This window comes from Myotis lucifugus, unplaced genomic scaffold (assembly GCF_000147115.1).
Source record: "Myotis lucifugus unplaced genomic scaffold, Myoluc2.0 scaffold_8, whole genome shotgun sequence".
Taxonomy (NCBI): Eukaryota; Metazoa; Chordata; class Mammalia; order Chiroptera; family Vespertilionidae; genus Myotis; species Myotis lucifugus.
The window spans coordinates 3,678,649-3,822,827 of NW_005871056.1; the positions used below are offsets into that span (position 1 = coordinate 3,678,649).

Consider the following 144,179-nt stretch of genomic DNA (forward strand, 5'->3'; position numbering starts at 1 on the left):
TATTCTGTGTACAGATTAAACTAAGGAAGATAAAATGAACCCTTATCTGACACCTTTGCTTATAGAAAACCGTTCTTCCTCTTCATCTTCTGTCCCTACAGTGCTTCCTGTCCACAACACAGGTTATGCATTAGGACAATCAAGGGTTTGTCTTTCAGAGTTTTTGTGTGTGACTGGCACAGTCAAGGACTTTACTGTAGTCTATAAAACATAGACTAACCTTCTTCTGAAATTCTTGGGAGCACTCCAGTTTCCAACCAATGCTCGCAATTAGATCTTGAGTGCCTCTTTTCTGAAACCAGTTTGAACATCTGGCATTTCTTGCTCAGAAGCTTTTGTTGAATCTCCTTGAGCATCACGTTACTTGAATGAGAAATTAGAGCATTGGTCCTATAGTTACTGCACCGTTTGGCATCTCCTTTATTGAAGATTGGGGTGTATATTGAATGTTTTCAGTCTGTAGGACATTGTTTGTTTTTTTTATTTGGTGACATATTCTTGTTAGGATTTTGACAGATTCAGTCTCTGTGGCTTGAAATAACTTGGTTTCCTCTCTCCCCCTCTCCCCCACCCTGGAAATTTATTTCTTTCCAATACTTCCAAGGCAGCTTTCACTTTGCTTTCTAGAATTACAGGTTATTCCTAAAAGGAATAGCGGTATCTATCATCTTTTTGTCTTTTCTGCAATTTTATTTTTTTGAGTAGACTCTTTCTGTCTTCCCTTTCCTTTCCCCTGGCCAGATTATGTTATTCCTTGTTGGTTGTTTAGCATTCCTAGTCTAGGTTTGAATTTGCCTTTTATTTCTTGAATCTTTTGGTAGAGATCTCTGTCTCTGGTTTTCCTTTTTCTGTGGTTCTCTTCCATCACCTTATATTGCCTATTGTAATAATTCTTTTTATTTCTACGTGACGGTCATTGAGAAACCACATTCAGGATTCTAACCCTGCTTTTGTCACCTTTTACTTTTGCCTCTCGCATGTCTCTAATGATTTTTAATATTTCTTTTGTCATTCATATTGATTTTTTTCTTTTTATTTCTGGCATTGTCTTTTCACATTCTTCCTTATTAATATTTGTAGTTTCAGTCCACGGTTCTTCTGGTTCTTGGTCAATTAAGGTTTTGAAAACCTTTTTTATGTGGACTTGAACTCCATTAGAAATGTTATGTTATAATTTGGCATGGCAATTCTTTTAGTGCTCTTCTTCAGCTCGACTCTAATGCTTGCTAGTAACAGTTTATGGGCAGTACCACAGTCTGCTTCTGATCTTGTGTTGATATAGAGAATGTAGCCTTTCCACCTCCTGCTTCCAATTACATACATACTCTGTTTGATTTCTATATTGGCCATCCGGTTATTTGAAGCATGTGCTTGGATGGACAAGTTGTTGGTTTCACAGAAATCCAGGAGTTGATCTCCTGCTTCATTTGTGACTCCGAGTTCAAATTTTCCAACATTGGATTCTGCTTTATTTTCCACTTTTGTGTTCTAGTCCCCTACATTTATCAGCTGGTTTTGTTTTAGTGTGTGATAAATTTTTTCTTGGATACCTGCGTAAAAGCTTTCAATTTCATCTTCAGTCTCTGTGGTTGGAGCATAGACCTGAATGATGGTTATATTAATAGATTTTCCTAGAAGTCTTATTTTTGTTATTAGGTCAGACTTTGCATTTTAGCCCCTGCCTGTCTGTGCTACATCTTGCCTCAGTATTAAAGCCACTTCATCACTTCTGAGTTAGTCATTTCCAGAATAGAACACTTTGCAGTTGCCCACTGGAAATGTCCCACGCCAGTCCACTTGAGTTCACTAACACCAAGCACTCCAATATTTAGACATTCCTTCCATGTCTCGCTTTACAGTTTCCAGTTTGCCTCGGTTCAGCGTGTTATGTTCCATGTTCCGATGTGTGCGTTGTGCAGCACTGCACTCTCCTTTTGCCTCTGTGCACATCAGCACATAGACATCATTCTGGCTCTGGCCTGATTGTGCCGTTGGCAGCAATGCTATTTGTACTTGTCCTCTGCTCTTCCCCAGAAACCCAGTGTTCTCTGCACTGGGAGTTTCATCTTTCAGCATTTTCCCATATTTCATTTTGGACTGTCTCCTCATAGGTTCCCAAGGTAAAACAAAAGGTTAAAAAAGAAAATAAGGAGTAAGAACAGAAAACGCAGCAGTGGTTTCCGGTTGCCTCCTGCTGTGCAGTGTGTGGGCCCAAATCACATGTGCTCGGGTTTGTGGTGCTGAAATCATGAACTGCCTATGAAATGTAAGTGTTCTTATCCTTCCCTTTAGAATCTGGACAATGCCTACACATGGATTTATCCCTAAAAATCCTCCTTGGGGACTTGGCATTCTGAGAACTTGCCCACCTGCTAAGCAGTGTCTGTTAAACCTTATATATGGTGTGTGCTTAACACATGGGGCTCCACCCATTCAGTGGGATCTGAGATGTTCTGCAGGTTTTGGTGGTTAGCTCTTTATTTCAAATGGAGATAGAGACCATAACTCTTTTTTTTAAATCCTGTTTTATATCCTTTTTAAGGTTTTAAAGTTAATTCAGGACATTTCTGAGTTATTAACATATGGTTTCAGTAATCAAAAGCAACCAAGATTTTAGTAGATGAGCTAGTCATTATATTAGCCAGGCTTTGAGTCTAGTTTAGGCCAAGAAGGGCTATTTCCTGGCTGCTGTTCAAAGCTTGTGGGAAGGACAGTCTTAGAGATGAGTGGAACCTGGAACTCCCATACTCCAGAAGGCTCTCCCCCTCTCTTCTCTGTAGGTCAACTTGAACCTTTCAACAGCCTTCTTTCACAATGAGAGGAAGATGGATTCCATCCGCCTTTGGACTGGCCAAATTTGGGTGGTGGGGCCCTGAACAAATGACAGCTTTCTTTGGAAATCATGTAAGTAGAATCAGTGCCTCCCAGGAGAGGGGAGGGGAATGTTCTTCTAAGAATTCGAAATGATAGCTGTCCAGTACAGACATGAAAGTTAAGTGTTACTGATAACAGAGAACCGGAATAAATCAAACAATGCTCAGAGAGCTCGGAGTCATACTTTATTCACCGCCATGGGCTTAGAGAAAATGAATTCAAATTCTAAGCAGAGCTACAAGCAGAACTTCCCTTTTATTAAAGAGCCAGCCCGATGTGTGCTTAGTGGTTATCTCGCTGGTGGTCTTGGAAACTACACAATTCTATCCAATTAAAAAATACACCTGGCATGGCATTGAGAGTATGGGCGTATCTAGTCTCTGGCCTACAAGGTCAGACAGCTAAGTTTATCTTCCTCATTATTCAAGCAGGCTAAAGCAGGCTAGAAAGCAAAGTTATTATTATTATTATTTTTTTTTTTTTTTTAGAAAAAGATCTGAAGAATAGCAGAGAATTCCAAACAGTTTTACAAAATACGGGTTAGCCTTCTCATTACAACTATTATATTGTGATTTATGTATGTGTGTATCTATATCTATATCTATATCTATCTATATCTATATATCTATATCTATATCTGTCTGTACATATTGCTGCACAGACTGGAACAACTGACACTGAGTGGAGGAGATAAGGAGGAGTAACAACTGAGGAAATCTTTAAGGATCACTAGCATTTTACTAGGCAGGCAAATGGGAAGTGTTTGCAAATGTATGAAATTATGGAATAGCATGGTATGTGTGGGCAACAGCAGGGTAGCTTAGATGTTGGTATAAGTGACACAAGTAGACTGCATCTAGATCACTAAAGAACTTTATACCTTGCTCTAAGTTTAATTTTATCCTGTAGGTATTAAGCAGTCTAATTGGTTCCTGGGCGCAATTCCAACATGTGTGATGGGGGTGGGGGGGGTGCCTCCCACACAACACCAGCAATTCTCACGCATCAGCAGGGTATCTGAGAATTCAACTCAATCTGACACTATCAGAGGTAGCATCAGATTCCACAAGTTGAGGGCTCAACCCTACAAAACTGTTTCCTCACCCTTCACCCTCCCCCACCCCATTTCAGGCACCCATTGCAAGTCCAGGCTGTCACCTGTGCTCTGACCTCTGGGCTACAAATTGGAGGTTCCAAAGACTCTCTCCAACTCAGAAGTGCAATCCCAAATCCAGTTACCTGTACTTCTGACTGACTGGCTATACATCAGAGGTTCCCACAAACCCCTCCTCGGGTTCAATTAATTTGCTAGAGTGCCTCACAGAACTCAGAGAAGCATTTTACTTAACAGCTTACTGGTTTATTATAAAAGGATATAAAAGAGACAGCCAAATGGAAGACATGCATAGGGACAGTGATGGGAAAAGGGCCACAGACCTTCCATGCCCTCTCCAGGCACACTATTCTCCTCAGATCGCCACGTGTTCACCAACCTGGAAGCTCTGAACCCTGTCCTTTTAGGTTTTTATGGAGGCCTCATTGCATAGGCCCGATTGATTCAATCATCAATTGGTGGTTGATTTAACCTCCAGCTCCTCCCTTGTGGAGGTTGGTGTGGAAGATACTAAAAGTTCTAACCCTCTAAGGACATGGTTGGTTCCCCAGGAAGCAAGGCCTCAGCCCTAGGCTACGTAAAGGCTTTCCAACAGTCATCTTCTTAAGATAACAAGACATGCTCACCTCACTTATCATAGGAAATTCCAAGAGTTTTGGAAGCTCTGTACTAGGAATGGGGACATAGACCAAATATATATTTCTTATTATGAATCACAGTATCATAAGGAGCCACTGAGTTTTTTTTTACCAGGTGAATTTAAAATCAGATTTCTATGACAGGAAGATTGAAGTTCAGACTCCACTCTGGAAACTTGAAGTTGGCCTGCTGCTCTATGCTCAACTTCAGCTCAGCATCCTCCCTGATCCCAGGGACACTTGTAAAGGGGCACAGTCTGTACCACAGGAGAGGGACACGTTAGCCTCCTGAAGATCCCTCTGTTTCACTCTACCACAGGTCAACAGCTGTGACCCTCTTCTGCACTAGGGTGAATATTGGGGATGAGGTATCAAGTCAGGGATGGGCCTTAGAGGATACAAAGTGCTGGTTATGGAACATCAAAGGCAACATGGCAATCTCATCCGTAGGTGGTTTGCTTTAGTACTTTCCTTGATGAAGCTGACTTCTATCCCAAGTGCCTGGGCACATACTTCTTTCATTGGTCTTTGAAAACCTGAGAGACTGTGAAACTGTTGAAGCAAAAACTCTTCTTCTTGCCCACATTGAATCAGGCACAAAAATTCATAATCATAAGGCTGTATTTTCTATCTTTCAACCCTCCCCCTTGCCTCCACTATTATGTCTCCCCAGGAAAGAAATAATACATATCAAACAGCACATACACAATAAACACTGCTTTCTTCTCTGTGGCAGCTGTAGCTGAAGATGCCTGGTCACAGACTCCAGTGAGTGACAGGGCTTGCCTGTCCCCCCGTTTGCATTCCCAGTGATGAGCAAGTATCTGCTGTGGTGTGTCCGTCCTATCTGGGGTCCTCTGCAACCCCACCGGGCCTGGGGTGCATGTGCTGCCACTTCCTGCAGGGCCCTGTCCTCAATCCTTGCAGTTTCGCTGTCCATAACCTCTTGTCCTGAATTCTCTTGGCAAAGGCAAAGCAAATTGCAGCCTAGAATTTTTCTCTGTCTACAACATTCATGTTCTCTCACATACAGAAATGCTTTGCTAAAAAAGACCTTAGGTATGATTTGGTGTGAAATAATTAATTACTGCATTCCATGTCTTTTGTGAAATATGCCATTTCCACCAAGTAGGGGAAAAAATGCTGTACGGAATGACTTTCAGGACAAGACTTCAGATGAGCAAAGGGGAGGAAAGCACTATTTGTTCAGCATCTACTAAAGGCTGTACACTGTTGTATTAGACACAGGAGACATAACTAGTCTCCACAACACCCTGTAGCATGAATATTATCCATGATTAACATATGGGGAATCTCAAACTTAGAGATTAAGTAACTTGCCCAAATCACATAGCCAATAAAAAGCTAACAAACAAACAGAGCTGGGTTTCAAGCCTAGTTTGGTTATGTTCCAAAGAGTGAGTTCTTAACCACATTGTTAAGGCACACAAATATTTTAATTCTTATAACATTGTTGTGTGGCAAACACAATTTTCTCCACCCCTTTAAGTCAGCAAAGTTCACGTTATGGCTCAGATGATGTTGCAATAACAGAGGTAGCACATGTTTCCCACAATGGCTTGCAAATGTATAATGTTATTCACGACCCAGCAGGGTTTTACACATATATTTTGCCATGTTTTTAATACCTTTAACATCAAGGAGGAGAAACAAAATTGAAATTAGCTTTGGGATGCTTTGAGGTTTTAGGCCTCTGCCCACACTGGGGACTCATATGCACCTTCCCATTCAGGATACAGGATTTTTTTCTGGTATTTTTTTGCATATCTGAAATTTTCTTAACCACCTAGGGAGATAGGGAGGGTTGCCACTTATGTTTACCCGGAATTCTTCAGATTTCTCCTTCTAATTGTTATTCTTGGAGGTGGAGGGTTTCTCCTAATGAGACATGCATCGCTTCCCAGTATTCTAGAATTAGACTCCAGACTCTTTAAGATCTAACTCTCGTGTTCTTATTAAGCTTTTATTGAGTCTACTGCTCTTAGCACACTGTTGGCTTCCTCTGTGATGCTGTAACATGAAAAAAGCCTTGATTCCAGTGTGTTTGTCAGCTGTTGAGTCCCCTGTCCCCTCAGAAGACCACCAGAAAAACTTGTTAATCAATCAAAGCTCATTAATTAGATTTATTATAGAAAATATAAACACCATATTGAAAATCATAGTAGTTTCTCAGACGAGAAGTCAGGGCAGGATATTAATAGGATTTAGGTCCTGGGCTGAGTGAATGTTAGGCAGTTTTGCTAGCCAGAGAACTTGTTGGGTTTGGCAGAATTTATGATATAATAGCTTTGGATTGCTAAACACTGGGAGATGAAGGAGGTGAAGCAAGTCTTGTTGGACAAATGGGTTAGTACTGCTAAGTAAACTATTTTGGTTAGTCACAGTTTTTACTTTTAGGAGCAAGTATTATCTAGAGCAAGTAGCTAGGTCATTTTTGCTTGTTCTCAGTATGACTAATATTAAGAAAGTACACCAGGTTCCAATATTGTTTAATACAGGGACAGGAAAGCATGTTGGCTTTTGTTACCAGTATTGAATTTTACTTATTAACTAGAGGCCCAGTGCACGAAATTTGTGCAAGGAGCTTGGCCCCCACTGCCGCCACGGTTGCCTCTGCCTCGGCCCCTGCCGTCCAGAAGGTGGTCTGGAAGGACATCCGGTCTAGTTAGCATTTCACGCTTTTATTATTGTAGGTTGTTTAACCCGCTGGTATATAGGCCTGCAGAGTATAATTGAGTCACTTGGTGAGAGAAGTGTTTCCTTATCCCCTGTCTTTCAATAATTCTGATTGCATTAAGGAGAAAGTCAATCATGTTCATTTAAATCATCTCTCATCTGAAATCATATTGCATATTTCTGGTAGCGTTTCACCTTTTTGGAAATACCATCATTATTTCTCAGTGGGAATGAAGGAGTGTAGAGTAGAATACAATTTGATATCGCTCACTGGAATGTTATCTCCTTGCTTAAAGCAATTGCAGGAAACCCAGACTAGAGGTTGGGCTAGAGAAGAGCAGATATCAAAATAAATTCCTGGGGAACAAAAGCCATGATTTTGAAGTTCTGGATTTATTTTATTCAATACCTTTTCTTTTTCTATCAAAAAGGGGAAGGGGACAAGTGAAGCCTAAGTCAGGTAAGTGTAACGTAATTCCTATTGGGCTATGTTAGGAAGTTGAAAACTTGATGATTTACTGCCTAAATTCCTTCAAATGTTGAGCTTAAAAATCCTACTTTCTGCAACATGTTATATTAGATAAATGGATCCTTAGTAGAATAAATGTAATTTTAATAGAGGAAATATTTTGCATTATAATTTCTTTACAGAAAAAGACTAGTTTCAATTTTACAAGCAGAAGACAGGAAAAGGAAATATTGAATTCTGTGGAAAAGGTTGTAGGTCTCCAAAGCCACTTTTCTATCCTACTGTGATTGTGAAACCTAAATTGTAATTGTGTTGCAAGTAAAACATGTCTACAATGGTATTTCCCAGAAAGGTTACTCGAAGAAGCCAACTTCCATTTGAGTCCAATGTTATTCAACTACTACTTCACTAACCCTGAAGGAAGAGCCCCACCCTTCCCTTGAAGTGAAATGGACCCCCTTTCTTCCCTTGGGATTTTACTCTTGGGGAAGAATGTCACCATTAATAAATCTTTGCACATTGTGGAATATGGACACAGCATGAGCAAAGCTTCTGCTGGGGCCACGCATGAATGTGAACTGAAGTACATTCTGTCCCCGAGACTGTGTTTTATGAACTAGGGAAATAAGGAAGCTTTAAAAAGAATGACATACAGTGGGGCCTTGACTTGCGAGTGTCCCAACTAACGAGTCTCTCGGCCGATTTTTTGCTTTGAGTTGCGAGCTAAAATTCGGGTTATGAGCCAGCTTCAGATACCCCACCGCTAGCTGGCGCAGTGAACGCCACAACATCAGCCCAACATCACGTATCTCACTCATTCACTTTTTGATTTGACATACGAGTAATTTGAGTTATGAGCTCCGTCACGGAATGAATTAAACTCGTAAGTCAAGGCCCCACTGTATTACATAAATAACATAATGATAATGATATTAATTATAATTAATAATAATAATGATAGTTAATATTTCCGGAACACTTAACGCAGGCCAGAAATAATCCTAAAGACTTCACATATGTAAGTTCTCTTAACTATTTTATGAGGTGGATACTCTTCCTTGTTTACAGAAGGAAGTTCATAAGCTTGCCCAAGGTTACGTAAGATCTGGGAATTGAACCTGGACAGTTTGGCTCTAGAGTCCATGTTCTTAATGACTACACGATGTTGGCCAGAAATTAGGAGAAATAATAGAGCAACTGTTTGTATGCGCTCTATTGGAAACCATCCTCAAACTCAACTAAGACCCAATGGACATAAAATGCTGCTTCTGCTTTACCCACAGAGATCAGTTATCGGCCTAACCCAGGCCAAGCGCTTGCCTAGCCAGAATGGCTGACCGAGCGCTGAGGTGCTGCCAAAATCAATGGACCGTCTCAATAATAGACTCAAATAAAATCTGAGGTGGACTTGGGCAGAAGCTCTGTTCGTGAGTCTAGTTATAGCTAGGAAAATGAGGTTGATCATCTTTGCTTGACTGTGCCGAATGCTAGCTGGCATAGAATGTCGCCCGTCCACTTCCTTCAGCAACTGAGGCAGTGCTGAGACTGTGTGGAGAATTTCCACGGCAGCCATGATTTAGACATGAACCCAATTGCACACTGCAAATGCATTAGCACCCAGGTGTACCCTTTCACAGACATGCTCACACCCAGGTGTGCCCATTTTATAGAAACTCGCACACCCAGGTGTACCCTTTCACAGAAATGCTCACGCCCCTGTGAACAGGGCTTCCCGGTGGCTTTGGAAGACTTTACCCTTTCAGAGCATTTTCTCAAGCCTTTTCCCAGGACCAGTCAAGGTCTGCTGACAGCCACCACCGCTGTCTACACACCTGCTGGGCGTCTGCACATGATCTGTGAGGTTCCATGCGGCTGGGAGGGCTCATTGTGAGAAACTTAGGACCAGAGTGGCTGCAGGGAGGGAAAGCACATTGTCAACATGGGAGTGGGGGGCACGTCTTGCGGAGGCTGCTGTTTGAACATGCTTCTTGTTAGCACAGCTCCTTTCCATTCACTGTTACTTTGTACTTCTCTCTCTCCATTGTCGGCAGGGTTGCAGCCAGGGGTCCTTTCTGCGAACTGCCTCTGATTAGCGTTGGCTCAGATGTGCTCTGTGTGTTGTGATTCCAGCTCCATGTGATCACGGATGGGAGGCCAATGGCTTAGACATGGAGGGCCAGGAAAAACAATGACAAAACACGTTAGCAACGTCGGTTCATTTCCTTTGTGCGGGTCTCTGAGCGCACAGGTGTCCCTGCCTTTCTCTGAATGTCTTAGGATGCATATCATAGAAGTGTGACCCTCGTTTCTATTTTGCTGGGACTTTCCACTTAGCCATTTCATTGGGTCCATAAATCAGTTAGCTCGGCGGTGACTAATCCAAGCCTCCCATCGCCTTCCAAAGAAGTCACTATCTGCAAGTCACTAAGGCACACTGAGAGGTCTCTCACCGCTGAATTGCGTGACCAGGACTCAGCCAAGAAATTTTCCTTGTCCGGGAGACATGCTCTTTTGGACTCACTTGTTCTGAGCTCCAGCGCTGGGGCAGCAGCACGAAAGTCACCAGGGACATATGGGGAGAAACGGAATTGGCTGGCTTAAGGGAGAGAGCCGGAGGTGCAGCTTTCTCCCACACAGAAGTCTTGAGTTTATTATTATTATTGTGATGATGATGATTATGTTCTAGAAACAACACCGGGTGGTCATGTACAAAGAGCATAACCTCCCATCTCCTCTCACCATTCTGCTTGTATTGGCTGTATCGGTGTTTCTCATTCCATTCCTTTGTTGAGGAGGGTCATGGCCAGAAAAAACAGCGAAAAAACACAGTTAGCAACGTCATTTTCATTTCCTTTGTGTGGGTCCGTGAACACACAGGTGCTTTTGCCTTTCTCTGAATGTCCTACCATACAAATCCTAGGAAACAAATTACCTGCTTCAGGGTGAGAGGGGCAGCTTTCCCAGAGCAGTCAGAACAGGTGTGGAGGCTGTGCCTGGGCAGTGAATACTCACCTCCCCATTCCCTGCTCCCAGCTCCCTGCTCCCCTCTCCCCAACACACACACACACACACACACACACACACACACACACACACGAAACTCCTGGTGAGTGAGGAGCCAGGTTCTCAGGGCTCTGACCTTCATGGTTCAGGCTGAGACTTCCTCCCAGAATGGAACATAGCTGCCTTCCATTCTGTGCAGAATATCCCATAATCCTAACTGTGCTAAGTGGATCCCAGAAGTCCACACACAATATACTGAGCAAACACACTGTCTTTTGAGGAAAGCCATTTCCCCTCTACTTAATAAAAAACAAAGAACACCAGTGGCTAGTTTACACATTCGTGTTCTCCTTGTTAAAAAATAACAATGAAAGGAAAAAGTCCTGACGGCCCTCATTCAACTTCTCTCCATCCTTCCAACCCTTTCCTTCCGAAACAAAGTGGAAGCTTTCTAGTGAACTTCAGAAGCAGCCCCAGAAGTCCTTGCTGAGCAGCCCCCCCACCCCCTCACGTTTCTTCTCGGCCTTTTAATAAACTTTCATCGCTGTAAATGACTGTAGCTTGCCTCTTCCCAGACAACACAGCCGGATGAAGCTGACAGACTGAATTCAATGGCACAAGCCAGGAACACGTTCGCCCATAGAACCTCCACTGTGAGTACATGTCCATGAGAAACAAGCCAACAAACATAAAAAATAAGCCATTCTTCTAAGAATAGGCAATGCTTTCCAAGTTTGTCATGGTGATCTCTGCTAATCACATGTGCATTTCTGTTGCCTGGTCCATTTCCCAGCCCTGCCCTTCTGGGAACTGCTGGAGAGAACTCCTGCTACCCTGAGCATGGGTGCGCTCACTCTCCAACCCAGCTTACCCGATATTGCCCCTTTGGGAGAGTTTTCTCTGGTTCTCTGCCGGCTGGCTCTCAGGAAACCACCGAGTAGAGCACTGGCGCTAAAGGGCACGGCCTCACTCAGCCCAGCAGCAGCGCTGACCTCAGACACGGGCTGCCCTCGGTTTCTGAGGAACTCGCCTTAGCTAGTTCTTCTGGCAGCCCGCGCCTCCTCCCTAACCGCAGCTAGCCGCTGTGGACAAAGCCAACAGGCAGCCGGATCTTCTCTGGAAAGCCGCAAAGAGTTAAAAGCCCAGCTGGCGGGGGAGGGGGGGGGCAGGCAAGGTCAAGGGTCAGCGCCGGCTTAAAAGAGCCGCTGCACTGGGCGTTTGCTCTGTACCCACCTGCCACTGCGCTGCGCTGTGCAGCCTGGACATCGCTGCCCGTGCGCTCCCTCCTCTGCGCCCTGGGCGCCCAGAGGTTACTGCGCGAAGGCGCAGGCTCCAGGTGCAGCCCTCTGGAGAGCGGGGACCATCTCTTGGGTTCTGAGTGCCCCCGACACCGAGGAAAGTTCGGTGAGTGTGGGGAGCGGGTGCTTGGGGCCTGAGTTGAGCGCAGGTGCGCGCCAAGGGCAGGTGAGCAGGTGTGCAGGTGAGCAGGTGTGCTTGGGATTACCCTCCCGGTGATTTTGCACCTGCCCTGCAATCCTGGACTGGAAAGTGTTTTGCAAATGGTTGAGACCAGGTTTTTAAAGGCTGGACTCTCAGAGTTGAAAAGTGTGGTCCAAAGACTAGTAGCATCTCCACCCCCTGGGACCTTGTTAGAAATGCGAATTCATGCGCCCCTCCCAGACCTGCTGAACCAGCATCTCCAGGCATGGGGCCCGGGATGTGTGTTTTAGCAGGCCTCCCAGAAGATGGACCTGCAGCTAAAGTTTGATAACCACTGACTTAGAGCTCATGTAGTCTAACCTTTGGGCTCCTCCCTCACCCCATGCAGGAACCCTCAAATAATCAGCAGTGGGTGCATAGACTGAGCGTAAGGCATCAGATATCCGGGTCTATTCAGCTATAATAAGAACTTTGAAATGCTTATGGTTTGCTATTTTGTTTCTAACTGTGAACAGTGGTCTTTGAAATTTCCTCAAACAGCACTCAGGGCTTCAACAAACATTTCTGAGCTTGTACTATGTGGAAGGCTGCAAACAAGGTTCCTTCAAAGTGAAGGAGGGAGTTATGTACTAAAATCTGGTGGCATATTTTTTCTTTTTCTTTTTATTGCTTAAAGTATTACAAAGGGTATTACATATGTCTCCTTTTTTCCCCCCACCCTTGACAATCCCCTGGCCGGCATATTTTTTCTTTATCCAGGATCTTTGCAACTTGGTGTAGTTAACCCAAAATGGCAAATTTGTTATTTTGGAAAAGATGTATTTTCTTTGTGAGCTCTGAACAAAAATCCTTAAGGAAAATTCACATTGACAAGACATTATAGATATAGATATAGGTATAGATATAGATATAGGTATAGATATAGATATAGATATATTGTTGTTGTCAATCCACATACAGATATAGATATATTGTTGTTGTTAATCCACACCTGAGGATATTTTTTCCATTGACTTTTAGAGAGAATGGAAGGGAGGGAGGGAGGGAGAGAGAGAGAGAGAGCGGGGGAGAGAGAGAGAGAGAGAGAGAGAAGCATCAATATGAGAGAGACACATTGATTGGTTGCTTTCTGCACATGCCCTGATCAGGGCTGGGGATCAAACCTGCAACCCAGACCTGAAACTCAGGTACATCCCCTTGACTAGAATCAATCCTGTGACTATTCGATGTGCGGGCTGACACTCTAACCACTGAGAAACACCAGCCAGGGCAGCAAGACATTTTTAAAAAAATCTTTGTATTGATGTTTACATGATACATTTTATAAGTAGAATAAATATGGGTACTGAGATTTTTTATGAACCAAAGTGAGAGAGACAATTTTTCACCTTCTCTGAGGAGTCCAGAGCTAGCTACCTCACACTAACTCTGAGAAGAAGTGAGTTGCTATGGGAAAGGCTCTTGGAAACAAATACGGATGCCCTGTGGACCCAAGTTACGCTGTTCCCTGTTCTGCAAGGTTCCCAATCATTCCTGCAGACCAGGCGGGCTCTTCATCACTGCAGAGAGAGCCTTACTCATGAGCTATCTGATGATGAAGGTTCTATGAAGGGTTTACTGTCAGTTTGTATTTTTTTGGCTGTTGTTCTCCTTTGGTGGCTTAACTATTAAGTCTAAGTTCACTATTGACTCCTCCTAAGACGCTGGAGCAAATCTCTGCAGACATTTCTCGGTTTTCTCCTCTCTCCGATGAGTGGAGGCAGGATGCGTGGTTTTGCTGTGGCACTTGCGAGCATTGTTCTAAAGTTTCCCCCAGAGTTCCCTACCTGCTGTATGGTTGCAATGGTGACTCTTTATAACATGTGAAAAGAGAATATGCTAATACAGTGATCATCTATTTAATTGTGTATGTAGGTTTTACGTTAAAACATTTAGAACAGCCTGTTCTCAACCTGTGAGTCGCGACCCCTTTGGCGGTCGAACGACCCTTTCACAGGGGTCGCCTAAGACCATCCTGCATATCAGGTATTTACATTACGATTCATAACAGTAGCAACATTACAGTTATGAAGTAGCAACGAAAATAATTTTATGGTTGGGTCACAACATGAGGAACTGTATTTAAAGGGCCAGAAGGTTGAGAACCACTGATAGAAGGTTTGCTCACAGGCTAACTTCTGTTTGTTCAAAAGTAATAAAAGGGCATATACTTAGCGTTCTTCTATAATCCTGTATAATAAAAGCCTAATATGCTAAGTGTCTGGTCGTCCAGTTGGCCGTTCAACCAATCAAAGTATAATGTGCTAATGATATGCTAAGGCCGCTCAACTGCTCACAGTGATGTGCACTGAACACCAGGGGGCAAACAGTTGACTGGTCGATCAGTCTCTATGACATGCACTGACCACCAGGGGGCAGACGCTCCAACTGGTAGATTACCTTGCTGCTGGGGTCTGGCTGATCGGGACTGAGTTAGACAGGCCAGACATGCCCTGGAGCCCACCTGGTTGGTCCCTCCCTGGCTGGCCAACCTCCCACGTCCCAGCCATGATTCAGGTGGGGTCCCTCAGCCTGGCCTGTGCCATCTTGCAATCTGGAACCCCTTGGGGGATGTCAGAGAGCCAGTTTCGACCAGACGGTGGAATGACTGGTTGCTATAACATGCACTGACCACCAGGGGGAAGATGTTCAATGCAGGAGCTTCCCCTGGTGGTCAGTGCGCTCCCACAGGGGGGGTGTCACTCAGCCAGAGGCTGGGCTCACAGCTGGCAAGTGCAGCGGTGGTGGTAGGAACCTCTCCTGCCTCTGCAACAGCACTAAGGATGTCTGACTGACAGCCCCCAAGGGCTCCTGACTGCGAGAGGTCACAGGCTGGGCTGAGGGACCTCCCCACCCTTCCAAGTGCACGAATTTCATGCACTGGGCCTCTAGTGAAGTATAAGGTTTACAAATATGTCTTCATGGTTATTTTATGTTGTGTTTTCCTTCTTCAAATTCAAATCATCTTCCAAAAGGGAATAATTTTTAACTCTGGAACATTTATCCAGAACCCTCTTGCTCTGACAGTGGAGAACAGGGATTCACTGGAGATGTGACCTTTCATGGGTTGCAGTTTGCTTTGAGGATGCCCCTGTCAACCTCGTAGGATCTCAGATCTACGTCCTCTCAGATCTGGGTCCTCTCTGAGCAGGTGCAGAAGAGGAGGAGGTGTGCACTGGCCAAAGCTTGGACCTAAAGGCACAAATGAGATGCATGCCTATCTTATGAGGAAGGACTAGCTGGTGGGGAATTGGCATTTGGCTGCATTAAAAATATTTTAATTTTTTTTAATTGATCTTAAAGAAATGGAGGGGAGGAGGGAGAGAGAGTGAACGAGAGAGAAAAATATCAGTCGGTTGCTTCCTGCACATACCTCAACTGGGATTGAACCTGAAACCTGGGTGTGTGCACTGACTAGAAATCAAACCCACCACCTTCTGATGTACAGGATGCACTCCAACCAACTGAGCCACACCAGCCAGGGCACATTTGCCTGCATTTTTGTCAACCCTGTCAATCTCCAGTGCCCTAGATTCCCTCTGACCTGTTTAATTCTGATTCTTCAAACCACTGTTTGGGGGGCTACTATCATTCAAGACTTGGTCTCTGAGAGGCCACTGTGAAATTCCACATTATTTGATGGGCCCAGGTGACACCTTGAGCCTTCTCCATTAGCATGGTTAACTAATAATTATCTTGGAAGATAATAAGACACATCAAGAGATCAGAATAGTGGGATGAGAGCTTTATAAGGGCAGTGGTACAGTAGAAAGAGCATCATCTTTGCAGTCAGAGAGACTGCAAGTTTTGGGGACTGTACTATCTCTCTGAGCCTGTTTCTTCATCAGTAGTATGGACATGAAAAGACCTACTTTTTCTGCTGGGTCATCCATCTTCTGAGTATATTTCTTTGGCTACCCTTAGCTACAAAGGAGGTTTGGAATTGTGTTTTCATAGCTGAGCACATTGCTCCATCCATCAATATAGAGGGTCTATTGATTTAATAAAAAGGGAATACTGGGTAATGGATAGGTGACTAGAAGTCTCTGTAATAAGGCTGCAGGCCAAGAATGGTTCTTTGGAGAATGGCAGGTGACAATGGTTGTGGTGGCTCGTGGTGTGTTCATGTGTGTGAATTGGAGATAGAAAATGGTAGAGAAAATGTGATAATAACAAGTTTCTGGGCAACTGGATGGCTTGAGGATGTTCAAGTCAAGCAAATAGGCTCCTGAAATAGATAGGTGCCTGGGTGTGAAATTGTAGTAATAATGATATCTCTGGCTAGATCTTGGAGCAGTTTATATAAATGGTTATATTTCAATCTGACAGTAATTCTGAGAGGTGAAAAAAGATGTGCTTATCACCACTTCATTGATGAGAAAGTTGAGGCTCACAATTATTAACCCTTGCCCAAGAATGCATGCCCCGTTAGTACCAAGATGCTCCAGACTTTAGCTTTTCTTACACCCAGCCCATCTCCTTAATGGAGAGGGGGAAAGTTGTAGAGGAAATGAGAGGATAAAGATAATTTTGCATGCTTTATTTTAATTATTGCAATAATGTAAGAAACATAATTTTGAAAGCGGGAGATAACAATACAGTTTTGCAGACAGTGTAATGATTTAAGAGGCCATCTACCTTGGGTTCAAATCAGCATTTATCATGTACTAGCTGTGTGAATTTACATAAGATAGTTAACATTACTTTTTTCTTCTATCTCATGGGCTAGTAGTACTATCAATGATGTTTCTCTCTTGTTGTTGTTCCTATCTCTCTATTCCTCTCCCTTCCCCTCTGTCTAAAATTAATGAAGACATGACAAATAAATCAATTAAATATGAAAAATATGTCTTTTAATTGAAGAAATATGGCATTCTTCTCTTAAGAAAGGCTTCCGAAAGTAAAGAATTGGCAGATCAGAAGTTTCATCATGTTTCAGAGGAATACATAAACGCCGCACGCAAAACAAAAATAAATAAGATTAGTATGGTGTTATTTAAGGGTAAAGGACAAACTATCCAGTGGAAAAGTAGATAAATTAGGCTGACCATAAATTATCTCAGCAACATCAGATTCCAGAAGACAAGTCTCATAGAGACTTTTTAAAGATAAAGAACAAAGAATAGTGATAGGCACATAATAGGAAATATGTAAGAGCTTGCAGTTTCAGATAGACCATAGCTAAGAGAAACAATTGAAAACTGAGTTGAGATAGCTGACTATAAAATAAATCCAGAAAATATCAATAGTTTTTCTATAAGGTAGTAACAAGCAGCTAAAAGAATAATGAGAGGAAAATGTCATTCTCAATAGCCACCAAGTACACAATAGCTGAGAACTATAAATGTGAAATGTGTAAGACCAACTTCTGTTGCATCCCTGTGCCTGAACTTGACTCTCTCCACTGCCCCAAACACGCATTCAACAGCTGCACGGAAAACCCAAAGCATGAGTCTGGGTCTTATGCAAAAATACTTTCAATAGAAAGAGAAGCATTGTTTGTATGCCAAACAAAGATTAAGAATTAGTCCAGGAAACACAAAAAATGATACCAAGCTCTAAAGAATAAGAGGACACAGGTTTCATAAAGCAAGGGCTTAAAGCAGCGGTTCTCAACCTGTGGGTCGCGACCCCTTTGGCGGTCAAACGACCCTTTCACAGGGGTCGCCTAAGACCATCCTGCATATCAGATATTTACATTACGATTCATAACAGTAGCACCATTACAGTTATGAAGTAGCAACGAAAATAATTTTATGGTTGGGTCACAACATGGGGAACTGCATTTAAAGAGCCAGAAGGTTGAGAACCACTGGCTTAAAGAAATGCAAGAGATAAGGAACGGCAAAGCCAACGAAAGCACAGAAGGAAAATAAAGCCTTTACAAAACCAAAGCCCCGATTAGAAGCAGCTGGATACAAGGCAACCTTGTAGAAAATGGAGTTTTGACTTAGAGGACAGCTTTGGGGAAAATCTCATAGGATGCGGAAGATAAGGACCAAGAGACAAAAATGGTTAGAAAGAATAATAGTGATGGAAAACAGAAACGGCATAGGACTAGATGGACTTTCTGGTGGGGAATATAGGAGAGAACAAAAGGAACTATATAACATTGTATTTCTTTGATCTCAAATTATCAATTTCAAGACACACTGTTGCTTTAAAAATAGCTTTTGGGGAAATAAAAAGGAATGATAGTAATAAATGAATGTGTCCCTCATAAGACATTTCTCAGTTTGAGAAAGATTAAAATATGAAAAAAATAGCTCAGCCCGTATGGCTCAATGGTTGAGCAGTTACCTAAGAACCAAGAGGTTACGGTTTGATTCCTGGTCAGGGAACATGCCTGGGTTGTGGGCTTGATCCCAGGTGGGGGCATGCAGGAGGCAGCCTATCAATGATGTTTCTTTCTTGTTGTTTCTATCTCTCTATTCCTCTCCCTTCCTCTCTCTCTAAAATTAATAAAGACATGATAAATAAATCAATAAAATATGAAAAATATGTCTTTTAATTGAAGAAATATGGCATTCTTCCCATAAGAAAGGCTTCCCAAAATGAAGAATTGGCACATCAGAAGTTTCATCATGTTTCAGAGAAATACACAAACGCCACACGCAAAACAAAAATAAATAAGATTAGTATGGTGTTATTTAAGGGTAAAGGACAAAGTATCCAGTGGAAAAATAGATAAATTAGGCTGACCATAAATTATCTCAGCAACATCAGATTCCAGAAGACAAAGATAAAGAGTTTAGAAAAAAAAATAGAAGGAATGAGACCCAAGAATTCTATTGCCACATTCTCTGTATGGCTTCTGTTATATTTCAATTAGGCAGCCCTGATGTAGATTGCTCTAGATGAGGCAGGGGAGGGTGGGGGGAAGGAGGAGAGATCAACCAAAGGACTTGTATGCATGCATATAAGCATAACCAGTGAACACAGACACCAGGGGGGTGAGGGGCTAGGGGGGACCAAGGACACATATGTAATACCTCAATCAATAAAGAAGAAAAAAAAGAAAGAAATTGTCTCTGAACTGGGGAACTGGAAAACAGTGGGAAGAGGGAGACATTTTTCACTGTATGACTTTTGGAACAGTTTAAGAAAGAAGAATGCAAAAATATCTCATTAATAAGTATTTAATTGGTTACACATTGAAATTAGAACATTTTGGATATATTAGGCTAAGTAAAATATATTATTAATTTTATCTATTTCTTTATTAACGTGAACACTAAAATTTTTAAAATTATATACAGACAGTCCTCGGGTTATGTGAGACTCAACGTACATTGTTTTGTGGTTACGTCGATATCTCCCATTTACTTATTTAAAAAAAAGTTCCATCATTTCGATGTATATACATATGTGCTTTATGTTTTTTATTATTTATTTACCACAAGTAAAGGTCAGGAATTGTTCTATTTCTTTTAAATTTTTTTTACTGTTTCACTTCATTACTGCTGTGTATGTGCTCCATGTGAGTGACATAGGTGCTTATATAAGTGGGTTTCGACTTACGGTGAAAATAGCGTTACAAGTCGGGTCGTAGGAACGGATCTTCCACGTAACCCGAGGACCTGCTGTATGTGGCTTCTTGCATTCTGTTTCTGTTGGACAGTGCTGATCTGGTCGGTGTAAAAGGCAAAAGGAAGAGTCAAAATAAAGAACCCAAGAATGTGTATGGACTTATGGGTACATTAATTCCATAAACTTAAAGAATTCTAAAAATTCTTTAAACTTATAAGTAAAATGGAAATAACTGGTATTGTGACCACAAACCAAGAAGTATAATTCTTGAGAGAAAAACTACAGCATAAAATACCTAAAGTTTAAAAGGTAATTTCATGACAATAGATTGGGAGATGCCCTTTGCCCCTATAAAATACAAACAAAAAATTAAAGAAGAGGAAGGAAATGTAAACAGGCTAACTTTTTTAATCTTTCATAGGTGAGGGTCATAAATATTATTGTTTCATTTCTAAAGTTGATGAATTTTGACGTTTAAACTAAAACCTTTTTTTGCAAATAATTTTATGTAGTTTGCTCTAAGTAAAAATATGATATGTATTCTTCTAAATTAATGATTAATGAAGGGGCAATAGATAAAAAGACAATAGGTGACAAGGCAAAAAGTTAAAAGAAACAGTTGGGAAAAGTAAAGGATAATATATAAAAAAGAGGTGACAGAAGTAAGCCCAAACATATATCCTATATAATAAAAGGCTAATATGCAAATCAACTGAACAGCGGAACGACTGGTTGCTATGACACACACTGACCACCAGGGGGCAGATGCTCAATACAGGACCTGCCCCCTGGTGATCAGTGAGCTCAACCAGAAGCTCATAGCTGGCGAGCGCAGCAGTGGTGGTGGGAGCCTCTCCCGCCTCCGTGGCACCACTAAGGATGTCTGACTGACGGCTGAGCAGGCCTAAGCCATCAGTCAGACATCCCTGACGGCTCCCAGACTGTACGAGGGTACAGGCTAGGCTGAGGGAACCCCCCCAATCCCAGTGCATGAATTTCATGCACCGGGCCTCTAGTTGTATAATATAACATAAAAAGAGTTTAAATTCCCCTCCTTAAAAAGAAGATTTACAAATCGGATCAAAAAGCTGAATCCAGCCAAATTCTTTCTACCAGGGATATGTCTATAATAAAGAGATTTGATAACTGACATTAATCGTTTGCTACCCAACAATGTTATAATAGGTGATGTTAAGATCAATAAAAATATATTTATATTAAGTGAGGCATTGTGCATGCTTTCGTTTTTAACTACTTCCCTTTTTAACTTTTTTTTGTTTCTTTTTTTTAAACCAATATATATTGAGTATTAACTATTGACCAGTACAATTCTAGAATAAGAGAAAAGTCATTCATTGAACACTTCAAGAATTATATATAGACTCAGTGATAGTCATATACTGAAAAGGAACCACCCTACAGAATTCATTGGTTTGTACTCACTTTAGCTGGCTTATTTGATTTCAACATGAGTTTTTTAAAAAAATTGATTTCTGTCCTTGTTTTTTTCAATCAAATTTACTTTCATGATTTTTTTCAATCAACTCATTGAATATAAAGTATTCAATGATTTCAATTAAGGATAAATTATTAAGAAAAAAAACTACTCCCACCATCTACCCTGGTACACCACTCTTAAGACCACCTAATTTATCATTCAAACTAGATACTTAATAATTATACCTTATTGAGGCATAATTTATATACAATATAATGCATCCATTTAATTTTTTTAGTGATGAAAGGCAATATTTTTGTGTTGTTCCTGATCTTAGTGAGAAAGTGTCTAGTTTCTCACCACTAAGTACAATTTAAGCTATAGGTTTTTTGTGCATGCTCCTTTTTAATTAAAATATGGTTTTATTGATTTCAGAGGAAGGGAGAGGGAGAGAGAAAAACATCAAAGACAGGAGAGAATCATTGATTGACTGCCTCCTGCACACCCCCTACTGGGGACTGAGCTCACATCCCAGGCATGTGCCCTGACCAGGAATTGAACCATGACCTCCTGGTTCATGGATGATGCTCAACCACTGAACCACACCATCTGGGCTGTAGGTGTTCTTTATCATGTTGAGGAAGTTCTCCTCTGCTCAGTGTGCAGAGACGTTTTTGTTGTTTGTTTTTTTCTTTCTTATAAATGAGTTTGGATTTTGTCAAATGCTTTTTCTGCCTCTATTCATTTGATCATGTGACTTTTCTTCTTTAGCCTGTTGATGTAATGGATTACATAAATTGATTTTTGAATGTTGAACCGGTCTGAAATAAATTTCACTTCATCATGTGTGTAATTCTTTTTATATTGTTGGATTTGATTTGCCAACATTTTGTTTGAGGACTTAAAAAAAAATTTGTATTCGTGAAAGATATTTGTCTGTAGTTTTCTTTTCTTGTAATGTCTTTATCTGGTTTTGGTATTAGGGTACCACAGAATGATTTACAGCATCACAGAATGATTTACAAAGTATTCCCTCTGTTTCTGTTTTCTGGAAAAGATTATAGAGATTTGGTGTAATTTCTTCCTTAAGAGTCTGGTATAATTCACCAGTGAACCTATCTGGGCCTAGCGCATTCTGTTCTGCAAGTTTATTTATTGATTCAATTACTTTAATAGATATAAACCTATTCAGATTGTCTATTTCTTCTTGTGTGAGATTTGGCAGATTGTATCTTTCGAAAAATTGGTCCATCGCGCTATCAAATTTGTGAACATAGAATTGTTCATACTATTCCTTAATTATTCTTTTAATGACTGTGGGATCTATAGCAATGTCTTCTCTTTAATTACTGATATTAATTTTTGTTTTCTCTCTCTCTTTTTTTCTTAGCCTGGCCAGAGGCTTAAAGATTTTATTGATTTTTTTTTTCAAAGAATAGCTTTTGGTTTTGTTGATTTTCTCTAGTAATTTTCTGTTTTCAATGTTAATGATTTTTGCTCCATTTAAAAATTATTTATTTTCTTCTGCTTAGTACTTTGGATTTAATTTTCTTTTTTTCTTCCTAAGGTGGATACTTATATGATTCTTAGGTGATCAATTTTAGGTCTTCTTTTCTTATTTGCATTCAGCACTATAAATTTTTCTCTAAGAACTACTCTTAATGCAGCCCACTCCTCATCCTCAGTTCTTCCCTGTGTGGCCCTGCATCGTGTGCCATGTCTCCTGTTTCTAGGGGGTTATGAGTAAAATGAACACTTCTTCCTCATTAAAATTGCTTTTTTTTGGTGCATCATACTATACCAAATTAAACAAATCTTATGTGGATCCGAGTTTCTGACCTATATTATTTTCCTTGTCTCTGAAGAGCTTTTAACTTTTTTTTTTTTGCAAGACAGGTTTACTTGTGACAAATTCTCTCAATTTTTTGATTTTTTGAGAAAGTCTATTTTTACTTTACTCTTGAAGGATAATTTTACTGGGTGCAGAATTCCAGATTGATGTGTTTTGTCCTCTCAATACTTTAAATATTCTACTCCACTCTTCTTGCTTACATAGTTACTGGGAGGTCAGATGTAATTTTTATCTTTGCTGCTCTATAGGTAGGGTATTCTTTTGTTTTGTGGCTTTATTTATTTATTATTTATTTTGCTTGGTGTTTTGTGAGCTTTCTGGATCTATAGTTTTTGGGTCTGACATTAATTTTGGGGAAATTCTCAGTCATTATTGTTTCAAATATTTCTTCCGCTCCTTTTTCCCTTTTCCCTCTCGTATTCCTATTACACATATATTGTAGTTTTCATAGTTGTCCAACAGTTCTTCTATATTCTGTTCCATGTTTTTCAGTTTTGGAAGTTCCTATTGACATATCCTCAGACTCAAAGATTGTTTCCTCAGCCAACCCAGTCTACTAATGAGCCTATTAAAGGCATTCTTCATTTCTATTACAGTGTGTTTTTTTTGTCTCTTGCATTTGTTGTTTACTTTGTTCATCTGTTCTTACGTATTGCCTACTTTTTCCATCAGAGCTATTAGCACATTAATCATAGTTATTTTAAATTCCTGGTCTGATAATTCTAACATCCCTGCTGTGTCTGAGTCTGGTTCTCATATGTGATCTGTCTCTTCAATTTTGTTTTATGCCTTTTAGCATGCCTTATAATTGTTTGTTGAAAGCTAGACATGACATAGTGGGTAAAGGAAACTGCACCAAAAAAGTATAGGGGTGGGCAAAAGTAGGTTAATAATAATACAAGAAAGAAAGAAAGGAAGGAAGGAAGGAAGGAAGGAAGGAAGGAAGGAAGGAAGGAAGGAAGGAAGGAAGGAAGAAAGAAAGAAAGAAAGAAAGAAAGAAAGAAAGAAAGAAAGAAAGAAAGAAAGAAAGAAAGAAAGAAAGAAAGAAAGAAACAAGAATAAACTCTGTGGTTCACGTACTCACAACTGTAAACCTACTTTTGCCTGCCCCTGTATTTAGTGATGTGGTTGTGAGCTGAGGAAGGAGGGGAAGCATTCCATAGTTCTGTGATTAAATCTCAGTTTTGCTTTTTGTTTGTTGTGTGAGCCTGTGCTCTGGGCTGTGAACTTCACAGATGCTTCTCCTTTTTTTTTCACCTCCTTAGATGGGACAGGATGACTACAGGGGCCTGGATTTGGGTATTCCCCTTCCCCTAGGTTGGTTAGGTTCTAGTAAGATCCCAGTAGGATTTTACTGGTAAGATAGTTTCTCCTGAGGGCAGGGCTTATTAAGAAGAATAGAAGTTTGTGGAGTATTTCAAAGTGCTTCTTTTTTCCTCTGTAGGTAAAACTTAACAAAAGTATAGGTGTCATCCTAACACTGGGCAACGGCCTGGAGTTTTTAATTCTCAACAATTTCCAATTGTAGTTCAGGTTTTCCTAGCCAGGCACTGGTTTCCACAGAAGTTTCTGCTTCTTTAAATTGTGATTTTTCCATATCTGCTTACCTATCTCTCCAATTCTGGAGCAGTGGTTTACCTTATGACCTCACTTCTGATGGCTATAAAAGAGTTGATGATTTTCAGTTTCTTTCACTTTTTACCTGCTGTTAGGAGGACAGAGTTGACTTCAAGCTCCTTACATGCCAGACTAGAAACAGTCAGACTAGGACAGTCTTAAGAGATAAACAAGAAAACATCAATCATCACACTCAGGAAAATAGAATTTTTAATTTAAGCAGGAACTAAAAATATACCCAACTCCACAGCCTAGATTTACATTTGATATTTTTTAAAAACTTGGATCATACTTTATATACTCAACTGTGCATTTACCCACTGATAATGTATACTTGTAGTTAAATTTAGCAAGCATTTACTTGCTTGGCATTGTATTAGGAAAATCCCAAACAGAAGAAAACATGGTCCATTCTCTTAAAAATTACACATAAGATGGATGACAAGACATGTACACAGAAATACATAACATAGCTGAATAAAATATACACCTCAGTTTTTAAAATATATTTTATTGATTTTTTTACAGAGAGAAAGGGAGAGAGATAGAGAGTTAGAAACATCGATGAGAGAGAAACATCGATCAGCTGCCTCCTGCACATCTCCTACTGGGGATGTGCCCACAACCCAGGTACATGCCCTTGACCGGAATCGAACCTGGGACCTTTCAGTCCACAGGCTGACGCTCTATCCACTGAGCCAAACCGGTTTCAGCTACACCTCAGTTTTTAATAAATAGTGGTGTAGACCGAGTGTTGGGAGCAGGTGGGAACATGGAAGGTGGATGCCCCTACAGAAGTCAGGGCGTAGGGGGGCAGCTCTTAAGTGTAGTTGGGACTTGAATTTGTGCATGAGACAGGACTGTTCATGCTGGAGGCAGAGGAAAAAAAAACAGTGTAGATACCATGTTTGATCAGCTCCAGAGCAATAGGGAATTGGAGAGCTCTCCAGTGAGTCTGGAAAGTTGTAACAGGAAGGAACCATCATAGAGGCCCCGATCTTGGATATCCCAGCAGGTCTGGTATCCAAGCACTGTCGAAGGTTACCAAGTGTATATTGGACAGGATTCTTTTGCGTGGGAATTGTCAAACACAAATGGGAATTATTGGCTGAGATGCTTTAAAAAGTTCAGGAATTGGTCAGACTGATGAGGATGTTGATGCCATCACAAACATGTCTCTCTTGATCTTGGAGTTCTCCTTCAGGGCGGCAAGATGACCCAGAAACTGTAGGCTTTCGTGGAGTACAGATGGGGAGATGACTTGATCTTTAGTTCTTACCATCTTTCAGGACCTCTTGTTCCTTTGGCTGCAAAAGGCGGGGAAGAGAGAAATTAAATTTTATGGTTTTAGAGTGCTATTTGTACCATGTTTGATTTAGGATTTAGCAGTGTAAACCTCCAATAAACTGTTTATATATTTATTTCCAATCCAGTGGACTCAAGACTTACTTACACCAGTGCCTTTGGTGTTCTATTATAATTTACAAAATGATCACTGTTTTCTTTCAGTGTTTGAACCTGTCAGAAGGTTGCAAGCTTTGCAGTGCGCCTTTGTATTTCACTAAATGAAGCTTTTTTTGTTTTCCTACTTCACCAAGTCACTTTTAGAACTCAGTGCCCTATATTATAAAACAGATTGCCCCCATCAAAAATACAGTTTACGATTTGGAATGAGCAAGATTTGTCTTCACAGATGTTCATGACCAAAGGAATGTAATCAAAGAAAGGAGGTGGTCAGTTGTTATCCATTATTACTGTCTAATTTTGTCTCCTGGCAATGGCTGTCGAGTTTCCTCCCCCGTTTCTGTGTGCTGGCCTACATGTGCTGCACATCCCCACAGGAAGCAGTGAGGCCATCTGGTTGCTGCCCAGTACTCAGTGTGTAGAGCCTTCTCTCCATATGTTTGGCTGTTGATTCTCCCTGGAGTGGGTTCAGGGTGCCCTTCCCTCAGAGATGATAGTAGCTTTGAATTCCAACCAGCCTCTTAGAATTTGAGCATTTGAAAATGTGAGAATGGGCAAGTTGGTTCACTTGGCAGCTACTTGAGCTGGGGGCTTCTCTGTGCCCTAAGTCTGGTTTGGGGTATATAACCTCCAAAATGGCCGGTTAACTTCCCCAGCGTATCACTTGCTCATGCCACTCTCTACTTCAGGACCTTCCATCATAGCCTCAAGGGCTGAGGGCCTTTGGGGTTAGGAGGAACCTTCCTGATGTGTTTCAACCCTCTCATAAGTGCTGGGCCCCACACTCTGATGTCTTGGGACCTCCCCAACCCCAATCTTTCTTCACTTTTATTTTGGAAAAGTTGGCAATTTAGTACTGGCTTTGGCTTCCTATTGCAAACTTCAAGATGCCACAAGACAGATAGGGAAGTTGAACCATGAAAGAACCGAGAGCTGTAGGTAATTAATCAAAGGGGATTGCCCAAGAATAGACCACAGGGTATGGTGTGGAAGGACTTGGATAAGATCTGGGGCTGGAAGGGGGATTGGGAGTGGTGAGCCCAGATTACAACATTGGAAATTTCTAGCTGCAGGAGGCTGCCCTCTTCTATCCACATCTTCTCTGGAGGAACACAAGCCTTCACCCTATTCTTAGGAATACTTTACCAGCCAAAGGGATGGAAAATGACCATACACACACTCTCTCAAAAATTAAATTTCTCTTTAAGGCACAAGCAATATGAAGGCTAGACAAATCAGAGAAACGTATACAAAAGGAAGCAGAAGTAATGGAAAAAGCAAATAAGAAGGTCAAGTGAGAGACATCAGACAGATGGCCCAATAAAACATCTCTCACTCATCTCCCTGGCTCCCCAACAATAATTTAGCATCCCTCTCTGAACAAAGTGTCTTTGTGGGATCTTTCGGAACCAGGTAGGAGACTGTGAAACCGGGGTGCAGTTTGAGACTGAAGAGAGCCATTTTGAAAAGGCAGGCTTGCACCCGGGTAGTATACGCACTGACTGTGGTCTCAGTGACCGACCTGGAAACAGCTCTGACGGTGGTCTCAGTGACAGACCTGGAAACAGCTCTGTGCCCTGAGGGCTCAGCTGCATCCCCTTTTGGTTTGGTTCTGTCGCCAGCACTGTATACCAAGGGACCCGGGAGGAGTCATGGCCACCTGTAGACCCTGTGAACCAGCTCCAGCCCCTCTTGACAAAGTCCAGGAATCCCTGGAGGTGAAATCATTAAGATGGCAACATAGGTTGTTCCTGACTTCAGTTCCCTTCTCAGGATAATCAACTATGGTAGCAAACTATCTATGGGCAAGACACCACTGTGAAAATCCCAGAACCTGGGGGTAAGACAGAAACCAAGAAGGACCACATTAGAAGGGTAAGAGGAGTAGTTTCACTTAGATTACATTACCCTTCCCCTAGGCCATCACAGCACCCTCACAGAGAGGGTCCTCCTGGGCCTTTGGTTCATCCAGTGGGAGAGAGAGCCCCTGGGGACACACGGCTCTCCAAGCATTGCAGGACACTTCCCAGGAGGCCCAATGAAGATTCACGTCATGGGGATTACTGGGGAATCTGCAGGACTTGACCACTGGGACCAGATAGAGATGGAGAGGGCAATTGAGCCTTATCACAGCTGGTGCTCAGATCTTGATGGACCACATTCCTGCTTGCAGCAGCATCTGGGAAGAGATCCTAACCAGTGGCTCTGCCCATCCACAGAGCCAACTCCAAGGCCTGTATGGCCAGGGAGCTTAGTTGACCATTCTGCCTGATTTGAGCCCCCAACCAATAGGTCATACCTGCTGTGGAGACTATTCTATGGCCCCACCCCCAGCAAGGAAGCAATTGCAGCCCCACCCAACTACTGAGCATAGCCTCTGGTCCTGCATGAACAGATGCCTAGACAGCTGTAGAACCCATCTTATAGCTCTGCTCAGGCAGGGAACTAAGCCAGTAGCCCTGCCCAATTGTTGACCTTAGCCGCTGGCCTCATATAACCAGGGAACCTGAAGAGTGACCCAGGGAAGCCTTGGAGCACAGCCTGTGGTACCGCCCCTCAGTGGAGCCCAGCCTCCAGCCCTACCTGATTGCCAAACACAGCCTGCAGCCTTGCCTAGGCAGGAAGCCCAGCCAGTGACCCACCCTATCACAGGGTAGAGCCTGCCGCTCCAACCTACCAGGGAGCCTGGACAGTGATCCTGCCCAACCTCAGAGCACAGTCTCCAGTCCTAATGCCCCCACAATTGCAGGATATAGCGAGGGTCTTGCCCAATAAGAGAGCCTGGGCAGCAACATTACCCAACAGTGGAGCAAGCTAGTCAACTGCCTGATTATGAAGTCTGCAACCTCACAACTCTGAGGCACAGTCTGTGGCCTTGCCTGGTGACAGAGCACAGTGCTGTCCAGAACAAGGGATGCTTAAACACGGAGGCTAGCCAGTGGAACCATTCATTTGGAGAACACAGCCTGAGATTCTACCAGACCAAGAGCGATTGCAGGGCCCAATCCATAATCCTGCCCAATTGTGGAGTCTAGCCATTAGCATTGCTCTGCCAGGGAACACAACCTGTGATCTAGCCATACCAGAGTAATTACAGAGCTCAGCTAGTGGCTCCAGAGAAATGGAAACACAATATACCCAAACTTCTGGGATACAGCAAAAACAGTTCCCGGAGGAAAGTTTAGTGTTACAAATGCATACATTAAGAAAAAAGATATCAAATAAATAGCCTAACTTTACATGTCAAGGAACTAGGAAAAGAAGAGCAAATTTAGCCCAAAATTAGGAGGAAGGAAATAATGAAGACTAGAGCAGAAATAAATGAAACAATAGGAAAACAATATAAATGAGTATCAAAAATAGGAGTTGGTTCTTCAAAAAGATAAAATTGACAAACCTTTAGCTAGACTCAATAAAAAAGATAGGACTCAAATAAATGAAATTATAAATGACAGAGGGGACATCACAGCTAGTACCACAGAAATACAAAGAATTATAAGATTAGTATGAACAGTTATACCAACAACTGGGATAACCTAGAAGAAATGGATAGTTTCCTAGAAACAAATAACCTACCAAGACTGAATAAGGAAGAAACAGAAAGTCTGACAAGACCAGCAGTGAGGAAGGATGTTGAGTCATGTCAAAAACTGAAAGCCCAGAACCAGATGGCTTCACTGGTGAATCCTACCAAACATTCAGAGAAGGATAAACACCAAATCCTCAAACTCTTCGAAAGAATTAAAGAGGAGGGAACACTCCCAAACTCATCTACAAGGCTGGCATTACCTTGATCCCAACGCCAGATAAGGACACTATATGAAAAGAAAACTACAGGCCAATATGTTTGAAGAATATATATGCAAAATTCTCAACAAAATACTAGCAAACCCAATTCAACAGCACATCATCTGGGTGCCAAGACAATTCAATATTCAGAGTATATTTAAAGATCTCTTACAATAAAACAATAAAGACAAATAACCCAGTGAAAAATGGGCAAATTATTTGAATAGATATTTCTCTAAAGAAGATAGACAAATGACCAATAAGTATATGAAAATATGTTCACATCATTCATCATTAGGGAAATGGAAATCAAAACCACAGTAAGATACCCATTTATACCCACTGTCTAGAATAAAAAAAGCCAACAAATGTTGGTGAGGATATGGACAAGTTGGAACCTTTATGCATTGCTGGTGGGAATATAAAATGTTGCAGCCACTTTGGAAAAACAATTTGGTAGTTTTTCAAAATTTTAAATATAAAGTTACCATAAGACCCAAAATTCCACTGTTGTCTGTATCTATGAGTTGTTTTTATTTTTTTGACATTGCTTGACAAATGCTTGTTTTGTGTGCAGTGTATTATGTTCTAATCCAACTTTCCCAGTAGTTATTTCTTGTTATACAATGAGATTTTTCATATTGTAAATAACTTTTTAATTTTTTTTACAGAATAAAAGCAAGAGACCTTCACTAACAAAATGAAGAACGTGCTAATTATACTTGTCCTGACCCTTTGGACTGAAACACTGGCAGATCAGAGCCCAGGTACCTGTATATTTTATACTTATTATTATTTAGGAAAGTAAACATTTTTTATGCCTCAACAAACCCTTACTTCAGTAAATAGAGAGAAACAGGGAATTTATTTATTTTCTAAAAAATGAAAGTAGACAGCATTTAGTCGTAGTTGGAAGCTAACTTAATCTCTCAAAGATGACAGAAAGCCATGGGCAAATCATGAATTATGCTACACCTGGCTAGAGAAACTTTAATTATTCATTGACTTATTTACATAAGTCCCAATGTTCCCTGTCTCTATGAATAAAGTTAACCCACTTGTTTTGTACGGCAGTTTGCATCTTGGCCTTAATAAATTAAACAAAAGGTAAAAAAGGAACCCCACATAGAAATAATATTATTGCCTTCTTTCTCATTTACAAATATAAAATAGGGAAGGGATATGGGTTTCATACATATATATATATTTATATGTATATATGGAGAGATAGATAGAGAATATAAAAGCTAGGTTTTTCTACTCTCCTGCTACCCTAGGATTTCCTGATGAATTTTCACGTTACTTTGAAAGACGATTGTGAGACATTTACCAGAACATCACAAGAGTGGGGTGACTGATCATGACTTCCAAAGTAGACGTTGATGGTGCATCCCCGGGCCCAGACTCTTTATAAGGCTGGTACACCAGTCCCATACCCCACACCCACATCAGCTGCTGTGAATATTGCTTACAACAGCTCACAGATGTACCCCACTTTCTCAGGAGAACTGCTCACAGCTTTCCCCGAGCCATCTTACCACTTGGAGTGCGGGAAACGAGTTAAGTCGGCTCGCGTGAATTGCGCGTACTCCGCGGGAGCCGTCTTTAACTCGGTTCATATAGATTTGCGGTGGAGTGCGGGAAACGTGTAAACTCGGGCCGATTGTAACTGCGTATTACCAAATATTTGTTTGTAATCCACCCTTTTGGTGGATGGAACAAAACCAAAAGACAGAGCCATCTTATATTTTGGCGGGAAATTCACCCGCACTCCAAGTGTTACTCAGGAAGTTATGCCTGGAACCTGTCACTCCTTCCCTTCAATTCCTGGTGATGGTCTGCAGCCAATGTGACTGATAGGGGCATACAAATAAGAGTCCCTCTGGTCTCAAAGTATAATTGCTACTCGAGTATAATTGACACTCTAGAGTCCCCTCCAATCAGGCCAAGGGTAGACATCCTGCTGTGCTCCTCTTTGGCTTCCCTTACCCTGTTTCCCCTCAATCAGGGCCCTCCCCCAAATTCTTGTCTCAGATCTGCTTCTAAGCTTCCAACTCAAGATATCTGCTTACTTGATACTATTTCTAAAAGTCGCTGTTACTCCACAGACCACTCAGAGACTTTCTGGTATGTTTATTCTTTAGTACAATATCAGGTTTTGGAGTTCACCATCCAAAAAGAGGGGGGAAATGAGGGGGGAAATGTTGATTGTTTCTGGCATAGAGTTGAGAAAGAAAAATGTATTGGCTAACTTTACTGAAGTCCTTTTTGATTGTTTTTATTTTTAATTTAGCTTTATTGTAGAAAGTATTTCTTCCCCATTGACCCCCAATCCCCCCCCTTTCCCCCCACTCCGTAGGCCTTCACTGCACTATTGTCTGTGTCCATGGGTTAGGCATATACTGGTATGCATATAAATTCTTTGGTTAATCTCTTCCTACTCCCCACCCTCCACCTTCCCTTGTTTGACATCCAGAAGACACTTCCCTCAGGGTTCAAAGTTATCCTTAACATTAGCTAGGACATAGCCTCAAACGAGGACTGTGGTCCAAAACGTGAAGGCTGAAGAATCGCCTTGTTTGGTTTGTCATTTTATTTTGATAGGCCCAGGCCCTCAGTATGCAGATGTGGTGTTTCTGGTGGACAGCTCTGATCACCTGGGAATTAAGTCCTTCCCTCTGGTGAAAACATTCATCAACAAAGTGATCACCAGTCTCCCCATAGAGGCCAGCAAATACCGCGTGGCCCTGGCCCAGTACAGCAACAAGCTCCACAGTGAATTCCAGCTGAACACCTTCAAGAGCAGGAACCCCATGTTGAACCACCTCAAGAAGAACTTTGTGTTCATGGGCGGCGCCCTGCGGATCGGGAACGCTCTCCGGGAGGCTCACAGGACCTATTTCTCTGGACCTGCAAACGGCAGAGACAAGAAGCTGTTCCCCCCGGTTCTGGTGGTTCTGGCTTCGGCCGAGTCCGAGGATGACGTGGAAGAGGCTTCCAAGGCTCTTCGGGAAGACGGGGTGAGGATCATCTCGGTGGGGCTGCAGAAAGCCTCTGAGGAGAACCTGAAGGCCATGGCCACGGCTCAGTTCCATGTCAACCTTCGGACCGCCAGAGACCTCAGCACGTTTTCCAAGAACATGACCCAGATCATCAAGGAAGCGACTCAGTATAGGGAGAGAGCAGTTGACCCTGATAGCAAAGGTTAGAAAGCCTTTGGCTGAGTGGCGCCCAGTCCCCATGTGATCATATCTGAGTCTCTCCACTTTCATCTCTTCCACCTCCTATTCTGGTTTTCATAATTGGCCAGACTGAGGTACCGGAAATTTCTACACATCATAGTCTACTCTTCCTTACTCCTGCCTTTTGTTTGTGTCATTTTCTCTGGCAGGAATCCTCTTGCACTCCTAGCGTTGGTACAGCTTGCATCTCCTCTGTCACCATTTCAATCTCAACCATGCAGTCTCAACCATATTTTGTTGGAAGGTTTTCCATTCAGTTCTCTTTTTGGGTCACAGTTCCTTGTGCACACTTGATGACAGCAGCACTTCCCATGCTGTATAATTACCCGTTTCTGTGTTGGTCCCCCACCAATGAACTGAACTGGTAGTACCTTGAGGGCAGAATTGGCAACTTATATTTATTTACCTCTGTGTACTTTGAGGCAATAGTGCCTGACAATGAGCTGGTGTTCTATTTCTTACCTTTTGTAAAAAAGTTTGATTTTTAGAGTGAGCGAAGGTGGGGGGGGGGGAGAGAGAGAGAGAAAGAGAGAGACAGAGAAACATCAATCTGTTGTCACTCATATGCGCCTTGACCAGGGATTCAACCCGAAACCTAGGTATGTGACCTGACGTGGAATTGAACCCACAACCCTTTGGTGTTCAGGACAAGGGTCTAACTGACTGAGCCATCCAGCCAGGGTTGTTGTTCTATTTCTTAGTGAGTGAACACATGAAAGTCTTACAGGTAAGGAAATAAGATCCTCGTCTGTTCTCTTTCCCTCACAGTCCTGGCACAGTGTGAGGCACAGTAAGTATCCAATAATTGCTGGTCAATTAAGAGACAGTGACACTAAAGGGGAACAATATCCTTAGCATGAGGCCAGGCAGAGACGGGCATACCCTCCGTTGTACAGTGGGGCCTTGAGTAAGTTACCTAACCTCTGAGCTTTACCTATAAAGTGGGGATAATAGTGACTACCTTATGATATGGGTGAGATGGCTTGTATGTTATCTGGCACACAGGTTACTACCCTTAATAATTTACAAATAAACACTAACCTGGACAGTCATGTTTGGGTTTATTTTAGCTAACCGCGTGGAGTTCAGAGTACATTGGCAGATTTATGAAAATTTCTTTTAATTCCATAAATATTTCTGGGTTCCCACCAGGCACTAGGAACCTGGCACAGGCACTGGGGACTGAGATAAGTAAGATGTGCCATCTGGCTTCCAGAGCTCCCACTCCTAATGGGTAGTTCTTGGCAAGTTTAAGCTTATCTCTTGGCTACACTTTCTTCAGTTGTGGTTCCTCCACCTGTGCTTAGAGCAGGAGTGTTATGTGCATATGGTGTACTCTCCCCTCGATTCCAGATTCATATAACCAACTGTTTATCTGGCATCTGCCATAGTATCCTACACTTAGCATGTCTGAAATGGAATTCTTGAATTCTCCCTGCAACCTGTTCTTTCCTATCTTGCAAAGAGACACCACCAACATCCATTCAGCTGTTCAGGCCAAAAAACTAGGAGTTTTCATCATTTCTTCTTTGTCTTTCAACACTCGCATTCAATTTATCACCAAGTCTTCTCTGTTCTACCTCCAAAACTACCCTTAATTTATCTTATCGACTTTTATCCTTGTCTAAGAACCATCATCTCTTTTCTGGACTATGACAGCTGTTTCTTAATTGAGATCCCTGAATTCATTTTTTCTCCTCAGCGACTGGGGTGATATTTAAAAGATTTAAATAAGATCATGTGATGTCCTAACAATTTGGTACCCACCTTCCTCTGACCTCGTTCATCATTGTTCCTCTCACTCACTGGTTCCAGCACCTCTGAGTTTCTTGCTTATCCCCACCTTCTACTGTTCCTTTGCCAGAATTATTCTTCTCTCAGAACAAGATGTGGCTGAATCCTTCTCTTCATTTACCCAAATACGATCCTCTCAGAGAGGGCCTTCCCAGATTTCTTTATGTCTCAGAAAAGTTAGTCTCCACACCACATCTCCAGCATAGTAACTCATTTGAGTCACCTGTCTTATTTCCTTGCTAGCACTTACTACTGTCTGAAATAGTATAATCCAGCTATCTGTCCTCCCCATGTGAGCCCCTCAAGGTCAGGAGTATTTCTAACTCATCTCTGTATCACGGCACTTGAGAATGATGGTGGTGAAGGAGGTGGTGGTGAAGGTAGAGGTGGTAGTGATAGTTTTGGAGATGGAGATGGTGTTGGGGGTGGTGGTGGTTGGTTGGTTGTTATTGTTAATGGTTGTTGATGGTGGTAGTTGGTGGTAGTGGTGGTAGTCATATTGGTGGTGATGAAGATCATGGTGGTGCGGGGTGTGATGGGAAAATTGGTAAGAAGCATTCTTCAGATAGAGGGAATAGCATTGCAAAGCCTCTGAAGCCAATGACCTATTAAGTTTGTTCTGAATTTTTATCTTTTGTTTATTAAAAGGAAGCAGTGTTGACTTCATCTATCATGACTACCTCTATTTTCAGTAATGCCTTTTGGCAATCTGTAAATTGCCTTTCTCACTCTGGGCTGGTGGTTCGGGCTAATTCTCATGCACTCTCTCTCTCTCTCTCCCCGTAGTGTCCTTCCCCGTGACCTGTCAGAAAGATTCACTGGCTGACCTCATGTTCCTGGTGGATGAGTCCGTTGGGACCAGACAAAATCTAAGGAACCTGCAGAACTTCCTGAATAACATTACCATGTCCCTGGATGTGAAGGACAACTGCATGCGGCTTGGACTTATGAGTTACAGCAATCAGGCTGAGGCTATTTCTCTTCTGAAGTCAAGCACAAATCAATCTGTATTTCAGGAGCAAATCCAGAAGCTTTCTCTCCGGACTGGGAAATCCAATGCTGGGGCTGCCATTGAGAAGTTGAGGAGAGAAGGCTTCTTAGAGTCCAGTGGCAGCAGAAGGGCCCAGGGCGTGCCTCAGATCGCTGTCCTGGTCACTCACAGAGCCTCGGACGACGAGGTGCGTGAGGCCGCGATGAAGCTTCGTCAGGAGGACGTGACTGTGTTTGCCATGGGCATCGAAGGGGCTAACAGTACCCAGTTAGAAGAAATAGCATCTTACCCGCCGAGACAGACGTCTTCCTTGCTGAAGTCCTATGCAGATTTGGAAACTTACAGTACGAACTTCCTGAAAAAGGTCCAGAATGAAATATGGTCCCAAGTTTCCACTCGATCGGAACAAGTGGATCTCGACAAAACTGGTATGTTTAAGAAAATACTTTTCTTATTATAAAAGTGACAGGAGTAATTGCCTAGGGCTGGGGCAGGAAGGAAGGCTGACTGCAGTTGGCCAAGGGAACTTCAGGAGTTATGGAGATGTTGTGAAACTAGATTTTGGTGCTGGCTGCAAAATTTTATAGACTCACTAAAAATCATTGAATTTTTTAGCATGTGCATAAATCTTACCTCAAAAAAATGTAAAAAAGCTAAACTGTGTTAATTATGTCATAATTTAATAGTATTGAGGAACGTAAAAAAGAAAATAAAAAAGTTTGTAATCTTTCAGATAAAACCATTTTTAACATTTATATCTCTTGACTTTTAGGTTACTTGGTATGTCAGTTACAATTACATTTAGGTGTGACCAATGAAAGGAAAAAATAACAAGTCTTTACACAAACTAAAACTAGTTTTGTGTTTCATAAGTAAGCCCCAATGGAAGCATTCTGAGCTGGTGTGGTAGACCACAGTGTCAGGGATCCTGTCTCTTTTTTTGTGTGGTATTTATGGCCTTTACTCCCAAGATCATAGTCCAGGTTAACTGCTCTGAGCATCACATTCACAGCCAGCAAGCAAGCAACAACAACAACAACAAAAAGTAAGGGAAAAGGCAGGCTTTCACCTCCTTTTCTTTAAGAATATTCTCAGAAATTACATATATCATTTCTGTTTACATGCCATTGGCCAGAACTTAGTCACATGTCACATTCACTGGTAAAAATGGGAGTCTGAAAATGTAGTCTTTGTTTGGGGCAGCCAAGGTGAAATTTTTACCTAGATGAAAATTAGGGGTTCAGTTAGTTTAGAAGAAGGAGAGAATGGGTATTGGGGGTAACCACTATTATCTGCCTTACCCAAGTTCTCATCAGCCTGTATCATGCACTTTTGTCCTTTTCCTTAAATATTCTTCTGCAGCATTCCTTTAAAGTTGGGAATAATATTCCAGCATGTGGATAGAACATAGTTTGTTTAGATATATAAGTCATTGCAAATGTTTTACTTATAAAAGTGTTGCAGGGATCATCCTTATGTACAACCATAATTATTTTCTTGCTTTTTAATTTTTTTTAAATTGTTTTTTCCCTTCCATCTTTCTAAGTGAAGGATATTCAAGTTAAGATGCTTTGTGAATCCGTTCTAGTTTTGTTGAGCTCTTTTCAAAGGTACATGCCAACAGATAGTTGATGTGACATTATCTAATTCTGGGATATCTGCTGTCTTCACACATTTACTCTGCAGATAGCATGTTTCCAAACACTTGGAACTGGAATTTGGCAGCACTCAAGTGGAAAATAATTATAACCGTCCAGTGATATTACAGGCTAATTTAAACTCAGACCAGTCAATTGAAGGTTTAAGGATTGCACCCTGAGCCAGCCCTGGATTTTCTGGCATGTACACCTTGCAAAGCAGCAGAAAGGAACCAGTCTGCTATTACCTCCTGAGTGATCATAGGGGATCCCGCAGAAAGGCAGCCACCTTGGTCTAGAACCAACCATTTGGGCATAGGAGGGATGTGCACTGTGGTCTCAGGGAGTTTGCAATGATGTGACAAAAAGCTATTATTGTCATTATAGAATTTCTCAGTGGGAAGATATGGGACCAAGCCTAGTACAAGGGCCATCCAAAAGGATAGCTATCTTTCATAAAACCTCAGTAGGTGACATCTTATTAGTTCAGTAGCTCTCAAATATCAGCACCTGACTTAGATTGGGTTCTTCAGAAGCTAAACAAAGGTTTATGGGGCACATTCAAAGGAAATTGCATTTTAAAAAGCTCCCCAACAAACTCGTGCTAGCGATGTTTGAGAACCACTACTTTAGTGAATTTGCCATGGACCACAGGTTGGTGGCAAGCTTTGTCACGTTTGAATGGTCAAACACAGAGAAGCAAACTATATGAACTTAGTCACTGCTGTATCTACCCCATCTGGCACATTGTACTATTTAATTTATTAACTAGAACTTCATTAAATCAAGGGGAGAGTCACATGAGCAAAACCAAGAGACCAATGTTTAGTTAGAAAAAGAGTGATCAATATCTTTGAGTGAAAACTACCAATGCCGAGGCACCTGGACATTCATGCCCTCTGAGAATACATTCTCTCCTTGTAGTCATGCCAAATGAGAAGCCGAATTGTCATCAAGACGGTCAGAGGTTGTGGGATCACAGCAAGGGAGTTAGTTTTGTCATTGAAATGTCTAGTGGCATGCAATTGGGTGGATGTCTCTATTTTTAAATCAAATATATAGACCTACATGTCTATCTATCCCTCTCTATATAACTGTATAGGTGAGTTTTGGAGTCAGGGGATACATTCTTCTTCAAAACTGTCTATCTAGTCTAATGTTTTGTGATGATGGAAATGTTCTATAATTACACTGTCTAGTTTGATAGCCACTAGGCACATAGGGCTGTTAAGCACCTGAAATGTGGCTAGTGTGACAGAAGAGCTAATTTTTAAATTTTATTTAACTTTAAAATAGTTTAAGTTTGCATTTTAATAGAAACATGTGATTAGTGGCTAGTATATAGGACACTCCAGTTCCAGGCAGGGTTGGATGGGCATTGCCATGGATACCCACCGTGACTCATGTTTTTCTCTCCTTCATCACTGAGCACCGCTATCTTCTTTCTGAAAAACACCTAATTCTTCTTTCTTAGGTATATCCATCAATTAATTCTGGTTGCTGTCAAGTTTTGCTGGCCTGGGATCAACCCTGTCTTTTGCAGATAACTGCTTATCTCTACCCTAATGCTTAATGTGATGGTTTCATAGTTTAATTCTCAGGGTCAAACTTATTTCCAGTATTTCTGATTTCTTAAGAATCAACTCCCCATAGCTTGAAGAACTGTCAATAGCTATAAATTCCCAAGAAGCTGTCAAGAAAGAAAATATTTCTGAAATGACTAAATTGTCTTATATTTTAAAGAGCTTTTCACATATTCACCCAGATAATTGCATAAATAACCTAGATTTTTAAAGAATGCTTTTTCTCCTACCCGATTGCAGTGAATAACTAGATAGAGTTGTACATAGACTATTAGGAAAGTTAAAGCACTTTTTCATAGAATCTGTTCAAAGAAGGAAGGAACACTGAGAGTTCTTTATTTTCACATTTTTTTTGAAATCTTATGATATACCAGGCTGACTGGGCAGAAGCAGAGTAACTAGGCAAAGTCTCTGATTTGGGAGCTGCTGTTGGGTGGCAGAAAACAGGCTGTGCTCATGAGCAAATGAATAAGAGAATTTCAGAAAGTAATGGGTATCATAAGGAAAATAGGTAAGGATACATGGTAGACAACGATCAATGTATTCTAGCTGGAGGGGAAGAGAAGGTCTTTGAAGAACAGACATTTGGGTTGGCACATCCATGATGAGATGAGAAGGAACCGGCCATGCCAATCTTTTTAACACTTGGGTTGCGGGAAACGAGTTAAGTCGGCTCGCGTGAATTGCGCGTACTCCACGGGAGCCGTCTTAAACTCGGTTCATATAGATTTGCGGTGGAGTGCGGGAAACGTGTAAACTCGGGCCGATTGTAACTGCGTATTACCAAATATTTCATTTCAATCGAACCCATACTTCAAAAGATATAGGCATTTTAACGCGCCATCTTATATTTTGGCGGGAAATTCACCCGACACCGTATTAAAAAATATATTTCTATTAACTTTTAGAGAGAGGAAGAGAGAGAGATAAAGAGATAGAAATATGAGAGAGAAACATTGATCAGCTGCCCCCCCCCCCCCCCAGGGATTGAACCCATAACCGGGCATACACCCAGACCAGGAAACAAACTGGGGACCTCCTGGTTTATGGGTCAGTACCCAACCACTGAGCCACACCTACCAGGCCAGCCACGAGAATCTTTAGGGGAAAAATATTACAGGAAGAGAGGAGGGCAAGTGCAGATGCCCTGGGGCACAGTCAAAGTACAGAAAGAAGCCCAGTGTGGTCGGAGCACAATGAGTAAGATGAAGAATTGTTGGAAATAAGGTTAGAGAGGAAAGCAGGAGAGAAGATCAGGTCAAATTTTTATTTTTAAATTCTAAATGCAATGGTACATCACTTATATAGAGGCATAATATGACTGGTTCTAGTTTTCAATATATTGTCCTGTTGTTCTGGGAAGAGGAGGTTACTGGGGAAGTAAGAATAGGAGGTCATCTGCCCCACCCTGTTTCTCAAGAAATGATAAGACATAGCTGTCTTAAAAGGCGGGTGTCCATACTAGGAAAACAATCTGACGTAGAGCCTGGAGACTTGGGATCTGGTCCTTACTCTTTAATTTACTGGCTGTTTGTTCCTAACCTTAGACAAACCACTGGGCCTCGCTCTGCTTCCATTTCCTCATAAGAGGGTTGCAAATTGCAAAGGAGAAAATGGGCATGAATGGGCTCAATGAAATGTACCGGCTCTGAAGTGTACTCATTCTTCAGAACCCTCAAGCCTCATGTTCCTCTATAAACCTGCTTGCAAATTTCTCTCCAGTTTATAATTAATGAAGAACACACTTTCATTCATTCATTCATTCATTCATTCATTTATTTATTTCTTGCAGGCTGTGCGGATACAAAAGAGGCGGATTTCTATTTTCTCATCGATGGCTCAGGCAGCATCGGGGTCGAAGACTTTAAGCAAATCAAGAAATTTATGTTGGGGGTGATCGACATGTTTAGCATTAGCCCAGACAGAGTCCGCGTTGGGGCTGTGCAGTATGCGAGTACACAGAGAGTGGAATTTGATATCCATACTTACACGAATGAAGTGGCCTTAAGACAGGCTGTTTCAAATATCCAGCAACTCTACGGCGGAACTGCCACTGGGGCAGCCCTGGATTTCATGCTGCCAATAATAAAGGAGGGAAGGAAGCACAGGTCCAGCGAGGTTCCCTGTCACCTTATTGTGCTGACAGATGGGGCATCTGGGGATGACGTCCTAAAACCTGCTAACAGAGTCAGGGCTGAGCAAGTCACCATTCATGCTGTTGGCATTGGGAATGCAAACAAAATACAACTGCTACAAATTGCTGAGAAGGAAGAAAGGGTTTACTTTGGGCAGAACTTTGATTCTTTAAAAAGCATCAAAGATGAAGTTGTCCGCAGCATCTGCATGGAAAAAGGTCAGCAAAACAAAAAAGGCTTTATTCCCTGCTTTTGTTAGTTGCTTCAGCCAGACTGATAGGTGGAGACATGGGGTGATGTGACCAGTTGTCTGGCTAACATTTTGCTAACTTCCCTCATCACCGTGAAAGGATGCAGCCCCTTACTTTTGTGTTTTTTTTAAATAAATATTTTTATTGATTTCAGAGAGGAAAGGAGAGGGAGAGAGAAATAGAAACATCAATGATGAGAGAGAATCATTGATCGGCTGCCTCCTGCACGCCCCACACTGGGGATTGAGCCTGCAACCTGGGCATGTGCCCTACCGGGAATTGAACCGCGACCTCCTGGGTCATAGGTCGATGCTCAACCACTGAGCCACACTGGCTGGACCAGCCCCTTACTTTAAACCAATTGCTAAGATTGGGGAATCTCTCTATACTAGACAGCTGCCCTGGAGCATCTTGAAAGTCAGAAGTAGAAGGTTGCTAAGAATGTTGTGGCCTTGACAAAGCCCACTGCTGTGGTGTGTAAGAGATGTGTGTGTGTATGTGTGTGCGTGTGTGCACGCACATGCACTCAGTGAGGCAGATGAGTACAGCAGAAAGAAAATGGGCTCTGGCTTTGGGTAAATTAGGGTTCCACTCACTTTTCTACTTGAGCTTCAAACTTCCTCTTCTGAGGATAATACCTACACCAGGGAATTCTTATCGGTTTAGCATAATAAACACCAACCATTGTTCCTCTATTATGAATGCATATCCTAGTTGATATGTAACTATTATTTATTTTTATTTATAATGCATATTTGCATTTTTGCTCTGAACAAATTAGGTAACAAAAGTTAGGAAGAACTAATTTTCAAATTCCTGTACCTGACTATTATTTGTCTTATGAAGAATAGCCACTCACTAACTGAAGTTGGTATGTGTTGATTGCTAGTATCAGCACATGAAAATATTGTCTCCTGAGAGGCGTAGGAGAAGGGATGCTGGAGTAAAAGAGTCCAAGTTCAACCCCAGCTTTATCACTTAGCTGTGGACCTGGAACAGGCTCCTTACTGTCTACCTGCATTGGTCCCTTGTGTGTAACCTTATTGTGGAGCTCAAAGGTAATGATGCATGTGGAGCACTTACAGGAGTGCCTTGTGTAGTAAGTGTTACATAAAAGGTACTATTGCAGGAGTCAGTTAAGGTGTCCACTGGCAAGGAAAGGAAAAGAATTCTCACTTATTCGAACTTACAAAAGTTAAAAATGTGTTGGAATTTTCTCTGAGTCACTCAAACAAAAAGTAACATGAGTAAGCAAATAAGTAGCATTCATAACAATATCCTAAATCACATTTTGTTCATTGTTCTCCCTGTTATGGGAGGAAATGTTGTGGACAGAGGTTAGCCTTAGAGTACAAGAGTAAAAGTCTCCAACGATTTTTGGGGTTGGTGTCAAGAGAAGTAAAAGGGTTTCAGGAAACATAAAGGAGATTGTGTCTCAGGTCCTCTCAAGGGAGGAGGTCCTGGGCCAATGTGAGGAGCTGCAGTACATCTCTTGCAGGCCCTGAACACTGGCACACTTTTAATATGCAAGGATTATTTAATTTTTTAAAAAAATATTTTTTTATTGATTTCAGAGAGGAAGGGAAAGGGAGAAAGACATAGAAACATCAATGATGAGAGAGAATCATTGACCGGCTGCCTCCTGCACCCCCACACTGGGGATTGAGCCTGCAACCCAGGCGTGTGCCCTGACCAGGAGTCAAACCGTGACCTCCTGGATCATAGGTAGATGCTCAACCACTGAGCCATTCTGGCTGGGCTACTTAATTTTTTTCAGACTGAAACATTGAAATATTTGTCCCAGGAGTGTAGGAAATTGATTACTTTTTCTCTGCCTCCTTTTTAAAAAAAATCACTGTTGCATCCTTAACACGTAGCTTGAGAATTGATATTTCATATACTTCAAGAATTATAAAATGAATAAATTATGAATAAATGAATGATGCATGCATGAATAAATGAATACACTCTTTGGAAGTTACATTTCTTCCTTAAAACTTCCTGGATAATCTTCAATCGATTTCTGATTTAGGGTTCTGGTCAGCAGACTTTTACTAAACAAGTGCATAAAATTTTCCAAAGCAATAGCAGTTGCTGGAGTTAATTTTCCATGTTTTCTAATTAATGCATTTATTTATGATTTATTGTTTCTACATATTCTGAGAAGCTTGTCAGCCCAGCTTGTTTCTGATCTTTTTTATAACTTGCAGGATGTGAAGACATGAAGGCTGACATCATGTTTCTGGTGGACAGCTCTGGCAGCATAGGAGCTGAAAATTTTGAGACAATGAAAACCTTCATGAGGAATGTGTCAGCTAATATTCAAATTGGTCCAGACAAAACTCAAATTGGTGTCGTTCAATTCAGTGGTCATAATAAGGAAGAGTTCCAGCTTAATAAATACTTTACCCAAAAAGAAATTTCTGATGCAATAGACAGAATGTCTCTCATTGGCCAAAACACTTTGATGGGAAGTGCACTAACCTTTGTAGATGAATATTTCACCCTTCCCAAGGGAGCCCGTCTTGGAGTCAAAAAGTTTCTCATTCTGATCACGGATGGAGAAGCACAGGATGATGTGACAAAACCTGCCAAAGCTCTTCGGGACAAGGGAGTGATCATCATCTGTGTGGGGGTGTATGGTGCCAAGAGGACTCAGCTAGAGGAGATCAGTGGGGATGGCAGCCTGGTCTTCCATGTTGAGAAGTTCGATCATCTAAAGGCCATAGAAAGTAAACTTCTCTCCCAAGTGTGTGCTCGTTATGGTAAGTGGCCCTGTTATCCTTCAGGACTCAAGGATATGAGCTGTTGGCTTTATAGTGGGGTGAACGGTGGGTTGTACTCTGGACCTTGGCCTCTAACTGGACTTTGGTGTTACATTTTGGTGTTACGTTTTGGTGTTATCTATGTTATATTGAAACACCCATGACCTCCAAGGATATTCCTGATGAACAGCTTTATCAGCTACTTTGGCAACAAAATAATCTGGCTTTGGTGACTTCAAGTACATTCCAAGAAGGTTGCAGAATTTTACAGTAAACTTCCAACTCCTTAGTACCTGCATACCTAGATTTTCCAGAGCCAATTTTTAATACCAAATGATTCTCCAGAATTGTTTCTACACCATTGTTAAGCAGTAAGTAATAAGAAATACAAATTTGTCAAGTTATATCAAATTCAGTACCCTAAACACCCCCTCCCCAACAACCCCTCTGTATTTTAAGATATTGTGTGTATTTTCATTACTTCACGTTATTATTCTTAACCTCTATCAGCTAGATATTTTACATTTGCCTGTCCATGTGTCTATCCCTTTTGAAAATTTTAATGTGTTACCTTTTTTTATGATTGCTTGGGTGAATCATCATTTTTATTTTACAAACTAGAGGCCCCGTGCACGAAATTTGTGCACGGAGGGAGGGTCCCTCAGCCCAGCTTGCACCCTCTCACAATCCAGGACCCCTTGGGGGATGTCCGACTGCCGGTTTAGGACATCCCTCTCCTAATCTGGGACTACTGGCTCCTAACCCCTTTGCCTACCTTCCTGATCACCCCTAACCACTCACCTGCCTGCCTGATTGCCCCTAACCACTCTGCCTGCCTGCCTGATCGCCCCTAATCCCTCTGCTTGCCTGCCTGATCGTCCCTAACTGCTCACCTGCTTGCCTGATCGCCCCTAACTGCCTCTGCATCGGCCCTCTTTGCCACGGCTTCATCAGGAAGGACGTCCAGAATGACGTCCAGAAGGTTGTTTGGCTGTCCAGTCTAATTAGCATATTATGCTTTTATTATTATAGATTGTAGTCCTTTTCAAATTATATGGAGGAACCTTCAGTTTCAGCCCGTCAACTTTAATGACTCTTGAATGAGAACTGGAAATAAGTCCACATCTAAGACTAAAAACACCTGTGTTTTGGATACAAGAGAACAAACCAAAGTATTAATAACTTTGCTATATATTGTTCTCCTGGCAACATAGAGACCTCCTTTGGGCTTCATACTTCAGAATTATGTGTTTGAAATTTTCAGGAAGATAACAAATAAGATGTATCAGTGTAAACTATGAGTTTTAGACAACGGTGTTGAGATTTCTCTCATAACAACTTACTTGGAGTGTTTTCTTTTTCTAAGAATGACAGTGATTCTGGTAATGTTGAGAGACATTCTAAGAATAGTTTACCTTAAGACCACAGCCTTACCTTTGAAATCCACAGGACTCTTCCTGTCATTTCTTCATTTTGATAAACATGTTTGTGGAGGCCCTGTCTATAGCGTAAGGTGAAATTTCAGCTGACTCATACATTAGAAAGACTCCTAAAATATTATCAAGTCATGACTAGTCACCAATCTCATTGTTGACTAGGCCTGGCGATAAATATTTATGATTCAGTTCCTATATCTGTAGAAACCTGGGTTCTTGCCCTGGGTTCCTACATAGATAGGTTGGGCTCACCCACAGAGTCTTAGACTTGAAAATTTGAGACCTCATTGCCAGTAATAAGAATTGCAGGCATGATAGGCAGGTGGAAAATGGAGAAAGCCAACCTTGGGAAGGCAGGTGCTTATGTTACTGAGGGAAGGGAAAGAGAAGAGAGAAAATCCACACTTTGGTGACCCAGCCTGAATGATTACTTTGCTTCTAATGTGCAGGAAGGAGGGCTTAGGGCTAGGAATGAGGTGAGAGGAGCCTTACATTTACCCCAGCTTGGGGCCACTCCTTTTCTGAGTTGTAATTCAGGAGGTCAGAGGAAGGAGCACAAATAAATGTGGTGAGGGTGTGGTACACATGGGAAAGTTTGCCTATCAGAAGGTAGCTGGATTCAGAAGGAATACAATAAAAATCCCAGTTTATACAATGAGCCTCCGAGCTGTTTAAAACAGCAGACCAGGTTGGCAAACATCAGTCATGTCTCACCATCATATTGACTTTGAACTAACTACCTTCTGACATTTCCTTCCAGTTGAAAGCCTGCTTAGTGAAAGGCATGACACATGCTAATGAGGTAGAAAAGAGTGGTGTGGCATAAGAACCACCGCTAGTGGAGTCATATAGATAAGGGCACACATGTCCTTGGAAGCATGAGCTGGGCAAGCTGTACATTTCTGAGCCTCAGTTTTTTCTCTGTAAGATGGCAACAGCCACCTCCGCGAACTGAGGTTCAGTGTTTGGCACACAGTAGGCTCATGGCAAATGTTCGTTTGCTCCCCTTCTCAGCTGTCTGTGTAGAATACCCTGTGGAAAGTTTGTGACGCCTGCTTCCTTCTTCTTTCAGATTGTAAAAGTATCAGACGGCTGGACGTTGTGTTCGTGCTGGATCACTCAGGCAGCATATTTCCACATCAGCAGGAAAGCATGATTAACCTGACTGTCCATTTGGTGAATAAAGCGGATGTTGGCCCAGACCGAGTTCAGTTTGGAGCTGTCAAGTACTCTGACCAGCCTGAGGTTCTCTTCTACCTCAATACATATTCAAACCGATCAGGAGTCGTTGAGAATCTGAGGAAGCGCAGGAGCATTGGTGGAAATACCTACACTGCCAAGGCTCTCGATCACACAAACATCCTGTTCACGGAGGAACACGGCAGCCGCATCAAGCAAAATGTGAAGCAGATGCTGGTCATCATCACCGATGGGGAATCCCATGACCGAAACATGCTCAATGACACAGCATCAAAATTAAGAGACAAAGGCATCATCATCTACGCAGTGGGTGTAGATAAGGCCAATCAAGATGAACTTGAGATTATGGCAGGGAATAAAAACAATACTATCCATGTACAAGATTTTGACAAACTTAAAGATATTACCTTGCCTATACAAGAAAGTATGTGTACCAATGCACAAGAGCGTAAGTTGTAATCTTTTTTTTAAAAAAATATATTTTATTGATTCTTTACAGAGAGGAAGGGAGAAGGATAGAGAGTTAGAAACAGTGATGAGAGAGAAACATCGATCTACCGCCTCTTACACACTCCCCACTGTGTATGTGCCCACAACCAAGGTACATGCCCTTGACCGGAATCGAACCTGGGACCCCTGAGTCCACAGGCCAACACGCTATCCACTGAGCCAAACCGGTTAAGGCTGTAACCTTTAAACTTTCTATGGGGGTAGAATTAAAAATGTAAGCAGAACATAAATGATGTCTTGGCTTCCGGTTACCAGGGTGTTGTGGGCTGAACACTTCTCTGCTTAGGCTACTTCTCATCTCTAAAATAGAAGCATTGATTGAGCAAGGTCCTAAAAGTCTCTTCCCACCACAGTACAAATTGAAGAGATGATAGAAGGTTTCAGAAGCATTCCTTGCTGTCTTGGCACCTGCTGCCTTTTTCTTGGCGGAAGGGAGCTCTCTTTTAGATCATGTTCACCTTCCCCATTTCCTGGCTATTGTGTGCTGCTCCATTTATTTAATGGTCTCAGTGCAGCCACTGGGCATCAGTTTTAGGCCAAACTCAAGTGGAGAGTTTCATGGTTTAAACAGATAACCTTTTGTCTTCAAAGATCCAGGGTCTTCTGAATGGGGTTATAGGCATTCTACAGGGCCATAGGAAGTTCAAGTGGTCTACTATGCTTTTTTTTTTGTACTGTGCCTTTATGGATGAGGGCCACTGGTGCAGAGGGAAGAATATGGGAGTTCAATGTGGGATAATGGAGACTAGCTGCTAGGAACAAGGAGTGAAGGGGACGAGTTCAGTTTGGAGCTGTCAGGTACTTTGAACAGCCTGGGGTTCTTTTGTACCTCAATGCATACTCAAACCATTGGGTTAGGATAGGCTGGAGGCATCACAGCTGAGTGAGGAGAGGGTGAGATTTGCCTCTTGAGCTCAAAGCAGCAGAGGTTGACAAGCCATCCAGGGATGCCTCCATGGAAGGTGAGAATCCTGGCTGTGTATTGGCCCAGTCTTTCAAACCTGGCAAATGAATCAATGAACTAATTTCCTTTCTTCTTTCCTTTTTCACTCCCTTCCTGCAGACTCCCTTCTCTTCTTCCTTTTCTCCATTCTTCTTTACTCTCTACCAGTTTGAAATCTACTTATGAATCCAACACAAATTATGTTTCTAATACTGACATTAACCCATCTCCCATCCCCGTAAGCAGTTCAACCCCAAACAGAATCTTCCCCCTAATCCCGTGTCAGGTCAGCATTTGCTGTGCAGAAGGAAACTGACTCACCACCATAGCTCTACCTGACTTATGTAAGCAATACATTCATCTTCTTGGTGTCAGGCACCAAATGATAGTATCATCTTTAACTAAGAAAAAAAGTATGACTTCTCCAAGGCACTGGGACCATCTTGATTCTGCTGCCTGTTCTGGCTTGTCCCAGGATACACACCCTGAAACCTGGTCTCCATGCCATCCATATTGCCACCTTTCTAATACTCACTGGATTGTCACTGCTCTGCTTACAGTTGACAATTTCTAAGCCCCTGTGTTCCATCTGGTACCTGCCCTCCTCTCTAATTCATCTATTGTCCTTCCCCTCTTCAGAATCTCTCCTGTCATTTTGAAATTCCTCCACATCTTTGCATGCACCATTCTATCCACCACGAACATGCCAGCCCAACACGTCCCCCTGCTCCACCTAACCTGTGTGGTGTGTTTCAGCCTTTGCTAATTTCCTGATCCAACACCCATAGTATCCCCCAACTCCTGTACTTTCTATTCCTCCTGATGGTAGCAGGTAGAACTTATTTACTATTTTTTTTATCTGTGTCTGTCAGAAGACTATGAGCTCCTTGGGCAGGTTTGGCCTCTTGTTTCTATTGGGTTCCCACCAAATCTAGTACATTGCAAGGACTACAGTCTTTTCTTGGCAATATGTTTTAGTCTCATCTCACATGCCTACCTTTTGGAGGTAGATGCTAAGGTTGAGTTTGGGATGCAAGGAATTTAAGCAAGGGGGAAAGTAGGATGGGCAGAAGTCAAACAGTGCTGCATGCTTGACAAAGCTTCAAACCTGGCAGGAAGCTCTAGTGAGTATTGCCCATCAGAGTTGCACCAGACTGAAGCAACTAGGTCTTTATATGCCCTTTTCACTTAGTACCCAGATGTGGGCTGTCCTGCTAAGGGTATGGCCTTTGGCAAGGCATCACTCTGCAATGAGGCTGTCCATGAAGGAGCTGACAATTAGAGGCTGTCAGCTGACCACACTCCCACAGTTAGACAGCAGGTCTGGGCAGCAGATCCTTCCTTGAGGGTCTATCTGGACAGCCATCACTGGGTCTACTATACTGCCCTTGCAAGGAATTGTGTGACAGTAGGCATCCCATTGTCTCAACTACCTTTAGTAACCACTTTAGTGCTGTCCCTACTCAAGTCATTGCATTTGAGTAGAGAGGGTCATTTCTTGGTTATGGGACATTTCACATTGGACTTCAGGAAGATGATTCTATATCCTGTTTACTAACCATTAGCACTTGTTCCATGAAGTTTTAATATTTGGGTGGTATTATTTAAAAATTTTTTAAATTATTTTAAAAAAATTTAAAGTACAGGATTTAAGGATACAAAGGATTGAGAGGTTCAGGTACCAGCTTCCCTGGATAGTAATTGTGTATTTTTAGGCAAGTTATTTAATCTCTGAATTCTATTTCTGTATCTATAAAATTAGAATAACTGCTCATAAGGTGGTCATTAATATTAACTGTTAGTGTATGCCAAAAACATTTTAAACTTTCTTTCCCTGAGTAGCTTTTATTGTCAAATGAATCATATAAATAAAATTTGGAACAAAGTCTATTACCTTCCTCCACCTTGCTATTGCCTCTTTGAGAGGCAATCAGTGATTCTCTCTTCTGTTAATTTATCTCAATGTGCTACTAATGTGGGTATTTAGTAAAGCAATTTGAATATTTGAGTAAAGGGGAAATCTAGAGTGATTCATGAGGAAAGTAATTGATTTATTTTTTCCATTTGCAGCCTGTAACACCCGAGAAGCTGATGTGATTTTCCTCTGTGATGGCTCTAACAGGGTATCTGACTCAGAGTTTGTTACCCTGACAACTTTCTTATCAGACTTAATTGATAATTTTGACATTCAATCGCAAGCAGTAAAAATTGGGATGGCTCAGTTTGGGAGCCGCTACCAAGAAATGATTGAGTTGGGCAACTCTCTGACCAAACCCCAGTGGAAGACTCAAATTCAAAATATCACCAAGAGCAGTGGATCCCCGCATATCGTGTCGGCCCTTAAAAAAGTGAGGTTTATGTTTGATCCATATGTTGGTGGGAGAAGAAATGCTGGTGTCCCTCAAACTTTGGTTGTGATCACATCTGGGGATCCCCAAGATAATGTGGCAGATGCAGTAAAAGTCCTGAAAGACCTTGGCATTTGTATCCTGGTTTTAGGCATAGGACATGTTCATAAAGCACAGTTTCTACCAATAACAGGCAATTCTGAAAAAATAATCACCTTTCAAGACTTTAATAAATTAAAGAATGTGGAGGTGAAAAAAAGGATTGTCCGGGAAATCTGCCAGAGCTGCGGGAAAACCAGTAAGTGTTCCCTTGCCCTTTATTTATTTTCATTTAATTCCATCTTTCCAGTTCTCCATTTCCCAGGGTGTCTTGTGGGCTCGCTCTAGCAGAACATAGTTTTAGAATAGTGTGCAGTGAGAATAGTCCTCTCTTCTGCCTCCCAGAAAATTGGGATCAGTCAGCCTCCATCAGAGACAGGTTGTGTTCCCTAGTCAGCCTGTCCCCTCCCTGCAATCCAGCATTTATGTTCCTCTTAGCATCTGGAATTCAGTCTCCTATTCCTATACACGGAGTGGCCAGATTATTATGACCGGCCAGATTATTATGACCACCCCATCAGTACAATGAAGTGAATTAGTTATGCAAATAATAATAATGATAAAACCTTGAGAGTATTTGCTTAGGAAGTTTTCAATATTTAGTATTTTGGAAGTGTCAGTGAAGTACTGATGGGGTGGTCATAATAATCTGGCCACTCAGTGTATTTCCACTTCTGGAAGTCCTAGAACAAAACCTTGCATCCAGTAGGAACTAAGTAAAATAAATACTTGTTCATGGGAAGTTTTACTGTTTTAACTTTGTTAAACTATCTTGCAAGGGATTCTATGTACGTGCATGTCTGTATGAGTACATGTGTGTTTTCTTCCTTTAACGATGGCATTTATAAAATCCTAACATAGAAAAGATTTGAAATGTCCTTATGGATTATTTAATTTTTAGAGACACTAACACAGATGGCCGCAAAGGCCAGGTGGGTAATGTGCCTGAGCCGCGGGGATGGGAGTGAGGAAATGAATGGAGAGCAATGACCCATCTGGTGGGAATGCCACTGTCCAGCTCCAGCTGAGAGTAGCCATGTGGGACTTGGGTTCTGTACTCAGGACTGGGAGTTGGGAGAACAGCGCATCAGGAAGCAGCAGTAAATAACATTTTGTGGAATTTGTAGATATTCCTCAGAATGCTTCTATTCTAGAGTTGTTATGGTTGAAACCACTTCTTTCACATGATGTGCTGTCTTTCCAAGCTCTCCAGACCTTTTACGTCCCATTTGGATGCTCGACTAGAGGCAGATTATAGTGATGGAGAGAGCGGTGGACCTGGAATCAGAAAGCCAGGGTCTAACTCTGGTTAGTTACAGTGACCTCCATGAATTGCTGTCTCCTTCTGTGTACAATGAGCAGGTGGACAGGGTCAGTGGTGATCAAATGGCATCTGAATTGCGTTTGTCCTGTCCAGTGTCAACAACTTGTTAAATCATTTGACAGCTTTTAAAAATAGCTTTTAATTAAAAAATTGTTTAAATTAATATCTGCATTTTAATTTACATTAAAAATGTAGATTTCAGGCTTTCCTTTGGAAAAAATCAGATGATCTGACAACACTGAGCCTCATTTCCCACATGGCTACTCTCAGTTGGAGCTGAACAGTGAACAGATGGGTCATGGCTCCCCATTCATTTTCTTCACTCTCTGCCCACTTGACTCATTTACATTACATTACCCAACCCGGCCTTTGAATTTGTGACATCTGGAATCAATAATCCCTAAGGAAAATTCACATATTTAATATGTGGTGATAATATGAGTCATAATATGTCCTCATTAAGAGAAGAAAATGTGCGAGTATGCACACACCCAAAGGCAGCCCCTGAGCATTAGATTGAACCATGATTGGAAACTCAAATAGTATTGGGACTTGTGTTAGAGGAAACACCGGTGTTACATGTTGGTCTTCCTTCTTGGACACTTCTTGGGTACTGGAGACCCTCCAGCCCTGGGCCATGACCACTCTCTTTTTCTGCCCTATCTGCCCTTCCTTGCTTTCTGCTCATTAATCTGACTTTGTTTCCCTTGGTCTCCAGATTGCGTTGTGGACATAGTGGTTGGGTTTGACATGTCCAATCACCTGCCTGGGCAGAGATTGTTCCATGGCCACCCCCGGCTGGAATCCTACCTCCCAAGCATCTTAGGAGACATCACTTCCATCAAGGGGGCAAGCTGTGGGGCAGGCGCAGAGACACACGTGAATGTGGCCTTTAAGGTGAACAATGATCAAGCATTCCCTGCCAAGTTCCAAATCTACCAGGAAGCAATATTTGAAAACCTGCTGCAAGTCACCGTCAATGGGCCAACTCATCTGAATGCACAGTTCTTGCAGAAGCTGTGGGACACGTTTGAGAATAAAAATGCATCCCGCGGACAGGTATCCATGTCGCAGTCTATCTCCCATCTCAGCATGCTCTCCTATGTTTCTCCCTCCCAATTACATATTTCATTTTCACATTCTCCTATTCTCTGCTTTCTTCTTTCTCTAGGTGCTACTCATCTTCTCAGATGGTCTTGGGAGTGAAAGCATCACAATGCTTGAAAACCAATCAGACAGTCTCAGAGAAGCAGGTACGTACTGAGTTGAAAATTTAAATGATTAAGCATGTAATGTGCTGAGAAATCTCTCCCCTACTTAGGTGCTCTAGATCTTGGGATCTGTCCAGCCATTTGTAGAAGATGCTGTGATGTTGGTGCCTTGCCCAAACCCCCTTGACCTGCCCACACACTCACCCCCCACCCCCAAATGCTGTAGATGCTGTGGCCAAGTCCCTACATCTATGACCTTCCACAGATGTGAGCCCTTGACTGACCTGAACCATTACCTGATGCTTGGAGGGAAGGTGCAGTTGTACCATGTCCCACCTGAGTGTGGAAGGGGGACAGTCATTGATATAGGGATGCAAAAGCCCAGGGCCAAGTCTGATACACGTTATTTTCTCATGAATCAGGCCAAGGTGAAGACTTTACTAAGACACATCCTTGCTTACAACTTCCCCTTCCCTTTCTGCATTCTCTCTCTCCCTCAGTAAACCACGCATTCTCTCTCTCTCTCAGTAAACCACACACACACACATTCCTCTCTCAAATCCTGCTTCTGGAGAACCTAAGACATTGCCTATTACTTTTGATTTTCCATGTGAAAGATCACAACATGGATTTTGAAAAGCACTTCTCACCGTATAGTCCCTGTCCATGTCGTGGTTTCCGGCTGAACTGGAAGCTAAATGCAGAAGTTAAGAGTAATGTGCAGTGACAGAGGCTCCACTGTTGAGTGGGGTACATAGTTTGGGACTGGCTTCTGGGTTCAGCTTTCATGGGCAACCTCCCTAGAAGCCACAACATGTCTTGCTTTACTGGTGGATTGTGTCTCCCTCCCTTCTCAGATCCCTTCAACACCTTCACACTGATCTTTGAATATCAAATTCCTTAGTATGGCCCATGATGCTTTTCAGGATCTGGTCCTGCTTCCCATGCCAGCTTCCCCTCACTCCTCACACTCAGTGTCCCACGCATACAGAATCTTTTCTATTTGTCCTCCAATGTACTTCACAGCCCCATCTTCTCAGTCTTCACATATACTCTTTTCTTTTGTCTAGAACTTTTCCCACACTCAGGCTCCCACCCCCATCTTCTCTCCACCTTCCATCTCGAGTACTTTTTCTTGACCAATTTCCATTCATTTTTTTAGGATCAGCTTAGATATCAGTTCTTTGCAGAAACCTTCTATGACCTTCCAAAAACGAGTTAGGAGCTTCTCATTTAGGCTTCCATAGCACCCTGGTGTTTCCTCTCAGAGCAACTATCTGATTCTTGTCCACCTCTTCTAGTAGACCATACCTCTTGTATCCCTGGTACAATGATTAGTGCATAGGAGGCTTCTAATAAGGAAATATTTGTCTAATGAGAGGATGAATAGAGTAAAAATGAACTAATGAATTAATTAAAAACTGAATGAGTGAATAAATGAATAAAGAACTCCTGGGTATGACCAAGAGTTCAGCTGGTATTGAATTACCCTGGGCTTTCCTCAGGCTCCCAGGGCCTAGGCTCCCAAGGGTGTTTGGCCATGGAGATGACTTGAGAACTATCATTAATTTATATTCAGTCAAACACTTGGAAGATGAACAAGAACTTTGCCCTTTCTTAAAAATTACTTTCAAACGCGTACGAATTGCATTAAAATTGGTGGTGAGATGTTAAACAGTTTTCTGTTAGTGTTTTTCTGTAGATTTATAAATAGTTTTTCTTGCATACTTTCTCTTGGGAAATTTCATCATGGAGTTGGGGATCTGTGAGTACCTAGTCTATGTATTGACAATGCCGGCAAATCTGCTGTTACATTCTTAGTATATCAAGAGCACTGCTTCCTCTTACGTTTTTCCACCCGTTCTGATTCTTTGAATAATGTTCACTGAGTGGCTTTTCTTCTTCTTCTTCTTTTTTTTTGTGTGTGTGAGCAATTCCTTTGGTTTTATATCTGTCATTTTTATTGCATAGGTCTTGATGCTTTGCTGGTAGTATCCCTGAACCCAGTTGCTCATGACGAGTTCTCCAGTTTTGAATTTGGAAAAGGATTTGATTACAGGACTCACCTGACCATTGGAAATAGAGACCTGGGTAAAATGCTATCACAGTATCTGGTGAGTTTTTGAACAACAACCACAACAAAAATCCAATTATTCAAAATACAGTAGGAACAAAATTGGAATTTTGATGAGTATTTTCAAAGACTGCCTTGTTTGCCCTAAATTCAGTACATGGCCTTTAGTATATAAAAAAGTGTGAAAGATCAGAGTGCTGAATTTTTTTTACATGCATTTTTATCCTTTGTTATTTAACCAAATGAATGCATAGGGAACTAGAAAACCGATCCCTAATCAAATAAGAAATACCACCAACACTTTATGCTACAGAAACCCCCCAAAACGGGAGACTCAACTAGGAACCAACCAGTCTTGTGCAAACTTGGCCTGTGACCATTTATGCAGTGGGCTCCTATAAATAGAGGTCACTTTTTTGGAGAGGGTGCGTTGCCAATGCAGTTGCTGCTAATCTGGTCCCTTCTCTATCTAAAGCAGCGGTTCTCAACCTGTGGGTCGCGACCCCTTTGGGGGTCGAACGACCCTTTCACACGGGTCATCTAAGACCATCGGAAAACACATATATAATTACATATTGTTTTTGTGACTAATCACTATGCTTTAATTATGTTCAATTTGTAACAATGAAATTGGGGGTCACCACAAAATGAGGAACTGTAGTAAAGGGTCGCGGCATTAGGAAGGTTGAGAACCACTGAAAGTGTTCAGTCAAAAAGCACCTCTTAGTCTCTGTGGCCCCTGCCCCAAAGAGAGCATGAACTTGTAGGTGGTGGGTTTTGATTTGCGAGAATATAGTTCTTATGTAATGAAGTTTGTGACAGTTGTTGCTCACTCAAGTCTGTGTTTTTTTTTCAGGGAAACATTGTAGAGAGGACATGCTGCTGTGCATTTTGCAAGTGTCCAGGGAATCCAGGACCTCATGGGACCCGAGGACTGCAAGGCTTGAAGGTGTCCTTCAGATGAAACTATTTAACTTAATGGGCCTTGGTTTGGTGTGGGTGGGACTGAGACTGAATGGTTGAATTTGCAACCCTCATTTGATGCCGATATCATTGTCCCTGGGCATTTGTGTGACATCTGTGGTGTAGGAGCCGGTTCAGAAGAGCCTACTTTTGATGCTGCTATTAAGAATAACCCCCCCTTTCTCTTATATGTCCTTGGTGATATTGCTTCTTGATTTTGCAATTTATACTTTTTACCCACTTCAGACATTTTGAAAGGTGGCCATTTGTGTGTCTTCTGGGAAGAAGTGTCTGTTCAATCCTCTGCCCATTTTTAAATTGGGTTGTTTGATTTTTGTTGTTGTTGAGTTGTATGAACTCTTTATATATCTTGAATATTAGTTACTTATCAGAAGTATTGTTTGCAAATATCTTCTCTCATTCAGTTACAGAACCATATATTATATGTGGGATATGAAACCGAAAGCAATACATGAACAAACAAATAAAAAACTTATAAACACAAACAACCATATGGTAGTTACTAGAGGGGAAAGGAAGTTGGGGAAGGGAGAAGAGGGTAAAGGGAGTCAAATACAGGATGATGGAAGGAGACTTGACTTTGGGTGGTGAACATACAAAGCAATATGCAGATGATGTATTATAGAGTTGTACACTTGAAACATATCATCTTATTAACCAGTGTCACCCAGTAAATTTAATAAAATTTTTAAAAGGTGGCAAGAGATGTTAAAATAATAGGGAGAGTTGTACTTCATCAGCAATGGAATGTAATTGAACTGCTAAAAGAGCATAGCATTGCAGATGAATAGCCCTTTAGAAAATGAATTACAAAAGATCAATTGCATAACAATAGCATAGATAAGTATATTATGGTATTTTCATTCAATGGAATGCTCCAAAGTATTGAAAATGAATGGGCTGCATGAATAAATCTTATAAACACAGTAATGGCCAAAAAAAGCAAAACAGAATACATATGGTATGATTCCATTTGTAAGAAATTTGAATACAGGCAAAACTAACCTATAGTGTCTAAGGATGAATGAGTAGAGAATAAAAAAGGCTAGGAGGTATTTTTATAAAAGAAGTATTCTCCCTGGGGTGAGGGTGGGAACGGTTAGTGATTGGGATGGGCACTGTGTCTGGTTTTTTTGGCCTAGGTAGTGGCTATACAGATGTTTACTTTATAATAATTAAGCGATGACCTTGACATTTTATTTACTTCTATGCACTTTTTCAAGTGGGTTTTAAATATCACAATTAAGAGCGTCTGGTTTGTTCTATTTTAAGAGATCAAATACAATGCTTGTTCCTGAGTCCAGCATTGCCCATGCTTGTGGAAGGATAATTTATCTTGGACATTTTACCAGTTACATTTTGTTTAGCAGTTTCCTCTCTCATTACTTTGCTCAGGTCAGTTATCCTGAGCAGAGAGCTAGGGCCTGTGTTTGAGGAGGAGGAAAGAAAAACCTCAATTGACATCCTTGCCACACATAAGCCATGAGGGAGTTAAACCATATATGTAACCTCTTGCTTGGGAGAAGTGCTTCTTCTTCCTTGAGCTCTCAGAAAAGCAGAAGAAAGTGAAACGATCTGTTTGGAAGTGTTATTCATTTGCCTGCTAAAAGAGTGGTGTGGCCACCGCTCTCCTTGGTGCAAATCTCCGAGTCACAGGACTAGCCTGGCCCCCCAGCATCGCAGACGAATTCCAAAGGTCGGTCTCCTATAGCATCAGGAGGGCCACCTTCTGAGAGACTTTCCCTGATGATTGTAGGACTCTCCCCACACTCACAGCCACACCTGCGCAAACTCCAACCAAGTTGGAGGACTAACTAAAAGGCCCAATGACTGCACAAGTTTGAATTGATGGAAGGCGGCTAAAAGTGATTTTTCTTTCTTTCCTCTCAGGGGTCTCTAGGTCTAAAAGGCAGCAGAGGACACAGGGGAGAGGATGGAGACCATGTAAGTTTTTGTGACTCATCTACCCCTGCTCCCCCTCACACACACACACATACTGATTTTGTGTTTTATAGAAAGCTTTATTTTCCTACAGAAGAGGTGGTGAGGTTTTTTTTTGTGTGTGTGTGTATGGTAAATATTCTTTGTAGTTTTGAGAGGAATGGGTGGTAGCTTCCCTTTTCCTTTTTCCTTGTCTGAATCACAAGGCCCTTGTTAAACCTATTTGTGGGGGAGTGAGCAAGCTCACCTATGTGTGTTTTGTTTGTTTGTTTGTTTTTATCAGTAGCAGGGAGGTATGCTCCTCTCTACTCCCACCTGGAAAAGGAAGCAGGCAGAGCCCCCCTCCCCCCAACGTGGGGAATCCTGGTTACATGGTTCACAGAGGTTTTCAAATCTCAGTCGTTGACCCTGAAACCAGAATTCTCATTTGGTTCATCAGTCACATTTTGAAAATGGATTTGGAGGAACTGAAACCACATGGGTGGCTCCATTTGGGGTGGGAAAAGTTCAGGAAGTGTCCAGCCTGCTTGTCCATCCCCTTAGAGCAGTGATGGCGAAACTTTTGAGCTTGGCGTGTCAGCATTTTGAAAAACCCTAACTTAACTCTGGTGCCGTGTCACATATAGAAATTTTTTGGTATTTGCAACCATAGTAAAACAAAGATTTATATTTTTGATATTTATTTTATATATTTAAATGCCATTTAACAAAGAAAAATCAACCAAAAAAATGAGTTCGCGTGTCACCTCTGACACCCGTGTCATAGGTTCGCCATCACTGCCTTAGAGTGGAGGCCAGCTCCTCATTCTTGGCAGCAAGTTAGGATTAAAAGCACAGTCTCCAGAGTCAGACATCAAAGGCTGACTGACGTAGATGTGAAACCTTAACAAGATACTTAACCTCATGACCTTTCAGTCTCCTCATCCGTAAACATGTGTACATTCTTCTAAGAGCGAACTTTACAAGATGAACACTTAGGGGAGGCCTTGAAGTCACCCACCAGGTACCTGCGGAGAGGCCTTGGAGCCCACCCATTCAGCACGGAGGGATTGGAGTGTGGGGACTCGTGTCATGCTACTGCCTGGCTGTGAGCCCAAGGCTGGCTGAGACTCCAGGCAATGGGAAGCCGGAACATTTCAGCACTTCTCAGCAAGCTGTGGCCATGCGCCAGGCCTCCTGCTTTACTGGGAATAATCCTCAGAATAAAGAAAGCAAAGCAGGAGAGAGGAAAATCAGTTCTCCTCTCACCTACCAGGAAGGAGAGAATTAAGCTCATTGCTAAAAAATTATGTATCCATACAACAAAACTTTAGCACCTGCTCTGCATCCAGGTTTGAGCCAGGCACAAGGGCACAATGGGGAACGAGACAGTCGGAGGTCCCTGCCTGCAAGGAACACAACACTGTCTTTCTCGAGATTCATTTCACTGTAGCATTTACCTGCATTTACATATTTCCCGGGGAAAGCAGGATTGGTGGGAGATGCATGTGTCATTGACCTTGAGTGTTCTTCCCAAGTGGCTGGTCAGACTTTGGGGATCGTTAACCTGTGGGACTTCCCATGAGCACTGGCGTAGAGTAGGGTCTCTTCCCATCGACTGCTTCTACGCAGCTCCAGTCCCCTGGCACCGACTTGCTTCTGTACCATCAGCCATGCTGACTCTTCCAGGGCAGCATTAAGCCCTGGACAAGAGGTCAGGACCAATGTGTGTTACCACATGTTTGGAATGTGGCTGGAAAGTGAGGCGGCTTTCGAACCTGTGGCTGTGCCGATTGATGAGGCAGTGAAGCGGCTGAGCTCATCCCCTGCCTCTGTGTGATCTTGGATCTGAAAGGAAGCCCCGAAGGTTGACAGGAAAAATGCTTAAATAGAGGGGGAAACAGAGTTAAATGAATGAGTTGTGGGGAGGATTTGTTTGCTGAGCCCCAGCTTCACTCTTGAAAAGTAAACTGCTGGTGGCTTTGGGCATAAGAATCACTTTGGATACCTGTTTGGGCACCTTCTCTTAGGGAATGCGAGGAGACACTGGCCCCCCAGGAGACAAAGGGATCGCAGGATGTCCCGGGCAATGGGGTCAAAAGGTAAGGCTCTGTTGGAATGTTATTTTAAGTTCTCCCCAACACCCCCACCTTCTGTCCTCCATTCCTTCCCTCTCTTGTTTTGTCTTTCATCCCCCCTCTCTCTTCCCCTTTCTCCACTTACATGTTAGTTTCCTCATCTGCAGATGATTTACATTTGTAATCTCATTGATTTTTGTAAATTCCATCTACAACCTCTTTGTGGTTATGGAGCCAAAAGCAACTAAAGAAATACACAGTCATTGTCTTCAGAGGGGCAGCCCCTTCCTGCTCCAACAATCTAGGAATCCTCGTGCTGTCTTTGCCATGTGGCTGAGAGGTGTTGTATCTTTTACAGGGAGTCAGAGGATTGCCTGGATCTAAGGTACTGTAGTTTCTTCTCAAATTGCATGTCCTCGTGGGATGAGTTTCTGGATAGGCGTGTGGCAGGGACCTCCTTTTCTGATTGTGGCCCGTCATTGTTTCTCAGGGAGAACTGGGAGAAGATGCGATCGATGGCCTGGACGGGGAGGAGGTAAGCCATTTTTCTTCAAGTACCATAAAGCCAGCAGGAGGCTGATATATTTTTTTTCAATGGAAATTTTGTTTTCCGTGTCTTTTTTTAGGGCTCTCGTGGATTTCCTGGAAAAAAAGGAGAAAGAGGTGATCCAGGATCTCAGGTAACACTCTTCAATCTATGAGAGCAGGAGAATTTAGTGAGAGAGACAGTCTTAATTGCTGTGTGTCAGCGGTTATTAGGGATAAAATCGACAGCTGACTTAACCACATAATGAAGGCTTATTACCACGGAAGAGGTGCTGCAATCAGTTTGGAACAAGTCGGTAACTATGTAGTTTTTAAGAAGTTCCCGTTAGAAATCTCAAGGCGTGCAAGATGCTTTCTCTATGGGCATGTTTTTCAGAAGTCTGCAAATGAATGCTTTCGCCTGTCAGCAGCTTTCATTGCATCAGGGGGGGAAAAAAAGCAAGAGAAAAAGCAAAATTACTTTGGTGACTTTGGTATAGCAAATCACAGTGAAACTTTAATTTTAGATTCATTTCAAAAGTTAATAATCTTTAAAAATTTCAATTCATTTCATGAATTAATACATGCTTACTTGGTTCCAAGCAGCTCTGCTTTTATGTTCTGATACATTTATTTATCAAATATTTTTTAATACCTAGGGCGTGCCAGGCACTGAGTTATGCACCAGACAATCAGAAATGAACCACCCTGTCCTTGTCCTCAGGATTCTACAGTGTAGTTGGGGAGACAGACAGATCAATAGCTAATGGCAACACAGAATGTGATTGGGACCGTGTTGCAGGCATCTGCATGGGAGCCCAGAGAAGGGTTCTCACTCAGCAGGGTGGGGAGGAAGTTCAGGAAATCTCCCTGGAGGAAATGGTCACTGAGCTGAAGATGAATAGAAAGTAGCAAGACATGGAGGAAGGGCATTCCAGACAGAGGGAATAGCATTAGCAAAGACACAGAGGCTTGGGGACACTGCAGTTGTTCTGCCTGGTAGGAGTATTAGAGAAGAGGTAGAGGGAGGTCAGGTTCCAGAGGTGCTAGAAGTGATGGGGAAGGCACTGGTGAGCCATGAGGAGGAGTTGGGCTTTTAACCATTGGGGAGTAGGGAGCCCTTGAAAGATTTTAAGCAGGGATATCCTAATTGATTTGCATGTTAGAAATATTACTTGGCAGTAGTCTGGAGGCTGTGTTGGATGCTAGGCAAAGATAAGAGGCGAATCTGTAACAATCAAGATGAGAAGTGATGAAGCCTCAAATAAAGCAATGGCAGTGAGAACAGAAACAGAACATATTAATTAAGGAGATGGCAGAGCCTAGACTGGAGTGAACACCTATGTGCAAAATTTAGGGAAACCCTCATTATGCACAGAGTGAGTGCTTCCCTAAATTCTGCACCATAGGCGACTTGCTCATTTCCTCCTAGTCCTGACTCCGGGACATAAGATATCCAGATTTAGGTGACTAGAGGAGAAGGAAATTAGGGGTCAGTCCAAATGCCTATAAGGATCCTGGCTTGGGCAAGTTTAGTTGGAAAAAAGTGAGTTTGAGTTAAGAACGGAACATCCCTGTAGAGGTCTCTGTTGGCAATTTAATTATAGATGCCAGAAGTTGCTAGACTGGCTGGGATGTCCAATAGAGTACCCAGGAGCAATATGTAACCATTAAATTCACATTAATTAAAGTGATAAGGAACATGGATCATTTTATCTGATTGATTTCCTCCCCTCCAAACACACACAGCACTTGACATTTTAATATTATTATGAAACCTCCCACAAGCTAACGCGGAAACTCGTTTTATTTTTTTCAGGGCAGCCCAGGTGCCAGAGGCCCCCCTGGAGAGTATGGGGAGAGGGGCTTCCCAGGGGATCCTGTAAGTTACTAGGGCCCAGCTGGCTCTGAATTTCTTGTTCCACAGTTGTTTCCTTTCCCTGTGTCTCCTGCTGACCCGTGGGTAAAAGCTTGTCTTGGGAGAGGGGGAGGTAGGTTGACAGAGGCTATTTGTTTGGGAGAAATCTGATCATGTACAAAATTCAAAACTGGGAACTAAATTCCCACTTTAATCATCCTTATGTAGGTTGAGACCTTCAAGTTCTTTTGGAGGGGAAATTCCCATACTTTTGCTTATTGGGCTCCTAATCTCACAGATTCCCTATTTGTGGAGTTGATTACAGGGGAATCTTATTGCACTATCGAGGGAGTGGCATAAACATGTTGGACTAGTGCAGCCGTGGGCAAACTACGGCCCGAGGGCCGGATCTGGCCCATTTGAAATGAATAAAACTAAAAAAAAAAAGACCGTACCCTTTTATGTAATGATGTTTACTTTGAATTTATATTAGTTCACACAAACACTCCATGCTTTTGTTCCGGCCCTCCGGTCCAGTTTAAGAACCCATTGTGGCCCTCAGGTCAAAAAGTTTGCTCACCCCTGGACTAGTGCATTGGTGAAACTGCCAACACAGAGAAAGGAAATTCACCATAGCTTCAGCATGCACTCTAATCATTTGTCATTTACCACCATGCCCCCTTCAAACTTGGGGAACTATTACTTTCACTTTTTCAAACATCTATGAGATTCAAATATGGAGGATTTTCTCACACCCCTCATCACTTAATCCAAGTAACCCAAGTTTCTCACATCACACCCCTCATCATTAACCCAAGTTTTTGTACCATTTTGAAAAACAAAACAAAACAAAACTGGTATTTTTTTATTCTGAAATTCTTTTTAAATCTTCCTCTAGGGTAATCCAGGACAAAACAGTAACATCAAAGGACAAAAGGGCTCTGAAGGACAACAAGGAAGACAAGTAATTGGACCTGTTTTATATGAGTTGATTAATTATGTTACTTTAATAAAATCTAAATTAATGACTTAGTAAAATATGTAATCCACCTATAACTGAACAAACCCCCGTGAAGTTCACATTGAAAAGAGCTACGTGTCTGTAGGAGGTTACACTTCTATGGGCAAAATTACTATGTTTCCGGCAGGCGATATGTGGGGAAACTGGTAATAGCAATGCATGTTGCTATCCCGTTCTCCTCTTGAATGGATATATATCCAATAGTGTTGATATGCAGGAAGAGTCTAGAATGACACTTTTGTTCTTATCTTTTAATAGTGCCTGAGGTTTTGATGCTGATGCCTTTGTAATTTATTTAGCACCTTTTGCTTTATGATCTTGGGGGGGCTGTTGTATTTCTAGGGTAGAACCGGACAGAAGGGGACACAAGGCAGTCCTAATTCCGAAGGAGACAGGGTGAGTATTTTCACGGTCATTTATTTCCCCTCCTTATTGCCTGAAGCTGAGTCGGCTGATCTGGGGCGGATACGTGGACACTATTGACATTTTGGGCCAGATAATTTGTCATGAGAGGCTATCATGTGCATTAGAGAATATTTCACAGCATTCCTGGTCTCTACCCACTAGATGCCAGTAGCACCTCCTCCCCCCAGTTGTGACACCCAAACATGTCTGCAGATATTGCGAAATGGTGGTGGTGGATGGTGAGGGGGCAGATGGGAGCCAAGTTGCTCCTGTTTGAGAATCACTGTGACACAATTTGCTTGCCCCTATCTCCCTCCCAGAAACCTTTGAATGTCTTTGAAGAGAGTCAGGGACTTAAACACAAAAGCCCTCCTTTAATAGCGTAGTATCCTTGAGCTTCTATATGAATATTATGCATTGGGTAAACGCTCTTCATCTATGGCCAGGGGGGGAGAAGAAACACAGATCAATTCTTCCTGGATGAACCCAAACAGTGGCGATTAGTGGCAACCTCAAGGTCCTCGTATAACTTTACAACATCTCATGTGATATCAAGCCTAAAACAACGATAATAGATTTTCCCTTCTTTGTAAGGAACAACCAAGAAATCACTTTTCTCTTTGTGGACTTCTAAAATTAGGAATGATATTGATCATGTGTGAGAAACCCCTTTATCACACGCTCAGCATGGAGATTCTAAAAAGAGAAAACTGTACAAGGTCCTTGATCTGGCCCTGAATTTTACTCAAGAGGGAACAGAAAATACTTGGCTTTCTTTTTTATTACAGTCTTGTAATCTCATCACTTAGCAGGCTGTGGCTGATTGCCTTTCTCCCTGGGATAGATAGCAGATAGATGTGTTTTAATTTCCTCTTGCCTTTGTTGATCTTGAATCATAGTTCTTAAGGGAACTATGCCTAAGGGATAGCTTAGGCTTCCAGTGCTTCTGGTAAAATTCTTTGGGACTCTGCCCTCTTTTCCTCACTAGAGAATTAAAATTAATCAGAAGAAGCAAGAGAGCAGCAAGATAAGCTAAATACTATAAATTTTAAAGCTAAATATGCATTTTTGTTGGTTTAAGAGAAAATACTTTTAGTTTTAAATAACTTTATAACTGTCACTATCAATCAGCCACTTTTTTAAAAAGATGGTAGAGCGGGGTGGGGGGGGGGGCGGGGGATTACTACTTGGATGCACTAGCTGATTACTCTAAGTTAGCAATTTTCAACCAGTGTGCTGCAAGAATTTTTAAAATATGCAATACCTGACTGTTTAGTCATGGGCACTGACTTCTTTTCCCTTAGGCAGTGGTTCTCAACCTTCTGGTCCTTTAAATACAGTTCCTCATGTTGTGACTCAACCATAAAATTATTTTTGTTGCTACTTTATAACTGTAATGTTGCTACTGTTATGAATCGTAATGTAAATATCTGATATGCAGGATGGTCTTAGGCGACCCCTGTGAAAGGGTCGTTCGACCGCCAAAGGGGTCTCGACCCAAGGGTTGAGAACCGCTGCCTTAGAGTGACAAAAATGACAACAAATAAAAAAAATGACAACAGCAAAAACAATAACCATCAGGTATGAATGCAGTCTAAACTGTAAATATATAGGTCATATAATAGAGTTGCATCTTAATGGTCACATTGCATAATAAGGTTGCATCTGATTAATTACTTCTTGGTACCAGAAATTCTTATATGTAAATATAGGCACCTGATTTTTTAAAAAGTTACTTTGGAGCAAAAAGGGTAGGTAATTACTATTATTTTTTGTAAATGAATAAAAATTATACCTATTTTTTGTCAGATTGGCAAAGAATATATTTTTTGGTATACTGCAGAATTTTAGTAATTAGTTTATATGTGACATGAGACAGAAAAGGTTGAAAATCGCTGCTCTGAGTCACTCCCAGAACAGGAGGTTCTCAGCCTCCTTCCCTCATCTTCCTTCACTTCCCCGCCCATCTCCACCTTTCTACCCTCTTTTCTCCTGAATTAAATAAGGCAATGTGGATATAAAAAAGACCAAGCTTTTCTACCCTCTCCCCACCTTTCCAGTGAAGGTCAGAATTCCCTATGAGGGTCAGAGAATCTTAAGTGGATGACAAATCCTAAAAACACAAACAAACCTAAGACATTGCCTCCTGCTGACACAATTTCAACTTATGTCAATTAATTGTTGCACTGGCTGTTGCAAAAAAAAAAAAAAGTGAATGTACTGAGAACCAGAGTATTTAAAATAACATTTCAGGTCCACTGCCTTTTGCCTGTCACACACAGAATGCTTATTATAATAGTATGAGAGGCCCAGTGCACAAAATTCATGCACAGGGAGGTCCCCTCAGCCCAGCCTGCACTCTCTCCAATCCAGAATCCCTTGGGGGATAACTAGCAGTCTCACAATCTGGGACCGCTGGCTCCTAACTGCTCACCTCCCTGCCTGCCTGATTGCCCCTAACTGCCCCTCCTGCCAGCCTGGTTGCCTCAATTTCCCCCCTGCTGGCCTGGTTGCCCCACTCAGCCTGCTGTTCAGTCGTTTGGTTGTCCCTCACTAACCCCCCTGCCGGCCTTGTTGCCCCACGCAGCCTGCTGTTCGGTCATCTGTCCAGTTGTTTCGGTCGTGATGGCCCCTGACTTTTTATATATTAGGATGGATCTGTACCTCTATAGCATCTATTTTAGGCCAGATCCTGATCACGTTACTTTCAAGTATTAATTCATTTAATCCTCATAATAATTCTACGAGGTAGATACTATTATTATGTCCAGTTTACAGATAAGAAAAATCAAGGAACCTTGGGCAGCTTGCCCAGGACAGAGATACGTAGTAGGTGTTAGACCAAGGTTTGAACTGAGACTGTCTCATACTGTGGGATCTGGGCTCCTAACCACCCTGAGTAAAGTTTATTGAGCCAATGCTCTGTGCCCACAGGCTTTAAAGGGCAGGGCTGTGCCGAAACCGGTTTGGCTCAGTGGATAGAGCGTCGGCCTGCGGACTGAAAGGTCCCAGGTTCGATTCCGGTCAAGGGCATGTACCTGGGTTGCGGACACATCCCCAGTAGGAGATGTGCAGGAGGCAGCTGATCGATGTTTCTCTCTCATCGATGTTTCTAACTCTCTATCTCTCTCCCTTCCTCTCTGTAAAAAATCAATAAAACATATTTTTAAAAAAATAAATAAAGGGCAGGGCTGAGCTCATGACTGTCTTCTAAGGACACAGATGAATGAATGAATGAATGAATGAATGACATTTTTTAAAGTACTGTTTTATACCTAAAGTAATCATAGTTGTTTATCACAACAAAGGAAGTTGATGATTGGGATGTATCCGCAGCTCTCTCAAAGAGGCAAGGGTGGTAGGTGAGGAGGGGAGAGCACAGATCTTGTTGCTCTCTAGGGAAAAAGAAGTTAGGATCTGTGGCCTGAATCCTCTTCCAGCTTGGCTACCCTCTGGAAAGGAGAGGGTGTGGCAAAGACAGCCACTAGGTGGAGAGCCTGAGCTGGCAACGGGAGCCATTTCTGGAGAGATGCAGACTGATTTCAGCTTCAGAGATCAGCCTGGCTTTTCTCAGATGAACCTGGAGGTACCATTTGGACCACAACAGGGTAGAACAGACCTCATCAATCATTTCCTCCTTGTAGGATTCCACGGAAACAAACCTCAGTGGGCCCAGATGAATCACTGTATCTAACACTTTTGTACTCTTCCCCCGGGACACACTCAGGGGCCAGGACAGAGAGATGGGTGTGACGCAGGTTGTTGTCACACAGGAAGCCTCTGCCGAGCACACAGGGCTTTGTGGGACTTGCAGGAGAGGGGAGGTAGAAGACAGGCTCTTCAGGATGGTTTGGTTGTTCAAACAGCCTCCTCAGTAATTGTCAGAGGTTGTCAGCCTGCAGCTGGGTCTATAATGACCTTTGGATCCGTTTGCAATCAATCCCCCAAATATCGATCTGTAATTAAGTGCCTAGTGTGAAAACTCATCTTTGGAAAGTGCCTCAAGGAAGCCATTGCTTTGAGCTGCTTGTTACTTATATGTCTATCAGAGAGTGAGACAGGCTGACTTGCCTCTAAGGAACCCCCATCCAGACACTAACACTTTGCTTTTTCTCTTCCAGGGAAGAGAAGGCCACAGGGGGCCCCAGGGGGTCCCGGTGAGTATCCTTCCTTTACTGTCCTCTGTGGTAGATGAGGCCAAGGAGATGCTCACATGCAAATGCACTGGGGATAGTGAGCATTTGACTAGGGTGTTGTAGGAAGTGCCAGGCGTTGGACATGATCCCCACTGACTGGGAAGGGGGAGGGGATCAGTTCAGCTGCCAGGAACAGGACCGGCCAGACCTAAGGCAAAGCCTTCTTCACAGACACTTCATAGGAAAGAGGACGTGTGCAGCCCCAAATGCTGTGTCCTTGCATGCTTTTCATGTGCACTGGGAATGACTGCAATAGAGTGAAATTCTTTACCAGAATAAGAAACAGCCTTTGTGTACGGTAGCACTAGGAACTATGGAGAGATGACCTATATGGAAACCAGGTGGAGAAAACCTTTACACTGAAAACTCTCATTCTTCAGGGGGAGCCGGGAGATCCTGGACTTCCAGGAGCACTGGGAGCTGAAGGATTAAAAGGCCCACAGGTGTGTTGGAATAGTTCATAAATAATTGACAAATAATGCTGAGTTGTGCTGGGGGGTGGGGACGGCCAGGGAGAGGTCAATGGGGGAAAAGAAGACTTAGGTAACACTTTAAACAATGAAGAATTTAAATTAAAAAAATAATGCTGAATTGTTCTGATGGGAAGATGGCAAGTCATTCTGTATAAAAATAAAGAACGAGAAATTTTTAATCCACCTCCTCCCTCCCCCACGGTACATGTCTCTGGAATTCTACATTTTCCACCCTGGTGGGGGTTTTTGCTCCATCTAACCTGCTCCTACATTTGCAGCTCACTGATAAAGGCATGCTCTTGTGCTCACCTGGTACTGTGTCTGCGTGGTAGTAATAATGAATTATTAATACATTAGTATTATATTAGTAATCAATATCAGGATCGACAAAGTGGGTTTCCTTAACTGCAGTCAGACTCCCATGAAAGAAAGTTAGGAATTGGAAGATGTTATTCAACTCACCTAAAGCTAACTCCGTAGGGGGGTGACAGTGCTTCTAGAACATCACTGAGAGGACTTTATGGGAGCCATTTGTATTTTTTCTTAGTCTCATCATTAATGACATGGGCATTGGAGTCAGGACATGTGTGTCTCTCTTTCACATCAGAAGGATGCAAGGGTTATTCCTAGAGAACAGCTTTGTAGCATGTAGGTATTTAGTCACCTTCTAGAGTCCACTTTCAGCCTGAACTTGTCTGGAAGGGCCTGTGCAGGTGTGTCCATTCTAAGACCTTCCCAAGAGTTCATTTTTCTTCTAGAAAGTTCCAAATTATTAATACTCACTTGGAATTTGGGATTCTCTTGAGTGGTTCTGGGGTACCTGAACCGAGCCAACAGGTAGCAGATCCTCTAAATTAAATAACCATGGGACCAACCTAGATCCACCTCCCGGCTTTGTGAGGAGAGGAGTGACTGCCACAGCGCCTCCAGAATCCTTTGGTACTTAGATGGAACCAAATCCAGTGGCTCCAATCACCACATGCACGGGGCAGCCAGGGCCACTGTATAGCTGCTGCTTTGATAGTGGGAGACATTACCAGCACCTCTCTTCTCACAGAACCATATGGGAACCATGCATTTGATGGTAACTATGGCAGAAAATGTGCTGTAATTCCTCTGATGGGTCTGCTGCTAAAACACCTTTTTGTGCTAATAGAAACAACTCTGGTTTCTATTTTACACATTGAAAACACTTTGGCCCAGGGAACCTGCCCCATAAAAGGAACCATCTTACCATTGCTTGGGTCTTACTTCCTTTTCCCATGGGTTTTATTTATCTCTTTGGTCTCTTTTCCATTTCTACCTGTCAGAGAGGGATGGAGGTTTTATACCCAACCTGAGGCTTGCTCAATAGGATCTGTACCCCTGAGGCTGGGCCTCCCCTCAGTTCTTCTTTTAAATAATGCTTAACCTCCCAGTTAAAAGGCTGCTTGAAGGGTGAGAGCATTGCCTCTTCCTGCTTTAACATGGGGGTGTTTCAAATGCACACTTGAAGAATGTAAGTTCTCATTGACTTCTTGGCACTGTGTTTCTTTTGTTACCACAAAAGGGGTCCAGTGGGATTCTTGGCAGCAAAGGAGAGAAGGGGAGCCAGGGGCATAAAGGACCTCAGGTGAGTGACTCAGAAACCTTCGTCAGTTGTCTCCAGTCTTTATTTTCCTCTTGCTTTGGAAACACCTTCATATATAGTTAATTTTATATTATCTACATAGGGAGTATTTCATTTTAAAAAATATATATTTTATTGATTTCAGAGAGGAAGGGGGAGGGAGAGATAGAAACATCAAAGATGAGAATCATCGAAAGGCTGCCTCCTGCACGCCCCCTACTGGGGATCAAGCCCCCAACCCAGGCATGTACCCTGACCAAGAATCAAACCGTGACCGCCTGGTACATAGGTCAATGCTTAACCACTGAGTTATGCTGGCTGGGCAGAAGTATTTCATTTTTTAATTAACTTGGGACAACTTTGCAACAAACTTTTAGCACAGCTCACAATCCTTGTTCATAGCTTAGGCACTCCTCTTTCTCCTTCACTGGGTTTTACTCAGAAAGCACAGACCCATTGGATCAGCCTAAGAAAACATTTGGAAGAGTACAAATCTTATTGATTCATGAACATTTCAAAACTTAACACATTAAGTTTTTCTAACTTGTAAAAATTATCTGGGCCATGCAATGCTCCATTGACTGTTGATATTTGAAATTGCCTCTACAAAGATCCCTTACTACTCAAATTTATTTAATGCCTAAGTTCAGCTTTGAATTCACCCTCTGAATCTATTTGGTTCCTGAATTTCTGACAGTGAGCAATGAGAGTTTGGATGGTGAGGGATTCATATGAAAAATGTTCTGAATCTGTTCAATTCTTCAGCTCAGCTGGTAAGAGTTCAGTAGGCTAGGGATACCAGTGTTTGCTCTGTTATCTTCCCAACATGCTTCTAAAAGACATTTTTGCCCATTTTCAGATTGGGAAACTGAAACACATTCAGCACACCACTTTGTGTGTGTGCATGGGGCCATGCACAAACGTGCCGATGGTGGTACAGTATCTTGTTCAACAAAATCAGTGCATTACAACACATTGGCCACACTCAGAAATTGTGTGTGTTTAGTCAGAGGCGCCTTTTCTGTTTCTCTCTAAGGCCCCATATGGACAGTGGTGTCCTTACAGATGAAGACTTGTGGTGCTCTAGCCAGGACTGTAGCCTGAGTCATCTGGTTTCAGCCCAGATGTCTGTCTCCCTGGGTGGCTGGCTTCCTTGTTAAGAAAGCGTGCAGGAGCTATTGGAGATGACGTGAAGAAAAGCAGGCCTAATCTAATGGGTTTTCTAAGCATTGCTGCAGCGTTCCATTTCCATTTCCCCTTTTTTCCCAGGGTTCTCCTGGACCAGTGGGAGCTGAAGGGAGTGTTGGAAGACCTGGACCTTCGGGGAAAAAAGTTTGTGTTATTTCTTATAGATTTCAAATACTGAGAGGAAAATTTATCTCCATTCTTTTCTTGCTTTTCATATTAATTCTTCACATGTTTGAATCCAGATACCACCAACCACCCACCAGTTTTCTGCTAATAGATCGATAGGATTTTATTTATTTGCTTATTTATTTATTTATTTATTTATTTATTTATTTACTTAGAACTTTGAGGGGATGATATTGGTTAATAAGCTTATATAAGTTTTAAGTCCACAATTCTATAATACATCATCTGTGTATTGCATTGTATGCTCACCAAAGTTTAGTCTCTTCCCATCACCATATATTTGACCCATTTATCCCTATTCTTCTCTGACAACAAACAAACAAACATAACTCATTGACACAGACAACAGGATGGTGCTAATACATTCTTTTCCTCCCATTGAGAGGTAACTGCTTACCTCTCCATGAAACTGCCCCATTTCGCTAGGAGGGACACAGTGATCTCATCCATCATAAAACAGCTTTGAAAACCATGGTGGCAGAGTTGGGCTGAGAGTGGGAGGTGGGGGTGGTGGAGGGAGTGTCAACTCAAATCTACTTGTACATGTAGTTCTCTAACTCAACATACCTTTTCTTGGTCATAATCTTGCCGGTGTGCTTAAATCCTTTCAGCAGCTCCCTCCCCTAGGGCCAGCTCAGGAACCTGGAACCAGGGCAGTCACATGGGGGCCTAGCTTAGAAGGGCCCAAGCTTGGTTTAATGTTGTGCTGTCCTCATCTTGAAAGTCTTACTGTTTGAACAGGAGGCCAGTGCTTTCGTTTTACACTGAGCCCCACAAATTATGTAGCCATTCTTAACTTCCCCAGGGCCCTGAGTAAAATCTCCAGACTTTCGAGTAGCTTAGAAGGCCCTTTGCTGATGGACCATGTTTAACTGTAAGGCTTCATAGCTCCTCTCCCTCCTGCATGCTTGCCCGAGACTTCTCACCAGTGCCTTCCCTCTACCTGCATTATTCTCGCTCCTCCCTTGACCCTCCTTCCAGCTCACACATCTCATCCTTCAGCAGCAACCATGCTCCTTTTTCAGGCAGCTAGCCTCCCAGCCCCACCAATTCTAATTTAGATTCCCCTTCTCTTTGTTGTCATCACACCCTGAACTTTATCACACAGGTTTAGAATTGCCCGTCTGTCTCTCTTTCCAACCAGGACCCCACTTACCATGTTCAGTGGTTTATTTTCCACAACGGTAAATAACCGTTGGGTGGGCAAATGAACGGTTTTTCCCAAGAGTAACTTTTCCACTCCTTGCCTTCTCCTTCAGTCCTTCTGTAACACTGGGAAAGCAGTCCCTGAGTCCAGCTATGGGTTCTGCTGATGTTTTCTGCTTACCTTTGGGAAAGGTCATTCATTATTTGTTTTCTACACCCCACCTCCTTGCATAGCATTGAACTCTCCCTGAGAACCCTGTCTCCCATCTAGTGGACAGAGCTTCCTACGCTGGGAGCTAGGCTTGACTTTTCCAATTTGAAACTCTTCTTGACCCATTTATTAGGGAGAATCTGGAATTCCTGGAGGTCCTGGGCTAGCGGGGCAACCTGGACAGCAAGGAAAACAGGTATGAAGTTTCAGGACCCTTGTCCTTTCCCTGTTCCAAGTGCTCAGTTCTGAGGCAAAGAGAAGGGGGCTGACACCATTTGGGGGAGTGAAGGTATTTCAGCACCTCCTAGGTAGATGTGGGGACATTTCTCCCATCCCCGGCAGCTCTCATTCTATAGCCGATCTGTTAAAATGAGGAAGAACAGTCAGAGGGAAAGGGGGCATGCAGAGATGGTTATGGATAAGTTAGAATGGGCATTTCAATATTCTAACAACCAACAGAGGCCATATAGGCACAGGTCCTTGAAAAACAGCACTACCCTTTCCTCTCCCCTTCTTGTAAAACTCTAGGGCAACAAGAAGAAGAGGGGAGTAGGCCAAGAAATGGGCACCTGCTCTAGTGGCTCCGGCTGTGCCAGGGTCTCAGTCCCCCTGGAAGCCCTCAGTGCTTCTCTCCTGACATTATAATCTGCCCAGTATAGACTACAATTAATTTTCAATTTTGAGAAATTAAAATGAACTGATTTGTTCACAGGGAGATTATGGCATCCCAGGCTATGGTAATATAGGACGAAAAGGAATACAGGTAAATATGGAAAACAATTATTTCTTTCATTGATGAAGCAAACCTAAAATAATACAAGAAAAAGAAATGGTCATATGGTAGTAGTGTTGTGTTGACTTATTTATGTTTTCTGCTGAAAATTATAGGGCCCAAGAGGATTCCCTGGAGATATGGGGCAAAAGGTATTGTGCACATGACCTTTTTAAATTACCGTGATCGTTAAAAAAATTTTGATTTATCTTTATTATCGAAAGTATTACAGATGTCCCCTTTTCCTCCCCATTAACCCCCTCCATGTTGCTCCGTCCTCCTCCCCAGGCCTTCACTGCCCTATTGTCTGTGACCATGGGTTATGCATATATGCATATAAGCATTATCTTAACCTTTTAGTTGAGAATTGAAATAAACGTATGGATCTCAAAGAAACAAACATAAAGCAAGGCAATTGTTTTGCCTGGGCTTCATGAAAAAAGGGCTGTACTTATCCCTATGAATCTTTAAATTGGAAAAGATTGCCCTGTTCTTCATTGCCTGATGTCCCTTTCCTGGAAACCCTAACTCTAGGTGTCCTCTTGAGTTTAGTCCTTTGTCCTCTTCTTGATTTCTCTGCCTCAGTGATCTCATTTCAACCTCAGGTCTTCATCTCTGATAGGTGTGGTTCAGTTGGTTGGATGTCATCCTGTGCATCAAAAGGACCCCCAGTAGGGGGCGTGTAGGAGACAGCCATCCATGTTTCGCTCTCACATTGATGTTTCTCTCTCTCTCTTCATCTCTTTCTAATAATCAATAAAAATATTTTTTAAAAAAACTGTCGGCTTCAGCTATTGCGATCTGTCCTTCATTTTTGTGGCCTTTATTTCTTCTCACTTGAAAGATTACAATATTATTCTCGTTGGTCCCCTACTTCCCACTTCTCCCTGCTTCAATTAATCCCAAACACTACTATCACTTGATTTCCCCCCAGAGATAGCCTTAATTTTGTTATTCTCCTGATCAGATAGCTCCAGAATTCCTCACCATCTTCCAGATTGAAATCCATCTCCATGTTCTACAACCAGACACACCCTCCATTTTGATCAGAGTAGTTCGTGTTACATCTGTTTTGTACACTGAAATTATGTAATAAGATTTTCTTTTTTTAAGTGTCTTGCCTAGAAGAGTGTCTTCCATATAGTTGATGCTCAAATTAAAATTTAGAATATAGATTTTAAAAGGTGTCCAATTAAGCAAATCAAATTAACTGTAGGAAAAAAGACAATATTTGGATTCTTAAAGTGCTTTTAATTGATGAACTACCAAAATAAATTCTTTCCTTAGGTAGAGAAGGGTGCAAGAAGGGACTATACAGATAACTGTTAGGACAAGAGTTCTCATTGTGGAGGACCAGTTTTCTAACTTATTGAAAAAGGGGAAAAACAGCTTATTTCAATTTGGGGATAAATGTGAAATTAGCACATTGGTAAGTAAATGCTAAAATTAGTTCTCCCATGGTCAGAGTAAATTTTTTTTTTTTACCTTCAACTTTTTGAGAATTGACTCACAAATTTAGGAAGTAATTCACCATTTAGTATTTTATGTAGTCAATATTCCATGTTTTACCTAATTTTTGAGCATTTTTCTTAGGTATTTTTATTAACTGATTAGATAGCCATTATACATATTTATACATAAAAATTTCTATCCTTAGAAAATTTTAAATAGTTTGTAGAATAAGTGTATCAATGACTTAGTTCTAAATGACAGAAATTGACTTTTAGTGTTTAATATCTGGTATAGGTATAAGATCAACTAGGTTTTAGATTGGAGAGAATTATTTTTATTTTTTCACAGCAAATATTTCCCATTAATTTTCTTATATCTGAATCTTCAGGGTGAAATTGGAAATCCTGGAATTCCTGGGGAGCCTGGACCCAAAGGATTTAGGGGACGAAGAGTAAGTAGCCTATAATTCCAGAAATAAAACATGTTTCCTTGGAAACTCTGGCTTTTGTGTTGCAATAATAAATGTGGATTATTGATCCATCCCAAGGACATCTAAAATTGCACTTCCTAGCAGTGTGGTCTTCAATACACCTTTCCAGGGTCTCTATTTCTACAATATGAGGGTTGAACTTAATGACACCAAAGGTCATTTTCAGCTCTGAAAGCCTATGGTTCCATGACTCTGAACTATTACAAAGATTTACAGACTGATATCTGGCTGTTTCAAGGATTGTCTGCGTCATCCAGTCTTTTCTAAGGCACACATTACAGCCCAGAATATTGATCCTATGAGTGGAAATGAAGCTGGCATCTTTCCACGGTGTCCCTGAGGGTTTTTTGACAATCCCACTACCCATAACCAAGGTCATCTGGGATATTCATTTGACCGAAGGCTGTTGAGATCTAATTAGTGAAGTGCAGAGTAGAAGGTTGTACTTATTTAAAAACAAAATGTTGAGAAAACGTCCTTTCATTTTAAAGTTTGAATGGGATATCAGCAGTCATTATCAGCTGAAAGGGATGCAATTCAACAGATACTTTCCATGTGGCCAGATAGATCTCATTAGCTCCATATCCATCACCTTAAGGTATGGGAATGACACCGCCCTCCCATTTACCCCTATGTATGTGGGCAATTATTGTATTTGATACTTTGCAGATAGAAGGTTTTTTATTAAATCTCTGGGTGCCCTAGTATATTTGCTTTTATTTTTTTGCACCAATCCTAGTTTATAGCTAATTTAGATTTAAATGCACAACTAGTGCCAGAGCAAAGTATGTCACTAAATGAAGAGGCTCAGAAGGAAATGGATGTTTGCCAATGATTAAGAATGGTCATTTGTATTACAAGTAAGGAATTCACTGGACTTGAATTAGTAGTTGCTTTGTTAAAAATTTATTTTTAATTGTAAAGTCTTATAAAACTGAGGTCAGGTCATCCCATGGCTAGAAGATGTGGAAAGTAACACATATTTCCATCTGCAGCTCACTGTAGGTTTGAAAGGTGTAAAGGGATCTCAAGGAACGCACGGCCCCCCTGGACGGAGAGTAAGTATATCCATGAGAACTAAGTCACATGTGCTACTGGTTTCTAGGATGTACAATGAAAAGGGCACAGAATTTAAAGTCAGAAGCACTGGGTTCAAGTCCAAATTCTGCTTGTTACTAGCTGTGTGCCCTTCAGCCAGCCATGGAGTTGCTCAGTTTACCTCTAAAACAGAGATGACATATCCTGTGTTAACCACCTCAAATGGTAGCTGGGAGGGTCACATAATCAAGCATATGAACTATAAAGTTCAATGCAAATATTAGCAGCTACTGTTATTTTTTTTTTTTTACTGATGTTTTAAAAATAGGGATGGGTTACATAAGCTTCATAAAGTTTCATCCTGCGGGGCAAGTTGATATAGTTTCCCCAAACCATTAATATTACTTCCTGTCCTCAAAATATTTGGAAATATAACTACAACTTTCCACTATGATTCCATCAAAAGAGAAATGTCACCTTTGGAAGCATTCCTGGACAGAGTAGCACATCTCTCTCTGATAAATATCCATTTCTCTATTTTAGTCTCACTCATGTTATGGTAATGATTTATAGACATGTCTCTCTCCCCTGATGAGCACAGACAGTAAGAACTAAATGTTGCCAGCACCTGTGTTTTGTGTAGGAGGCGCAGGCAGCATTGTGTAAGGAGTGAAGAAACTGCTTACCTTGTTTAGTGCTTTGTGAATATTTTCTGACTACCGGGAGGAGTCCCTTACCTTGGGACTTTATAAGGGAAACAAATAACATGGGTGTCTTGTGGACGACTGAATCCATAGTAAAATGAGAATCGACTACCTATAATGGATACTCTGCTACAATCTTTTATTTCTTTTGTATTAATTGGTAAATACTCTTAGTTGTGTGAGTGAGAATCTAGTCTATGAACCAATCTGGTCCAGTTTGGATTTATCTCTTGCTCAGATTCTGGAGCTCCCATTTTGGGGGGATCCCATATTTTCCTGGCCTTGTGCTTGGCCTACTGACCTGGGAGAATGCGGCTTCTTTGTCTCAGGCCCTTGATCCTCAGCCTCTGCCTAAAAACTTGCTCAAAGTTACTCTTAAGTCTTTTAGAACATACTCCCCGGAGTTCTAATCTATATTATAAAAGGCCAGTGGCCGTAACGCCGTAATGACCAAAGGACTGGTCACCAGGAGGTGCATTGATGGGTCTCGCAGCGCGGCAGGTCTGGGTCTCACACGATTTCGCACACTGGGCCTCTAGTCCTCGATAAGATCTGTAAGAAACTGTCCCTCTCTCTGTTTATGTGACTGTGCATTCTTTTCTGTTTTCTGCCGTAAGTTGTAAAGGGAAGGATATGACTCAGCATTATTTAATGAGATGCATAATTTCCTGATTTGGGTCAGGAATAAGATATTCTCCCATGAGTAGAATCATGGAATCATGGATGCCATGACAGTTCTGGTTAACACCAGCAGCATAGTGTGGGGGGGGGGGGCACTTCAGCATTCAGCAGACGTTTAACTGGTTATTGGATGAATCAATGGACAGATGACCCAGTTGCCATTTAGAACAAAGATTCTTTCATTGACATTTGTGGTTGAGCCAGTGAAATTGTACAAATATGAGCAGGTAATAATAGCATTTTTGAAGCCAACATCTTAGCATTTACCAGTTGCTCAGAGGGATCCATGTGTGCAAACATGTTGAGAGCCACCTGCCAAGAAGAAGCCGGATTCTGATAAAAGGAAGGAAGAAGGGAAAAAGAGAAAAGCTTAAGCTGTCAAGAAAGGACTACCTTTTCTCTGGGAATCTTCTCAATTCATCTCAGTAATTAATTGTACTCCTTTCTTTTATAACCTCTCAGCATTTAAGAGCTTAGTGTGTCTGCTCTTCCTTTGTGTAAGGCTCATTTTCCGATGTAATTGTCTTTGGTTCTTTCACACATGTAGAGGTTATAGGTGCTGCCTGCATTTTAAACTCCTTGATTCTTTGTTGTTTGTTTAAAATGTGTTTTTATTGATTTTTTTTTTTTTTAGAGAGAGAGGAAGGGAGAGGGAGAGAAGATAGAAACATTGATGATAGAGAAACATCGTTTGGCTGCCTCCCGCACGACCCACACTGGGGACCAAGCCCCGACAGGGAATCGAACCATGGGGAATTGAACCACGACCTCCTGGTTCATAAGTCGATGCTCACTCACTGAGCTACACCGGCCCAGCTCAAACTCCTTGATTCTTAATAAACCTATATCTCTGAGTTCTCAATAAATTCCTTCTTGCCATGTTTTAGGAAGTCTTTTGTTTACAATTTCAAGTTTTCTGATGAGAAATGACTTCTAAGGGTTATATCTTTTGTACAGATATCTTTAAAAATACAATAATTCAGTTTGCTCTGAGCAGACTAGCTTTATTGATCTGACAGGAAACAAAGAACTTGACACTCTTGATTTAAGTGGGAAAGAGCATTGGAACCCACCCGTTCAGAAAAATTTAATCCCTCTCTGCCAGCTGTGCTTTTAAGAAAAAAGGTTTTCCATCACCATATATTTGACCCCATTTACCCTTTTCTACCTCCACCCCGCTTTCCCTTTGGTAACCACCATACTGTTGTCTGTGTCTATGAGTTTTTGTTTGTCTGGTTTGTTCACTTGTTGCTTTCTTTTTATATCCCATATATGAGTGAGATCATACGGTTCTTGACTTTTTTCATCTGACTTATTTCACTTAGCATGATAGTCTCAAGATCCATTCATGTTTTCGCAAATGACAACATTTCATCTTTTCTGTGGCTGAGTAGTATTCCATTGTATATGTGTACCACATCTTTATCTAATCATTCATCGAAGGACACGGTGAATAATACATATTGACAAACATTTGTACTCCTTCACCATTTTGGAAATTTTCCCAAAATACCAAAATGGGGTCATTCACATTCAGAGATTTCTGTCTTTCTGAAATAAAATAAATGTACCTGAGAACATAATTTTTAACTAAAAAAACAATGAAGGTATTTTCCTCTGCTTTTGTTTTGACACTAAAGACTCCAATTCACATAGCAATAACTTGCTCTGGTTTTGTTTCCCTAGGGCCCTAAAGGCACAGCGGGGATGCCTGTATATTCTGTATGTATCTCCTTATTTACGAAAGAAAAACCAATCAACCCACTGGCAAATAAATATGGCCACTCTGCTCATGTTTCTGTTCTTTCTCTCTCTTTATAGCAATGTGATCTGATCCGGTTCGTTCGAGAACGCAGTCGTGAGTATCTGTGTGTCAGGGAGCAAGAGCATCCGTGATTGGTGCGGGCACTGAGGTTGAAGGCAGTGTGGGCATGCGTGATTCACTGGTGGGGAAGGCAGACATCCCCTGCAGCAGGCTTGTCCTGAGTGCCTGCTGTGGGAACAGCTCACTTCAAAGGTGGGAGAAAAAGGGGTACAAGTAAATGGCATGCAACATGCCTATGGGGAATAGAGACTAACTCAAGAGATTTGTGAATTAGTTCACACATTCCTATGACAATAATGTACAAAGGCCTGAGAGAACATGGTGTTAAAGGGATGTGCATGGGAGTTTGGGTTTAGTTGATTAGTTACTCAGTTAATGAGGCTCCTTGGGTGGGGATAATTGAATCCTACTGTAGGGAAGTGATGGGACTGGCAAGACACAGTTTCAGCAAGGAATGAAGCAGAAGTCAACAAATAGAGGGGCTGTCTTCTTTATGATATAAGGGATATAAGCTAGAAAACACCCAGTAACTCATTTCTAAACAATTATCCTAAGGAAATAAAGCAAAACAAGGAAAAAAATTATAGGTATAGATGATTGCTGAAATATTCATTAAAGCAAAATAAAGTGTACCCTCTGACTCTGTACACTTATTACATTATTGTGCATCATCTTCTGATAAAATATTAAGCAGATATGGTTTTATGAAGACAGAATATGAAAAATATTGCTATTATAGAGCAGAAAATTAAATTGGGTCCTCATTATGTTTACATAGAGGTAAATATATATACATAGAAATGAGTACTGGAGAAGAAGGTAGAAAAAGTGTAACAACTTACTGTGTTAGGTGGGTAGAATTTTAGGTGATGAGTCTTTATGTTTGCATTGTGGCTTATAATCATGCGTATACAATCATAATAAAAAATGTAAAATGGGAAAATTAGAGAGGCTTTCCTGAAGGAGACTGGACGAAAACGTAGCCATTACAAGTGTGTGGCAAGGACAGAACAACAACTAAAACAAATTTAAAATCCCTGGAAGGCCAGATGGGGAGACGCTTAGTATCACTGTGGATCGGGAGGCAGGGGAGGGGTTGTGAAGGGAAATCAATTGGTAGGAAAACGTGATGACTTGAAACATTTTAGAGGAAGAGGAACGCTGTGTAGGCCCTAAATTGCAATGAAATGAGGCAGCGAATGAAATGGGGCTGTAATAAAGGAGAGGATCAGGGAAGGAGGCTCAAATGTTGAAGTCACTCAAGTGTTTGTGGTCCTTAGAGTCACGTGGATGGATGAGGTTCCAAAGAATGGAAATCTAGAGACAGAAACAGAACCCCAAGGGACGAACCCAGGATGGGGCCCGAGTCCTGAGCTGGTGGCTGGGACCCTAAACCCCAGAATGGAATAAGTCATCTAGGAGGCTGGGGGGGATGTGGAGAGAGGTGTATGGTTGAGAATAAAAGAGAAGGACCCAAATGATTAGAGTTTTGGAGGGAGAGGCATAACGAGGATTTTTAGAAAAAAAAAAACATTTAAAAAGAAACACACTAAAAGAAGTCACCTACTTTCACCCAGGCCAGTGTGGCTCAGTTGGTTGGGTGTCATCCAGTGCCCCAAGGGATTGCTAGTTCGATTCCAGGTCAGGACACTTGCCTGGGTTGCAGGCTCGATCCCCAGTGTGAGGCATGCAGGAGGCAGCGGATGGATGTTTCACTCCCACATTGATGTTTCTCTCTCCCTCTCCCTTTCTCTTTCTCTGAAAACCAATAAAAATTTTTGTTGTTGATTTTTAAAAGAGGTCAACTAAGTTTCTCCAAAGTCACCCAGATTCAAACCCAGACCGGTGTGTCTATTTCTAGCGCCTGCGCTTTTAGCCTCATAGCTGGGTTGGAGGTTAAGAAATAAAAAAGTTCTCTGTGAAAAACAAAGGGATCTGTTTCAGGCCTGGAGATGCAGAGGAGGCTGTGGGTTATGTGTGCTGTCTGCTGGCAGAGGCTAAAGACCAAAGCTGCTAATAGGGTTGATGTGAGAGGAGCATGCGCGGTGGGACGGCAGGATGGGAGGCCAGTTTGTTGTCAGTGCTCATAAAACCTCTCATTATATTGGAGTGACTCATTGCTTCCTAGGAATTGAATTGAGTAAAATGAATATGGAAATTGTCAGGCCTGTGCTTACTTAGAGATTGACTGACGTTCCCCTGCTTCATCTGACAGAGTAATTCACTTAGAGAAACCAGAGCTGTTTTGCTCAGGAGAAACCCTTGGGGGCTTTCCCTCTGCTCTCTAGTTACTGAGATTGCTCAAACGCGGGAGCTGTATTTTTTAGTCCAGACAAAATTCATTTGGAAATCCTCACAGTTCTGCAAGAAAATAGAGCTTCCCAAGGTGTTCATCAGGGAAGAAAATAAAACCCCGTATTTTAGCCTTGCCTTGCTGAATGGCTCTCAGAAGGCTCTAAGAAGAGATACAAAACAAATTGGATTTTAGCTATCTCGCCATTTAATCAGAGGCCCATCCATCCTGCTTCTAAGACAAGTGATCAGTGTTTCTGATTTCAACCAAAATTCTGCTCAAGTCTGCTGCCGTGACTCACAAGGAGAAAGGGTCAGGGAGGGTCACACATGAATAAAATTCTGTGTATGTACGTCTCCCTCAATCCTTCAGCCATGGCTTCCCGTAACTTAAGCATTAGCCTCGTGTGTAATTAGAGTCAAGCCAAATATTAAGCTTTGTCGAAATTTGGTTGTTTGGGGTTAGGTTTAGTATGTGTTCTGAAACCATAATTGACTCTTCTCTCTCTCTCTCTCTCTCTCTCTCTCTCTCTCTCTCTCTCTCTCTCTCCTTATTTTTATAGCTTGTTGGAGAGGTGAGTATTCTTATCATACTATGTTTCTCGCTGAAATTATTACTGTGTTCTAACAAAACCAATTTGAAGAAACACTCACCCCTGTGGGATAAAGGACGTCTTTTCTATGCAGACACTTCTGTCTTCTGACAATAACCGTCCATGTCATATTTGACCTGGTTGTAAAATAATGACCCCCCGCCCCCCAGATCCCAGCCCCTTCACACTGTTGTTCTTTCCAGGTTCTGTCAGAATTTATAACTCAATTTGGTCATGGAGTAGGCCCTGTGCTGCAGAGGGATTCGGTGACAGGGCTCCCTGGCTGACCATATTCTATTGCTCTGTTTGCTGATTGACCCCTGGACACCGGCTTCTTGGACAGGCAGTGTCTCCTTTCTTCCCTCTGACCCACCCTTTTCATCTCACCAGTACCCACCGTGCATCTCCCTGAGCACCCACCACTTGTCAGCCTGACCCTGCCATGAACCGTCTTCCCAGGGCCTAGACTGCAATCGGTGGTGCATGGCGCCTTAGATCCGTTGGATGACATTGCCACTGAGGCTGGTTAGGTCAACTTCAAGGCCCCTGGTCTCCTACAGGCCTGCTAAAATAGACCTGCGGGGTCGTTGACCTTATCACAAAGTATGGCACCATACACTTGAATTCTGAAACAAAACAAAACTTTGTACATGTAAGCGCCCTATAAAAGCTTATGAATTAGAATTAAATCTGCCAGGTACCCTGCTAGACAGACCCTAGGAAAGGGAGGCTGTCAAGTCTGCACTTTATGTAGCCAGATATTAGTGGTCTATCTTTAGGCAACATCTTCAAGCTAGCAGAGCAGATGCCGTTCCTTCCTTTACACGTAGGTGCCCCCAGTTCTAGAGCTGTATGTGACACTTGCATTTTCGGAGACCTCGGTGTGAGCCAACCTTACTAGAGTAAAGGGATTGGGAAAGGCTTTTTGGTCCAGTGAGATAACTTCATACTTCTGTTTTTCATTTTTGCAGAAAAGTGTCCAGTATATCCAACAGAGCTGGTATTTGCCCTCGACCAGTCCCGTGGTATCACAGAACAGAGATTTAATGAAATGAGGGATGTGATCATTTCTGTTGTCAATGACCTTAACATCAGGGAGAACAATTGCCCCATGGGAGCGAGAGTTGTTGTGGTTTCCTATGACTCAGGCACCAGCTATCTCATCCGTTGGTCCGACTACCATACCAAGAAACAACTCCTCCAGCTTCTTTCCCAAATAAAATACCAAGTCCCCACAGAAGCCCAAGACATCGGTAATGCGATGAGGTTTGTGGCCCGAAATGTTTTCAAGCGGACGTATGCGGGAGCCAACTTGAGGAGGGTTGCCGTGTTTTTCAGCAATGGAGAAGCATCCAGCAAGTCATCCATCATCACGGCCACCATGGAGCTCAGTGCCCTGGATATCAGTCCAGCAGTCTTTGCTTTTAATGAAAGGGGCTTCCTGGATGAGGCTTTTGGGGTAAGAACTTCTCTTGGCAACTTCATTTTTAAGATCGCGGTTCTAGCAGGATGGCAATGGTGGGGAGTAGAGGGAGATCTGTGGCCTCTTGAGTCCCTCTGCAGTTTACACAGCTGTCTGGTTGCCAGGGTCCATCAAATCCAATATTGAACAATAGCCGTCAATAATAATAGCAGCCACATTTGCTCAGCTCTTGCTGTGTGCCAGGCACTGTCCCTAGAGATGTATGCACATACTCGTACGTTGTCACAACCCTCTGAAGTCAATGCAGTGTTATCTCCATTTTAAAATTAGGAAACTGAGGCCCAGAGAGTTTGAGTGACTTTTCCAACTTTGTACAGCTACTACAGGGCTAAACAAGATTTGAACCCAGGTCTGTCTGATTGAACGGGCTGAGAATACAGTGCTCTACCAGCCTTCTGTCAATCTGATTCTCAAATATGTCATCTGTTCCCTGTATCTCATTGAACAGCTGGTCTTAACCTGTCATGGATGAAGTTTAGGGGCTCTTTGAACCCCTAATGTGATATGAGACATTTGATGTATATGAACATTTTTCCCAAGAGAGGTTCCTTCCCTTTTGGATCCACAGATTCTTATGGGATCAGTGCTTCCTTGCACTTCCCCCCCCCAAACTAAAAAACTTCTCCATCTACTGTTCTACTATTTTTCAATATGCTCAAATTATCCATGGAATACATGTTTCTGGAACTGTGTGAAGCCCTCATGTCATCCAAGAGGTTCTAAAAGTCTATTTTCATACAAATACTCATATTTCTACTGTAAAAAAATAATGAAGAGAATCAATCTGCTCATAATGCACCCAAGAATTTTTTAGAAATAGGAGCCCCGGGAGAGTCACAATAGATCCTGACAGGAAGGACTATAAAAAGTCAAAGTTTTTTCCTCTAAGAATAATTATTCCCAACATACTAGATAGTGTACTTATTTGTTATGTTATGGTGTATGTCCCCCCACAAACATGTAAGGTGGAGATTTTATCTCATCTGTTCATTTCTGTATCCCCAGCACTGAGAACATTATAGGCATTCAATAAATATTTGCTGAATGAATAAATGAGTGGATGAATGACGAACACAGGTTATACTTCTATGAATAGACTTCCTTGATTTACCAAGGTAGCATTTAGTCTTTACATGGGGAACCAATAAATTCAAATACAAAAATAACACCCAAAGTATCCAATTTCATAACAAGTAGAGAGTAGGAATGAAGTAAATACTTTCAAACCATAAGTCTGGAATGATTATAAATATTTCCAAATGTCCACTTTGCACTTTACAGAAAAATAGAAGGTGTGACTTTCCGAACCCTTTAATTTCCCAAGGGAGATGGAGAAAAAAATATACGCATCTTTGTGGATTGAGGGATACCTTCATCACTACCTGGGAATGATAGCTTTATCTCCTTGTAATAAAAGTCTCTGCCTTGCACAATGCCTCACAAGTAGTAATTGTCTCAAGGAATGATTGAATTAATTAATGCTACATATTGTCCACTTTAGTGAGTATGAATGCAAAAAATGTAACCAAGAAACACAAAATCAGGAGGTGTACACACAAGAATTTTGCATAGACTCAGTGCCTTCTGTCTACTGCCTTTTAAAGCTGACTTTCAATTGGAATTTGTGATCGGGAAATCCCCTGGACATCTGAAAGATGTGCCTTCTTGTAGATAGTGTGATCAGGGTAGACATAGTTGGGATCACTCCTTAACGAGGCCAAGGAAAACCTGTGAGTGTAAAATTTCTGCAGGACCCAGTGTCAGAAGCTGATGTGCAGTACATAATCAGTTGGTGCATAGTCAGAAGCATGTAAAAATTCAGTGCAGAATTGCAGGCTTGGAAATAAGAGTGAGATTTTACTACCTGACCCAATGCATGAATCTGGTGGTTGTCTTATGCCAGTTTTCTCACTAGAAAATAGGGATGCTATTACCTGTTCTATATTCTTCTTTGAATTATATTTAGGATAAAGGGGAGTGTGTGTCTGTACGTGTGTGTGTGTGTGTGTGTGTGTGTGTGTGTGTGTTTAAAAATGCATTGCATAGAGCAAAAGGTTATAAAAAAAGTAATGGTAATTGGTTGGGTGTTTTTCAAATGAATCTTTAAAGTGGGTGTATAATGGCTTTCTAATAACTAAAAAAAAAGTGAGCAAATAAGCATATTCTTTTTTTTCAATGCAGTTTGACAACACTGGAACATTCCAGGTGATTCCAGCTCCTTCAAATGGGGACCATGAACCATTAGAAAGACTTCAGCGTTGTACCCTTTGCTATGGTAAGACCAGTGAGAAGAATGTATTGTGCTGAAACACTTACATGCCCTCTGGATGAGTTATTAAATATGAATGACTTTATCAGAGATTTCTATTTGTCTTGCAAGTTTCGTTTTAAGTTTTCCAGTTTTCCAACACCATATGTCAGGGGTTCAATCTCTGTAATATTTGCAGTTTCCATAGAATGTGAAAATTGGTTTAGGAGATTATTCCAATTGATATGGCTTTTCTTGGGGACAGTTTGATAGTTTGTATCAAAAGCTTCTAAAATATTGAAAATACTTTCTGAGTTTGAAATGACTCATACATTTCAAGTATATATGCTACCCACATCTGCTTTTAACAAGACCTTCCCATTTGTCTGCTAGTTGCTACAGAAATATTGGGACATTGAAAATACCTCATTAAACAAAATAAACTGATGAACAAAATAGATCCAGAGACATTGAAGCATACAACAGACTGATTTAGTTCAGAGAGAAGGTGGGGGAGGGTGTGGGTAAGAGATTAACCAAAGAATTTATATGTGCATATGCATAGCTCATGGTCACAGACAATAGTGAGATGAAAGCCTGAGGGGAGGGGTGACAGGGTGAAGGGGGTCAATAGGGGGAAAAGGGGGACATCTGTAGTACTTTCAACAATAAAGATAAATTAAAAATAAATAAATAAGAATAAAGATAATATTTTTAAAAAGAAGAAAGAAAAGTCCTCATTAACTTAAATGATGTGAGATTGAAGAAGTGTTGGTCAAATTATTAATTCTTGGTAATCAGTCACCGAGTCACTTGAAGATCTCAAACAACAGTCTTGTGCCAACATTGAACACTGATGAGTCTCTCTATGTATTTTTCAGATAAATGTTTTCCAAATGCTTGCACCAAAGAGGTTATTTTGCCTGAAAATTCTCACATGGATGTAGCCTTCCTCTTAGACAATTCTCAGAATATAGCAAGTGGTGAGTTTAAGGTTGTGAAAGACTTGGTGAGCTCAATGCTTGACAACTTCGACATTGCTTCAGACCCTTTCATCTCAGGCTCCGGTGACAGGATTGCCCTGCTGAGCTATTCTCCTTGGGATAGTTCTAGGAGAAAGAAGGGTGCAGTAAAAACAGAGTTTGCATTTACAACTTATAACAGCCAAGTCCTAATGAAGAACCACATCCAGGATTCCCTCCAGCAGCTAAATGGAGAAGCCACCATTGGCCATGCCCTGCTGTGGACCATGGAGAATCTCTTCCCAGGAGCACCCAACCTGAGAAAACATAAGGTCATCTTTGTGGTCTCAGCTGGAGAAAATCATGAGAGAAAAGAATTGTTAAAGAAGATGGCTCTGAGAGCCCAGTGTCAAGGCTATGCCATAGTTGTGATTTCCCTGGGCTCTCCACATGACGACAACATGGAAGAGTTAGCCAGCTACCCGCTTGATCACCATCTGATACAGCTTGGGAGAATTCACAAACCAGATCTGGATTATATTGTGAAGTTTTTAAAGCCATTTGTGTACTCCGTCCGACGTGAGTCATTCTTTTGTTTTTCCTGTTTGTTTTAACAAATTACTTGGTTAATAGTGTTGATAACATAACATGTTTTTGTATCTACAACTAACCCAAACGTATGAATTAGACTTTCGGTGAGTTGGAGAGAGGGATAGGACACATGATTATACCCTGTTTATATCTTGGTCATAATGTGGTGAGACCTCCCTTTTTCATGATACAATGTCTTTTAGCCCAAATCTCAGCACTTTAGAAAGCACAGGGTTACTGGAGGTCTCCTGAGCCACACCCCCTCAACCGAAAGGGATTTTAGCCACTCTTAGATGGTCTCCAGGATGAGCATTTAAATAAAAGTTTTCTCTGCTACCCCAGGTTTATTTCCAACCTTGGCCCACCCTGGAGACCTCTATGAGGGTGTAAAGACAGCTCAGTCCTGTGCTGCTCCCCAAGCGTGTGAGCATACAACACATGGCTGTTGAAATGCAGGTTCTGATTCAGTATGTCCAGGGCAGAGGCTGAGATTCTGCATCTCTAACAGCATCCCCACTTATGACAATACTCTGGTCCAAGAATGACACTTTGAGGAGCAAGGTTCTAGGCCAACGCATTCCAGTGTCACCCCTGGATGGGTGCGAGTTCACAAACTGAGCTGTGGAGGGAGAAATACAGAAACTGAGAGGAAGCATCTAGGAAATGTTAAAGCGATTTGACAATGACACGGCATGCAAGCGCATGAACAGTGGACGCTGTCTTATTGTACAAGGTACCAGAAGTATCAGTCGCCAAAGGATTAGAAATAAAAATGCCTTGTCCTTCACCACAAGTGGTTTGAGAAACACTTTTTCTACAGCAGTGCTTCTCAACTGAGGATAATTTTGCCCTCAGAGCACATTTGTAAATGTCTGTAGACATGTTTGGTTGTCACAACTGAGGGAGAGGATACTGCTGGTATCTGGTGGGTCGGGGCCAGGGATCTGCTAAACATCCTACAATGCACAGGGCCCCTCCCAAGCCCCGAAAGCAAAGAATGATCCAGCCCCAAAGGGCACTAGCACTGAGCTTGAGAAATTGCTCTAGAGCAGCGGTTTTCAACCTGTGGGTGCGACCCCTTTGGGGGGTCGAACGACCCTTTCACAGGGGTCGCCTAAGACCATCGGAAAACACATATATAATTACATATTGTTTTTGTGATTAATCACTATGCTTTAATTATGTTCAATTTGTAACAATGAAAATACATCCTGCATATCAGATATTTACATTACGATTCATAACAGTAGCAAAATTACAGTTATGAAGTAGCAACGAAAGTAATTTTATGGTTGGGGGTCACCACAACATGAGGAACTGTATTAAAGGGTCGCAGCATTAGGAAGGTTGCGAACCACTGCTCTAGAGGATCTCAGAGAATTGGAGCGGAACCTGTTCTCTCTGGGATTCTGACAGGTTCAGAGTTAGGTTCTGCTGAAACCAGTGCCACCATCCTAGAATTCCACAGTTGCCCTGGGGTTCGAGAAACGTCCAGCACCACCGCAGTGACAGGATCTGGAGAGTTCACTGCTCATTGCAGAGGGCGCCACCTTTCTCCTTTGGCTCACGTTCGATTGAAGAAGCAGATAATTGCCCACTTGGGAATATCATGTTATTTCTCTAACTCTGAATGCCTTCATCAGAGTATGATACATCATTCTATTACGTAAAACTATAGAAAAATGCTTCCAATTAAATGCTGATACTAACTTTCCTTTTGGAGTGCTTTATTAAATAATAATTAGAAGAGTTCTTTTAGACTACCGTGGAGCACTCGTGCCATGACTGGTGAAGGCATCCCTAAAACTTCATATTCACAATTTGACCCTAGGGAGTAATTTCTTCGCTCAGAGTTACTAATAACCACCTTTTCCCATTAAATATTGTTCTTCATGCCATCAAGATTGATGATGATGCAGCACTTTTAAAAGACTATAAATAACTCAGAGCTGGTCTCGCTGGGCTCGTGCGTGGCCTTACAATTATGTAGAGCTTGCTTTCATTTGACTCCCACCAGAGCAACGTAGCTAAACATCCAGTTCACTGCCTTCCCATAACCACTTGGTTTGTAGGGGTTAAAAGATTCCTCTCCTAATACTTCTGGGAACTTTTTAAAACCACTGACACCAGTTCTACAGGTTTCGATACTGGCATGTTTGCTGTTCCCATATGCACAGACAATAACTGCCTTGCAATTCCGCCTCACTCACAGCAACTGTCAAGTGCAATTGATTAGAAGACATAGTCTCATTTCAGAGAAATAGAAAGAAAAAAAAAGCTCATCTTCGAACCAGAGAAATATGATTGGTATAAAACCAAAAACATTATCTGAGATATTTTCATGGAGTCTTGGACCATTCAATGGTCAAAGGCCTCTTTTCACTAAAAACTATGTGTTTTCCTGAATGGGGGTGGGGGGATGATATACTCCTCAATATTTCATAGCTTGTAGAACAACAATGGGGAGGGCATCAAGGGATTTATTTAGGTCACTAAGCTAAAACCCTTTCTGGGGTTTCTTTCTTCCTAGAAATCCATGTTAATTGGTGCAGAAGCACAGAAATAGCAATGAAATATTACATTTTCTGTATTTGATTTGTTAGCAAAGTGAAGAAGCTTTATAGAGTCCTAACAAAATTCCCCTTAGATTTTGTGAGCCCGAGCGTATGGAAGTCATGGGTCTCTGCATCTCAATGAATCCTTCAATGAGCAATTTGAGGACGTCTGTTTTCCCTGACCCTGATCATTCTTTGACTGACAAACACTCTAACATCAAGTTTTGAATGCTATTTCTGGTTGCTACTATATTCTGTTTTCACCCCAGCCAAATTTTGCTGAAATATATTAGTGACATTTATTGTCTCAAGAAGATTCCTGCTGGGATTCTCTTTACCTAGCACACACAATTTCTTGTTTCAAAATCTAACTATAACTCTGCTCTCTCAATAGGAGGATTCAATCAGTACCCGCCGCCAGGGCTTGAGAATGCCTGTAGACTCATCAATTCACAAGCAGAGGATAATCAAGACAGCGGTCTCTTGTGAGTCAGAAAGCTCTTATATTTACAAGTGACTGTTAATGGACTGACGGGGTGTAACTGGCTGATGGCAGGTTATTAGGGTGAGGAAGCTAATAAGGTCCCTGAAGTAAAGGCTCTTCATGCATCTCATTTTCTGTAGCAGAAGTTCCACATCAAGCCTGCTTCCTGGATTGATGTTCCTATAACATCCTCATGAGCTTTATTACAAGTTTGCCTTTAAATGCATGGTTTCCTCAGCAATGCCCACATTGAAATTTAGCCCAGAATAGAAACCACAACTGAGCCTCAATCCACCTCAACCTCACTGCCCATCTGTCCCACCATGAGCGCTGGGTTCTGGCCACACGGGTCTCTCACCTGCCTTGTGTGAGCTGTTGATCCATCCCCCTGGGCCTCTGGTCATGCTGCCTAGGACCCCATTCCTGCCAGTGAGACCCCACCCATCTTTCATGGCCCTAACTGAAACTGTCTCCACTTGGAGTCCATCTTTACTTTCAATCAAAATCCATAATTCCTCCTTGTTTGTACCTTTTTATATATCTGCTGAGACACTTAGTACAGTTTATCCCAATGTCTCACTCACTGAAGTCTGGACCAGCATGCTTCACGGTTTCATCCTCAACACAAAGCAGAAAACACCTCACGAGCCGAAACCGGTTTGGCTCGGTGGATAGAGCGTCGGCCTGCAGACTGAAAGGTCCCGGGTTCGATTCCGGCTAAGGGCATGTACCTGGGTTGCAGGCGCATCCCCAGTGGGAGATGTGCAGGAGGCAGCTGATCGATGTTTCTCTCTCATCGATGTTTCTGGCTCTCTATCTCTCTCTCCCTTCCTCTCTGTAAAAAATCAATAAAATATATTAAAAAAAAAAGAAAAGAAAAGACCTCACGATATAGCTGCACATGTAAATAATTTTCCTTAAAATTGTATCCTAAATAAAAATATAAATAATTAGTCTGAATGAAACTTGAACCTCAGACAGAACAAGTGTGGCCCATTGGGTTGCTCTCTGCTTCTCTCTATACTTCCTTGTGCTTGGATCCCTGAATACAGCCTTGCAAAAGCTCAAATTTCAGGCCATCATTACTCCGTCCTCTCAGAGGCAGTTAAGCAAAGAGCTTCTCAGAACAGATAAGGTCTCTTACAGAAGCAAAATGGCAATATGTAGGTTCCTCTGAATTCATGCAAGTTCATGTTCCTCTAAAGTTAGATTTCATTTAGTTGTTAGTTTAGCAAGGAGTGTCCAACACCCAACACCTTCTGAAAGGCAACATAACATTGATGTCATATAAAGCAGTGTTTCCCAGCATTAATTAAGTCATAAAGTCATTTAAAGGAAAATCAAGTCTTACAGAACTGACAAATAAAATATTATAATGTTGTTTAAACATGTACAAACAAACATAAATCTAGCTGCAAACACCATACGCTTATAGTTCTTATGCAACTATCAGACCAAAACAAATTTTTGCATCAAACCAAATAAACTCAACAAGACACAAATTTAAAACACTAATTTAACTGATGAGTCTACTTTGCCAAAATAGAATTCCTGAAAATTAAAAACATATGATACATATTGGCAAAATATGATACACGCTGCCACAATGATCATTCCTAACTGTGTGTTATGGTATTATTTGGTTTTTACTTGGTATGAATGTATTATTCATGTATTATGTCTGACTTTTTTTCTTTTCTTCATTAACTTTCAACGGTTAAAGTAATACTGGTGGGTGCCAAACCCCAGTATGAAAAACAAATGTAAACATGGACATTGTGATTACATAATTTATTTACATGAACAAAATAAGAGTAAACTTATATTGAATATGTTTTCTATCATCATCTAAATAAAAAATATTCTCAAATTATCCTAGGGAACTCTTAATCACCCAAGAATAAAAATGTAGAGACTATTTTAAGAAACATAATGTCAATGAGATATGTTTTATATAGTCTTATTCTTCTCAGAGCAGTTCTTGGTAAATTAAATGACTATTTTTTATATTTTCTATGGTGATTAATATGAATATGAAACACATTATTTGGTTGTTACAAATAACCTGTGATTGACCTTCTTGTCATTTATCTAAAACTTTGTGGCAAATCAGACTTGGTTTATTTCAAAGTAGTATTTCATAGGCTATAAGCAGATTGGGGGAAAGAAAGGATAAATGGGAATTTAAAAATTTACCAGTTTATACTTTTTTAAAATAATAAGCATAATGAATCTTCATGGACTATATGATTGAAAAGAATTTAGATTTTTACCACTCTTTTTTTCCAAGATATAATTAAATAGCTATATTAAATTGTAGTGATATTTTATTTGCATTAACCCAAGTTTTCTAGATTTACCTAAGACTTTCCATTTTATCTTCCAGATTTACTGATGTGCCACATGAGAGTCCTTCAGAAGAGAATAGCTTCATCAACCAGGAATTAAATGCTGGGGGAGACACATCTTTTGTATTGGATGACCATTTGGTTCACATTCTAAACCAAATGTTTATGCCACCAAAATTAATGACTAAGTATGAAGATCAGGATTCTGAAGAAATTGCAAGTCTCACTTCTGGTAAGGAAATGAAAAGTTACAATGGAAATTTATAGATAACTGGTCCTTGTCTTTTAGCAATAATAGAGAATCAAATACATTAAGGCAGGTATCTAAAGCAACATTTTTCCAAGTTCAAAGTGGTAGCTACAACTACTCCTTTTATTGAAAGTAAAGATTTAAATGGTGACAGGCACTGCTAAGGAAGTTGCTACTATAAACTATAAGTAATGTCCCTGATATTCTTTTTTTAATAATGTTTTTATTGATTTCAGAGAGAGGAAGGGAGAGGGAGAGAGAGATAGAAACATCAATGAGAGATCAGCTGCCTGCTGCATGCCCCCTACTGGGGATCAAGCCTGCAACCCGGGCATGTGCCTTGACCAGGAATCAAACACTCAACTTCCCAGTGCAGGAGACAACGCTCAGTCAACTGAGCCACACCAACTGGGCTTGTCCCTGACATTCTTTTCAAATTTAAGGTCTTTCTGGATTCCACAGCTTAGGTTAGTGCGATGTAGAAGGAGGTAATATAGAGAACAACAAAGCAAAGGGATAAAAATGACTTTAAAAGTTGGCCTGGCTAGTGTCCCAGAATTAGTGATTGCATTACTTTGTATGAGTTATTTTTGAGAGACCTAGAAATGATAAAGCATAAACCCTCCCACTGCCTCCTCTATACATTTGAATGGCAAAGCAGCAATACCTTTTGTCAGGATTTAATAATTTAAAATAAATCAGATATATAGGATATTAGTATTTCTGCGAAAAAGGACGACATTCTAAATAGACTGTTCAGCCATCCCATCTTTGCAACTAGAATCTCCCAAAATGCTCCTTTGACCAGAATGCATTATGTCATAAGTATCATGTGTGCTGTTATAATATTTAAATTTAAAAAAGGGGCCAATTGCATGCCAATTATTTATGAGGATAAATAATATTTATTTCTTAGTAGCTTCCTCAGATACATTTTCTTTTATTCAGATTCGACACCAATGTCCCTACCTTGTCCCACTATTTCTGAAGTATTTACATTTGAACTTTATCTTTTAAAAGTTCAACATTCTGTAACGGAATACATTTACATAAAAGAAGCTAGAATTAAGAATAAAAGAGCCAATCAATCATTAGTTGAAAAATAAGATTTAAAAAAGAGGTAATGCAGCCTGGCTGGCATGGCTCAGTGGTTGAGTGTTGACCTATGAACCAGGAGGTCATGGTTTGATTCTCTGTCAGGCACATGCCAGAGTTGTGGGCTTGATCTCCAATTTAGGGCGTGCAGGAGGCAGCTGATCGATGATTCTCTCTCATCATTGAGGTTTTTCTCTCTCTCCCCCACACCCTCCCTCTTTGAAATAAATGAAAAAAAAATATATTTTTAAAGAGGTAATGTATTAAAACTGAATGTATGTAGTACATGGCTTTAAGGTACTTGAGTGTGTGTATTTTCAGTTAAAAAATTTTTAGTGTCATATAGAGATAGCTTAAAGAAGAGAATAAAATATTTGTTCTTTTTAAGGGATGTAGTTAATTTGGAGTGTTTATTTTAATGATAAGGGAGTAACAACAGCCTTCAAGGCACAGGAATTTATTATGGTTTAATTTAAAAAGAGGCAAACGAGAGAAGTGGTTTGGGCTGTGTTAAGATAACGAACTGTCATTTGTGAGAGTCTTGTTAGAGGTAAGCATTCCGAAGTCCAATAATCCAGAAATGTGAGTCTTTTTAGGAAACACATATGTGACTGGCTAAGAAAGGAAAAGAAATTCATCTTTGCAGCCATCCTTAATGAGCATTGTTCAGTGATAATAGGAAGACTTTTCGTTTGGCTTTTCAGATGTCTGGGAATCAAGATACTCATAGTTTAGCATAAGAACCAATTCGGCTGCAGAAATAATTTTGCATGGTTTTAGTAAGAGAAAATAGAAATGGTCAGTTACCCCGCCTCTACCCAGTTTCCCCCGGGGTTGAAGTGAGCTAGGAGTTCCCTGAGTATTATGTCAGGTTCTGATAGGCTGGGAACAGTGAGTCTCAGATCTAAGGATAATATACATTTTTTTATCCTTTAAAATAAATCTTAGTTTCAGATCATAAGTGTTGTCTAGGGACTTTGTGCTATTCCTTTAAAAAAATCACCTTTACCCAGTTGCTAAAATCTACTGAGAACATCCTGTGTAATGTGCCATCTTCATGGAGAGTACATTGTGGTTCAGATATTTGATTCACTCGTTAAGAATTGAGCATTGTTACGTCTAGATATATTGCACAAATAAAAGGTTGATAATTTTCATAAGCACCTCCAGAGGTTGTGCTTGTTACTCATTTATAATCTGGTCCTTTTTTTTACTAGGTGTACCGGTTAATAATGCGGATTTTTTCCAATAAGATGGAGTTACACATATGTTGATATATATGCAATTTGATATGTATGCTATTTTGTTGTATTGACAACAAGCTTCAAAACTTCATATGTCAAATTTTCTGAAGATGTTAACATCATAGATTTTTTACGCTTACAAATGTCAAATTTTGTGCCAAAAAAAGAGCATTTGCGGGAAGTTTTAATTTATTACTTTATTTTGAAGAAAAGTGCTGCTGAAAGTTATTGTATACTTCGGGAAGCTTATGGTGAACATGCTCCATTTTGACATACTTGTGAATGCTGGTTTAAGTGCTTTAAAAGTGATGATTTTGATGTGAAAGACAAAGAATGTCTAGGCCAATTTGAAACACGCTTTGATTGTAAAATGACCAGAATGGGCCAGAAGACACGGCAAAGTAATTTTGCTTCATAATGATGCACCATCACACACTTCAAACCCAGTTAAAGACACGTTAAAAGATCTTGCCTGGGAAGTATTAACCCACCCGCTGTATTCACCAGACCTTGCTCCTTCAGATGACCACTTGTTCCAATCGATGGCACACGCACTTTCTGAGCAGCACTTCAAAACGTATGAAGAAGTGGAAAATTGGTTCTCTGAATTGTTTGCCTCAAAACAAGAAAAGTTCTATTGGGACAGTGTCCACAAATTACCTGAAAGATGGGGAAATGTGTAGCTAGCAATGGACAATACTTTGAATAAAGCACTTTTGATGTTTCTCTTGAAATTATCATGTTTTCTTTGATTACAAAATCCGCATTATTAACCGATACACCTAGTAAATTAAATCTTTATTGTTGGAAGTATTACATATGTCCCCTTTTTCATCCATCATTGACCCCTTCTAGCCTGTCCCCACCCCAGCCCCAGGCTTTGTCCACCCTAGTGTCTGTGTCCATGGGTTATGCATATATGCATACAAGTTCTTTGATTGATCTTTTCCCACCCACCCACCTCCACCTTCCCTCTGAGATTCCACAATCTGTTCCATGCTTTTATGTCTCCAGAATTATTTTATTCATCAGTTTATTTTGTTCATTAGATTCCACATATGAGTGAGATCATGTGATACTTGTCTTTCTATGACTGGCTTATTTTGCTTAGCACAATACTCTCCAGGTCCCTCCATGCTGTCCCAAAGGGTAAGAGAACCTTCTTTTTTACTGCTGCATAGTATTCCATGGTGTAAATCTGATTCTTACGGCTAATGGCTGATCTTTCTGCCCTTGAGCTAAGAGTTTTGAGGGAACATCAGGAATCACAACCATTTAAGAAATGTATAGAGTTCCTAGAGTCTTGTGGTCTGGCGATGAGTTGTACATCACCCTCTTTCTTTTATATATATATATTTTATTGATTTTTTACAGAGAGGAAGGGAGAGAGATAGAGAGTTAGAAACATCGATGAGAGAGAAACATTGATCAGCGGCCTCCTGCACATCTCCTACTGGGGATGTGCCCACAACCAAGGTACATGCCCTTGACCGGAATTGAACCTGGGACCTTTCAGTCCGCAGGCCGACGCTCTATCCACTGAGCCAAACCGGTTTCGGCTACATCACCCTCTTTAATAAGAAACTCAACCACTATCTTTCTGCCTATGCCTCTCTTGGTCTCTGTCTCTTATCTGCTTTGATTCACAAGTTCATCTTAGTGCCATCACCTTTTCTGAGCAGCTCGAGGACAATCTGTATCAAAATTACCTGGAATGGAAGTCCTTTGTCAGCACAGATATTTAAGCCTCCTCAGAAATACTGCTTCATAAGTAGAGGTGTGAGTGGCAAGGGGAAAGCTGCAAGCTTTAAATCCACCATAGGTGAGTTTTGTATTTTTTCAGGTTTGAAATCCACTATCCCAAGGATTCACAGAGTGCTGGCCCTGAACCACCAACATCAGCGTCACCTGGGAACTCACTAGAAATGCAGATTCTCAGTACTCATCCCAGACCTACTGACTCAGAGACTCGGGCAGGAGGCCCAGCAATCTGAGTTTTAACAAGCAGCACATGTGATCCTGATACAGGCTACTTTGGTGTGCCACATTTGTTCTGTTCTCAATGGAGCTGAAAGCAATTGGATATCTAGTGTCACAGAACAGAAGGGAGGATTTGTTTCCAAAGGGTTCCAGGTGCACTGGTTTATAATATGATTTTACTTATACAAGGCCACTGAACATCCATACATCCATCCCTCCATCCATCCATCCATCCATCCATCCATCCATCCATCCAAACATCTATCTAATAAAACACTTTTTAAGATCAAAAGATATAGAGATTAGCTGGAGATACTACTGTGCATTTTAACCATGATATCTGCAATATAAAAATTCCTTGGAAAATTCTGCCCCTCCTACTTACTTACCAATGGCATACACTTAGCTCTTTGGAATTATGTAATGAAAATTGGATTGTTTAATTCTAATTAAATTGCAATTGTTGAGCCAGTGGCAAGCCTAGCACTTTTATCAAAGATGCTATGTTAACAGTATTTAAAATACGTTCAGTCTATTTTCAGGATTAAAGAAGGACAGGATAATTTGTAATGGATGTTAAATACTAATACAAACTCAGCCTTGGGCTTACTCATGGCTTTAAGCAGTCCCAGGCCTTAGGATAACTTCAACTGATGTTCATTTTAATGAATTTCATTGAGAAATTAGAACCAACACTTTCTTCTTCCAGTGAGGCTGGAATTGAGCTCAAGGGAATTTGCAGGGCTCTGTTTTACATTTTTTCTAACTTTAATCTGATTCTGATCTACAAATTAGCTCTTTTTAAAAAGCCAGTATGTCTTTTGACTTTGAATCAATCATAGGGTATTAGAGTAGGAAAGGTATTTAGTGATCATCTCTTACATATTCCCTGGGGGGCGTGGGTGCACCTAGGAGACACATTGCCTGGAGAAGGTTTCTGTTGTCACAATTGGAAGGCACTGCTGGCATCTAGTAGTTAGAGGCCACAGATGCCTCTAAGCATTTTACAAAGCACAGGACAGCCCCTTGAGACAAAGAATTATCCAGAGAACCTGTCAATAGTGAGAGAAACCCCATTTTTTTAGAAGAAAATTCACACCCCACAGTGTTGGAAGTAGAAGATTCAATGGAGGGGCTGGTGGTTCCTACACCTTTTATTTTTTTTATTTTTTACAGAGAGGAAGGGAGAGGGATAGAGAGTTAGAAACATCCATGAGAGAGAAACATCGATCAGCTGCCTCCTGCACACCCCCTTCTGGGGATGTGCCCGCAACCAAGGTACATGCCCTTGACCGGAATCAAACCTGGGACCCTTCAATCCACAGGCCGACGCTCTAGCCACTGAGCCAAACTGGTCAGGGCTCCTACACCTTTTAGACACTTCTTCATTACCCTCAGGATTCTGCTAATTTAAAAAACATTATAAAAGTACTGTTATACTATATAAAATTTTAATACAGGGAGTCTCAAACAATTTAACAAGCTGAGCTGTTTGTAGTGTGGATATATGCTTTGTTTTTTTTTCACAGGCATATAGGTTTACATAGTTTTAGTCAGATGCATATCCTACTTTTCACATAATCCTGTTATATGCTAGTCTTTCTGTGTCCTTATGTTACTTTTAATAAATGAGTGAATTTAACTCTTTACCTCTTGTTGAACTCCTTGCTTGCTTCTAATTCTGCTGGCACGTAGTGAACTTGAATGTAGATCTTTACTTCTGCTAAATTGAAATCTGCACTGGAATGAAATGCAAAGAATTCTCTTCTAAGTCACCCATGGAACATCAGCTGAATGCCCTGCTTTCATAGCCTCAGTAAACATTTCTAAACTAGGAGGTCGGCAATAGAATCATGGACATGTCCAAATTTTAATGACATGTTTCATGAACTCTTAGGAAAGCTCAACCATCTTGAGGCTCTTTTGGGGAATAAACTGAGTTTCCTCTTCATTTTAAACTATGGACTGAAGTTGTTGCATTTACTTTTGCTTGGGAATTTATTATATTATGGTTTTGTGTGTGTGTGTGTGTGTGTGTGTGTGTGTGTGTGTGTGTTTTGTGGGTCTTAGGATTTTTGCTCTATGGTTCCACTTCAGGAACACTTCTCTGCTTGCTAATTTAAAAACAAGATGTTGATAGGAATATAACTTAAAGTTTTTCATGAAAGTAACATTTTGTCATCTGTCTTATATTTACCTACCTTACTTTAAACAGCAGGTGATTAGCTCTAGGAGAAGGTGCCTAGAAATCACTACCTTTGCCCCATTTTACCTTGAGCCTCTGAAATGATTGAGCCCTTAATATAGTGAGAATTCATAACCCCAATTTATTTGTAACAATTGGAGTCACATGGCCATTCCAGAATTGTTACATATTATATGATACAATTCTACTTTAATAGCAAATAAAGTTTTCATTCAGCAAGTGGCTATTAAAATCACAGGAATCATGAAAATTAGATTTATCTGGGCTTCTGCAGCTGCCTGAATTCCTGTGGCAAGATAAATGCCAGATTTTTTTTTTATTGCCAGACTCCATACTTGGAGAAACCATGAAAGCCTTGGAATGTCCTAAAAAACTGTCACAAAGATACAGTTCAATTTAGACTCTAAAAATGCATTATTGCACACTTCTCTTGCCCCCAAACACTGCTGTTCCATCATTTCTTTCCCTTCAACCCCCAATACTCCTGGCATGCTCCTCAGATAATATTGGCTTCATATTTGACATAAAATTCTGAAAACATTATGAGTATGGATTATGAGTTTTATGATTAAATCAAATCTCATAGCTACATTTTATTATCTTATTGTTTGGATTAGATTTTTTTGTTTGTTGTTGCTGCTGCTCAGTAGTGTGCCATATCTATCTATCTATCTATCTATCTATCTATCTATCTATCATCTATTTATTTACTTATGACCCTCTTTACCCATTTCTCCTACCCTCATTCCCCCCACCTCTGGCAACTACCACATTGTTCTCTGTATCTATGAGCTTGTTGTTTCATTCTGTTTAATTTTAGATTCCACGTAGAAGGAAGATCATACAGTATTTATTCTCTGTCTGACTTATTTCACTTAGCATGATGCCCGCAAGATCCATCCATGTTGTTGCACATGGCAAGATTGCATTCTTTTGTTGTTGTTGTTAATCTTCACCCAAGGATATTTTTCCATTGATTTTTAGAGAGAGTGGAAGGGAGGGGAGAGAGAGAGAGGGAAAGAGAGAGAGAGAGAGAGAGAGAGAGAGAGAGAGAGAGAGAAAGAGAGAGACATCGATGTGAGAGAGACGCATCAATTGGTTGCCTCTTACTCGTGCCCCAACCTGACCTGAAAATTAAACCTGTAACTGAGGTATGTGCCCAGGACCCTTCAGTCTGTGGGCCAACACTCTAACCATTGAGAAAAACTGGCCAAAGAGGTGGTACAATTTTTTAAAATTTTATTTCATCTTTAAAAATCTGCTTACAAACTCATTCAGAGGCCAGAGCACAGAATAACACCATAAAAACCAAAGTGCCAGACCCAGGTGTTGGGTATACTAGTAAATAACTCCGGGCATGCATCACTTTTTCTGGGTACACTGGTACCTTCTGCAAACTGTTGTTTCAGAGTGCGAAATAGATGGTGAGGGTAAGTCTTGCAGACTTAAGTCCACCTGGAAAAGTCTAGGCTAGGAAAGACATTTATTTGAAATCTTTGGGGGAAAGGATGAAATCTATTTTAAGAGTTACTCCTGCTTGTTCAGACGATGGGGAAAGAGGACCTCATACAATAAGAGAAGAGAATCTTACATGTGTCTCTATGTCCCTTTGGCATAAAACCAATGACATGAAGTCAGGTACACAGCCTGTGACTGCCTACCTTGCTGCCCTACCTGAGAGCATGACCCATGACCTCACCTGACAGGAGGGAGGACAGGCCTGGGATGGGATGTTAAGTGGAGAGGTGTGTCAACCTCTCTGCAGTTAAGCATGTGTAAACACAACAGAATGAGTTTTCTCATTTCTGAGAGGGTGTGTACACTTGTATGCATGTGTGTAAGTTGTGTTCCACTAATCCCAGTCGACTTTATATATTTTTAATGAAAATTCTGATTTGCAAAACATAGTATCACAGGTAGGATTTTCAGATGATGCTTTCCTATTTGTTTCTCTCTATAGAGTATGTATCTGGAGTACTTATAGGATATGCTAGGCACTGTGCAAGCTTTAATTCTCTTAAAAACATTATAAGGTTGTAGTCTATTACTTTTTTGTTTTTTAGCAGGGGAATAGAGCTAAAAAATGGCAGACAAGACTCAAACTCCAAAGATTCTCCTAATAACCACTGCTCTACAATGTCTAGAGAAGAAAAAAATCACAAATTTTATTTAATTCATAAAAATTGCCTACTTCTGGAAGAAAACTTTCTCTAGTGATTTTAATCAGAAGTAACAGCAACTGACTGAGATATTCGTTCTTCAAACCAGGGCCTTTGATCAGATGGTTAATGTTTCCCTTAATGTGTCTGTTCTCCTCATATCTGATGACCATTTCTCCAGTTCTTCTGAAGGTGTTACACAGAGTGGGGTTCAATTTCTGCCCCTGCCACTTACAGGCTGTAATTTCTTGGCCAAGTCACTTACCCTCTCCAAGCCTCAGCTTGTTCATCTGTAAAATGGGAAGAATGATAATCCCTTCTTGATAGTGCTGCATGGAAGATTAAATGAGAGGAGACATGCATAGAGCTGAACATAAGATCTGAATTGAACCGAATGCTCAATTAAATACTCAGAAAGTGTAAAAGTAAAAAAGAAAGCATTGTCAACCTCATGAGAAGTCTTATAAAAAAGGTTAACTTGAAAAATATCTACTACAGTTCATATGGACAGAAACATACAACACAGCCTCAGTTGTATATATACTTACCTATGGAGACCACATGGCTACTTTTGACCCGTGGACAAATTCCAAGGCAGACAGCTGGATACCTCATGCATATCTTGAGATTTCCCACCAATGCCAGGAAAGGCAGCATAGCAAATTAACAGTACACTTAATCCCAATCCAAATGGCTTATGTCCTATAGAATCTCCCTTCTCCCTAAATTCCCTTTCCACCCCCACTTCTCCCTAAAGTTTCTGCAATGCACCTGGCATTGTGGCTTAAATCTTGGCCACACTTAGACTAATCTCTGGGGCCACTTCCCTGGAAATTCAGCTGGATTCCTCATTCCTTCCAAGCCTTGTCAATAATAAAGTGAGCCAGCCCTTTCTCCTCTGCCATTCTGAGGAAATTATTCAGGCCTGAAGACGGGAATTTGGCTTGGTGACATTTCCAGCAAATACACAGAATTGTTATGAGCTATGGGTATATTTTATTCTTACTTCTGCCAGGTTTCCTTGAAGGAACGTATTTTTGAAGGTCCAGTCTCCCTAAATGAGATGAATTTAGACTCAAAGTAAAATAATCACACCTTACATTTGACTAAATTTTAGAGTTGTCAAGAAATAATCATCTACATTTAGCTTCTTCGATTCTCATGCTAATCCTATAAATAATTTTATAAGTGAAATACACCTCATTAGAAAATAGTTCTGCTGGGTACTTTGGAAAAGGATTGAGATTTTCCTCACATATAAAGAGAGTGTTGGGGTGGGCGGGGAGCACATAGTAATATTTCTGGTATGGGCATGTGTGAAAAAGTTTTTCACTCACCTGGTAAGTCAGCCCTTCCAATTCTACCAAAACATTTATGAAATGGTTTTTCGTGTGTTTTTACGAAGTGTGTTGATCGGCCTTTTTAAAAAGCTGAAACGCTGTAGTTGGAAAACAGAGATCCTTTTGCAGAGCAGTTAGTGAACAGTCAACGCCAGAATCATATACAACAAAATGACAGAAAGGTCCGTTTAACTAATCTTCATAGTTCCCAGTACACTGTAGCCAAGAACTCTAGAAATGTTTTTCGTGATAACATTTTAGGGCTAAAGTATATTATCTAAAATTCACAGCAAATAAGAACATAAAATATATGCTTTTTCTGCACTCCCAGTTTTATGTTTAGTAATTTAACCATAAGGGACCTACATCTTGATCAAAAATTCAAAGAGTTCGAAACTAGGTTCCTGATGGGGACTGAGAGGCCCATAAATTTCAATCATACTTGTGAAATGCAAAATCCTGTTCAATTACTACACATGTATTGATAAAAGAAAAATCTGGTACATAAATGACCAGTTCTTAGCCCTTTATTAGAAGGAAGAGAACATAGAAACATCTCAAACGAGATGGTCAGTTACCATCTGTTAGAAATGCCCAAGATGGAGTAATAGGAACTAGATTTACCTCCCAACTGAAAGAAATTACCAAAAGAAAAAACACACACACATGAAAGAGCAGTTTTCAAGATACTGGACATCAGGAAATGAAAGACAGGGATCCCTGAGAGATGGGAAACAAATAAGGTGAGCCCTCTGTTGCTCTAGGTCCCTGGTCAGCAAACTGCGGCTCGCGAGCCACATGTGGCTCTTTGGCTCCTTGAGTGTGGCTCTTCCACAATACCACAAGCAGGCGCGCACGTATAGTGCGATTGAAACTTCGTAGCCCATGCGCAGAAGTTGGTTTTTGGCCTGGGTGAGTCTATTTTGAAGAAGTACTGTTGATATTTGGCTTTGTTGACTAATGCGTTTGCCGACCACTGCTCTAGGTTATTGCCATGAGAGAGTTCCCAGGCCCTGGTGCAGGAAGGCAGAATTCAGGTGGTGCCCGATGTAGACCTTGAGTTAAGGAGACAGAACTGAAAGTCCAGGGAGACCAAGGTGGTAAGAATCCACAGGACAAAATATCAGAGAGGTGAGAACTGCAAGAGAGAGAGAACTTCAGAGCTCTGCAGAGGGTCCCCCTCAATTATTCAGCAGAGTACTGATAGCACATACATGTGAGGAGTTGACCTGAGGCTGGGGGATTAAGGAATAGTGCCAGTTGCTTACACAGGGCCAGAAATCATGCCTTTCCACACCAGTGAAACTGGAAAATTTATGATTCATAGATTCAGAGAAAACTTAGGAAGTCTTGCTTCAATACAGAAAATAGTTAATCTTTCAATTAAGCACCACCCCAGACTAGCCTAACAAATCATAACAGAAAAACCCAAAGGACCAAATTGTTTCCCAGTAACTTAACTCCCTCTCAAAACAAAGCACATGAATATTTATAGGAATACAAAAGCATTCCACATCCAAAAGCTATAATTTCACAATGTTTGGCATAAAAAGAAGCAGGAAGACATTACCCATGTTCAAGAGCATAATAATTTAAAACCAAACCAGAATGGACACAAGTGTTAGAATTAGCAGACAAAGATATTAAAACAGTTACTATAACTACATTCCGATGTTAAAAAGTTAAGTAGAGACATGGAAGATAAAAAAGAGTAGAATTTTTTTAGAGATGAAAACTGCAATGTCAAAGAGGAAACAATACGCTCCTGGGATTAATGGCAAATTAGATTTGATAAAAGAAAAAATTAGTGAACTTGAAGATGTAGCAATGGAAATTCTCCAAAATAAAACTCAAGGAGAACAAAGATTTTTTTTTTTAATGAAAAGAGCATCGCCCTGGCTGGTATGGCTCAGTTGGTTGGAGCATCATTCAGTTCACCAAAAGGTGGCAGGTTCAATTCCTGGTCAGGGCACATACCCAGGTTGTGGGTTCAATCCCCTGTAAGGTCTTATACAGGAAGGCACTAAATATACCTGCATATTTCTTATCTTACATATGAAAATAGCTGGAGGATCAATTAATCCTTTGATAAAGATCTGGGATAGGGTAGCAAATACATTTTTTTTTCATGTGACAATACCTTTTGAATGGTAGTGGCTCTGCATGCGCTGTGTGAAGACATAATTGGAACATGAACCTTGTAACAAGTTCTGTACTTGATTAGTGGTGTCTGCCATGGGTGTGGGAGTGAAGCATGGCAACACCCCATCCCGTGCATTGATCTTCCTTGGCTAGGAGTTCTGAGTTTATCCTTAGACTAAAAAGAGTGACCTCACTTATTCTGTTGCAGGACATGAGAACCATGGCAGAAAAGAAGAACCCAGTTTTAATGGCAAACCTGGAGATGCCTCTCTTGAAGAATATTACATGGATGTTGCTTTCCTCATCGATGCTTCCCACAGAGTCGAAAATGATGAGTTTGAGGAAGTGAAAGCCTTCATAACCTCAGTGCTTGATTACTTTCACATTGCCCCAGACCCACTGACTTCCCCCTTAGGGGACAGAGTGGCAGTCCTGAGCTACTCTCCACCAGGCTATATGCCCAACACTGAAGAATGCCCTGTCTACCTGGAATTTGATCTGGTTACTTACAGTAGTATATACCAAATGAAACGGCATCTCCAAGACTCCCTTCAACAGCTCAATGGAAATGTTTTTATTGGCCATGCCCTGCAGTGGACAATTGACAATGTCTTTGAGGGAACCCCCTACCCGAGGAAAAACAAAGTTATCTTTGTTATATCTGCTGGAGAAACCAACCCCTTAGATAAGGAAGTCTTAAGAAATGTATCTCTGAGAGCCAAGTGTCAGGGCTACACCATATTTGTGTTTTCATTTGGTCCAATATACAATGACAAGGAATTAGAAGAATTAGCCAGCCACCCACTGGATCATCACTTAGTCCAGCTTGGCCGAACCCACAAACCAGATTTGCACTATATCATCAAGTTTTTCAAGCCATTTGTCTATTCAATCAGACGTAAGTTATCGAACCTTTTCTTCTATTGCTTCTTTTTTGTACATTTTATTTATTTTTAATTGAATTCATTGGGTTGACATTGGTTAATAAAATTATATAGGTTTTAGGTGTATAATCTATAATACATCATCTGTATATTGTATTGTGTGGTCACTACCTAAGTCGAGTCTTTTTCCTTTACCATTTTACCCTCTTTCCTAAGTCTCTCCCAACCCCCCTTTTCCTCTGGTAATTACCATATTGTTGTCTGTCTATGAGATTGTCTTCTTTGTTTGTTTGTTTAATCTCCTTCACTTTTTCACCCAGCCCCCGAACCCCCGGCCCTCTGACAGCTATTAATCTGTTCTCTGTATCTATGAGTCTGTTTCTATTCTGTTTGTTTATTTTTTTCCCATTAGTTTCCACACATAAGTGAAATCAAATAGTATTTGTCTTTCTCTGACTGGCTTATTTCACTTGCATAATACTCTCCACGTCTATCCATGCTGTTTCAAAAGGTAAGATTTCATTCTTTTTTAAGGCTGAGTAGTATCCCACTGTGTAAATGTGCCACAGCTTCTTTATCCACTCATCTACTGAGGGGCACTTGGGCTGCTTCCTTTTATTGCTTTTGTAATACATCTGATACGTCTGTGTACAATCCACCAGGGGACTTAGTAACCCGATCCTCACTTCAGTGACGAGTGGTAGAGTCAGACATGCATAGGAGGCAGTGAGAAAACCACGAAGAAAAATCTCAGGACTTACTGATATTGAACTTTACTGTTAAACTGTCATATGAGCATTTGTCAGAAAACCCCCATATGGGTAAAAAGTGTCTTTGAACCCTGACCTGTGAATCTTCACTATGTACTAAGTTCTTTTAATGACTTGTATCCTTAGCACAGTCCTCAAAGAAAAGCATCAGTATCCCCATTTTACAACTGAGAAAATTAAGGTTCAGAGACATTAAATAAATTTCTCAAAAGCTCACAGTTAGTAGTTGGCAAATTCTAGACTGAACTCCATGCAGTCTGACTCCAGGAGTGTCCATGAAACTCTACTTCAATTCCTAAACCCTTACCAAGAGACACTGCTGTAATAAATAATATCCCACCACCACCACCTTCTCCTGCCCAAAGGCTTCTGTTTCTCTCCTCATTATAAATTACCTTTGGTTCTGACTTGAATTTGTATGCACCCTGGGCAGAGAACTCTTCCAGAGCCTCTGCCCCAGAGAGCTGGCTCGGGCGTAGCCAGGCAGGAGAGTTAAGGGTGTCTCTTCACAATGAGGCTTTGAGAGTGGCTGCCCCAGCCTCATGTGTTGTCATTTTAGACATGGGGATAGCAGCACATCTAAGAGCTTGTAGCAGCAAGCAAGTCCTGGCCTGTGCTGGGGATTCGGAGTGGGTCAGAGGCCACGACAAATGGCTGTCCGCAGCTTCTGCAAGGTGACCAGGGAATCTCAGGGCTGCAGATTTTCTGGCACTCACAAAGCCCCACAAATCTTGGAACTCAAGATTTATATTTAGTAGCAGACTTATCACTTGCAAAATATGGTGCCTTCTTCCAACCCCAAGATAAATAGGCCAGGCAATTTCAGTCGTGAATGGTGTCTTCTAGAAAGATCCTCCTTTTCTAGGGAGAGAAACAGATGATAGAAGAGATTAAGAGTTGTCCTTGAAGTGTATCACGAGCCTGTGACATACAGAGCATGAGAATTTTCGACTCAATCACGGCTGCATCTTATTGACTTTGCCAGCGGCGTATTGCAATGTCAGAGAGCGCCCACTTGGCTGAGGCCTTTATCAAATTAATTTGCTCTTGAAAACACGTCCACCCACAGGAGAAGATGAACTGGCTTTGGGTGCTGCTCAGAATGCAGAAGGGTAAAATGTAGATTAACAAGCCCACTCTCTCTCCAGGTGCCATCAACAGCTATCCTCCTGCAGACCTGAGCCCCAAGTGTGTTAACATCACCTCTCCCAACCCAGAGAACTCGGGCATTGAAAACATTCTACAGTGAGTTGACAAATTCACAGTTTGGGTAATACAGCAGCTAGAATCAGTCCTTAAGAGAATAATTTGAAATGAATGGAGTTTTAGTGTTTGGGGTACAAGAAGTTTGTTGGTGACATATGTGTATGCTTGTGTGTGTGTGTGTGTGTGTGTGTGTGTGTGTGTGAGAGAGAGAGAGAGAGAGAGAGAGAGAGAGAGAGAGAGAGAGAGAGAAATAGCCCCAGTCTGTGATGACAGCACAGATAAGGTATTACTAAAAGATCAAATGGGACCCACATTAGCAAGAACCATGTTTCTTTTGTTTTTACAGAAAAAAGGACCTTACAATACCTTATTAGTAACTCTACAACTCCCCTCTACTATTGGGTAGTGCAGAAAACTTATAATATCAAAGGTTAGATGTAACCATCTTAGAGCAGCAGAAAAACATGAAAAAGAAAAACATTTGCCGTTTAGTAAACCGAGCCCATATGAAGACTGGCAGAAAGTCTTTTACGTTTGATTTTGTAAAGTACAATCCTTAAGTACTCAATAAAAATTCAGTGATGAAAATAATATTGGTCTGGAGTCCTCCACCACGGATGCAAATGTCTAATTTCCCTTCAGAATATTAAAAAATCACCCTTCCGTCAAATTCCATCCACCAACTGCATTTGGGCCATTCCAATTGCATGCATAACATTGATTTCTGTTGTATTTATCTGGCTGTATTGACATTTAATCCTGCAAGGGACTTGGCTAACGTATTTTTCCTCTCTTTTCTCTGTCACTTCAGCTTTATTCCTGAGGTGTATGAAATAAAGGCAGAGAACAGTGAGCCGGAAGGTGAATTTGGTTCCCAGGAGCATCATGTCTTTGTATCAGGGAGCAGTGATGAGAATGGTTCTGGGATCACTACTGATCTGATCCAGAAGTTATACTCGCTCTTTTCAGCTGGGGAACTGATGATGAAAGACAAGGAAGAGGCACATTCAGAAGAAATTACAGCTCCTGCAAATGATAAACAACAAGATAAAAAAGGTAACCTTGAATACAATAGACTTGAAGACCCTGGAGCATCTTCTTTGTTTGGGTTTTATCCTGGTGAAAGATGAGCAATGAGAACTCATTGACAGGGGAGATGACAGGATGGAGGGGCTTATCCTCTAGGGCTACAAGGGGTCCCCAAAGTAAGGGGCCAGGGAGATAAAGCTCCAGAAAGGCAAAAAGGGAATCGGTGGTGTTGACAAAACCAGAACTAAAATAGGTATAAATGCTTGGGGTGGGGGGTCAGGGGATGGAGAGGAAACATGAGAGAAGCAAGATCAAGGTCCGCAGGTCCTGAGTAAGCAGGAGAATCATGTACCCTTGTGCATGATGGAGGTGGAGAGTGTTACAGAAAACCGGAGGAGAACCAGCAACGCTTAGAAAGATGGAGTTACATTTATTATTATTATTATTATTATTATTATTATTATTATTATTACGTGCGGGCCCAGAGGAAAATGTCTTTCAAATTCTGGGCAAGTCACACAGTAAGGGCAAGTCACACAGTAAGTTTCCTGTATTTATACCACTTTACCCTCTTTGTCTCCCAAATGCAAGTTCTTAAAGAGCCCCTATGTGCTGGGGCTTTGATACCTCAACCAAAGGCTTGGCCTGGTGCCAGCATTGATAACTTTGTCTGGGGAAGGTTTAATGGCCTCTCTGAAATGGGAGTAGTCTTATTTTTCTTATTATTTAAGCAAGCATTTACAGAAGCCAAATAGCAGGGTTAAATTTTCAAACAGCAGTTTTTATATAAGATGGATGCTTCAAGAGGAACTGTGCAACTAGCCTCAGGGTCTGCCTTCTACCTTAGCAACCAGGGCTTCCCTGGTCTGAGATGCAGGCTCCTAGCTGAGTGGCATCTGCAAAGAACAGGCTGCTGTGGTTCTGAGGCCTCTGTGGTGGCTGAGGGCAGCTTCTTAGGCTGCGTGGGGAGACAGCGATGGACCTACAGCTAAAGAGAAATAGGGGATAGAGAATAGGCAGCTGTCGTAGGCTCCAGGGCAGCTACTCTCAAGCTTTGCTGTGTACCAAAATTAGGTGGGAAGTTTTCTTAAAATAATGATTTCTGTGTATCTACTAAAGCTGAAAATATGCATATCCTGTGACCCTGCAATTATACTCCAATGTGTATACCCAACCTAAAAATATATACTCACCAAAATGTATGTACTAGAATGTTCATAACAGCACTATGTGTAGTAGCCCCAAAGTGGGAACAAAAACACCCAGCAGCAGATATGATAAATAAATTTTGGTGTAGTTATATAATAAAATACTGTGTATGTATGCAATATGTATATGAAACACTATATATATTACATATATATACTTTATACATATATATAGTATATTAGATGTGGGTATAACTGTAGATATAGAAAAAATCAGTAAAATGATGAAAAATAGAGATGAGAAGAGAAGAAATATGAAAAATATAGACAGAAATGGGAGAGAAGATAAGATGTAAGGAAAGGAAAATCAAATGTAAATGTGATGAAATACCTGGCTCCAGTCTAGCTGGACTAAACCCACTTTAGTCTTAAAATAGAGCAAGCCCATGTTGCCTATTTCTCCCACGGATTAACTATACCTGAAGACTCTGAACAAAACACAAAAGCAACTGCCTGAGAACTCTGCAAAGTGAACAAAAGCAGATACATTGTGAAGGGGCATGAGTTTCCTGCTTTCTTTTCTCTTTTCTTCTGGGGCTTTGTGCTAAGGATGGGCTCCAGCAAAACTCAGTAGTGACCCCATTTCTCTTGGCAGAAGAACTAGGAATAGGGGCCCCTGTTTGTCGAAGATGGCGGAAGAAATTCCCATATTTTCCCTCTTTCCCCTCATGGTTTTGCTTTGAAGGTGGGCACAGTTTGGAACTGAGTGAAAGGCCAGACAGCTAAAATGAAAGAGAAACCCGGTCTTTCTGGCCAGAGGAACCAGGAAGAGAGGTCCTATTGGTCAGCAGGTGGGGGTAACCTCAGAGAGAAGAGCACTTGAGAAGAGGATCCTCTAATTCTAATTATGGGAACTGCACAAGTCCCAGGCTCTCCCCAGGGTTGGAGAAGACCCAAAAGAGGATAGCAAAGGCTTTGGACAGTAAACTGAGATTGAAACCACTGCCCACAAAAGTGACACAGCACCTGCATTCTGAACCTACCTGGTTGATTGCCTGCCGCAAAAAAATTTGTTTTTAATTCTACAGAGAATTATAATAGGACTTGGAGTCTATACAACACAATATTCAAAATGTTCAGAATAGAATCCAAAATTATGCGACATACAGTGAACCAGGAAATGTGAACTATTTTCAACAGAAAAGACAATCAACAGATGCCAACTCAGAGCTGACTCAGATGTTGCAATTATCAAAAAGACATTCATGCAGCTATTTAACTATCCTCCGTGAGAGAAAACAACTTGAATTGAAGAGAAAGATAGACATCATCAGCAGAGAAATAGAGATAACAATGAAGAACCAAAAGGAAATTTTAGAATTAAAAGAATATATATACAATATCTGCAATTTAAAAGTTCACTGATGGGTTCAATAGCAGAGTAAAAACGACAGAGAAAGAGTCATGAACTTAAAGATAGACTACTTACATAATCCAAAGAGAAGAGATTTTTTTAAAAAGTGAACAGAGCCTCAGAAACTTGTGGAAAAATATCAAAAGGTCTAACATTTGTTTCATTGACATTCCAGTAGGAAAGTAGAAAGTTAGATTTGTTCAGGAAAAATATATATATTTGAGGAAATAATGGCCAAACACTTACCAAAGTGGTAAAATATATAACTTTACAGATTTGAAAACTCCTCTCAGACACATGATAGATTGCTGAAAGCAAACGGTAAAGAAAACTTTTGAAGTGTCTAGAGAAAAACTACATATATCAAAAGAAGGGAACAACTATTCAAATGACTGTATATTTATCATTCAAAATCATCAAGACTAAAAGACAGTGAAACAACATTTTTTCTTTAGTGTTGAAAGAAAAGACCTATGAACACAGACTTTTATAACCAGTGAAAATAGTCCTTTGGAATGAAGGCAAGTGAAGACATTCTCAGATAAAAGAAAATTAAGAGAATGTGTTGTCAACAGACATATATTCTAAAGGAGAATGATGATGGACAACCAGGGACTGGATTGAGGGAGGTCAATGACTGGTGACTGAAAGGGTGAGAGAACTGAGGAAGGTATTCAAAGTGCATCCCTTTCAAGTACTTTAACTCATAATGAAAATATATTTAGATGTTAACTTTAAAATATGGAAGTCAAGAGTACATGATTTTTTCCCTTTGAGGTGGGTACATAAGGAAGAGTGTTTAAGACTGCAGATGGGAGCATCTCTAAGATGCTGTCACGGGCCAGGTTCCCTAGCGCTGACCCTGAGGTGAGGATTCATGTGCCTGTAACTTACTGAGGAGACTCTCATGGGAAACCAGGAAAGGAATGGAGGAAGCAGGACTGGGGAGGAAAGGAAGCCAAACAGGGTATTTTCTGGGGCAAAGTGCCATAGAGGACAGCCCTTGGTCGCTCCTCTCAGCACTAGGGCATTTGAAGAATCATTCTGCCCCAAGGCAAGAAGTTGGTTGTTTTGTTTTTTCACTTGTAGGTCTTTGATTGGTCAAGGGCTGCCCAAGGGAGAGATGAACGCTCCCAGGTACTCATGCTGCCCGGTGGTTAAAGCTGCTCCAGTGGCTGCAGGGCAGCCCTGCGAAGAGTAATAGGTGTTGATGCCTGAAGCAAAAGCTCACATGGGGGTGAGGGTGGAGGGGATGGTCAAGGAGGGAAGAGGAATAAGAGAAGAAGGAATGTTGTCAAGAAATTAATGTTACAAAAAGATCAGAGGGTTTCTGGGCAGAGCCCTGACATTGTCTACTACACATTCCTTCTAGCTTTGATTCAATGATACCAGCCACTGAATGTGCTAAGCATGGAATTTCAGATCATGAATATACCAGTGTTTTCCCAGGAAGAAGTACATCTATAATAGTTGTATTTATATATTACTCATTTGCATCTATTATTACAATAAAAGCCCTGAATTGAGCTTTTATTTTTACTACTGAAAATGGCAAAAACCATGTGTGTTTATTTTAGATGTGGTGTATAAAGCAATAGTCCCTAGAGATAACATTTTAAACAAATCTAAGAGCAATCATATTTTTATGTTTTGCAGCTGGTGAGGACACACGATGATCACAGCAGAAAAGAAGTTAGCTTCATTGGCATGTGTAACTCCCTGTGACTCTAACCAGAAAGTATACATAAATTTTCTATTAAAGGTGGAGGGGTAAGTTGCAGGAATTTTTCAGTTTTTACAACTGGCTAATAATATACTGAATTTGTTCTGTTCAAATCTGCGGGAAAGACTTTTCTGAGTGAAGACATCAGTGAGCGGAACTGAGAAACTGGGGATGATTTAATTTCTCCTGAGAATGATTTAATTTCTCCTGAGAACTGAGACAGCTGACCTTGAAGAGTCAACGGAATCTTTTCTTTGCCAACTCTGTAGAGTTCAGGCATCAATTCTGATGATATATCTGCCTAAAGAAGATTTTTGTCATAATTTTCCTTACATCTATATCACCAATTGGACTCTTGAGTAAAAAGCAGTTAGAATTAGAACTTCCTAGGAATGTCTCCTATTTATGCACAGAACTGGAAACTCATGCCCGTGTCTTCAATTCTGCCATGACCCTAATGTTGCATCTCTTACTGCTTGCCCTGTGAAATCCACCCACCATAGTCAAGGCTTGCTCTTTACCAGGGCATTTGCAAAATAATGGAATTTGTGAGGAAGCAAAAAGAGCGATGAGCTAATTTGCGGAACTGCTGTTTTGTGCTCTGATCATTTGTTTTATGTTTAGCCTGCTTTGTGTGTACTTGATTTTTGCAACAACAAAAAACAAAACATTGGAAAAGCAAGAGTACGCTCTAAGACCAGAGCTGTTCTTGGGAATTACAATGTAGCAAGAGACAAGTTCTAAAATAAAAGCAAAAAATAAAAAATAAAATAAAACAAAAGCAACGCTGACCCGGAAGCTTTTATTTAACTGCAGTCTTACTCAGACAGACACATCGGAACAGGATTAAACACATTTGGAAAATAATACATAAATGTAAAATAAGCCAATAGTGAATTCCTTTTTAAAAAAATCACTTAATTTGGTTAAGGCAACAAGTAATTACCAAGCTAATGAATATATATTGCATATTTAAAAGGTGACTATGTTAGTGGGGTAATACTCTAAGCAATTTTGTACTTTTTCCATGTAATTTTCTTTAACATTACTCTTGTTGTTTGAATAATTGAAAAACAATCTAATTAATTATTTATTGGCTGTCAAAAGTTTTAAAGTAATCATTTATTGCTCTCTGGTAAGTTCTAAAGCAAAGGCTACTCATTGAATAAGGTTCTGTGGGGTGTGTGTGTGTGCGCGCACCCATGAGAAATACATCAGATCTCTAAATCTGAAAGTAACATGGGTTATCAAGAATGTGAAGCCAGAAGAACTCACACCCTGCTGATGGTGTAACTCTTCCACTTTGAACAACATTTGAGCAATGTCTAGTTAGGTTGATGATATACCTACCCTGCAACTCACCAATCCCACTGGGATCTACATGCCTATAGAAGCTCTCACAGATGTACACAAGGAACCAAATGCAAACACATTCACTGAAGTGTTGTTGTGTTCTAGTGAAGACTCGAACAAACTCACCTGAAAAGATAAATGTGGTTTGGTTTAGTGGAGAGGCACTGGCATGGGAAGTGACAAGGAAACAAAACCTAGCAAGGTCTGTGTGTATATTTGTGCACTGAGGTGAAGTGGGGATGTTGGGAGTATGTGAGCAGGGCTTATACGGCCAGAGTGACTGGAATGGAAATCTAGGGATTAGCGGAAGCTGAGGCCACGGCAAGCATGGTGCGTTGCTAAACACCATTTGTTAAAGCTTTAAAAAAAAAAACCCAGCACTTAAAAATAATCTTGAACCATTCCACAATAGCCAATCTATTGAATGTGCCATGATCTATAAGCAAAACTGCATGTCCTCAAAAGGGGGCCATGGCACAGGCATGAAGCACACATTTTTCCCAAGGTTCAGTGCAGAAATGATCCTTAGACTGTGGTTTCAGGGGACTTGGACAATGAATGCACTGCAGGACAGCTGGGCAGAATTACAGATGACTAAGGATCCTGGGATATCTCTGGAAAACTTCATCTGTCATTTTACATCTGATTCCTAAATCTTTAATCTCAGTGTAAGCAGAGGGGTTTGAGCATTTGAATATTCATTGTTGAAAATTTGCATAGCTCCTCCTGGACTCCCTGAGTTGGAACCTCCTTTTATCTCTGACCCAGAACTCTGGAATGTTCTTTTGACTAAATTTCTTTAGCCTCTCATTATCCACTTTGACAACCCTAGTGCCTCTCACCGATAGGAGGCCAGGAACGTGCTCAGTAATTACTTTTCTTTGTGAAAGAAGGGAAGAATGAGTAAGCCTCTCTTGCTGAGCCTGGCTGCTATCCTGTTGGCCTCCCTCTCTTCTCCCCACACTGACTTTGGGCTCTGAACTGAGAAGTCTTATGACAGCTCATTGTCCTCTACACAGATGTTGCCGATGAGGACAACAGCTGTGTGGAGACCTGGTTCACCAGCCAACTGTTTGCAAATCTCTTACAAGAGAATATATTAGACTCCAAGATGATGGACTTTATGAGACTAGTCTAGTAAGCGGCATAAATCATCTCTTATCCTCTCAGTTGCTGGCACTTCTGCAAAGTACAAATACGTTTTTTTCTTGTATAATAAAATTGATCTACAAGTGCCCCATGTTTCGTGGCTTTGGAGGGCCTCTCTGCTCGAAGTGTAGCTGACTGATGGGCCATGAACCAGAGCATCAGCATCACCTGGGGGCCTGTTAGAAATGCAGAATGTCTGGGCTTTCCCCCAAGTCAATTGGATCAGAACCTACATTTTAACATTTCCAGGTGATTCGTGTGTGCATCGAGGTTTGAGAAGGGCTGGCCTATGATTCACTTGCTTGAAGCTCTGCGAGTGAGTAGACGCATTTTGCAGGTTTTCAGTTCAACTGGCGCCGCATATGGAGCATCTACCGTGTAGCATGCATTATGCCAGAGAGAGGGGAGATAAAGATAAATAAAAGGTGATATATCCCTTGAGCTCATGGCCTCGCTGGGAAGACTGACTCAGAAAGAGACCACTCCAATTTACTGTAGCCGTGCTAAGGGGCAGGTATGCAGAGAGCACTGTGGGAACATGGAACAGGTCTCCTTCCCCGAGACGCGGGACCCAGAGAAGGTTTCTTCAAGAAGAGGTTCTTCGATCTGAATGAAGATGATTGGCTCCGACTTGGCCAGGCAAAAATTGGGTAAGCGATCCAGCAAAAAGTAATCGTCTTTTCTGGTTCTTTGTCCTTAAATTGGGTTTTTGTTTAAATCATAAACCCCATTGTGTTCATAGGGAAGGGGGTTAATGGTATGGATCTGTATTGCTAAGCTGGGCCAGGAGTGATGAGAGAGGAGGACAGAGAGGTTAGTACGGGCCAGCCATACAGGACCTTGTGTGCCATGTTGGAGGTTTAGAGTCTATCCTAGAGGCACCAGAAAAGGAATGTGGTTGGGTTTTTATTATGGCTGCTGAGGGAAGAACGAATTGAAGGGGAGAAAAGCTAATCTAACAGGATAATTGGTGAGCCGGGCAAGAATGGGTAGTGGTGTTGGAGATGAGTGGACATAGAAGGGATATAACTGAAAGGAAAAATGAGCCCTGGCTGGGTGCTCAGTTGGTTGGAGCATCGTCCCATTCACCAAAGAATTGCAGGTTCGATTCCCAGTCAGGGCAAATCCCTAGGTTGCCGCCTGACCTCCCTTTCAGGAAATGTATGGGAGGCAACCAATTGACGTTTCTCTCTCCTCTCTCTCTGTCCCTCCCTCCCTCTCTTCCTCTTCCTCTTCCTTTCCCTTCCCCTTCCTCTTTCTCTAAAAGTCAATAAAAACATATCTTGTGGGGGAGGATTTTTTTTAAAAAAAGTAAAATGAACAGGACATAATTGATTCGTTCGGACAGAGGATAAGGGAGAGGACTGGATACCTAGAACAGTGGTTCTCAAACTTGTGTGCTTAAGAATCTCCTGGCGGAACCCAGCCCCAGATTTCCTGATCCAGCAGGTCTGGCGTGGGGCCGGAGGATGTGCATTCCTCACGGGCTTCCAGCTCATGCCGAGGCTGCTGGTCCTTGGGTCACACGTTGAGAAACCCTGCTCTAGTGCAGCTCAATGGTTCTCGCTTTGGATGGCTCATTGGGAGTAGCTGAGGAGTTGTTTTTTAAATTGTTGATGGCTGACCCTGGTCCCCAGGGATGCTGATTGAATTTGTATGAGGTGCAGCCTGGATGCTGGGCATTTTTAAAGCTCCAGGTGATTTTACTGTGCAGCTGAGTATCAGCCAAATACTACTTAATTATATTAAGAACACAGGAAAAGGAGCCGTGTTGATGTTTCTTAAATTTGTAAAAATTATGTCTTAATATTCTTATTTTCTGGTGGCACCTAAATATTTCATTATAGGTGTCAGTAAATGTGTGCAAATATGTTGTCGAGCCATTTGGAAGATCATTATGATATTTGATGATTTCTATCTAAAAGGACAGATACTGAAAAGACCAAATAGACACTATTTTTATACCTAAGGCAGGAGGAAAAGTGTGTGTGTGTGTGTGGGGGGGGGGGTTGTTGAGTTCTTCCTGTGTACCAGATGCTGTGTAATAAGTTCTATATATACACCATTTCGCTTAATGCTGACAGCTAAAGGAAGAGTAAGATACCATTACCTCCACTTTATAAATGAGGGATGCAGGATTCAGAGAAGGTCACACAGTCCAAGGTACAGCGGGATTTAGATCTGAATTTGTCTGGTTCTTCCAAAGACTGTATTCTTTATGCACCTTCTCATGAGAAGAGGAACTGGCTATAAGGCAAAGAGAAAATTAGTCAGAATTAGGCTTGAATTCTAGTCCTAATTCTACCCCAAACTAATTGTGCCAAACAGGGCATCTCTGGGCCTCGATTTTCTGGGGATACAAATTGTATCTAGCGCATTAAACGAACTAATACTTAGCACAATGCCTGGCATATGGAAGATAAATAATGTTAACTCTTTTATCTTCCTCCTCTTCATCATAATTATAATTAAAATGGAGATGGGATGATTTTCCCTACAATGTCCTCAGTTTATAAATTCTGCGATAAATAATTTGCTACTTCCTTTGGTATCTGCAGCTTTTTTCTGAAACCTGTTGACCAGTGACCTCATCTTAAGGATTGGTCTTTACTTAAAATCAACCACTCCTTCCTGTAACCCCCTAGCTCTGCCTCGTCCCTGGGATGTCCAGCCCGCTGTGGGTTTCATTCATAGCAGTGACAGAGCGGTGATTTGGTGACTCTCAGAGGATCCCCCTGCGGAACTCTTATGCTGTGTAACTGTGTGCAGCACCCTCTGCGGCACCTGACTGAGCCCTCCTGCCAGACCAGCAGCTTTACTGTCCAGTGAACACATTTGCAGTGATAAATGGATCACCCTCCACAGTGTCAATGCCATGATCTCACTCTGTTATCTGGTATCCTGTAGGCCAGTGGTTGGCAAACTGCAGTTCGCGAGCCATGTGCGGCTCTTTGGCCCCTTGAGTGTGGCCACGAAGTTTCAATCGCACTGTACCTGCGCGCCCGCACGTGGTATTTTGTGGAAGAGCCACACTCGAGGGGCCACAGTTTGCCGACCACTGCTGTAGGCTATTTGATGGTCCAGGATGCAATTTGGAATCATGGCAAGAGGAAGACTTGTTCTGCCACATACCGGCTATGTGATGCTGGGCTTGTGGCTTAACTTCTGGAAGCTCCATTTTTCTGTCTACACATGTAGCTGTGAAATTGGTTCGGTGAGACTTGGCATGTGTAACGTGCTAATATAATACGTTGTCTGGCTTGCAGCAGCTACTCAATAAAAGTTAGGGACCATCCCTAATGGCTCTGTTTGGGAGGCTGGTGCTAACTCTCAAGGTAATCCAAGCAACAAGGTTGGGCAGCACTTTTGAGAGGAGTGATCATGGTTCTGTAAGCCTTTGACAATGGATTTGCCTTCACTGTGATGCTGCTGTCGCTCTTTAAGAGGCGGATTTCGCCACAGCTCTCACTTCAGCATTTCTCCTTGACCCCGGTTGGGATGTGACCTCAGACACCTTCACACTCACAGCTCTTCCATAGAAGTGGGCTAAGTACGTGGTGGGGCAGGATCGATGGCGTTCCCCCAGTGCCTTCCGGTGCCCAGCAGGCTGAGTCAGCCTCCCCTAAACACGAGTGACTGTCTCAGGGCTTCTGCCAGTGTTTGCAACCTGCCTGGTTGGAAGACTTTTCGATGCCCGGAACCAGCCCCTGACCTCAGCATTCAGGTCTCTTGTTTCTTCACTTATCTGAGTGAGAATAGTTTTACCCCAACGCCATTGGATGCAACTAACATAGGACCCAATTTGCTTAGTTTTGACCAGAAATCACTTGGAGCTGATGTTACAGCAATTTTGTGGCTGTGTTTCTCAGGCAAGTGTTTTTTCTCAAAGTCGGGTCCTGGGGCCATTTCCATCAGAATTTCACAGGCCTTATTGAAATGCAGAGTCCCAGGCCCTCCAATCCTACTGAATTAAAATATCTGGCTGTAAACACAGAAGCTGCATTTTCACATGCCCTCTAGGTGATTTTTATGCAGATTGTATTCTAATTTTACAATCTGAATTGCTATAAAAGCATTACTCGCTCCAACTTTAAAAAAATCAAATACCATTTGCTTCCTTTCCCCTCCCAGACCCATTTCCCAGAGGTTACCATATAAACTTTTACTACTTCTAGTTTGTACCTCTCTATTTCTAAAGAATGTGCTAATACCTCCATTTTTATATCATAATAATTTTAGACACTATCTACTGAATTCCTATAATAACTGATAAATATGTAGCAATTTATTTAGCATAACTATCCATCCTTACCTTCTTGATATAGTCCCTTAGGTTTTTGTTCAGTTAAGAGGGTTGCTATTTTATGTCTGTAGAGAGATTGCTTAGTATTGAGCTAAGAAGGGACTATAAATCTTTCTTTTTCAACTTCTGTTTTATCTTGGAATTTCAGGTCTGTCAAAGAATTGTCAATTTTATTTTCTAAATGGTCAAACATAGCAAATACTTAGCTTTTCTTTCCCTTGCCTGGGACACTCACTCCCAGAGAACCCCCATTCTTCTGCTCTGTGCAGACTCTTAATTCTGCTTTCCTTGTTAGATTGCTTTTGACCTGGTTCCATGTCTTCCTCTTTCTTAGTTCACTTGCTTATTTTGAAAAACCAGTAACTTCCCTAAGAACTAGTACATCACAGATATAATTTTCGAGTCCTTACACGCCCCCAAATGACTTTATGCTGCCCTCACACTTGGTTGATGGTTTGTACTGGGTTGAATTGTGTATTCCCAAAACCCATGTCTACCTGGAACCTCAGAATGTGACCTTAGTTGGAAATAGGGTTTTTGCAGACATAGTTAAGATGAGGGCATCCTAAATTAGACTGGGCCCTAACTTCAGTGACTGATGTCCTTACACAAAGGCCATTTAAAGACAGAGACACAAACAGAAGAAAGAAGGACATGTGAAGACAGAGGAAGAGACTGGAGTGTGGTACCGACAAGCAGGAACACTGGGATTGCTGACAACCGCAGAGACCAGGAAAGGAACGTGGAACAGATTCTCTCTCAGAGCCTCTTTAAAAAAAAACACAGCCTCCCAACGCCTTGATTTTGGACTTCAGGTCTCTGTAACTGTGAGAGGATAAACTTCTGTTGTTTTAAGCTGCCATTTTGTTATGGCAGCCTCAGAAAACTAGTACATGGTTTATCTGGGTATAACATTCTATGTTGACCTTAGAATTGAGCATCATTTGCTTCCCAATTATGCCAGCACTACTCCATGGTGTTAGAGCTTCCAGTGTTGGTTTGAGGAGTCTACTGCCCCTTTAATTCCCATTTTTTGTATGTGAAGTACTCCTCCCACCACAAGCTATTAGGATATTTCTTTATTCCCAGTACCTAAAATTCATAAAGATCTTTCCTAATGTATTTTCTTTTTTTTTAAAAAAAATATATTTTATTGATTTTTCACAGAGAGGAAAGGAAAGGGATAGAGAGTTAGAAACATTGATGAGAGAGAAACATCGATCAGCTTCCTCCCACACACCGCCCATTGGGGATGTGCCCGCAACCAAGGTACATGCCCTTGACCGGAATCGAACCTGGGGCCCTTCAGTCCGCAGGCTGATGCTCTAGCCACTGAGCCAAACCGGTCAGGGCTCCTTTTTTTTAATTAATTGAGATGAGCACACAGAGATGTTTTTAATCTGGCAAGTCAAGTCCCTCAATTCTGGGTATTTTTTGTTGTTGTTTTTTCTTTGAAATTTTCCTCTTCTCTATTTGTTGAAAGTTAAAATCTCCCAGATTGGTGTTCCCGAATTTCTTATCCTGTTTCTGTTTCTCTGTTTCTCTTTTGTTTTGCTTCCCTGAGAGTTTCTCCATGTTGCATTTTTGTTTCTCTGGGTCTTTCTCATACTGGAAACTCTCCTCAGATGCCCAGTGATGCTTGGCTGTCTATATTTAATTTTATTTTTTTTAATTTATTGGGGTGACATTGGTTAATAAAATTACATATGTTTTAAGTGAACAATGAAGAGTGGGGCAGCAAATGGCTGATTGGAAACTCTCTGTGAAAGAGAGGGTCGCCAGCCAATTCTGGAGAGAGGAAGAGAGCTTAGGCCCCAACCACTTTGCCTAAAAGATTTCAGTAGCTCCCCCTGTGGCCTCTGTCTCATCCACACCTTTTGTACTTGCTGCTTTAAATCCTAAGCTTTTCTAAAATTCAGATTGTTTCTTTTATCTCCCTTTCAAAAACCAAGTTTGTAGTTTTCTCCACTCTGCTAAGAAAGTCACCACTCTTTCTGAGAGATTTTGCTCTCAAAAAAATTTGTGTTAATTCTTATTCATGGCTGTGTATTCTCTACTTCTCTTTATGTTTGTATGTTGATCTCTCTTTCCTTTTATTTTCTAATGTACAACACACAGCAAATATTTTTTATTATTTTAAAATTTTTAAATTAAATTTATTGGGATGACAGTTAATAAAATTATATTGGTTTCTGGTGTACAATTCCATAACATATCATCTGTGTATTGCATTATGTTCACCACCCCAGAAATATTTCTATTATAACATTTGTTTAGTGAGAACTCTTCAGTTAAACAAGAACACTGACAATGAAATTAGAGAGAGATGAGTGGACCCCAGTTCTGACATTTATTACACACTTAGTGTTTTTGAAACTCAGCTTCCTGTTTTTAAAGAGAGGTGGAAATACCCATCTATGAATAGTCAGGCTAGTCAATAGAGCAGCGGTTCTCAACCTGTGGGTCGAGACCCCTTTGGCGGTCGAACTACCCTTTCACAGGGGTCGCCTAAGACCATCCTGCATATCAGATATTTACATTACGATTCATAACAGTAGCAACACTATAGTTATGAAATAGCAATGAAAATAATTTTGTGGTTGGGTCACAACATGAGGAACTGTATTTAAAGGGCCAGAAGGTTGAGAACCACTGCCATAGAGGTTCATGATTCTCACTTTGGGGATTCCAGTTAACCGGATCACAAGTAGGAAGAAAGCCATGGTGAGTGTCGGCTAATTCCCATAATCCCTCCAGATCCTCAGCATATTGCCCCATGGTGTGGAATAAAAGAATGACGATGGGGAGTGATCATTTAATTAATTTAACAAAATCATTTTGTTTCAGAAACCTTCTGATAGAGAACCATCATCAAAGATTAACTCACACACTTACAGTGCAAAGGAGAGAGAGAGGAAGGTGTTGAAAATTGTAAGCTATCTCTTCGTTTGGTCAAAGTGTGACTTATCCACAAGAATAGGACTGATTGGAAAGGAGTCTTTTACATAGTTTCCAAAGACAGTTTCTCATTTTTTAAAACGAACTGTAAAACCCTCAGGAATAAGAAAACATTAATTCAGAGCCAGAATTCATAAAGATAATAACAAAATGTTCATGGCTCAAGAAAAGAGTTCTCACAACATGCTGAATAGTTGTATTTTAAACATTAACAAATGTTCCAAATTTCCACATGGAGGTCCAGACTGCCTGATTTCCTCAAATTTTAGGTACTGCTTAATGAAATATTATTTCCCCAACAGCCTACTGACTCTTATTCATGAAAAGTAGAATATTTGTACTCTGAATGTCATGAAGGCATGTTTGGAAACATTTTCATTATTTCTTGCTGATCAAAATGACATATTTTCTTTTTGAACTAATATTTTTCTGATTTTAAAAATAATGTGTCAAACAGAAAATTTCAAATAAACAAGTCACACTAATATCTGGCATTATAGTTAAAGCTTATCTCAATTTGGATGCTCCATGTTCATAAAAAAATAATCTGTATTTAGATTTCATAAAATTAAAGTTTAAAAAAAGTAGATTGTAGGAGGGAGCGTGAATAGGTAGAGCACAGAAGATTCATAGGACAGTGAAAATATTCTGGAGGACACCATAATGATGGATCTATATTACACATTAGTTCAAACCTATGGAATGTACAGTATCAAGATTGAACCATAAATGTAAACTCTGGATTTGGGGTGATAATGATGCGTCAATGTAGATTTACTGATTATGAAAAATGTGCCACTATAGAGGGACATGTTGATAATGGGAAATCTCTGTATTCTCCTCTTAATTATGCAGTGAACCTACAACTGCTCCCCCCAAAATTTTTTTAAGTAGGTTGAAATACCAAGTTGTTCCAAAAATGTAATAGTTTTCTAATACCTATGTTGGGCATAAGTTTTTTAAATTTAAATATTCAGCCCAGCCAGTGTGGTTCAGCAGTTGAGCATCAACCCATGTACCTGGAGGTCACTGGTTCAATTCCAGGTCAGGGTACATGCCCAGGTTTGGGGTTCCATCCCCAGTAGGGGACGGGCAGGCGGCAGTCAATCGATGTTTCTAGCTCTCTCTCCATCTCTCTTCCTCTCTTTCTAAAATCTTAATAAAAACATTTTTAAAATAAAAATTAATGTTTATAATTATAGCTGACATACAATATTAGTTGCAGGTGTACAACATTGATTAGACATTTACATGACGTATGGCGTGATCTCCCCCTCCTCTACCTCTTCCCCCTCCTGCCGCCCCCCCCCCCCGCCCCCGCCATAAGTCTAGTATCCATCTGACACCATACATAGTTTTTACAATATTATTGACTGTATTCCAAGGCTGTATTATATATCCCCATGACTATTTTTATAACTGGCAATTTGTTCTTCTTAGTCCCTTCCTCTTTTTGATCCATCCTCCAAACTTCCATCTGGCAACCCTCAGTTCTCTGTGTTTATGGGTTTATTTCTGTTTTGTTTTTAGATTCCTCATACAGGGTGGGGAAAAAGTAGGTTTATAGTTGTTCACATGGAAAATAATACAATAATAAATAATAATGCAAGAATAAACTGTGTTTTGCTTACTCACAACTGTATACCTACTTTTGCCCCTCCCTGTATAAGAAAAACCATATAGTATTTGTCTTTCTCTGTCTGACTTATTTCACTTAACATAATACTCTCTAGGTTCATACATGTTGTCGCAAATGGCAAGATTTCATTCTTTTTTATGGCTGCGTAACATTCCATTGTACGTATGTACCACATCTTCTTTATCCCTCTATCTACTGGTGTTGATGGACACTTAGGTTACTTCCATATCTTGTCTATTGTAAATAAAGCTGCAATGAACATAGGTGTGTATATATTTTTTTGAATTACTGTTTTTGATTTCTTCAGATAAATACCCAGAAGTGGGATTGCTGAATCATATTGCTGGATCCAGTTTGCTAATATTTTGTTGAGGACTTTTGCATTTATGTTAATCAGGGATACTGACCCATAATTTTTTTTGTAGTGTCTTTGTCTGGTTTTGATGTCAGGTTAATGCAGGCCTTATAAAATGAGTTAGGGTGCCTTCTCTTCAATTTTTTGGAATACTTTGAAAAAGATAGGTATGAATTCTTTGAATGTTTGTTAAAATTCACTTGTAAAGGCATCTGGTCTGGGGCTTTGTTTATTTGGAGTTTTTGATCACTGATTCAGTTGTGTTACCAATTATCAATTTGTCCAAATTTTATGTTTCCTCCTTAGAAGATTGTATGTTTCTAGGAATTTATTCACTTTTTCTTTGTTCAAATTTGTTCAATTTCTTACAATCCTTTGTATTTCTGTGGTGTCAGTTGTCACTTCTCTTTCACTTCTGATTTTATTTGGGCCCTCTTTTTTCTGGATGAGTCTGGTTAAAGGTTTATTAATTTTATCTTTTCAAAAAATCAGCTCTTGGATTTATTGATCTTTTGTGTCGCTTTTTGACTCTACTTTGTTTATTTTCACTCTGGTCTTTATTATTTCCTTCCTTCTACTCGCTTTGGGCTTTGTTTGTTCTTTTTCTAATCTTTTAGGTGTGATTTAGATTGTTTATTTGAGATTTTTCTTGTTTCTTGAGGTAGGCCTGCATTGCTGTGAATTTCTGTCTTAGAATTGCTTTGGCTCTGTCCCATGGATTTAGGGTCATTGTGTTTTTATTTTCATTTGTTTCCTTTTGATTATCTCTTGTTCTCATTGTTAACCCATTCATTTAGTAGCATGTTACTTAACGTGTTTGTGTGTTTTTCAGATTCCAACTTGGAATTGACTTCTAGTTTCATATCATTGTGATCAGAGAAGATGATTTTTATCACTTCAATCTTCTTAAATTTATTGAGATTTGCTTTGTGGCTTTACATGTGGTTTATTTTGGAAAATGTTCCATGTGAACTTAAAAGGAAAGTATATTCTTCTCTTTTGGATCCTAAAAACATTAATTAAGTCCATCTGGTCTGATGTGTCATTTAAGGTCACTGTTTTCTTGCTGATTTTCTATCTGAATGATCTATCCATTAATGTCAATGGGACATTAAAGTCTCTTACTATTACTGTATTGCTGTCACTGTCCCCCTTTATGTTTGTCAATGTTTTCTTTATATATTTAGATGCTCCTATGTTGGGTACATAGATGTTTATGAGAGTTATATCCTCTTGCTGGAATGATCCCTTTTTCATTATGAAATGCCCTTCCTTGTCTCTTGTTACAGCCTTGCTTTAATGTCTATTTTTTTCTGATGTAAGTGTGGCTAACCCAGCTATCTTTTTCATTTCTATTTGCATGAAATATTTCATCCCTTTACTTTTAGTCTGTGTGTGTCATTTGCCAGGCTTGTGATCATTTAATTAAAGTTATGTTCCAAGCCAACACTGCCACAGCTTATGGCACACTTGGGGCCTCCTGATGGTAGTTACTATGCAAGTTGGGAATGGCGGCCACTTGTGCTGTTTGGGGTTTTTGGACCTTGGGGAGATTTTAGGAAAGTCTGCCCTTGATCCAAGGCAGGAGGCTTGTATGGAAAAGCTACTGGAAGTGACTTGGGTAGGGTGGGGCAGGGCCTTAGGGAATCACCAGAATGGGGCAAACAGTGTTAGCCTGGTTAACTGAGAGCTCAGAGAACTATGCCTATTGGCTGAGGGTGGGATGGGGGTGGAGCTCAACAAAGGAGCAATGGTGCCCTGATGCTAGTGGATTAGGTTCTTTCCTGTATGTCCCTGGTGCTTTTCAAAATGCTTCCCCTGTACTGAAGCCCAGAGTGGATGAATTTGTGAGGCCAAATCTGTGTGCAGCCCTTCCATTGGTGTGCCTGAGTCTCTAGCAGCCCTCTGTCTTACTCAGATGCAACTCCACTGCTTTTCACTGCCACATGTTATGGGAAGCCTGATGGGGACTGGGACCCTTTGCTCCTCAGGGGGCACCTCTGCAGCCGAGATATTCCTCCTAATTCTTAACAGGCATCCTATCTAATAATAGATTGATTGAAATTGACCGTACCTTCGCTATACCTCCCATTGGCTAATCGGCAAGATATGCAAATTAACCGCCAACAAAGATGGTGGCTAATTTGCATACTGCAGGCAGGGCAGGCCAGCGTGAGCTGCCATCCAGGCCCTGTGTGCCGAACGGGCCGCCTAAGCCCCACCCCCAGCCAGGACTCCCATCTGCGGCCCTGGGCAGCGGTGGTGGGGCTTGACAGCGCAGCCCTATTCTTGCAGGAATCCTCCTGCAACGGGTTTCTAGTATATAATAAGTGCGGGACCTGCCTGTTTGTCTCTGCCCCTCCTACCAGTCGCACAGTAGTTCTTTTATACCTTTAGTTATAGGACTTCTGTCAGCTAGTCATCAGGTAGTTCTCAATGATGACTGTGCTATATTTTAGTTGTAATTTTGATGTGGTCATGGGAGGAGGCAAGCACAGCATTTGCCTACTTTGCCACCTTGACCAGAAGTATTATTTTAAATTTAATTAAAATAAAATTTAAAATTCAGTTCCTCATTTGGACCAGCCACATTTCAAGTGCTCAATAGGCACATGTAGTTAGTGGCTACTCTATTGGACAGCACAGATATAGATGGATAGGTACATACACATATACATACATATAAGGATAGGGATAAAATGTCACATATGAGCATTTCTCCATATCAACAAATACTATTCAACACATGGCTTTCAGTGATTTCACATGGTATCATTTCCTCTATGGGTATAAATGGCATAATATACCTATATACTTATAAAGTTTTGGACGTTGATTTTTGCTATTTTTTTCTATATAATAATATGTACTATTATTTATGATTATTTCCATAGAAATGGTATTAATAAGTTTAAGCTAAGTATTACTAAGTATATTAGTCATAGTTCTCCATAGAAACAGAACCAATACAATTGATATATAAAGAGAGATTTATTTTAAGGATTTGGCTCATGTGATAGTGGAGGCTGGCAAGACCAAAATCTGCAAGGCAGGCCAGAGAAGAGTTGCTGCAGCTGGAGTCTGAAAGCAGTCTCCCACAGAATTCCCTCTTCGGGAGAGATCAGCTTTTTTATTTCTAATTAAAAACACTAACTGATTGGATGAGGCCCATTATGGAGAGTAAGCTGCTTTATTCTAAGGCTACAGATTTAATCTCATCTAAAAAATGTCTTCACAGAAACATCTAGAATAATTTTTGACCAACTATCTGGGTCCTGTGGCCTAGCCATGTTGACACAACATTAACCATTAAGATTAACATTAAGTTTTAGGTTCTTAATACATATTGCAAAATCATTTTATCAATATTATCCTTATTCCTATTTTTTCCAGTTCCATATGCAAAAAAACCCCCATAATGTTAATTTACATACTTTTTGGTGACTATGAGGTTAAATATTCTTATGCTTCTTATTCTGTTAATGGTCTATTCATTGTTTTTGCCCATCTATTCTATGCAAAAAGCAATAAAGAAGTCACAAAGAGAAAAATTTTATTATATTCAATTTCACAAAATTTAATAAAATCTCTATAAAAATAATAAAACAAATGATGGACTGGGGAGTCTATTTAAACAAATATAACAAACTTACTATTGGTATATTAATGTTAAATTTCCACTGTCCTGTAAGGTTTTGTGAGGTAGTGAGCTTTCTTGCAGAGAAGCTATTTAAGTCAACAGACTGACTAATGTCAAGGATGCTCCCAAGTGGGTTCCTATATTATGATTCTTACATCACAATGTTAAGCTACTCCTATAATGACCCTTCCTCTTACCCTTGCCTCCTGTGCAAAGATTCATGTGTAGAACTATAGTTGTTTCCTGAAAAATTAATTTAACATGGTTCTTTAGCACAAGATCTTTCCAATAAAATAACCACCCACTGTACTAAGCTCTTTACATATTCAATACTCATAACAGCCTTATGAGTGGGTACTATTATAATCTCCATTTCAGAGAAGAGAAAACTGAAGTCCAACAAGGCTAAATGATTTACTAGTCACACCGTGGCGACATGTTACTGGCATTCACTGATGCATTATTTCCATCCAGTTGGCTAGTTATGTGTTTGTTTGTTCTCTAACTCTTTCTCAGAAGGGTCTGGGATGACTTTTACAAGTAAACATCCAAGAATGATGTGTAAGAGCAAAATTTAACATCATTCAGATGACCTGAAATGAGAACAATGAAGTAAAAGCGGGGGGAGGGACACTTGGTAAGAGCTCAAACTAGACTGGTGCCAACTGCATACCTCAAACTTCAAGGGTGTTTTTCAAGATACAGCGGAATTCAGACCATGTTCCAAGAAGAACCAGCACTGAATTTCCTTTCTTGAGAAACAAAGGGAGGACATCCTGGCAAAAAACAACCTCAGAGGGACAAAGGCTGGAGGTGTAGGAGAGATGGAACCTTCAAGTGTGAGTGCGTTCAATTCCATGGGTCAGTCCATTCCAAGTTGTCATAGATGGCAGATCTCACAGGGAAAGCTTCTAAGCTAACAATTTTGCTTTTGATTGACAGCTCTAACTTCCCATGCTGTGATCATTGAAGGGAATCGACTCCAATTCTAGAAAGTTAAGAAATGAAAAACTCAAATAATTTGTAAAAGTCAAGAATAAAACACCAAAGAAAATAGACAAAATGCAATAAAATATGCAATAGAAAAATGAGCATCATCATGCTTAATGATAAGATGCTAGAATTAATGGCCTCAGCAAATGCTTGTCAAGCATCAACCAGGTCAACCCTTTACTAAGTGCTGGGTATACCATTGTGAGAAAAATCAGACAAGTTCTCAGATTTCATGGAGTTTAGAGATGAGTGAGGAAGACAGACATTAGTCATCTGACCACATAAATAAGTCTGAAATTACAACTTGGTACACAGACAAAATAAAATAAGGATGCCTGGTCTAGTTAGGACCTTCAGGGTTGCTAATCCTGGAAGAAGTGATGAATTGAAATCTGAAGAAAAAATGGGAATTAGTAGGGGGAAGTGGAGGAGGTAGTTGAAGAGAAAGAGCAGTGTATGAGAAGACAGGGAAGAGAATGTCTTCTTATTAAAGTCAGAAATGAACAGTAGTGCCTGTTAATCCCAGTATTATCAAACTCCATTCAGAAAATACTGACAAATACAATAAAACAAAATGGGAAAGGAAGAGGCAAAATTATTATTTTGAGATAATATAATTATCTATGTAGAAAACCCAAGAAAACTGTAATAAAATTATTATAGTGGAAAGGATGTTCAGCAGATTGATTGATTATACAGATATACAAAAATCTATAACCTTTTATGTATCAATAATGAGAGGACAGTACTGACAATAACAACAATGTAAAATACTTAGGCATAAACATCTTATTAAGCATGATGATGCTCATTTTTCTATTGCATATTCTATTGCATTTTGTGTATTTTTCTATTGGTGTTTTATTATTAATAAGAAATGTAGAGAAACTATAAAATCCCCTTGAGCAATATAAAAGAAAGCAAATGCATTCAACATTCTTAAAAGATAGAATATGTAAAGATGTAATTTCTCCCCAAAGTATTACATAATTTAACATGTTGAGGAGGATGGACATAGAAATTGAGAAAATTTTTATAAATTTCATCTGGAAAAATTTTTTAAATACTATTATCAGGTGATTTGCTTTATCATATCTTAAAACATACCATAGAGCCATAGTTGCTTTACCTCAGTAAAAAAAGACATAGGTAAATCAATGGAGTGATACAAAGTTCCAGAAATAGACTCAAATAAATATAGGATTTTAATATACTGAATTCTGTTGTTTGGAGTACAGTACCCATATGGTACTACCCTCTGATCATTGGAGGATAAGTTGACTTTGATCATCCCTATTTGCCTGAAATAGGTTTGGTTTATGCCTTTTGTCTTGGCATAATTATTAATTAGTGCCCTATTTTACTCAAAAGTGTTCCCTTTTGGGTGATACATTATATGGTCATGCCAGTAATATGTATTGTTTCTCATTTTTCCCAATTATAAACAACACTTTAATAAATATCCTAGCAGCTAAGTCTTTATACAGAATTTTAATGACTCAATCAAAACATGTGTGCATTTTAAGTTTTTTTGTATATATTGCCTTACCTTCCAGAAAGATTGTACCAATTTACACTCCCACCAGCAAGTATGAGCAGCAGCATTTTCCCAAATCCATTCACTTTTAGAAATCTTTGTCTGCTTAAAAAGTGAAATAACATCTCATTGGTTACAAAAACAATTCTGAGTGGATGAGATCAAGAGGAAGGCAGGGGAAGGACACCCAAAACCCACAGAATTAATGGGAGCTGGAGAATGAGGTGTAGGAATGCATAAGACACAGGCATTTCTGGAGGTGAGGAAGCAGGTACCCCAGAAATGGAATTAGTATAGAAGGGCATCATTGGGTTGGGTTGGCCCAGGACACCATCACAGAAACAAAGTGGAACCCCAATAGTTTCCCATTCCTTTCATAATATTCAAGTTCCAGTTGACCTAGTTTGAGCCACATGCCTGACCTCAGGCTAGGAATGGGCAGTGCCCTGATTACAACACTGAACCCTAGTTAGAGGGAAAGCAGTAACTTCTCAAGGGAAATCAGAGTGTTGTTACCAAGGGGAAATAGATCTTGGGCAGCCAACACCACAGATGACTATGACAGCTTTTTTCTGTGTTAGCTATTCATTTCTTTTCTGCAAGCCATCTATTCCTAATCCTTGTCCATTTTTATCCTGCAGTGTTTTTGTTTATTTTGATTTGTTTTTTGTTGACTTACGAGAGATCTATAAGTATGTTTTTATCCTTTTATTTGTCAACTAGAGGCTCGGTGCACAAATTCGAGCATGGGTGGGGTCCCTCTGGGTGGCCTGCAGGGATCAGGCTGAAGCTGCAGTCCAACGCTGCCTGTAGCTCCTACCTACCTGCTCCTACCTACATCCTGGCCCCACTGTGCTGCTGCAGGCTCGCACCAATCAGTCCCGATCAGGAGAGGCTCACGCTGCTGCAGCAGCGCTTGCCAGCCATGAGCCCTGCCTCTGGCGCCCTCCTAAGGGGAGTGGCCTGCAGGATTGGGCTGAAACCGGTGCTCCGACATCCCCCAAGGGGTCCCAGGCTGAGGGACTCCATCAGTGCACGATTGGGCTGGGGAGGGAATGTGGGAGGGATCCAGGGCGAGTCCGGCTCATCTCATTCAGTCCCGATTGGCTGGACCCCAGCAGCAAACTAATCTACTGGTCAGAGCATCTGCCCCCTGGTGGTCAGTGCACATCATAGTGACTGGTCGACCAGTTGACTGTCTGTCCCCTTGTGGTCAGTGCACATCATAGTGAGCGGTTGAGTAGCCTTAGCATATCATTAGCATATTACGCTTTGATTGGTTGTTCGGTTTTTTGGCCGTTTGGTCTATTTGCATATTACCCTTTCATTATATAGGATTTTCATAGCAATCATTTGGTGCCCTAATAGTTTTCAAGGGTTGTTTACAAAGGAATTTCTAAATATATGTTAAACTGTACACTAACCATCTATTGTTTTTTTAATTAAATATATTGGGATGGCATTAGTTAATAAGATTGTATACGTTTCAAGTGTACAATTCTACAATATGTCATCTGTATATTGCATTGTATGCCTACCACCCAAAGTCAAATCTTCCTTCACCATATAGCTGACCTCCTTTACCATTTACCACCCCACCCCTCTTCCCTCTAGTAAAGACCATACTGTTTTATGTGTCAATGAGTTTTTGTTTATTTGTTTTTCTTGTTTTGTTTTTCTTGTTTGTTCAATTATTTCTTCATATATATATATATACACACACACACACACACACACACACTAGTGGCCTGGTGCACGGATTCGTGCACATTGAAAGGAAATTAATTAGAAGAAATATTTTAATATCACTATAAAATGAGCTTTATTCTCATCCCATAATTTTGACAGATTGAAACACACACATGCAATTGGCGCCAGCGAGAGCTTTAATGTATCGCACATGCATGAGTCAATGTTTATTTTTAAATTGCCAGTGTGCATCATGTACTGGCCAGTTGGTTGGTCAACAGTCAGCTGTACGTACATTCAGTCACTTAGCCTTACATACACACACACACACACACACACACGCACACACACACACCCTGGAATACTACTTAGCCATAGGAAAGATGAATTATTGCCATTCGTGACAACATGGATGAATTTTGAGGATATTATGCTAAGTGAAATAAGTCAGACTGAAAAAGGTCAACAACTATATACACTTTAAAGCTAAACTCAGTAGGGCTCTACAGAAACACCTAAATATCTCTTCATTTTGTAATTCATAGAAGTTAAAGGCCACTCTCTGCAGGTTTTACTGTAGTTTGTTGAGCTATAATTAAAACGTAAAACTGTTAAGAAGCTGGCACCTTTTCTTCCCTCTTACTGTAGTAATTGTAACACTAGCTGGCCTTATCATAAGACCACAAAATCACAGTAGTTGAAGGCATGATTTTAATACATGGCCACAGAGTTCTTTGACATGCTTCTCACTGGAAAGTGAGATCTATGTCCTATGAGCTCAGTTCTGGGCTCTGTGACTATTTGACCAATAAATTATGGCATAAATAATATTGTGTCAGTTTCTCGGCCCAAACTTCTGAAAAAAGTGTCAGCTTCTACAATCTGCCACTTGGGACATTTGCTCTTGGAATCTAGATACTGTGCCTTGAGAAAGGCATGCAGCCCGTGGAGAGTCTAGCGTGGACAGGAACTGGAGGCCTCCATGCCTCAGCCCCAGCCGAGCTCTTGGTTGACACCCAGCAGGCACTTACAAATCCTGTGACTGGCCCATCTTAAAATAGGTCCTCCAGTGTCTCTGTCCCAGCTTATGCAATGTGAAGCAAGGGACAACTGTCTAGTCAGAGCCCTATCCAAATTACTTTTGTGAGTAAAATAAGTGATTGGTGTTATTTTAAGCCTTTGAGTTTGGGAGTGGCCTGTTGCACAGCAATAGATAACTGATAGAGTGTAACACATTAGAAGCTTATTTTTCATGCCTTCTACATGGTGATTTTGAGGCTTTAAGGATGCATGCTTCCTCCATCTTCTGTCTCCATCCCTGCCTTATGGATTCAGTCACTTTTTGAGGAAAGAATAAGGGAGAAAGTTAGTGGGGAAGGAAAATTTGTTTTTAAGCTCTCTGGCCCAGAAATCACCCATCACCTTTACTTGGATTTCTATTGGTCAAAACTAGGCATATGTCCACACACAGATGCAAAGGAGTCTGGAAATTGTGGTTCTTAGCTTCCTAGTAACAAGTTCACAGTGTGGAAGGTAGAACACTGATCTTTGGTGGAATAACCAGTTGTCTGACACACTCACTTACCAAAGAAATTGAACCTTATTCTTCCTTAGGCAGCAGAGAAAGAAGAGAACCAGTTGTTTCTGTTAGAAGAATCTCATCGTTCACCCTGTGTTAGTCTCCTCCATAGCATATTTCTGGGCAAAATATGTGAAAACATAGAAGCCTAGTTGTGACTTGTGGTGTTTATTTAAAATAAATAGTAAAATCTATGTTTTTCAGGGCTATGCATTTCTTTTTGGGAAATTAGGTGATTTCCCATTAAAGGATCAAACATAGGAAAATTAGAGGAGATTACCTAGGAAGACAAGCTGTCTGGGTTGTATGATTTGTTTGTTTGTGTCAGCTTTTGTTTTTCCTCTAGATCAGTGGTTCTCAACCTTGGCTGCAGATTAGAATCACCTGGGAATCTTTTTAAAATCCTGATTTCTGGGCCTCATCCTCTGGAAATTCTGTTTCTTTGTTACTAATGTTATGGCCTCACCCCATACAGAATTAACAAGATTTGGGCAGGACAGAAGAGTTTGCTACAATTTTAACATTAAGATAGCCTTCCTCACGTATGAATTATCCATTGAATAACTTGTTAGCTAAAGCAAATTAGTATTCCATATGTATGACATTTATATTACAAATCCTCTGATTTCCCCTAAGGGCGAAGGATCCCGATGATGAGAAAGGTTTGAATGATTAATGTCTCTAATACATTCGCAGCCATCCTAAGCCTTCCCACTTTTCTCACATTCATGGAGTTTTTCACTTTTTTAACATTTGAACTCTTATGTCAAATGAATTCTGAAACACAAACAAAACTTCCCAATCCTAACATTTATAAGGTTTCTCATAATTAACAAATGCCAAATAAATTCCGACCCTTAAATAAAAACTTTACATCCACAGTATTAAGTTGTTATCTTCAAATGCTTTCTCACACTCCTTGTAAGCACAGAAGTTTTTGTTTGTTTCTGTTTCACTATAGGAATTTTAGATGTCAATTAACTTCTGAACCTCCCCACGTCTTCATTCACTCCTCTGTCCTGTGTGAAATTTTCAATGTTGGCTAAGTTCTGAGCCACAACCAAAGGCCTTCCACATTCTTTATACTCGTAGGGTTTTTCACCATTGTGACTTCTCTTGTGATAATTCTGACCTTCTCACATTCCTTACATGTATGGGGTCTCTCACCAGTGTGACATTTTTGATATAGAATAAGTTCTGTGCTATAAATAAAGGCCACTCCACATTCTCTGCATTAATAGGGATTCTCACCAGTGTAAGCTCTCTGAGGTTGAGTATGGTCTGACCCTCATCCCTTATATTTATGTGATTTCTTACCAATATGAACACTCTGACGTCAAATAAGGTGGGAATCAGAGATAAAGGCTCTCCCACATTCCTTACATTTATGAGGTTTCTCACCAGGATGAATTCTTTGATGTAGACTCGGTTGTGAGGCCCAACTGTATGCCTTCCCTCATGCCTTACATTCATAGCATCTTTCACTAGTACGAATTACTCAATGAAGACTAAGTTGTGTATCACAATGAAAAGCTTGACCACATCCTTACATTTATGAGGTTTCACACTGGTATTAATGCTCTGAAGTTTAGTCATGCCAGAGTCACAGATAAAGGCATGTTTCTTATTTCCACTAATCTTCTTGCTTTCATGAATTCTCGGAGGCCTAATGAAGTCTGACCTACTATTAAAGGCCTTCCCACATTCTCCACATTTAGAGTCTTTTTCCTTATTATGGCTGCTTTCATGTTGAGTTTGGTGTGATTGGTGCCTGAAAGCATCCTTGCATTCACATGATTTCACTCCAGTATGAATTACTGAGGTGCTCTGTGAATTGTGCCCTGAATACTAGTAGAAGTGGACCTTTTTCCAGAGGTTATCACAGCTGAAATGTCCATTCTGTTGTCTCTCCAAGTAGCATTTGACTTTACTATTATCTCTGACCTGGGTGCACTCAGGTGACTAAGAGCTTATGGGCCTCTTAGTCATTTCTAGTTGCAATGATTTAATTTCATACCTGTCCTCCTTTGGAGACAAATTCTTGATTTCTCTTCTGGACTCGCAATCTGGGCATCATTCTTTTGTCTCCTTCTTTTTAACAATCCAGGGCTCCTGCCCCTGCACCAATAGGAAATCACATCTGGCTTAGAATCAGAAAGTCCCAGCAAGATCTGGTTGCTATAATTCTCTAACATTATATCTCGGTACAAATCCTTCTGAGCAGAGTGCAAGCAATCCCACTCCTTCTGAGAGACGTAAATGGTCACATCTTTGAACATCAAATCCTGGGCTTTCTTATTTCCCAAGGAACCTACCCACAGAGAAGAAGGCAGTAATAGCCAGTCTAGCTCCACCATGGAACCAGGGGCAACTGTGGGTTGTATATTTCAAAGCATGGCCAGCTGGTCTCAGAGTAAGAAGTGACAGGTTATAGACAAGAGATCAGGGGAATAGTAGTTTGGGGCTCAGCTCTGCCACCGGCTGCTGTATGACCTTGCACACCCTCCCTGCATCTCTATTACTTTGGATGGAAAAAGGAAGAGGTTGGATTTGATGAACTTAAAGGTTTTGTGTTTGTTTGTTTGTTTGTTTGTTTTTAAGTTAATTATCTGTGATTCTGAGCACCACTATAGGAAAAGCTTCACTCTTGGAAACATGGAAATAATACCATAAGCTATACTTCTGATTGCTAATTAATATTGTCCCCCATTAACTTATCCACGCTTCAAAAAGTTGGAGTGAGAACCATGGCTTTTCCACTTTTGCATGGTGTTCCCTTAGCAACAATAGCGACAGAAACTGTTTTGAACCTTAGTAGCGACAAGTAAAGAGACATGTCTTAAAATTCTTTCCCATGGACAGAAAATGACTCCCAGCTTAGGATTCATGAGTTCAGCAGGAAAATGCAAATATATCATTTCCTCCTCACTCCCGAATTTTAACTTGAAGAGATCAGCTACCCTCTACTGGGGATGTGCCCGCAACCAAGGTACATGCCCTTGACCGGAATCGAACCTGGGACCTTTCAGTCCACAGTGCTCTGAGGCTCTGCTCTCAGGAAAATGCCGACTGGATAAAACCCAAGCTTACGTCATAGGAGATAAATCTCTGAACCCTGAAAGCATTTGCTGAGTATCCATTCCTTTAGGAAATGTTTTAAAATTTTATTTTATTCCATCACCATTTATTCGCTCTATGCTCTCTTACACGTAGAAATTTTTTTGTCTTATGCATGGTCATAACTATTTTTTCCCATCACTCCTGCCATTACTGTACAGAGGCATTCTGGATTTTGTCTCCAGAAACTGCAGCCTCGGAAAACTGGAAAAATGCATACATGAATCTCTGCATGGTGTGGGCAGACATGTAACGTGTGTCCGTGCGTGTGTATGAATATGTGTAATTCTGCACCATGGATCCCAGAGGATAGATGATTAATCGCAATAAATCTAAAACTCTTCAAGGTTTTGAGAGAAAAGAGTGGGAGAAGAATACCATATCCAAGAACATGCTATCACACATCGACCCAGGCACGCAATGCTTAGCAACAAAGTCCAACACAAGAGACCTTGAAATAGAAATAATATCCAAGACGGAGTTCATTTTGTGAGAATTTTGGGGGGGTAGGGTGGGAGGGGGGGTACAAATTATTCCTTCAAAGGGCTTTCCTGAAATAAATGAAAAACTAAGATGTTTACCCATATTTATTCAATAATCTTTCTTACAGAAAAAATTACCATTTGGAGTAAAGTTAATTACTCTTGCTTCCATAAAAAAAGTTCAGTAAAGTTTTCAATTTATTAACTTCCTTCTTGGTCTTATTCCGATCTATTATTAGAGTATTCAAAGCTACTAGAAACATAGATTCGCTATTTACACTTTACTCCAAAAGACTCAACATTTACACCAAAAGGCTGTAGCTAATTGTTCTTAAGGGTTGGACTCAGTCTTCTGAATATCCTGACTTATTATCCTATATAATAAAAGGGCAATATGCAAATTGACCTTAATGATGGAACGACCAGGAACTATGATGTGCACTGACCACCAGGGGGCAGATGTTCAATGTAGGAGCTGCCCCTTGGTGGTCAGTGTGCTCCCACAGGGGGAGCTCCACTCAGCCACAAGCCGGGCTGATGGCTGTGAGCGCAGCGGCCATGGCAGGAGCCTCTCCCACTTCCTCAACAGTGCTAAGGATGTCCCGGTCTCCCAGAGGGATGTCTGACTGCCAGCTTAGGCCCGATCCCCCAGGGAGCAGGACTAAGCCATCAGTCAGACATCCCCCAAGGGCTCCCAGGCTGCCAGAGGGATGTCTGACTGCCAGCTTAGGCCCAATCCCCCAGGAAGCAGGCCTAAGCCAGCAGGTGGACACCCCTGAGGGTCTTGGACTGTGAGAGGGCACAGGCTGGGCTGCGGGACCCCCCCCCCCCCAGTGCACAAATTTTCATGCACCAGGCCTCTAGTATTTTTACAACAGAGATTGGCTGCTTCTCCAGATGCCTAAATAGGCTTTAGTTCAGGCAGTTTAAATAATGGGACCTATTCTGGCTGAAGATGAGTTCAGTGTAGGGCTTCTTCAGAGTAGGGTGTTCACCCCTGGTTCGATGAAAAAACCCAAGGCAATGTTTTAGTAAACCTTATCTGAACTCTTTTTACTATGTACCTACTAAGAGTCCTTTCAAATTTAACATTGTTCTTTAGATGCCTCTTTACAAAATGCACGGTGAGTGTGATTGTACATGGGGACACAGCTTTCCAATACATCAGCAGTGCTGCCTACATCACGTATTCCAGCTGCTGTCCTACCATTCCCTTAAATAATGGCTCAAAGAAGTGCCTGCAGACTGAGAAATTAGCTTTCTGGCTAGTCAGTATTTTAAGTCTGAAATCTAAAATATATGATTGCTATGAAAGCTTGGATGCATTTTAACTTGAATATCTTAGAAAATTCAATATTTGAATTTGAAACTAAAATTAAATATTTGAAATCCAACATTCCTGGGTCACTTTACAAAAACACAGTCTGCCTTAGCTTAAACTCATGATTGAAAAGGGATAAGAAACTTCACATGAAGTTTGCCTCCAAAGAGTATCGTGCTTCTTATGGAGGGATTTCTTCATAGACTTTCGAGGACCTCATAATCATGTCGTAAAACTTAAATAGAAAAAAAATTATTGGTGTTTTCATTTCAAAACTGACAAACTTTGCCCAATGCACTATGATAGATAAATCTACCTCTTTGGGGAAAGAAAATACATACATGTTAAGATACTCAAAGTATGAGTTTAAATCTTTCTCAAAGCTTTTAGGTAATTTCCAATATGGAGAGACCAGGCTACACATTGAATTATTTTATATGTAATAAAAAAGAACAATTATTGTCAGATAAAGGGAAATCATATTATTACTAGCTTTAGATATATGCTTGTTCTTTTTTAAAAAAATAAAAAAAAATACGTTTTTTGCCCTAATTGGTTTGGCTCAGTGGATAGAGCATTGGCCTGCAGACCAAAGGATCACATGTTAGATTCCGGTCAAGGGCACGTAACTTGGTTGCAGGCTCCTCCAGGCCTGGGCCCTGGTCAGGGCTTGTGCAAGAGGCAATCAATCCATGTGTTTCTGTCACAACGATGTTTTTGCCTTTCCATTCTCTCTTCCACTCTCCCTAAAAATCAATGGAAACATATCCTTGGATGATGATTAATAACAAGTTTTTATTGATTTTTAGAGAGAGAGGAAGGGAGAGGGAGGGGCCAGTGTGGGAGCATGCCTGCACACAACCTAAGAGGAGCTGACATTGTGTTTGAATTGGGTAATGTGAGCCTTCATCACAGCGTGATTTTCTTTGCTGTTGCTGTTCCGCTCTTTCCTGAGTTCATATGATGACCTAGACACACAGAATCAAAAGGCCTCTCCAGTAAATGTCAGTGTCCCTCCTCTCACTTCCCCTTTCTGCACTCAATCCTTATGCTGACAGCTGCTCTGCCAGTTCCCAGGGGGAGCCAGATATGCCAGAGAGTTCATCTTCTGAGAGCACCTCTCAGCCAGTAAGACATAGCGATTTGTGGGATAAATAACCGAGGCTGTTCTGCACTGTTTCCCAGCATTCCCCTGTGGGACTGAGCCCCAGCTGTCCACAGGGGTCACTTGCTAGATAACATTCCTTTCATTGGCAGCCTTCCCTTTCCTGTCTCACTTCTTAGAAGTGTTTTCAAGGATCACCTCCCAAATAAGCTACTTGCACATGAATCTTTGTCTCAGGGGTCTGCTTTTGAGTGAGGGTGGGAAAGCACACTAGGAAAATTTTCACACTAGCCCAGAAAAGACAATGAAATCGCATGTAATCACATTGCAGAGACAGAAACACAGGAGGTTTTGCTATAACCGTCTCTAGAAAAACAACCCACCACCCTTACCTGTGTCAGATGGCTTGGTTGGTTGTGTATAACGCCCGCATTCACTTCGTGGTTCATTTCCTGACTTTCACTCCTGGCTTCAATAATTAGTAGCTGTGCAACTACGCTTGGGCAGCATGCTTGAGTTTCTGTGCCTGTTCCCTCATCTGTGAAAGATACCTACCCCATGTGGCTGACTAATTGCTGTTGTTGCTGCTACTGCTGCTGCTATTGTATTATTACTTCTCTATTATTTTCCTGAGTCTTTAGACAGTTCATTAGGGCGATCTTGTCCTTTCTTGACTGAAAACAAAAAATTTAAGGGAAAGCTTGAGAGCCTCCTCTGGGACCAAGGGCTTAAGGTGATATTCTTGGGAGTGATAACAACATCTATGATGAACAGTTCCCACAAACAAGATAAATCTTGGGGTCAGAGGTCAGATTCACAAAGTCCAGCTGCCCCTCCCTTGCCATCCTTGGAGGATTATGTGTTGGCTTGATTATAGGGACTAGTGGGTTTTCTTATGGAAGATGAAAGATATTTCATACCATATGGGTTTCATTTGTTTTCTTTGCCTTTTAAGACAGAGTACATACCATTTAGTCTTGAGAAGAGGATTTTGAAAATTTCTGCTAAATCCCAATTACACCCTAATGGCCTATAAGAGTGAATCAATCTCTCACAGAATTGTACCTGAGGAGTAAATCTCACAATGAGAAAATCTGGTCCAATGTCTCCAGCTTCTCAACATTTATTTCACTGAATGGGGGTGGGGTTGAAGGATCTTTCTCTACCCTGACTTCACAGCTGATTCAAAACCTCAGGGCTTGAAGAAAGATATCGCTTGATTTAACACATGCCCTAAGAAAGTAATTGTACCAGTCAATGCCTGCCACAATATGGTAGGAAGGGTCTGAAAATCTATTCTGGGTTGTGTTATTGCAAGATTAATGAAAAAATAATATTTCTGGACATTCTTTAAGGTCTTAGAGGACACAAAAGCAAAGATAGTGAAATTTATACTGCTTGCAATTGACCATGTAACTGACAAGTTCCCCAGTAACAACAAGATAGTCATTTCCTAACTGGCCTCTCCCTCCCTACCATCCATGATAAGAATTTGAGTCTGCCTTTGTCTGCAGATGAAGATGGGTGGGCGATAAGAGCCAATGGTGATAAATCCAAATTTACCTACCTAGATATATATATATATATATATGGAGAGAGAGAGAGAAACATCAGTTATTTCAGAGAAAGAATCATTGATTAGCTGCTTCCTGCACTCCCCTAGTGGAGATTGAGCCTGCAACCAGGGCATGTGTCCTGACTGGGAATTGAACTGTGACTTTCTGGTTCATAGATTGACACTCAGCCTCTGAGACACACTGTACAGGCCAGCTTGGGGTTTTACTGTACTACTTTAGAATACCTGAGGTACAATTAGAGATTGTCCTATAATTCTCCCCACTTTCCCACTGTTGTCTATAAGCCTATTTAGTGTGTCCTTATAAAGTGCAGACTCAGAACTCCTACAATATGAACATCTGCATGCTCCTTTTCCCACTTCTCATCTATTTGATAAGCACAAAAATTCATCTCTACTTGTCTCTGAGAAAGAAAAGCTCTGCTATCATCAATAAGGTGAACATCTCCTTTCTTGGAGAAGTTCTAACCTTAACTCTTCTTTCTCTACCATATTTCTTGAAAGAGTCTGCTCTCCTGTCATTCCTTCATCTCCTATTCACTCAATGGGCCCCCAAGTTCTGCTCCCACCTCCACCCACCCATTCCTCCAGCAGCCATCACAGAGCTCTCTGCACTGCCAAATTCAAAAGATACTCCCCAAGCCTCATCCTTCCTGACATCTCTGTGACCCTTGGCTTCGTCCTCAAGTCTCTTCCTACACAGCTGTCCTCCCCTGGCTTCAAGACAGGGTTCTTCCCTGGCCTCCTCTTGACTGGCTGGCCATTCTTTCATAACTAATCACCATGTCTTGGAGCATCTTAAGTTCTTATGGTTATGACCCTTCAGCAATATTCCCATTGCCCTGAATAGTTTTTTCTTCTGTTCATCCCTTAAATGTCAGCTGTTTACTAGGATTCTGCTTCAATCCCTGTCCCCATATAGTCTATTATCCTTTTAAACAGAAATCATATCATGTCACTCCTCTGCT

The 144,179-nt window shown here is 41.1% G+C and overlaps 1 protein-coding gene across 1 annotated transcript; it reads left to right on the forward strand.

The window, feature by feature from the left end:
* The first annotated feature begins 30,664 nt into the window (after nt 1–30,664).
* COL6A5 (collagen type VI alpha 5 chain) lies at nt 30,665–115,144 on the forward strand. Its single transcript, XM_023749515.1, has 40 exons — nt 30,665–30,731; nt 32,569–33,168; nt 35,787–36,419; nt 41,004–41,564; nt 43,808–44,362; nt 46,871–47,446; nt 50,522–51,097; nt 52,941–53,281; nt 53,394–53,475; nt 55,405–55,547; nt 56,364–56,456; nt 58,382–58,435; nt 60,442–60,513; nt 60,848–60,874; nt 60,980–61,024; nt 61,116–61,169; nt 62,834–62,896; nt 63,771–63,836; nt 64,236–64,289; nt 68,420–68,455; nt 68,875–68,937; nt 70,517–70,579; nt 71,846–71,908; nt 73,441–73,503; nt 74,020–74,070; nt 74,196–74,231; nt 75,920–75,982; nt 77,017–77,079; nt 80,131–80,166; nt 80,266–80,302; nt 83,125–83,136; nt 84,126–84,613; nt 86,819–86,912; nt 87,767–88,426; nt 91,388–91,478; nt 93,864–94,057; nt 106,450–107,139; nt 109,044–109,140; nt 109,913–110,157; nt 114,349–115,144. The coding sequence occupies exons 1-40, from the start codon at nt 30,665–30,667 to the stop codon at nt 114,366–114,368; spliced, it is 7,827 nt and encodes a 2,608-aa protein (XP_023605283.1). The 3' UTR covers nt 114,369–115,144.
* The last annotated feature ends 29,035 nt before the right edge of the window (nt 115,145–144,179 follow it).

What these genes read in the sequence shown, in the direction of transcription:
- COL6A5 (XM_023749515.1), top strand. Translation starts at nt 30,665, where the DNA reads ATGAAGAACGTGCTAATTATACTTGTCCTGACCCTTTGGACTGAAACA. An exon ending in GAGGATTGCCTGGATCTAAG is followed by an intron (nt 60,875 to 60,979) that starts GTACTGTAGTTT and finishes ATTGTTTCTCAG; the next exon opens with GGAGAACTGGGAGAAGATGC. An exon ending in TCCTGGATGAGGCTTTTGGG is followed by an intron (nt 84,614 to 86,818) that starts GTAAGAACTTCT and finishes TTTTCAATGCAG; the next exon opens with TTTGACAACACTGGAACATT.